Source organism: Astatotilapia calliptera, chromosome 5, assembly GCF_964374335.1.
Source record: "Astatotilapia calliptera chromosome 5, fAstCal68.1, whole genome shotgun sequence".
Lineage (NCBI taxonomy): Eukaryota > Metazoa > Chordata > Actinopteri > Cichliformes > Cichlidae > Astatotilapia > Astatotilapia calliptera.
Genome location: NC_137426.1, coordinates 15,938,441 through 16,053,919, shown reverse-complemented (window position 1 = coordinate 16,053,919; position 115,479 = coordinate 15,938,441). Strand labels below are relative to the sequence as shown.

The following is a 115,479-nucleotide window of genomic DNA, read 5'->3' as shown; positions in this document are numbered from 1 at the left end:
TCAGTGAGCAAATTCAACTGGACCTCTCCATGATGTTTTAGTAATTGCGATCATTTGTGAGTTTGTTGTTTGTGTTTGTTGTTTTGACATTTAGGTAAATTGACCCTCAAGAGTAATCAGCCATAAACAGTTGGAGAAGTCATTTGAAATTTGATTGGTTTTTGCCTCCTTACAGGAAAGCAGACTCAGTGTCACAGATGATACCCTCACACTTCAAGCAGAACATTTGGTGCTCTTTGAGGTTACCATAGCTACCCAACACAGTGAGACTGGATGTCCATGATGTTGGTCAGCTCATAACTAGTGATGCATGCATGTATTCTGTGTCAAAGCAAACAGCCCATAATAATCTACCGCATCATGTGTCGAAGTGAGCTAAGCGGGAAAAATATCAGGTCATGTAACATGCTCCTAAATTTTAGTAAAGAGAGGGAAATTTGGGGGAGCAAACTTTAGTTTGGTGCACTACATTGTTTGGCACTGTTCGTGGAACAAAGCAACAACAATGAACAAATTAGCGAATTTTAAAGGTTTCATATCCTAATAAGTACTGAAGTCTCTGTGCTTGTGTTGAAAGGCAATTTATCTCTGAGTTCTCTTGCGCTAATTCACAGTTTATGAGGCTTGCCTTTGGGTCTTCACCAGCAGTTAACCACTTTCATAAACAGTGGGACTCTTTCCTAATTGCTGCAGGCTATGGTGGATGCAGAAATATTACACTTGATACACTGTTATAGTTATAAAAAAAAAAAAAGGGGGGGGGGGGGGTGAGCAGATTAAGTCTACAAAAAAAAGATATTGGATGTGTCTTTTATGAAACTTCAGTGTCGATGATTAATATTACAGATTCTACTTCTGCAACCCACAAAAGAATGTTACACCTATAAAGAGAAACATATAATCTGTCTACATTTCAGTTGAATGAGCTGACCTTTAATCAAATAAATATGTTCCTTGCAGGTACTGGGTGGTACCAAGAGAGAGATATAGGTCACTACAACATCCGCATAATGAATATATATATATATATTCAGAGTATTCCCAGTGATGTATTCACTTTGGGAAATGCAGTATAATAATCCTTCTAATTAATCATGGGATGGAAAATAACCGTTAGTTACTCAATACTTGAATGGGTGTTATTCTCTCACATATGTATATTTGTGTTCCAGTCTGATTTTATTTATTCCCTCGACAAAACAGTCATACGTGAAAATTATGAATAGATTATAAAACATGCATAAAGCCGTTTGCTAATTTTCAACCATATCTCTCTGCCTTCCTACACACCTCTGGTATCAAATGATGGTTGTCATGGCAACAGGCTCACAAGCAACAACAGGGCTTTTGGAAGACAAATACATATCAGCATAACAGAAAATCTCTCTTATCCACATTTTCTGTCTACAAACCTGTCTGAACTCTGGTAACGAATGCTAACATGGTTCACGTGGTTCATTTTTCCCCTGTCATGAACAAATTTCCATGTAAACTCTGTAAATGTGGGCAAATTGGTGGGTTTTGGCCACTGAAAATACGTGACATTTAAAGAACGCATGGAAAGTGTCTTATTGGTGTTCGGTACAGCAGGACAGGCGTATGTAATGAATGTAATGAGGAAAGCTGGCGCCTTTCTGTTTGAAGTTTATGATCAGTGTGAACTCCTTGGACTGCTCTGGTGTTTCCTTTGGGTATAAGGAGAAATTTGAGTATTTCATACTTGAAAAACAAATATAACTCAAATAATATAATTTTAATATTGAAATATAAGTAGAATTTAAATGAGCCTTTAAGATTTTTATGCTTGATAGCAGTTATGACATAGTTCTTAATTGTTATTGTTGTCGACTTGACCATAAGCTTAGCACAAGAAAGTCTGTTTAAAACATCTACTATATTGGACAAGGTATACAGCACATATAACAATGGTTTTGTCCATTCATTCCAAATTCTTTCAAGGAATTTAAATATATCACATACTGTAAAATTGCTTCCAAAACTGGGACATGGTGTGAAATTTAAAAGTTGACACATTCTCAGCAAATGTTAAGTGTGACTTTTACAGGCTGACGGAGCCAAAACTATTGCTACATTGTTCCTGGGCAGGAAACTAGCAAAGCAGGAAATTCTTCCAACACTTGTTAACAGCCTTGAAGGTAGGGGACTGGTCAGCCAGGTTATCAGCCAATCCCAGACTTTTTCAATGAAACATTTTTGCTAGTTTATACATACTTTATATTTTGTTTATGCAACTAAGACAGCAAATATTATAGCCGAATAGATAAATATGACCATTTAGAATATTTGCTATTGAGATAAGACACTCACATATACTTTAATTAAAATGAAAAACTGATCAAATCAAATGCCTATTAATATATGTATATTGATATTTCTGCATTGTATATATGCATTATTTATGTAAATACGCGTATTAACCCATTAATAATTAAATTAAATTAAATTAAAATCTAAATTTTGCTACCCCATCTTTCCTGTCCAACCATGGTCCAAATATTTACAGGTTTATGTAAACAATTCAGGCTGCTCCATAACAGAGTGAAAAAGAAGCTGTGTAACAATTCTGTATACATATACAAAGCATACAGTAGACCAGGTGTGAGCAATTAAGATTCCTGGGGGCCATGTGAGAAACTGGGACTGTTGTGGAGGATTGCACCAATAAGCTAAACACAGTTCTGCTCAATATTAATTTGATCTCTTTATGAACTGTTACTGGTAAGAGTGGATGTTGCAATTAAGCCCTAATTGTGGCCCGCTGGGAAAAATCAATTGCTCTGCCCTGCAGATGAACAAAGATGTATACAAGAGTAAGTACTGAGACTACATGTAAGAAGTTCCCTTTAGTGTTGGATACACTATAGGGGCTAACTTAGCTTCTTATTTCTTCTTATTTATAAACACAAAGAAAGCCTCAGATTGATCTATGTTTGTAAGAAATTTGGTTAAGGTCCATCATGTATTAGGTTTGCCCTAATAACTGGGGAGGTTGGTTTGATGGAGTTTATACTCTCTGTTGTACAACCTTGATGAACAACAGTAATGACTCAGTGTTCTTCTTGCAATAGACCCTTTTAATAACAGCCAATCTGGACTGAAAAAGTAGTTAATAACACCACAGGTGTTACTAATTAAACTAATTATGACACCGTAAAGAGAACAAAAGACACATTGCATTAATGTAATTAGGAACAACTTTGTCTAACTGTCATGTAATGTCACAATGATTGAAGTGTTAAGAGTTTATTTCAGCTCAATCTGGATGTTTAAGGTTTGTCTTATGGGTTGTATTACTGTCTGATTGTTCCATATTTAAGTTTAAATAGAAAGGAAAGCCATTAGCATGCCATGAGTTCAGGATTTTATTCTGTCACCTGAAAACACCATGGGCCAAAGATGTATCCATAAATAACCAAACTCAGTGTGGAGAAGCATAGCGTAGCACAGAACAGCACAGTGCCAAGTAGGTCACATCATTCAGAATAAGAATGCTGAATAAGAACTTGTTTTTATTGTAATTATGAGCAACTAATGTACATTATTAAATCATTGTACTAAGGTAATGACGCATTTCCTTCACTCTATGTTATTATATTTTTAATAGGACATTAAAGGACAACATTGTGTTTTTCCCTTTGTTGGTGCATCAACGGTTAGCCTGTTCAATAATAATAAAGTCAGTAATAAGATATAATGCATGCACAAAGCACATATCCAGCATGAAAGAAGTGCATGCCCATGAATACCTATAAATCACACACAGGTTTGCAAGGTGAATCACATTAATCGCGTTTTAAACCCATTAAATGATGGTAAACTTGATGGTAAAATAAAAACAAACATAATTTATTTTATTGACAGTATTTTATCACACATTCACATTAAAGAAAGTATTTATCAGCTAAAAGGAATTCTCCATTATTTTAGTTATATAATAACATATTTGGCATATACATAAAAAATACCTTCTAGCTGTCACTATGGAAGCTAATTCTAACCAGGAATTCACAGTAGGCACAACTTTGTGAGCCTATCCACTGAAATAGAAGGAGGATAAAAGGAGTCAGGGACAATGAATCTGTGTGACTGAAGTTAAAACTGTAGGAACGTACGCATGATGTTCAGAGTTTCTATGTGCATATACATTTTCATGGTTACCCGTGCCACTGAGTCATCAGAGTGCATGAGTTTTGATGGCAAAGACTGGATATGGTATTAGAATGCATTCAATATTTAATCACATTTAATTAGATTTGTTTTGTTATCATAATAACACATTCAGCATGTGGATGAATACTGTAATCCACATGTGCGTTTTGTAAGCCAGAAAATGCATTAGCGCACTGATGACGGCTAATGAAAAACTCCAAATGGGGGAAAAAAACAAGAACAGTTAACTGTGTACATGGCCTTGTGGTTCTAAAGCACTTTCATTGCTCTGCAAATTTGTGTTTGCTTTTCAATATAATCCCATCTGTGGAGACATTCACTCAGAGAGCAGAGACAGGAACAAACAGAACACTTCTCTCCATCTGTGACCTCCCAACTCCTCATCCTCCCTCTGAATGCATTGCAACAATGGAGAAGCGCAAGGGAGAGGGAGGAAGACTGCCTCGCTATTCAGGTAGCTACTGATGGTACACAAGCTCAAGGATAGAGGACTGAGTTCAGAGAACAGACGTGCGAAAGCGTGCAACATGTATGCAAGATATTCTGAAAATAAAAGAGGGATTTTTAACATGCAAAGGACTCAGTTACATTAGTCCATTACTTAGGAACAATTTCAATAGTATCATGAAAATACCAGATCACCTATGATGTATGATTTTGCAATTAAATAAAAATGAAGCACTTTAGAGCACTGTGAAATTCATTCCTTTTGACTGCATAATATGCTGTAATTTGAAATATTGAGTAAATATTATGTCATACAGAAGACTTTAAATTTGATTTATTAAATGTTACATGAATGTATACAAAGGTAAACAAGAAGAAAGCTGATGACCCTTATGCAAACTTATTAGTAAGTAATTAAGCTTGCACAGTCTTGTTATAGAGTCATATTTCCTTTCTCTGTCTCTCTCAGCCCAGTTTTTTTCTATTTTCTGAGCAACATCTTGAAAAATAGGGAGACCTTGATCAATGATGAAAACCTCAGACTGCGAATTGCATGCACAGCCCAAACAGCTGCAGGGAGTAGCTCAACAACTGTGAATCAGGTAAGTTTCTTTTATTTTCTCTCACTTCCCCGGCCTTTTTTATACCAAGTGATGTAATGCAGATCACTTGCAACTTCACTAAATCACCATACAGTATCATTACCATTATATCAGTCACAGACAAACCGCAGGAAGCTTGTTCTGCAGAAGTTTGTTGCCTCTCTGGAGTTTGAAGATGAGTCTCCAAATGCAGTTCTTTTTAATTCACTCTTGTTTATCTGTATATTAAAAAACTCAGAGGAGTGTGTCTGATCAGATACCTCCAACATAAAAAGCAAATGCTGAACATGTCACTCAGCTCATCATCATCAGCCAAAATAAACTGGCAACTGCATCCGTGACATTACAAACAGTGGAACATTTAGAATTTGGCACCTTATCCGTTCCTTCAGCTTCTAATTTTAAACAAAAATGTCTCTATTCATGTGCAGTTATTCTGGAAGATTCTACAGTGAACTTGCATTGCATATCTATGAAACTATTTAATTTATACTAAATTATCATTATTTTATTTTAGCTATGAAACTGAATACACAAAGTAAGCGTGCAAATTATGTTTGTTATGTGTTTAGATCCACTGAAATCTTAAAGTTTGTTACTTCTCTGGTCCAGTTTGCCACAGATCACACAACAGCTGCTGTATGATACTTGCAGATTTCAACCAACTCTGCTCCAAAACCAGGGCAGTGTGAAATAAAAGTTTAAATTATTTATAAATATATACTGTTGTAGACAACAAAAGGAATTTTAGACCAGACACTTTAGGGGTCTGCTCTCTGTTCAGTTGAGCTATTCCCCATCACTGTGGGTTTGGATAGGAAGGTGTTTGTGTGGCTGTGTGTGCAAAGAGAAGGAGGAACATTCAGTATTTAGTGGTTCTGAATAAACAGACCAGCTGAAATGATGTGCTTATGCTGAGGGTTGCTTTGAAATTGTATTGTTAGTTATACAATAATATTCGTTAATGATTGCCCCTCCATCATTTAACTTCTTTTCCTCCTAATTATTAATGTGTATTATACGTACTACATGTACTATATTTACTGTTTATAAGGTTGGGGAAACTCAAAACATAATATCCACAACTTTTTGACATTTACTTACCTGGATGGCTGAGCATGCATCAAGAAGCTCCTGTTGGAAAAAATACCAATGTCTGCTATTGTTCTGTCCTCAGGCTTAAACTGGTATGGACTAATGCCACGTTTACATTTACATTTGGAGTTGCTGGTTGCAAACACCATTCATTTCAACTTTAAAGTCATTATGACATCAGGAAACAGAGGTTTCCCTGATGTTTGGTATATCTGATTTGAAAAGTAAGTCAGAAATTTATTAGATTGCTTTGTTCGTGTGTGTGGGTGTATGTGTGTGAAAAACAAACAAACATGGGTACGTTCTAAAGAAAATACATTCACGTTGCATAATTTGGATTATGGGATTATGTGTTTGAGGAACATCAACATCAATCTCGGAAATATTAGGAGCATTTTATTTAAAATCCTTCTGCAAGGCCACCAATTACACAAAATTCAGTAACAGATCACAGGGCAACCCATTTTAAGCTATGTAGATGTCCTAGTGGTAGTGCCAGTCATCAGTTTCTTTAGTTTCAGTAAGCAACAAATGAGTCAACTGTGGCTTCAACTGAAGTCCATTAAGAGATCTGTTTATTCACACAGTCGGCCGAGCACATTTACTTTCACTTTTTCCAACATACTTCACATTTGTAGTGTCTTTTTGTAGTGCCACACCTGACAGTTGCTCAGCACATCTGCCGAAATCAACACGCAAAGAGAAATTTTGTCACAGGAGAAGAAAAAATCACTCTGATTTCCATATCATAAGAAAAACAATGTAAAAAAAACTTTTTCGTTCCCAAAATTGATTTCACTTTTCATTTAAAATCCATGCTATGTCACAAATCTATATTTTTTGTAAAGACTGATGGTTTATAGCGCTTGTCTAAAAAAGCTTAACCCTGAGTCTGAGGAACAGTTAAGCTACGTGCTGTGTCTTTCTACTGCTTTAGGTTCATTGAGTTGAAGCTTTGAGTGCTTACTGCATGAGCTCGTGCTCATCACATACTGTCTAAAAATACATTTTTAAAATGATCTGAATAGAAAAGGTTGATAACAAAACCATTTTTAAAATTCCTGTAGGTCATTAGTAGCATACAATCAAAATAGATCCTATGCATGCTTCAGCATGACTTAAATAAAGGCATCTTACACAATGTTCATAGGGGGGAAAAAACAGATTCTCTTTAGTCTTTAGGCCAGCTCATTAGATTTTTTCCCCCCAATATCTGGACCTGAGTGTAACCAGAGCTTGTCATTATTGCTACCACCTTTACAGTACCTAAAGGCAAGGGATGGAAAAAGAAAATCTTTATTTAGATCCATAAATTATTCATAGAGTATTACAAATGCTAGATACACAGATTAGGTAGAGGCATGCAGTTTTCACTCTGGTTGAGCTAACATTATTCAGACTCAAACAGTTTGTGTTTTTCCTCTCATCTACCTGGCAGTGAACAAGCGCTGCACTGCCTCAGACCTGTGTCAATGCACTCAGCATCATTTTCATCTTTGGCTTTGACGATCCACTTTCATGAAGAACTTTTGTACTTGCTGCGGTGCTCTGAATAAAATTTTAAATTGATTTTTTAAAAAGCTGGAATGTTCCTGTTTGCCCATCTGCTGTAGGTTTTTTCATACTGTTTATTCACAATAAGACTTTTTGGAGAAGATTATATGGAATCAAGCATTTTGTATAAAACCCCGCTTGACTGTGGAAGCTACTGAAAAGATCCGATCGGTCTTTGGTTCAACAAAAATAAATGGAGCAATAACAAAACTCAACTATCTTTGAACTGAATTCATTGCTCTTGGTGGAAAGCTAGTCCGTGAAAATAAACTATCAGTTTGAAACCACATTACAGCGTCAGTATAGAAGATTAAAATCAGTGCCCATATAATAAATGACCTTCAAATGTCCTATGTACTATGGAGATTATTTTAATTAAAAGCAAAAGACACAGAAATTCATCAAAATGCTTTGCAGGTTACATTTTGCTGATTGAAATGAAAAGACCGTAATGTGTTACATTCACTCAGTGAAACTGTGAATCTGGTTCTCTGAGGTTTAGTTAAATATAGTTGTACCGATTGTGCGGCACCTTTGTGTGGAGACGACTGCTGTAGTGCAGAACATCACTGCACCAGCAACTCAAGTTTTCTTCAGAATAAGGCATTTGTTGCCCTCTAGTGATAATTACAAGCATGGATGTGTTTCCACACAGGACAAAAAGCTCACTTTCATAACTCTGGGCCCAGAGCTTTTTTTGTATGAGCGGCTCCAAATTTGTGTCGACTGAGTTATTTTACATGTGTGATGTAAGATGCACACGTGTATTCTTTTTAAATCTACATGCTACAGACCTAAATAAAACAATTTAAGTTAGCCCATATGGCAAAACAATTGTGGTGCAAATATGAAAACTGTTAACCCCTGAGCACAAGTCACTGTTCATATGCCCCCAAAGTTTAAGGTACTGATTTAGAGACATTTAGAGACACGTACTATATGTGTGAATAACACCATGTACGTACCACTCAACCCTGTTCTGCAAGTCTAAGAACAAGGCTCTATTTTACATTCATTTTGTCTCATTCACGCTCGTGTTATAGAAAATAAGTCAGCATGCTGCTTCTATTTTGTCACAAAAAAAATTTAGTAACCAGTATGAATCTTCCAGTGGGGTTTTTCCCTCCAGTTAGAGTTTATAATGCCTACAGTGTCAAATAAATCAGTAGCAAAATGTTCAGCGTGCTCGGGTTTATACACATAAAATTTTTTATAAGCTGTCCTTTTCTCTTGTATGTTTTCCAACTCTGGATGCCGTGATCCTGCCAAAGAGCTTTGTGTCATTGCACCTTCAGCTGCTACCATTAGAGTCTGTGTCCAAGTCTGAGGTTGTGGCTTCACTTCCAACTAGGGAGGGGTAAGGCCTTGGCTGGTCTAAGTTGACGTAGGTAACCTTCAAACTGATGTAGTGCTCTCCTTTCAGATTGGACAGGATGCGCTGCACTTCGGTAGCCAAGCTATGGAAGGTAGGTCTACACTCAGGCTCCGGGTCCCAACACGCCAGCATGATTACATAGCTGTGGAATGAATAATTGCGTAAATTATTGAATGAAAAGCTGAGTAAGTAAAAGAGTAAGCAGGTGAAGACACTACTGAATAACGGGCATTGTTTTTTCTCAAATACAAAGTAGCATAGGATTAAATCCCTGTGATTTAGAGGTATGCAGGGTGGAATTGAGGCCACTAAAGACATCAACGTTACATAATGCCGACGTAGGACAGTTTTCCAATTTCATTGCACTATTGTACTATGTATGACTGTGCAATGACAATAAAGAGTTATCTTATCTAATAATGCCCATATGCTACGGGATAGTGAAAGGGTGCTAATTCTTACAGGGTGTCTGGGCAATACTGTGGCTGCAGAAGCCGACGTCCCTTCAACAAGTACTGCGTGATGTCATAGGGGTCCACCTCTGGATACGGGCTAGCACCTCTGGTTAACAGCTCCCACAGTAAGATGCCATATGACCACTGTGAAACAGATAAAGAATAATATATTGTATGTATATTGATTGATTGATTGATTGATTGATTGGTTGAGTGATTGATTTAAAACAGGGCTGCCCAATCCCAGTCCTCAAGAGCTACTATCCTGCAGCTTTTAGATGCATCCCTACTCCAACACAGCTGAATCAAATGGCTTGATTACCTCTTCAGCATGCCATCATGTTTGGCAAAGGCCTGATAACAAGCCATTCATTTGATTCGGGTGTGTGGGAACAAGGATGCATCTAAAAGCTGCAGGATGGTAGCTCTCGAGGACCGGGATTGGGCACCCCTGATTTAAAATGATCTTCATTGGCTTGATTAATTAGGCACACTTACAACATCAGACTTGGTTGTGAACTTCTGTGTTTGCAGGCTTTCGATGGCCATCCACTTTACAGGGAGCTTCACCCTTTTGTGATCTTGAATGCTGTAGTACTCCTTGGCATAGACGTCTCTTGCCATACCAAAGTCAGCAACCTTTACTGTGAAGTTTTCATCCAGCCTGTCAAGACAAAACATCTTAAGAATGGACTATCTAGTTCAAATAACATATTTCTACTTTACATTTCTAACATGTAGACTAGCACGTGTACAACGAGTGTCAGTGAATATCAACCATGTTCTCTATGATGAGATCTAATGGTGTAAGCTTATACATGTTGAGTAAGCTATGTGTTTAACATCTAAACCAGCGGTCCCAACCTCCAGGCCAGTCCGTGAGTCGTTTGGTACCGGGCCGTGAGAGTTAAGGTTCGGGTGTGAAATTTATGGTTTTCGGGCTTTTTAGCGTTTTTTATTATTTATTTTATTTTTCCCGTGTGTTATGAATAAATTTTCCTTTTTTTGGTATCGGTACTTGTTTTATTTTGTTGTATTCATCTGCAACACCTTAAAGGCCAGTACATGAAAAAATTGTCGGACATAAACTGGTCTGTGATGCAAAAACGGCTGGGGACCTCTGATCTAAACTATCTTTCATGTAGAAAAAAGAATCTAAAATAAAAATGATTTTTTTTTTCAAAATCATGTTAATGTACATTTGTCACTTTTATCTAATACTTTTTTTTAACATTGCAGAAAATAACTAATAATTTTAAAAGATGCCTGAAAGCTGATGAATTTATTAACAAGCTTTGCAATGAACATCAAATTATTTTCATGAAATAATTTCATTTTGCTATATACAACTGACTACAACAATGTGTTCACAAATTTAAAACGGCTAAAACTGCAGAATTATTTCCCCTTATGGCCAACAACAAATACGTTTGCTTGTAGTGAGTCAAAGTCTTTCATATCAAGGCCAGTAATCAGTGCATGAGTCACACTCACATGCAGTTACGCGCAGCCAGGTCTCTGTGAACAAATTTCTTTTGGGCTAAGTACTCCATTCCCCTGGCAACCTGAAGACCAAACCCAATCAGGTCTTTCACTGTTGGATTCTGTAAAGGACAAAGAGTTTGTAAAAACAAAAAAAGAGAGATCTAAGGACAAAACTTGTAATGGCGTGAATAGAGCATCTTCACAGTCCCCACAGTTTAATTTACCCTGTTCTTAGAACGGATGAAATGGCGCAGATCTCCATGCTTCATATATGGCAGAACCACCAGGGGGAGCCCTTCTTTGGGCAGCATGATACCCAACAGTGACAGTATGTTAGGGTGGTTAAAGCCTTTCATAATGATCCCCTCTCTGAGGAACTGGTCTACTTCCTGGAAATCTGTTATCCCTGTTAATAAAACACATATAATAAAATACTTTAATCTACCAGCCAGCAGCTCACAAAACACCAATTTCTTTTATGAAATAAACTGATATTCACTTACTGTTCAGTGATTTAATAGCACAGTGGATTTCTTTCTTGTTGTTGTCTAACAGGTATCCATGATAAACTGTCCCAAAGTGACCTATATTAGAAGAAAATTGCCTTATAGGAATTCTGTGCTAAATTGGCAAATTAGTAATAACAATTGTACAATACTGAGGTTCACCTTTGCCAATAATCTGACTATCCTCAATTGAGAGCATCTCAGGTGGGATTAGCACATCTTTGACCTCTTCAAGAATATTGGAATTCAGGCTAACCATTGAGATATTGTCTCGTGGCATCAAAGGAACAGATAGATGATCAGAGCTGGCACTGTACAATAAACCCTGGAAAGCCAGTCCTGCTGAACCTGAAGTTTGATAGTAAAGATCTATTGTAATGCATTAGAGAAAAAACATAAACAGGCAAATAAATAACTGATAAAATCTGAGTACATGCGAAGAATGAAAAGCATGAAAGTATTTAATGGACTGGGATAAAAAAAAAAAAAGATTATCTATGCTCAAGTTTATATAATGTTCCTCAATAATAATAAATGTTCCTAAATAACTTTATTAGTCAGGTTGTTCTTTGACACATTAAACTGAATCAGTTCATGGCTTGAATCTCTCACCCTGTCTGTAGTCATCTGTTGGAGAAGAAGAATTATTGTTGCTCAGGCGTAGATTATGTGACATCATCGCTGATAAGCGATTCTCTATGGTGGCTGGAGGGGAGAATTCAATCAATCAAAATCAGTTAACAAAGAAAAATCATAGAGAGAGACAGGACAAAATACATTCTGAAGGTGTGCATATAAATTTAAAATAATAGCATGGTCATTTTTATAACAGTTTTTAGAATACACAGTTACAAGGTGCTTCATGCCACCTGCTAGAATATGATCTTGGTGGATTAGCTGAAACCTTATGTCATGAGCTTGGCCATGTAGAGCTTTTTATATATAACTTTTTTTACTAAATTGTGAATGACACAAGGGAAGAATCCACTGAGGATAATGTGTGAAGCACCGGTGAGCCGAAGGTCGGCTAAGAACGACTGACAGATGCATGTAATTAAAATTTGTTGCAAGATTGCTTAGTAAAGTATGTCAGTTTATTGAAATGCATCACAAAATAGCAAAGTCTTTCTCACCTCTCTTTTTTTTCCTTAAATTAATCATAACAATTAATGCAAGGGCAGCTCCTACTACCAGTGCGGCAATGATGCCCAGGACAATGCCTGCAATCGCATTGTTGTTGAAGCTGTCATCAAAGAGCACTGTACCCATATCATAAACGTCATGGTTCACAAACACCTGCAGCAGTGGAAAATATGATCCCTCTTGTTAAATACATTTATTTAAATATGAGTCTCCATAAGTGATTTAGGATGGCTTAAACAGATGATTCTTACCCTAACAGGCAGCCCGTTGCTGGGAACAACCAGGCCTTTAGGAATCCTGCAGGTCAGCTCATTTTGCAAAACCTGCGCTTTGCAGACCGCATCACCAATGGTCATTGTGATCTTCATACATGTTTGTACTGCATCCAATTTTTTATGCTGTTACAAATTGAAAAAGGGTTTAAATATTAAAACACAAGCAGTAATTGTTGTCTTGTGAAGAATGCAACTACTGTTCCTGAGGTTTTTGTACAAACAGCCAAACAAATGACAGAGCAGGAAAAACTGCACATGAGTGTGTGAACATACATGCAGTGAAACCTCGTCCTCTCCTGGTTTTAGAAGTAATATACTGTCATCGTTTTCAAAGGGAATGACTTGGGCATTAGGGTAGTAGGAAAAGTTACTTTTCCAGGCGTCATTTTCCCCATCTATGTGAATAGAAAGCACTCCAGTTTTAAAAATGGTATCTGGAATTTGTTCTGGAAAAGCAGGAACCCAGCACTCCATGTGTGTGGCATTTCTTGTGCCACTGCAAACCTGAGGTAAAACAAAAAAATAATATGCTGTTTGCAATCAAGTTAAAATTAATTAACTGAAAAATGTAACTGCATTAGAAAAAAATCCCAGTAAAGTTTTACAAAACCTTACTTACCCGTTGAAGACGCTCACTGAAGTGAGATTTCAGAGTGTACTCAACCACAATTTTGTTAGCAACATCAAGATTCTGACCTTCTATCACCAGCTTGGAGCCTCTGTAAGGCAATATAAATTAGCATGCCTGCTAGTTTTGATGAGGAACTTGGTGGTAAGCCTATTAGTTAGACCAGTTTAGTGTCATACCTTTGGAAACTGCAATTCGGAAACACAGAGTTTATAACAGGATTATTCTTGTAGGAAAACATCTTAGTGTCATTCACTTGAAGGCTGTCAATAATGACTTTCACAGGTAGTTCCCCAACAGCCTCAGCAGCTTCTGTGTGGCAGACGATTGAAGACAAAGTCCCCTTTCCTTCAGAAACACTGAAAGCAATAGAAATTCAAATAACCAACTATACATAACTAAGGCTACCTGCTTAAATGCACAGCAAAACCAATGTGTTGTAGCGTCTATGTTACTCACTTTTGAATGGTGCAGTTTTTATCTCCAATTTTGACATTTCTTGTTACTCCTGTGTTAAGATATCTGCCTCTTAATGTAACCACTGTTCCTCCAAACAAGGGCCCGTAATCAGGCTTGATTTCTGTTATGCTGGGTGTCTAATAAGAAACACACAAAGTAAATCACATCGTGATTCCAAAATGCATTACAGAAATTATTTCTGATAATTAGAAAACAGAGAGTTTATAACAGGGTGGTGCCATTTAAAAATTGATCTCACCACAAATGACAAGCCAGAAATCTGAGCTGTGCCTTCAACTGAGAAAATGCCCTCCACCTCTCCCTCATTCACTTCCAGAGTGATGTTGAGTCCCTGGTTTGGTGTTTCTTCCCTGATTTTGCACACCAGTCTGTATTAGAGACACAGGGAATGGCATGTCTGTTAGTTCTATGAGAGAATATGAGCCATCTGATGTTTCCCATAAAGGGATAACAAACGACTAACAGAATAAAAGACAAATCATGTGAGAGAGAAGATAAAAGTTAATGACATGCAAGAGCGTCATATTTACGAGTGGCGACTGAAAAGAGGGTCGTCAAGGTTAAGTGCTCAGAGCATTATGAGAACTCCCCGAGCTGTTTTGCGTATAGCAGCATACAAGACTATGGTCGATGATCAGCCCTTATTAAAGCTATGAAAAGTTTCATTCAGGAAAACTTATATATCTAATCTGCCTCCTGAAACCAAACTAGAACTGAGTCCACAGGAGCAGGCCTAATAGCTCAAGGCTCTACCTTCTACTCTACTTTTGGAAACTCTAGGAAAAAAAATAAGCCTGTACTCTGAGACCCAAGAGGACAACTAAATTCAATAAGGACGAACTGTAATCACTCAACCGTGGCTCAGGGGGTTGGGAATCACATCTGTAACCGGAAGGTCGCCGGTTCGATCCCTGGGCTCTCTGTCCAGGTCGTTGTGTCCCTGGGCAAGACACTTTACCCTACTTGCCTACTGGTGTTGGCCAGAGGGGCCGATGGCACGATATGGCAGCCTCGCTTCTGTCAGTCTGCCCCAGGGCAGCTGTGGCTACAACTGTAGCTGCCTCCACCAGTGTATGAATGTGAGAGTGAATGAATAGTGGTATTGTAAAGCGCTTTGGGTGCCTTGAAAAGCGCTATATAAATCCAATCCATTACTCATCTGCCTGTTTTCCTTAGTGTTGTTTTTCTGTTCTTGACATCACTACGCTGTCAGTCTCAATGCTGTTATTGTCATTCTTGTCCAATAATCTTTTTCCCTGCCTCCTCTGAGCCAATCAGCCCCAAATTATTGTTTTGCACAAAAATTTGACCAAAGATGTCACTGAGATGTTAAGAACAGAAGTTTATATGTCTGAAATAATACATCAGTTATATAACCAATAAAGAGCTCAATACCATCATTTTTTAATTAAGTCTGAGCAGCACATTGAGCAGCACTTCCAACACGAGGAAATGGACTACACGTGGGATTGAACTACTCACCTGTTACTATTGCTCTTTTCAGGCAGGACATCACACACGGTCCCCGAGCCCACAGTAACGATGTGGGTTTTGCCACTGATGATGGGCGGCCGCAGAACAGACTGAAATTCTGATCCGCACAGCGTCACTTCAGTCACACCACCAGCAGGGACCATTTTAGGAAAAAACTGGAAAAATAAAATTACCAACATAAATCAGTAGCTAATTATGTGTATGTATAATCAGTGTGACTGGAGGAACTTTATGACTCATTTTGTTTAACCATGCAATGGCTTATCACAGAGTCACACAGAGTGACAGATCTACCTCTGTTATGATGGGTCCGCAAGACTTTTTGTTCCACTGTGAGCTACACTCCTCCTGCCTTGAGCAGATTCCCGAACACCAGCCACAGTTCATGAAAAACGGAGCATTCAAACACATGGGGCACGTCTTAAAATGTGCACACCCTGGTCCTGTAGAAGGCACCCTGAACATCTTGATCGTGGAGAGAGTAAGATGAGGGTGTTATAAAAGACATACAAGAGAAAATTCATCAAGAGATAAGCAGTACCTGTGGCAGGTATTACGAGTGTTACCTTATTTCCAACCACAAAGAGAAGTGAATCCTCAGAGTACACAGCTGCGTTCCTCGAAACTGCAGTCTCTCCCAGTGAATAGTTGGCAAAAATAATATGGTTATAGGAACTTAGAATCACCTAAACATGTGAAACAGAGAGGTAATGTCGCGAGGATTCATGGAAATCATAGCAAAAACATCTACATTCAGTACTTTATAATGCATTCAAACTTCAGCGTACTCTCCAGCCCAACACCATGTTATTACCTGGAGTATCCTCCCATCTGACGTGCCAAAATGGCCCACCGTATGAGTCTCAATCGTGTTCACCAGAACTGAAGTAAACAGTACATTTCTCATCTCACTGTTGAAGAGATCGACTCTGTAGTATGGCTTTGACACCAGAGTGGGCTTATCAGTGCATCTGCTATCAGAGTTCTGTACAAGCAGAAAAAACATGTTTACACATGGACAGCTCAAGGAGTTTCATCTTCAGCATATCTGCCTCTATCAGCACTGGGCTCATTCTAGAATAAGTACCGGTACATGAAGACGTGTTTGTGTGACAAGAAAAAGGGATGGAAAAAAATTCTTAATTGTATTCATTTATAGAGGAAGTGCTGTAGTTTCCTCCAGTCATGGTAACAAGCCGTGAGTGGAAAGTCATAAAACAGCAGTGACCTCAGCGTTGTTGACTTGGTGACTGTTTCTCAGAGTAGTTTCTGTCTTCTGCTGAAACTAAACATTTGCATGGTGGGCGTGCAAAACATGAGTTAGACTGGTTTAAAAAAAAGGTCAGCAACCAGAAAAAAAGCAGGATTTGCAAGACTGGTGAGGTAATTAAGCTGACCTGCCCCAGCATGCCCATATTTGAGTTCTCACTTCAATGTCCAATTTTTACACCATTTGAGCTTCTCAGACTTTAATGCTTAAATAGAAATGCAGTTCACTGTATTGAACACACCAGATTCAATAAGTAAAAATCTTGCCCCTCACTTCTTTCATATTCATCCTATTTCCTACTCAAATAGAGATGAGTACAGTCCAACACTGACCCTCCCCTTGAAGTTCCACATTTTTATCAGCAGGATTTATAGCTTGTGTTTCCTGGCACACATTCCCGTAGGTGTACATGCCTGTGGGAGCTCAAAGGACACAGACTGAGCGCCATAAAAGGAAAGACCACACCTTTATTTTATTTTGACGTGAGGAACCATAGCTACATTCAAGGTGTTTCAAGAGAGGTGTGCATGTTCTTATAAGGCTGAACCTGCCTTTACCGTCCAGTACCTTTCTCTTCTGTATTGGTTTGTGTATTTGGAAGTTGGGGAGGAAATATTCCACAGTGAAATCCACTGACCTGCTAGGACTGGAAGGACACGTGTGCTGCCCTGAGGCAGTTTGTGTCCTCTCAGTTATTTGTTTTAAAATGAAAAGAAACTGCAACTGTTTTTTTTACCAAAGCCTTGTACTACAAACAGTTCACACCTTTTCATTGAGAAAGACTGAAACTTACTGAGCAGTGACTGAAACAGAACAGAGTAATGGTGTCGCAACATGCAGGTCACACCAGTGACTCATCCATCCCTCCCTGTTCTCTCTCTCTCACACACACTCACCTTCATCAGATTTACCGCAGGCAAACATCATTTTAACTTTCAAGATTTATGGACTAACTTTAGTTTTACTTTGAATATACAATCCTTTATTGCTCAAGAAAATAATAATACTGTACTGTAAACCACTTTGCTCTCATCACAAATGACTTAATAATACAATGCTTGTCTGGACAAACCATTTCCTGTATGGGCATATAGTGATATTCTGATGACACTCGAGCATAAAAAAAAGAGTTACTCACTTCATGTGGGCAGTTCTCACATGGCTGGAAGTGGCAGAGACCTCTGGATAGCTGCTCTGTACTTGACTTACAGCAGGCCTCCTCACCAGCCTCGATTTCTTGGTTTATTTTAGTTAAAGGAAACGCACAGAGGGCTGAGTTCTTCTGAGGCTGGCCATGCTTGTTTACCTCCGCGAACACCCCATACAAAACATTTTCTCCCTCAGCTACCCTCAGCTCATCAGCCAAGTCCTTCCCAACTTGCCCGAAATGTGCTGCCTGTAATCCATTATAAACAGTACCCTTGAAAGTCCCTCTCCTTCTTCTCCTGCGCTTTGGCTCGTACCGACACTCCAAAATAAGCTCTCTGTACATCCACATCTCTGGATTAGAAATAGACAGTCGTCCCAGACGAGTCTGAAAAGCTGAATCGTTTTTGTAGGGATTTTCCCTCTGCAAGGAAAGAAAGTAGACATAATCCTTGGCAGAGAAACTGTAGATGTAGTTAATGCTGTAAGAGTCACGTAGTCCAGGAAGCACTGTCACGTTTGTGACCATGTCAAAGCCATCTTCAGTTGAAAGTGGCCTCAGCACTGATAATGACCTCCTTGGGTACGTCTGTGTTATTCTGTCATTGACAGAGGCTGCAACAAAGAAGTATGATGTCTGCCCATCTTCAGCGATCATGGCCTTGGTACCAAATGGGCTGGCCACACAGTCACGACAGTAGGTTGGAGAGTTCCTTTTTTTTGTGTATAAACATTGAGGTGCAGGAGCTTCAAGGGTAATGTCAGTAAAGTAACAGATCCCATACCGAGTACTTCCACAAATGTACAGGTATGGAACTAGATTTAGAGCAGGATCCAAAAGCAGAATCTCGTTGTCTGTATCCACTGGGTCCTCGGGTTGAACTTCTACATCGCATGCCAGACAGGTTTCACAATCAGGACTGCCTATAGGTCCAGTTTTCACCTCCCATATTTTATTCATAGAACTGTTGACTCCCACTACCGCATTCTGATATCCAATGTAAACTTGTTCATTATCCGGGTTCACTGCAATGTTCTGTATTGGTTTCTGGGTTTGGAAGTGGGGGAGGGAATATGTTACAGTGAAATCTATGGAACTCTGAGGTGTAGAAGGACATGTGTGCTGCCCCAAGGCAGTTTGTGATAGCATCCATATCCATACTGTCAACAAGGCAGTCAAACTGACCATTTCCACTTTATGGTCTGCTGTGAATAAATGCTACCTATAAGACAGTTTTCTCAAAGAAAACATTCTGGAGAACCAGCGGGAGCTCTGCAAGAAAAAGCAGAGAAGGAATGTTGAGATTTACCAGACAGGGAGCTGTACCACTGGATTCTCACATTCAGCCGAGATTCTCCACTTCATACTGTAAACATTTTAGCTTACTTAATCTGAGACACAGCTGGAGAACTGAGGAAGGAGGAAAGTATCAGCTGCTTTTTTTCTTTTTCTTTTTGAGGCTCTTGATTAAGCATTTCCTTATCTTCAGCTGCAAATGCCTCATTTTAAAAGGTAGTATTACCTAATATACGCAGTCACGGCATGTAAAACCCAACAAGAATTTGCGAGGATAACGATACAATCTAAAGCGGACAAGAAACAACGCGTTGTAACATGTGGAGAAACCATGGGAGCGTTCAGCCCACCAAAACTACACAAAATACATACAGAGTAACAACTACATTACATGTGTCAAATACACAAAAGTAATAGTTATTATCAGTGCAAAACGGTCATGGAGGCTTATAAAGGACTACGTTACTGTAAATTTCATATTACTATATGACATAACTTCTAATGAAAACCATGATACTACTACAGTTAGAATCATTTGTATTAACTCGAACTGTTTGGATAGGAATCATTAACATGGACCAATAGCTGAAAGTTCTCCGGAACCAATAAAATTTAAGAAATCTTTAACAACTTCTTTAACAAATTTGAATCCCTCAGAGATACGTATGCTAGTGAAGTTCCACTCACCTGACAGCGACTGAATACCTCTATCAATGAGTTTACACTGGCACTGAATTCCCCCATTCCTTTAAGATCTCACGTCAAAAAAAAAAACCGAAAACAAAACAAAACAGGAAGTTACTAACCCTTCACAATAAAAGCATTCCAGGCCAGCGGTCTTGTGTCTAAAGGGTGATTAAAAAAAAAAATCAGGTCATCAGACCTACAGAGAGATTTGCATTTTTACAGTTGTATGGCACTGTATCGACGGGAGATCTGGATAAATTATAAGCCAAATTTCATTGAAAAAATAAATACTGTGGAAATTAATATCCTTAAATCCTGCCATTATCGTGCCAAGGTACATCTAAATGTCTGGAACAATATTCATCTGGTTATTATTACAAAACAAACGATAATTCGTGGCGTTTTTGTGCTGTAAAAATGAGAATGACACTGCCCGTTCAAACAAGTTTTCTAACATGATTCAATGTTTAATTTTTTAAACTGTTAAAGACCGGAAATGCCATCATCATTCTGACTCGCTTGACTGTGGACTGTGATATTCCCTAAGCGGGTTCTGCCCTACCAAGCCGCGCCTGCAACGAGGAAGTATGAAGTAGTTGCTAAATTTGACCATCCGCATAATTTCCTCTCCAAGAGAGCTTTGTCATATTTCATCCTGAAACATATTTCCAGTCAGACTTAAATTTTTGTGGAAAAAATCTTGGCTTATGAAAGCAGTCTGTAGCTTATATCAGCGCCTGAGGGACATTTGCCAAAAATACATTGCTTTTGGATGAGGAACAGTTTCTCCTCAGCAGCCAGAAAGTTATGGGAAGAATGTATTCCATTCTCCTGACAGATCACCTAAAAATGTATTAGTGATATAAAACACACATGGAAAAACCTCAACTTTGCTCTGTTGGATGATGGTACATGGAGGCTGTAAAAGTTGAGGCCAAAATGACCATCACTGTCATCAGTGTGCCAACAGAAATGCTATAATGTGGATTTATACTCCGAAGTTAAACATCTACTACTGAATCCAAAGTTCAAAGTAAACATATGCTGCAGTGTCACTCAGCAGGCTTTCACTTCCAGACCTAAAACCATAAAAATCCACAAGCAACCATTACTCCTAATGTCATAGAAAAAGTCTGAGGTAGTGCAGGAGCAAAAAAAAGAAAAGAAGGTTTTTCCTTTCTTTCTTTCTTTTTTTTTTTTTTTTAGTCAGAGTGAGAAACTAATCAAACAATCTGCCAAAAACAATAGCTGTAAGGCCATCATGTTTGCTCCTCAGCTTACATCTGTGTATCTGACAACCTGACTCATAAGACATGGGCCAAGCAAACAGACTTAGAGCTCACTGCAGTTTAGATTTTGATTTGGCCCGATATTAAATCCCCAGAAGACTGTTTAAAGTAAGGGTATTCAAACTTTTTATTATTATTATTATTATTATTATTATTATTATTATACCATTTTGGAAGTGGAAGTGAAACTGTACCATCTGAAATGTTGTGTTGTCTATGAATTTCATCTATAACTTCAAAAATTTGGACATCCTAACAACTTTTTAAAAAAAATTATTATTTGCTAATCTTGTGTGTTCCCCAGTCACACCATAGTTACCCTGGTAGCCTGTTTATTTCTCTGTCTGATGATAATAATGAGTCACTTTTGGTCCATCCTACACATACAGTACTACATTCAGTAGTTGGTTTTTTTTCTTTGACTGCTAGACTGAGATTATAGATTATTTTATTGATGCATGAGGGGATTCTGTGAGTTTCATTAAGGACTTGAACGTTTATGTATTAAATCCTGCTTTTAGACAAACATTTGATATTCAGATTTAAGGTGAGCACAGAGAAACTAGAGCTAAAGAGAAATTCAGCCAGAGAATCATAAATAATTCACCTGCACTTTCCTACTCGCAGGAGAAAACATGAAAAAGTGAGAAACGTTTATTGTTACCCAACACTAAGCTGTTACAGAGGAGACAAAGGTTACAAAGTTTCGAGTCGCCCTCTAGTGGTTACAGAAAGCGTTTGTTAGTGGGACCTTGCAGAGACTGAATCGAAACTGAAATACTTTCCTGAAAACGGCTACGTTTGTTTTTTTCTTTTTGTCACAACCGGTTTACATTAAGTTCCGGGTTTTGACTGGACATTTCTTTCTCTAAGCTCTCTCAGATTTGCCTTCAACTGCTTTTACAAAATGTCAGAAATCTCTGAAATCGATGAAGGATTCTACTCCCGACAACTGTAAGTACCAGCGATGTTGTGCCAAAAAGTGCACACCTGCCAAAAAGTGACCGGCGGTATCGTCTAAAAAAATGAATGATTGCTGGTATTTAAATTGTTTTAAATGACTTATGACACTGTGTGTTCTTTAATCTGCACAGTTATGTTCTGGGCCACGAGGCGATGCACCGAATGGGCTCAGCCAAGGTCCTCATAGCAGGAATGAAAGGTCTGGGAGTAGAAATAGCCAAGAATGTGGTCCTGTCCGGAGTTAAACATGTCACTGTCCAGGACGAAGGAATGACAACATGGAGCGACCTGTCATCTCAGGTATCCAAGAGGGATGCGTTTGAGCTGATTGCATAAACACATAAATATACAACAAACTTTAGGAAGCCTGTGTGATGAAGGGTTACTAAACCGAGCTGATTGTGATCCTGGTAATGGGAGTTTTGTTTTTTCAAACCTGTTTTTCTTTTCAAATGTTATCAGACTTTAGGATGAAACTGTGGCACTGATATTATTCCATGATTAAATAAATCCTCAATATTTCAATGTTAAGTGATCAAATGATTGTGCACATTTAGTTTTGCTTTTCCTTTCACGACTGAGGACACCCGCCTTCTTTATCATGCGCTGGGAAACACCTGATACATTTTGAGATTTCTCTTTCACTCTTGAGCCTTGACACAGGCAAAACAACAAATTCAAACAAATTCATTTATTTTCTTTCATTGATACAATTCAGAGTCATGGGGGGATGAGTGGAAGAGAATGGATGGATAGATGGATGGATGGATGGTCAAACGTAATACAGCAGGTGGACCTTGGGTTGAGATTGTTTTGTCTTCAATTTTAATTGTTCCCAACAGTTTTTCCTGAAGGAGTCTCATCTTGGTCAGAACCGGGCTGCATGCTCGGTACAACAGTTGGCAGTTTTAAACCCGCATGTGGTTGTGGAACAATATACTGGACCACTAGATGAAAACCTTCTTCTGCAATATCAGGTATTTTAATCTTTTTCCCAACAATACTGTGCTGATGTCCACTAAGGTTAAAATAATATTTTTTTTAAATTTCTGGAACCAAGAAACTTTCTGCCCTTCATTAAATTAATATTCAATTCATCAAGGCCAAATCACAGTGCACATCAAGCAAAAAACACCTTTCTGAGTAGGGGTGCTATGTTTTTACAGGTAGTGGTCCTCACTGACTCCTCATTGGAGGATCAGAAGCGTTTTGGGGAGCTGTGTCATTCACATGGAATTAAGTTCATTGTAGCAGACACCAAGGGACTCTGTGGGTAAGATAAACTCTGGAACATGTACTAAATCAACATTATGGAACAATCAAGAGAAAACTCTCAATTGCAGTCAGCTGTTCTGTGACTTTGGGGAGAAATTTGAGGTCTTGGACCGGGATGGAGAGATGCCTGCATCAGTGATGATACAATCTATTTCTAAGGTAAAACTTTCCATTTTATTTTGTGCTAAAGCTAAATTGCAGATCCAGCCATACATTTTGAAATCCTGGTACTTCATTTATTTCTGTGTAATGTATATAACAGATCGTATGAGAGGAACCCTAAGTGAATCCAAGATATGCTTTCAAACTCTGACCATTTTAATGACTAACAAAGTGATGCAAATAGGTTTACTTAACAGGCTTAAGAATTGACAGTTAGCATGTCTTTATTTTAGGATAATCCTGGAGTGGTGATCTGCACAGATGACCAGAAGCACGGACTCTCAGATGGTGATAACGTTATTTTTTCTGAAGTGCAAGGCATGACAGAACTAAACAATATGGCCCCCGTGGGAATTAAAGTCCGGGGTCAGTGTTGGCAATTTCTTTCCTCAAGTTTTCTTTTCATGACATTTTTAACCTCTATGACGATCACTACTCTAAAAATCTGATGCAATTAGAGATTTTTTCTTTTTCTTCTTTATCATCTGCAGTCATTATATTTTTATATTTTCAGCATTGGGTTTGTATTATTTTTCATTAAATTTACTTTTAACTTTTTTAATTTCAATTTACCATAAAAACCTTTGTCATTTGTCATCTCAATCATTAGGCCCGTATTCCTTCAGCATTGGTGACACTTCAGCCTTTTCTGAGTATGAACGGGGTGGAGTGGTGAATGAGGCTAAACAGCCAGTCCTGCTAAATTTTGTAGGTGCAAGCGTTTTGTTTCTACTTTAGCTTTTAAACAATAAATCCATTGTTAATGAAACAATCTCATTTTAATTGCAGAAACCACTGAGTGAGGCTTTACAGGACCATGATCTGCTGGTAATGAACGACTATGGAAAAATATCTCGGCATCAGACCCTGCACTTGGCTTTCCAAGCACTCCATAGCTTTGTGAAGAAAGAAAAGCGACTCCCTGGTCTCTGGTCCCAGGTCTGTAAATCCAGCTACGGTGTTGTAGTTTAACCATTAAAGCAATTTACAGGACTGTTTCCACTCACTTGTTGGTGCTTCTACAGTCCGATGCGGATTACCTGCTAACCATAGTGAGAGAGCTAAATGAAGTCGCACAACTGGAAGAGCTAGATGAGGTCACAGTACAAAGCCTGTCGTACACAGCCCAGGGGGATTTGGCTCCCATCAATGCTTTCATAGGAGGCTTGGCTGCTCAGGAAGTCATTAAGGTGAGGTCTGAAGAAAATGCCTGAAAATGTTCATCTTTTGGGAGGGGGGAGGGGGGGTTCACTCATCATAAACTATCACTGTTTACACTGTATAATAAATAACATTTGTATTTAGCTGAGTTGACCAAGTATTGTGTGTCTTTTGTAATATTCCTGCAGGCATGCAGTAGGAAATTCACACCTCTTCAGCAGTGGCTATATTTTGATGCACTGGAGTGCCTGCCTGAGGATCAGCCGACAGAATGCTCATTTGTGATGGTATACCTTTAAAATATAGATTCCCGGGCTATCAAACAAGCTCTCCATTTGACTGATATGAACAGCATTAAGGCGCATTTAATCTGTCTCTTTTCCTTTTCATAGAACGGCACAAGGTATGATGGACAGATTGCTGTGTTTGGCTCCGCGTTCCAGGAGAAGCTTCAACGGCAGAAGTATTTCCTGGTGAGGACTGATTTGACATTTGTCCAACAGAGGGCACACTCTGCACTGTAATGCAGAAACTCCATGTGTGTTTTTCTTTGATCTTGTCTGGTGTAAATGATGGCACATTCAGGAAAAAGCTGTGATTCAGGTGGCATTTCCTGGCATCTTTGTAAAGGGGCTCTTTAACAGTACTTGGCACTTTCCCTGTTTCCTTTAAAAGTGTGATTTTGTGCTGGGTTAACATTTTTAAGGGAGACAGTGTATGCATTTCTTTTATCTTTGTCGCAAAGTCTGCAAGACATCAGGAAGTACAGGAGCTACTGAATGCCTAATCTCTATGTAGTGATGAGCAACAACAGATGAATGACTTTCTGCAACATTGTAAAACACATCTGACAATTTCATTTTTTTCCTGTTACTTTCAAGGTTGGAGCTGGTGCTATCGGCTGTGAGCTTCTTAAAAACTTTGCCCTTATGGGGCTTGGTGCAGGAGATGATGGACACATCACCATAACAGACATGGACTCAATAGAAAGATCCAACTTGAACCGCCAATTCCTGTTCAGGACTCATGATGTCGGGGTGAGAAGCCACACAGTATATTGTATCACAATTCTGTAGTGAAAAATGTAAAAAAAAGTATCATAGCACATCTCTGCAAGTTAACAGGGCTTTACTTACAGGAGAGGCTTGTGATGAAGGTATTATTACAGCCTGAGATGGCTTGTTTTAGTTAGTTTCCTAAGCGGCTCTATCAAAACAAAGCTAGATATTCATCTTGAATTGATTAGCTCTTTATTATCATTTTGTTTTTAATACATTTTCTTGTTCACATACGTTATGTCACAGACTAACTTTTCCATTTTTGTGCGTTTGTCAATTGGCAGAAACCTAAATCAAAAGTTGCAGCCAGAGCTGCGTGTGACATAAACCCACAGATGAGAATCACAGCGCACCAGAATCGCCTTGATGCTGACAGTGAAGGAGTATACGACTACTGCTTCTTCATGGGCCTCGATGGAGTGGCTGCAGCCCTTGACAACGTGGAAGCCAGTGAGGACACTTAAGTCATCTTTATTGTTAATATCGCCCTAGGTTCGGGACATACCCACATACCCATGGTGTGCAAAAGAAGACTAATTATGAATAAGAAAAGAGATGTAAAAATATGGGGCATGGGTATTTAAAAAATGAGGTATTGGTGTAAAAATAACGAATTATACAAATGTTATTATAGCCTATATACAGTATTTCAGTCTACATATAAGATGTCAAGTATAAAAATTATTTTGCAGTCTATAGAAATGATATAAAAACATTCACAGTTTATATTTACAGTAAGTGTAAGGACTGTACATGTACATTTCTAAGCTTTAACCCACTGTTTCTGATGGTCAGGGGTCTATCTCGATGGACGCTGTGTGCAACACCAGAAGCCAATGCTGGAGGGGGGCACTCTAGGGACCAAAGGTCACACCCTGGTGGTGGTTCCTCACCTGACGGAGTCTTATGGACCGGCTAAATCAAGTTCTAGCAATGCTATCCCGCTGTGTACTCTCAAGAACTTCCCCCACCGCATTGAGCACACATTGCAGGTATAAAATCAAGTTGTTCAACTTTGTGTTCACTTTTGTTGTAACGGGAATTTATTGCATCTAATACCAGATGACCAGTGAATACAATAGTCACTACGGTATGTATTATTGGTATATAGTTTAGTAATTAGCACAAAGAACTGGGATTGTTCTGTGTGATATTAAAAAGTGTCACTAGTGCTAGATAAAATCAGGGTATCACCAAAATTAGTGCAATGCAGACTCCACCCAAGACCTGCTGAGGTAATGCTGTTAAAATTCATATTAGCTCTTAAACATAACAATGACCAAAACATTTGAAATGACTGCAGACTTTCTTTTGCACAGTGCTCTGCAAAAGAAAGTCTTTTTTATTGTGTTATTAATTCTTTTTTCACTAATCTGGTCTTGTAATTGTTTCAGTGGGCGAGGGACCAGTTTGAAGGACTGTTCAAACAGACACCTGAAAATGTAAATTTCTTCTTGAGGTAAGATACGATGATACCATCCTCGTGCGATTTTCCTGTGTTGGCGCCAAAAGCGAGACGGTGTCTTCACCAGTCTGGTGTTACTTAGCGTGGTCATTTTACGATGCTTTTCCACTTTCTTACAAAGCATTCCAGCGCACCTACAAAACAGCTAATGAAGTGGTTCAAGCTCGTTATTTAGTTTTATTAACAGGAAAACATTTGGTTGGCTTTCAGCAGTAAAGCCCTTGTAAGAAATTACATAAACAGTCTGTCTTGCCAAGTCTCCTCTCTGTAATGTATAATCCACAGCAGTTTTCTACTAATAATAAATGCATTCTTTGATAATTAGAGGCTTTGTGGTTTAGGAACCATCCATCAAATTTTAAAAAAGAGATTAGATGACAGGAAAGAGTGCTATATGATGTGAAATGGATGAATCAGTGAATCTGCTGGATTTTAATTGTGAGATTTAAGTACATGGCTAATCTTTAAAAATTAATAACCACTGAATCAAGCTTTACATAATGCGTTGACCTAATTATAACACACAGAAGTGTCATCAAAGGCAGATTTAAGCTTCCAGGTCGAAACTATGTCTGAGTACTGAGGCTCGGAGCCATCCTAATCCAGCCATGTTTTGAGATTTGTCTCTGTTTGTTTTAGTGAGATTAACTTAATCTGCCACGACAGTAAAAGCATTTACTCTCTTTCTTGTTTCTATATGGAAGCAAAAACTGGGCCTAGAGCAAAAATGGTGCTTGTGAGTTGAAACAACCATTCAAATTTTTCATATTGCACAGTTTTTTAGAGATAAGGGCGCTTGTCTACTAAGATAACCAGTTTTTCCCGGCCCTCCTTCTAGCGCAATCCTGGAAAAGTTTTCTGGGCATTTTTATGAGACAGATCAGCTACATGTCATAGTCCAGCAAATATTAAGTCATGGTTCATGAGGTTATGGAAAGGAGGTTTTTTTTGTTGCTGCTGTTTTAATGCCACACCCATACAGTTCTGTGTACAGCTATGAGTATGCATGTTCCTGTTCAGGCATGCTTTTTGTTTCCTGAGCGAGCGCATATTAATGGCGCAAGAACTACCCATGTGTGGGTTTAGAGTTGTACTGACCAGCACCTGATAAAGTTACTCAACACTGTCTTCTCCTGCCTATGAGTCGAAACACTCATAGAAATCCCCCCTTTGAGTCACTTTCGAGACAACACTCAAAAGATTTTTAGTCATTCTCTTCTGTGACACAGGTATAAACAGTTTTGGGGGGTTTCCAGTAAGGCTTTAGTCAGGTTGACGTTGCAGGTCATGTATGCCACGTGTGTTGTTTTTAAAGTTTACTTTCAGCCAAGTCATGTTGCAAATAAAAATCGAATCTTTTATTGTGAAGGTTCAACCCACAGAATGCATCGAACATATTATTATTACCTTTCGATAGCCTGCGCTTTGTCTTTCTGCTCAGCCAATGATTATTATTATTATTATTTGCTCTGTCACTGAATACAACTATTGCTGCTCTATTTTCCACAGGGATACGGCATTTATTAAGCGAACTCTAGATCTTGGTGACACTGAGGCCTTGGAGATTCTCGGAGGAGTGTGGAGCAGCCTGCATGACACGGAAGCTGGAGGACAGCGTCCAAAGTCCTGGGAAGACTGTGTGCGCTGGGCACGTTGCAAGTGGGAGACCCTGTTTAACAACGAAATCCGTCAGCTTCTGCACTGTTTCCCTCCCGATGAGGTAAAAAAGCAACTATCCTGGTGCCAAAAATGTAACATGTGTAATTTGTCTCCATGAACACACAGGGGCACTGTTGTGCAGGTAAGATATTTGCATTCCAAACAGTGAAACACTAAAGTGAGATATTTGAACAATAGGAATTGCATTTTTCACATTTCACTTCATGGAGTACTGCAGCATATTTCCCCAAGAGTAGATGGCAACATTAGCCCTGCTGAAAACCTGAAAAGCACTACTGATAAACAGGGTCTCTTGAGGGTCTCTGAGGGGTTTTTAGTCTGTTGAAACGTGCAGACAGAGCGGTGTCACATGTTGCTGTCATACCTTTGGTGTAGGAGGGTGCACAGATCAGTATCAACCTAAACAAACCCTCACTAACCCAAGACTTAGAACACTAACAAGCTGTTTTCTAACAGAGCTCCAGCAGTGTTTTGCAATGTTTTAATATTTATTAATGCAGCTTTTGGTATGGCATTTTTTTATTATTAAATATAAATATTCTCTTGTCTAATCATCACAGCACATGATACAGAAACTCTGCGTCATTTGTGGTTTTGGCTTTGGTTCTCTCTCTTTTTTCCCCTCCATACTTCTCTTTGTCCTAGTTACGTAAAAAGAGTTATAGTTTTATTGTTCTCGTTGAAAGTCAATTTTTACCACAGACCTTCTGGGGGAACTATGATAAGGAAGCTAATGTCAGTTAAAAGTCAAAAGCTAAACTGACCAAAGCTGGTACACGGGCAACACTGATGACTGCACGGCTACTGTGCTCTATGTTGCCACAGCATCTCAAGTTGGAAAAGCAGAAAATACAAGAAGTGACGGGTGAGAGAAGTGGATTGACTGACTGCTTTATTTTAAACAAAGCAGTCAGTCAATCCACTGACTGTAGCTGAGGTGGCAGAGCAGGTCAGGCACTAATCAGAAGGTCGGTGGTTCAATCCCAGGCTGCCTCCTGGCTGCATGCCAAATATCCTTGGGCAAAATACTAACCCCGTGTTTGCCTACTGGTGGTGGTCAGAGGGCCCGGTGGCGCCAGTGTCCGGCAGCCTCGCCTCTGTCAGTGCGCCCCAGGGCAGCTGTGGCTACAATGTAGCTTGCCAGTGTGTGAATGTGTGTGTGTGTGCTTTAAGCTTTGATACAATTTTTTATTTATATTTTATTTTTCCTCTAAGAGATGGGGTGAATTTATGTGAGAAGGAAAAACCAGTTTTATTTTAGTTGAAATAAGTGTGCATGACCAGAGTTGAAGGCGATCGTGGCTCTAGAGTTGGCAGTTCGTCTTGTAATCGGAAGGTTGCCGGTCCGAGCCCCGGCTCGGACAGCCTTGGTCGTTGTGTCCTTGGGCCTCCTGATGGTGGTTAGAGGGCCCGGTGGTGCCAGTATCTGGCAGCCTCGCCTCTGTCAGTGCGCCCCAGGGCAGCTATGTACAATGTAGTTTGCCATCACCAGTGTGTGAATGGGTGGATGACTGAATGTAGTGTAAAGCGCTTTGGGGTCCTTAGGGACTAGAAAAGCGCTATATAAATGCAGGCCATTTACCATTTACTATCTAAATAACAACAAAATAGCGAAAAATAAACTGAGTTTCTACCATATCTCTCTATACCACACAATTTATATGTTTAAAAGGGTTTCTACACTCATCTGATCTAACCCTGCTTAATACTATTTAATAATTTACAACTCACTCTTCATCGGTACATAACCTGACAGTATACATGTATGACTATTGAATGAGTGTAGATGAAATGACAAGAGATTTAAAGGTATCCTGTCATAGAATTTGCTGTATTAGTGAGATAAATGATATTCAGCTCTTAAACTGCTTAATTAACAGCAATTAATTGAATTGTTGATAAATTTGGCCATGTAGTTATTTGGTTCAACTCTCTTTTTCTTAACAACCAGAACAAAGTTGATTTCAAGTAGAAATTTCCATTATTAAAGTCACCTTTATTCTTAAGTCTCTACAAGAAAAAAGAACAATTGGTCAAAGAACCTTAGGAGGCCCCAAAAAGTCTTAAATGAAAGTGTCATCCTTCTTTTTAAGGACAAATCACTGTTTTGGCCCCCTCTGACCCTGAAGAGAAGGCCAACAACATGCCTGTTTCTGAAAAGGACAATGTTGTTGGTGCCTTTTGGCTGCTATACAATGCCCCCCCTGCAGTGAAAACTGGCACCACCAGTAGGAGACTCTCTCTTTCTCGGCATATGGACCATTTGGAAACATCAAAGCTCTCAAGTCCCTTTGTTCCTTTATCAGACATACAAATTGTGTAGTCAACACACAGCTGATAACAATATTAGTGTGACTGCACCAAAGGAAGGTAGTTGACTTGCTTTGTTAGAATAGTAAAGTAGTTGTCAGGCTTTATCCAGTAAATCACTAATGCACTGGAGTCGTCGTGCATTAAATATCATATAAGCTGAATATGTAAAACCTAATCTGTTTTCTTGTGCGTTTATGTTTGGAATATAGCGTCACCTTCATTATATGTAAGGCAAAGATCTCACCATGACAGTCATAGGTTTACTCACCAAGTTACACTTATATTTATATAAATGTTTTTAAAGAATAAAAGTGAAATGATTTTACATCTGTTACTCGCTGCAATAAAGGGATTTTCTTCTGCCTCTGTTTAGAAGACCACTCATGGCTTACCGTTCTGGTCTGGATCCAAGAGATGCCCTCACCCCCTGACGTTTGATCCTAGCATTGTGAGTAGTGTCTGGTCCAGTTCTTCATCCAGTAGCAATCATATACATAGTAGATGGTAATGAGAAAACATACCACAGTATACTGATAACCACTCACATTCCTTCTTTATCTTGTCTGATAATGGCTCTTCCTCACTCTGACCATATAATTGAGTCTTATCTCAGGTACACACGGGCAATAAAAGAGAGATAATAATCTGCTTTCTAGACACATTCAATTCATGTTATTCTCCTTATCAGTGAATTGAAAGCAGCATTGCAGAGAAGTGAAATAATGGAACTGTACTGTGCTTGTTTGCTAAGTAGAAGTTACTGCCACTCTATGCACAATATAGATGCGCATTTTTGGGAACACTGGAGAAATTATTGCAGCTATATATTCCATTAAGGGAAGTAATTGGTATTACTTTAACATTGTTCTGACTCTATTCTCCTTTTATAATACGTTGCTTTCCACAGTTTCACCATGATGGCAGTGCTTCTGTAATAGACCGTGTTTAACTAGAATGTTAAATGTATTTTCCAAAACATTATATTTTCTTCTTCATCAAGACTATGTGATTGTTGTGTTGTAGACTACTCATATTGAGTACGTGATGGCTGGAGCTAATCTGTATGGGCAAATCTATGGGATCAAAGGGACAAGGGACTTGACCTCCATCAGAGGAATCTTAGAAAATGTCCGTGTGCCAGCTTTCACTCCCAAGTCCTCCGTGAAGATTCATGTTACTGACAAGGAGATGGAGGAGGAGAAAACACGTGAATGCGATGATGCGGGTCAGTTAGTTCAATTTTTTTTATTGTTACCAACTCGCTTTCTTCCAGCACGTCTTATCTTTACATATTTTTCTCTTTCTCTGCCACAGAAAAGGTCAGACTTGAGGAGTTGAAAGGAAAGTTGGCCTCGCCCTCTCTGAAGAGCTCAGCTCAGATGTACCCTATCGACTTTGAGAAGGTAGGGCAATAGGACAATGACACCTCTGCCTCAGACTTCAGAGAAGCTGCAGATAGTGACATCTTGATCTGAGCTGATTCAACAGTGGTTTTAGCAGGGTAGAGTTATATATTTTTAAACTGTCCCTCCTGCTTTCAAAAATTGTAGCAATATAATGATTATTGAGTCAGACAACTCAGATATAAAATGTGTACTTTTATGTGAGAACTGGTTTGCGGACTGTCAAACAGCATACACAGACTCCTGAAGGCAGACTTCCCTTAATAAAACATTGTCACTCTAGACATTAAGTTACGTTTTGCACTTGGCTGGCATTGTAAATATTCATAAAAGTTCATCTAATCTAGAAAGTTATTTAGGAGTGTAGACTAGATATAATCCCCAGTTCCCTAAGCAATCGTTTCCTTCCAATGTATTTCCTAAAAGTCAGTCACACCTTGGAGTAAAGCGATTTTCTTAATAGGACAGCATTTTCCCAGTGACAGTATCCCTAACACTCTATATTCTTCCTTGATATCCTCTGGGAAACATGGCCACAAAACACATTCAAATGAGGCAACCTCATGGTTTAAGATGCCAGCCATACACTTTGTTCCATTTGTTTTCTCCATTTCCTCTCGTCTTTCTGTACTTGTAAACTTTTGAATGCCAGGTAAAAATAATTTCAATAGTTTAGCTTTAACTACAAATGCATGATAAGTTAAAAAATTAAGCAGACATTGGTGTTGCTGCGCATTGGCCAACTTGAAAAACAAAGTAGAACATCTTGGGTCCAGTTTCAAGTTTTGACTCCAGTTAGTAGCTTAATTAATAAATGATAAAATAAATGGAAAAAAAAGAACAGGCTCTAAATCAACTATAAATCTATATCCTCCAAGACTTAGTGTAACTATTAACTCAAAATCTGTTTAAATAAAAATTAACAGTTGTAAGCATAAAATTTTTTTGCAGTAAATGAGCCATTTCCTTATAGCGCCATTATATTTGTTCAATTATTCCTCCCTACTGGAACTTTTTTCCTCAGCATCTGACATGTCCTGTTGGACAGGACTGGATCCTGTAATAAATGTAATAGCCAACATCTGGACACTGGGCATAACAAAGTCTTTTCTAAACGAGTTTACAATAAACTCTGCCCACAAAGTAGCTGTACCATATTACCCCATGAATAAGATACTGTTGCTCAACAAAAGGTAAAAGCAGGTCAAGATGCCGCTGCTGAGTGATAGAGATTGTTATTAAAAGAATTTAGAGAAGGTAAATGACTTTAAATGAGATTCTGATAACACATGCAATCAACCAAGAGAGGCTCTAATGAAGGTGCATGAGGTAAGTCAGCTAAATATCAAATGTTGTCTTGAATAAGAACAAGACTCCCAAACCCACTTCTCTTCATCTTTATCCCTCTGTGCCCTGGTCAGGCTGTGGATAGATGGAATGTGTGTAGGAGGGTTTCAAAGGCATCAGGTTGCCAGCTTGGAGCTTCCTCACAACCCCTAAAGCAAACCTGGAGTGACAGTCACCTCCTAGCTTTTGTAGAGCCGCACTAGCAGAGGCATGACCTCACTGGCCACGTCGATCACAACAGGAATCTGATTTCCACTGCTTTCTGACAGGGTACTAAGTCATATATCAGAGTGACTGAAGCGACATAACAACAAAGCAGGCAAAGCTCAAAGAGGGCACAGAGAATGACATCACTGAGTATGTCACTGGACGTGGACGTGGCTTTGAACTGTCCCACTAGCAATTTATAATGTTGTTAATACTGTTAAGCTGCCCTTCTGTTTTTTGTCATTATATGTAATTGCTGTTCATGGGTATTAAGCTTCATAGTGTTATATCTTAATTAAAAAATATTTAATGTTCCTACTCATACAGGATGATGACAGCAATTTCCACATGGACTACATTGTTGCTGCATCTAACCTGAGAGCAGAAAACTATGACATCCCTGCAGCTGATCGTCACAAGGTCAGTAATTGTATGTATACATAGTAAAAATAAAAGAAAAATATGGACAAAGATCTAAGAGATGAAGCTGAGCCGAGGGGCGAATGAGACAAAACAGACCTGCCGACTGCTCCCCCTCCCTGTAGGTCATGTTTTTCCTAGGTGCTGCACACACCTGCCCTAAAGCCACAAAAACAGACCCCTCACCTATTGTTCACAGAGCAGAACTAATCACGGCACTTTACCTGTCGCCTGGGAGGTGACACCTGAGCCAGGCCTTGTACCAGCTGCCACAGTGACATACACAGCCAACACATGAACATGGATGGGGGGGGAGTTACCCCTAGGAGATGGGGGACAAAACAGAGTTTGCCTTGTGTAATCAGACATTTCCACATTTTGCGTCTTCTTTGGAAATAACTTCTCCTTTAGTCACAATTTAACCAGTACATAATAAACATACAGTATATCAGTAATGCAAGACCACATGAGGGCTAGACTCTAATATATTTGTAACTGTCAAAGGTAAAAATACTCATCATGCAACATCATCAGTATATTGTATATATGTATGTATATACAGCTAGGTCCATGTTTTGTTGGACCAAGACACAATTTTTGTTGCTTTGTCCACTCAGTTCTGGAAAAATGTGACTAAATCTGAGCAGAGAGTAAAGACCAGTACATTTCAGAAATCATCCTGCTGCTTCTGTCAGCAGTCACATCATTAATCATCAATAGTGGCCCGGATCCACTGGCATCCATCCCTACCCATGAAATAACCTAGCCTCCATCATGTGTGACAGATAAGGTGGCATGCTCTGAATCATGAGCTGTTTCTCTCCTTCTCTATACTTTTGCCCTCCCATCACTCTGGAACAAGTTCATCTTTATGTCCATGGTTTTTTTTTTCAGAACTGTGCAGGTTCTTTTAGATATTTTCTGGCAAAGTTTAATCTGGTTTCTTGTACAACCTTGTACATTATAAAGTTTTCCTTTAAAATTTGTGATTGGTATATTTTTCTTTCTATTCAATTCAATTTTATTTATACAGCGCCAAATCACAACAACAGTAGCCTCAAGGCGCTTTATATTGTAAGGTAAAGACCCAACAATAATGCAATAAAGTGCCTCATATTAAAGTTGAAGTGAAAAGCTATAAAATACAAATTCAGCACTTTGAATCAACTTCAGATGTTATATCTGATTTATATGTCCATACGTAACAAGGGGACAGGTCTTAATTGACTGATAAGCCATGAAATTACTTGTAAACATACCTGTAACTAAAATAAAAGACAACTTCTAGTACTTCAGAACTAACAGAGTAAACAAATTAAGTTTCTTTCTACCAGTGAAATGTTGTAAAACACGAGTTTATATTTGTTGGATCACGTTAGGATTGTACTGAAAGTGACTGAAGATAACTGAAATATTTTCTTGCCACTACATGACACTGCGATGTGAAACTGAACGTTCCACTGTCACCTTTGCAGAGTAAGCGCATTGCCGGAAGGATCATCCCTGCCATAGCCACCACGACAGCCGCGGTGGCAGGCCTCATGTGCCTGGAGCTGTATAAGCTGGTTCAGGGTCACCAAAAGATCAGCTCTTACCGCACGGCTTACATCAACCTGGCCGTCCAGTACTTTGTCATGTCCCAGCCGAGCCGGCCTCAGCAGTTTGAAGTGAGTAACAGCTCCATATGACCACAGCTTTATTTTAGTTATAGTGGTTTTAGGGAAGAGATCAATAAAGCTTTCAGTCACATATAGGACCTGAGTAAGGCACTTCATAAAGTCTGACAGACCCTTACTGTGTAACGTACTTTCATAATTTAAACCTGTCTATTTTGAGGATAAATCTGGTGGGTTCTTTGTAGATTCATGTCCTTCCTTTTTTAGTGGAAAGCATTAAGCCATGAATGAGTGCTCTCAGAGTAAAAACCCACTTTTGGCCCTCAGTATCTTGAATATACTGTAAGCCCATTCTTTAACTAGCTCAGTATAATCCTTAGCATATTTCAGTGCAGGCAAGACATAAAACAGATCCATGCATGTTTGGACAAATTAAGTGAATTCAAAGCAACCCTATTCCCTGAAGCCAGTGTCCTTCTGGGCTCAGTACCACATGCTAGACACATTTAAGGTCAGGTTTGAGAGAATATCATGCCAATTAATTTTACAGCACTCTTACATCTCACTGTAGGTCATCTCTGGAGGTAATCAAATACTAGACTGGAATGCTCCAGCTTTCCCACTCAGGGCACTAAACCTCTGACAGGGTCAGTAGTTGGGGTAACTGTGTCCTGTGGGGCTTGAGGGTACTCTGAGACATTGTGGGTCTGGTTTCAGCTTTGGTTACAGGGGAAAATTCAGCCTCTGCATAAAACGCTGTCATGATGACAGAAGCAGTTGTGACTTTTGGAGGTTTGGAGGTTCCAGACGTGCCTTCTTCCTCTCTCCGTTCTTACAGTTGTTGCCTGTAAATTTGTTGATGTTTGCATATACTTTTCTATTTTTTCATGCCTTCTGAAATTTTCTTAGATGTATTAACATTTCCAAAGCAGCACGGGACACTGGATAGAGTCAGTCATTAAAATAATCAGTCACAGTGACAGAGTAGCTGACATTATCCCAGCCAGAAGGTTTATTCAAGTATTCAAGTACTGAATTGGACAGATGGGCAGACATTAAATTTTTCAGACGCAGGCTCTTTCTTCATGGGTTGAGGCTCTGGGTTTTAAGCTTTTGTTTATTCAACAGAGGACCCAAAGGAGACAGGACACCCACAGCCAGAACAGCATTTTTAGAGTTAAAGATAAATCCTAAAGTAATACCGGAAGACATTCATATATCAGGAACACACATGCAATTATATGAGAAACAGAGAATGAGGGTTAGCTGCCAAACCTTCAGCCATATAATGTGGGACATAGTGCCAAAGAAAACATTTTGGTTTTTGTGATTACTTTAAATTCATAATTTATACCAAGCTTTGTAATTGATAGTCTCTCTTTATTTGTTTGTATTTACTCTTTCAATATGGCATCAATTCTAGTTTCTCATCCGTCTATTTATTGTAAAAATAGTTTGAATGTGCACATGTCATTATCATAAGTATATCAGCAACAACATATATTTTGACTAGTGGAAATAAATTAGATAATTTTATTTATGAGATTGTAATTGGCAAAGTTTTTATTAACCTTTTTAAGGGATCCTTAAAAAGCCAATAATAATTTAACCTAAATATTGACACAGATTTTGGCCTCAGATATCCAGTATGAGACTAACTTAATCACCCGGGGTCAAAGGTCCAGGGTGTCTATTCCTTTGTTGATATATAGATATTTTTTAACAAATTGATTCCCTGTAAACATCCCCTATGCATGAATGTGGTGTAGATATTATGTGACTAGTTAAAGAGATCACATAACATAAGATTTCTGAGTCCTGCAATCCTTCATTAACGCATTCATGTGCTGAAATAAATTAGAGTGGAAATATACATAAATGGTGTACATATAAATGATTTTAGATATTATAAATTAGACAACGACACAGAAGGCAAAGCCATTTCTTTTATATTCTCTTATCTCTCTAATCTAAGATTAGAGTTTTTGGGAGACAGCCTTTGAAGCAACTGCAGGCATGCAGCTGTTAAAAATCACTGATCAGACATGCAGTATTAAGGTCTCAGTTTACTTTTGCAATGGCTAAGACCTCTCCCCTTATGAGATCAGTCTCAGTTCATTAATATCAAGTAACAACAGTCACATCTTGCTGGTTGTGCAGGTGGGCCACCCAGTGTTGTTCCAAAGTGAGTTTAATGACATTACTCCATTGCTAGATTCTGGGCAGTCATCATAACTTTACCTGTAGTGCCACAGTTCTGATCGCCTAAGTGCTTATGGAAAATGTGTTTTTAATGTGGTCATACACAGCTGTCACTAAATAACCCTTTAACTTAGCTCTTAAACTAAAATAAATGACTCCCAATGCCCCCATTGTCTTAATAATTTTCCAGGATTTCTTGCAGCTGTTTGGCGAAATATGAAAATGTCCTGGTATTTCCCTGCTGCTGTGCTCTGTATAGAGGTAGAGATATGTAAACAAGAGGTTTGTCCTTGTCTGCTCAACACTCTTTTGCGTAGAATTCCTCCCTATGTTATGTTTTTCAGTTGGGGAGACAAGGCCCAGACATCAAAGGCAGACCTAGAGTAACAAGTTCCTAAAACCTCTTTTACTAAAGGATCATAATATAATACAGCCATAGACTGCTGACTGTAATTAATGGTGCACATAGCCAACCATTAGTCCCATAAGTCCCACTGTGAAACCTCGAGCCAAGCATTTTGTGCATCGACAAAATGTATTGACATTTTTTTTAAACCAGACATGATGAGCAGCAGCAAGGTAGTTTTCACAAAGACTTCCATACAAGGAGACATTTTTGCAACCAAAGTAGTCTCTTTTTAGAGAAGCAGAAACATGTTTTTTATACTGTAAAAAATATGAGTTTTTCCATCTGTGTTCTGGTCCTAAAGCTGGCAGTGAACATGCCTGGTAAACACAAAATGTTTGCAGTTCCACAAAAATGGCAGAGTTGCTCACTAAAAAGGTCCCACTTTAGGTTCAGTCCTCCACCCAAGGACACTTGGCACACAGAGGAGCCAGTGATTGAAGGGCAAATACTCACACAACCCTTTCCACCAACTGAGCGACAGTTGTCCCATATAGTATAATCCATGCCAGCTCTCTCATTCAGTCAAATGTTGAATCAGCTCTGTGACTACCTCAGCTGCAAGTTTAAGGCCGCAGCAACAATGTCCTCTCTGTGCCCTTCACACAGAACAGTCAGCTGCAGCTGCAGATTATTTTCAAACATGCAGGGCCTGTTTTTTTTTTAAATTTTACAAACCAAAGCCACCTTTACGTTTCACCTTCAAGGTTACAGTGGGGAGAGTTTTAGGGGCCAAAAAAACCAACAGTGATTAACTGGCTGTACTCTACCAACTCAGTGCCTCGCAAGTGGAGCATTAAGAGATCAGTACTTCCCTTAATAGTTGGTGAGGCCAAAACAGATTTACTTGAACAAAACTTTTAAAAAAATCATGTTGTCCAATGCATTGTTTGTAAACATATCAAACATAGTAAGTATATTTGAATAATCAGTAGTGATAATAATTCTGCTTCCTAGGGACAAAAAAAAAAATCTAATTAAAACTATGTACTCTTTGTTTCTAGTTGGACTCATTTTCTGAGATTTTCTGGTACTAAGTCATTAAAGGACATTTCAAGAGCAGCAAAGATTGATGAGTGCCGCTGTAACTGAGCTGCAGCCTCACTAAAATGCAGAGAAACATCACCTGAGGCAGGCAGAGGAGGACATGTTTCAGCTGTGTGTTAAATATCTCAATCTTCAACCCCTGTAGCACCTTGCCAACGCTCTATCAGAGTACGCTGTCTTTACTTGTCTGCTAGGATGCCTGGTAGTTGTGTTCCATGGAAATACTCCGTCTTACATGCCTGTGCACACATCCTCCACACTCTACTCCTAACTTTGTGCCCTTTCACGCTTCCTCGGTGCCCCACTTCCCCACTTTGCCCTTTCAGTCTCTAATTGAATTAGCAGAGTTGGAGGCAAGACTCTGGAGGCGCTCGTCGGTCAATGGTCACACCGCTTCTTTGTTAATTACCTGCAGAAATGATGGTTATTTCCTGCCTTCACAGGAAGCAGTGCATTGAAACCAGATTTCCCAAAGAACTCTATGTAATCTTGCTGTCGGCAGAGAATCAGGAGGAGGCAAGGATTTTATGTCCATCTGCTCCAGTCTCTGTTTCTAATAAACCTTTTAGTCACAACTTACTTCTTTGTTTGGATTTAAAAATCTGAAAAAAGGAAGACTGTTTAAATTTGCTGAGTAGACATTGTGTCTGTTTATTTTTTTTATTTTTTTTTAATGTAGAAAAGAAAACCCACGGCCAACTGATTTGTGATTTGAGCGTAATTGAAGGTCACACATCTGTCACACAAATAACAGGGAATGGCTTAAAGACAGAACAAGAACAACAAAGGAGGAGATTTGCCTCACATGTGGTTAAATATGTGTTGGTCTCCTTGGACTGTGCCAGTAAAGAAATGGGGTGAATATGATCCAAGGCCTTCTGGATTCCCAGAGGAGTGCAGAGGCCATTGTGCAGTTTGTAACTCAAGACCCAGACATGAATAGCGCTTGTGGGATAATGAGTAATCTGTGATCAACATATGCGGCTTGTGCCTTCTGTTGTTTTCCACGGTTTATTTGGAGGCAGTATTGTTTTGGTAGAATGCTGTTAAGTCAGATGTTTTCTCTACTGCATTGTACTGTTATTGTTGTGCGTTAGTTCCCCATCTATCTTCTCTTTCCCTTTTTGTGTCATCAACAACGATATTGTGTCTTTGCACTGGTTGTTTATTTATGTAGCAACAGACGCAGATCAGATCAGACTGGATATAGCAGATCCAGAACATTGTTAAACACAGACCGTAGGAGGCAATAAAAGTCGCTACCCAGATCTTTTATTTAGCACAGTGTGCGATACATCTCAAAACTCACAAAACTCCATTTATTCAAACTGATAAGCCACCAGTGCTCGATCTAGCTAAATTATCCTCAGTAGTATTTTTCTCTTCCATACATTTTTAATACAGGGGCAATATGGCAGCTGCAATTCAACTAATTGTGTTCAAGTGTGTGTCGAAACTGCTGCGTCATTGGCCTTGATCTCCACCTTTCCTGTAGGATTTCAAAAACTCCGAATCTTTGAAAAGGTTGTGAATTGCTCATTGTCCACTCAAACTCTTCTGTGCAAATATTAAATTGTTTTGGATTTTAAATTGCAAATGTAGAGGACAGAATGCATGACTTTCTACGTGAAATGGGGCATAGAATTGTCTTCTTGCGATTTTTGCAGATATTTGAAGATGATACAATCATTTTAGGATGAAAGAACTTTAGCTGTTTATACCTACATTCATTTCTACTTTTGAACTATTTCAGACTCGAATTTATAGATGAAATTATTTTATTAATAAACAGGAAAGATTTACTTTTCAACACAATTGTACAATCAATTAAATTAGTCATAGCTTTATTTATGAAGCACCTTTCAAGGATGTTGCTGCAGTTTAAAGTGCTTCACATATGAGTGATAAGCTGTTAATTAGACATAACACAGTTTAATAAAACAAGTTTCTGGGTTCAAATCCAGGCTTGGGGCTCTCTGTGTGGATTTTACGTGTTCTCCCTGTGCTTTAGTGGGTTCTGTCCAGGTGCTCTTGTTCCAAAACATGCATGAGTTAGGTTAACTAGAGATTCTAAATTGGGCGTGATTTTGAGAATGGGTGCTTGTCTGTCTCTCTGTGTTAGCCCTTCAACAATTTGATGATCTGTCAAGCTGCCTCTACAAGCATTTTGTGTCCTGCATGTCAGAACTATCAGCAGATTCATGCTGGAGGACCTGAGGGGCTACATTGGGTAATGCACAGTGAGACTTATATACTGGGGTAAGATCACGAAGTTCTTTTAAAACAATTAAGATTATTTTAAATATGGAAACTGACAGGCAGCCAGTTTAAAGACTACTACGGTGTAATGTGCTTTCTCTTTCGGGTCCTAGTAAGCAGTTTGGCTGCCAAGTTCTGAATAGCAGATACTAGAATACATTGTATTGTATACAATACATTGTTTGATATAGAGAGATCAAATACCATTAGAGTAATCAGGCATACTAGATATAAAAGCATACCAGATTTGAAAGCGTATGAACGTGTATCAGTTTCTCTGCATCACTCAGAGAGAGAAAAGGACGTAATTTAGCAGCAATGCTCAGAAAAACTGCAAAAAAAACATCAAGAAAAAAACCAAGACCTAAATATCAGACTTTACAGGCCTCACTTGGTCATTTTTATATTTCACAACAGTGCAACTAGAAGAAGATGAAAACAGTATGGTTTGTTTGGAAGGGTTGCCAGAAGAAAGCATCTTCTCTCTTAAAAGAACATGGCATTACGACTAAGGTTTGCAAAGTTGCATCTGAACAAACTCCAAGACATCTGGAACAATGTACTTTTGATAGACACGACCAAAGTGGATATGCTTGGTCATAATGCACAGTCCCATGTTTGGCAAGAACCAAACACAGCATATCAGCACAAACACCTCATACCAACTGTCAAGCATATCAGCACAAACACCTCAAACCAAATGTCAAGCACGGTGGTGGAGGTGTGATGATTTGGGGTTGTGTTGCAGCCACAGGATGTGGGCACCTTGCTGTCATTGAGTCAACCATGAACTCCTCTATATAACAAAGTGCTCTAGAGTCAAATCTGAGACCATCTGTCTGACAGCTAAAGCTTGGCTGAAACTGGGTCATGAAAGCCATCTATAAATGAATGCCTGCAAACCTCAAAGAACTGAAGTAATGTTGTAAAGATGAGTGGGTTAATATTCCTTCAACGAAATGTGTGAGACCGATAAAGTCATATAGAAAACAGTTGCTTGTGCTGCTAAAAGTGATTCTACACCTATTGAGTCCTCTGAAAACTGGAAAACTTCACGTGAGTGTAAATGTTAAAAAGTAGCAGCCTGAAAATCGATCCCTGAGGCGCCCCACTGTTTTCATTTATACGTTTGAGCAATATTAATATATATTCTCACAAATTATTTTATACAAAGATCCATCATGAAAACAGAAAAATATTACAGTATTTGTCTTAATCCCTTTCTCCCATACTTCTTGGTAATTCATTTTTCCCATGTTCCAACTTCTGTTGGAAACTCTTTAAAGCACCAATACTGGTTGGAAATGACTCAAGATGAGTGCAGGTTTCTACACTTTTCATGAGGTTGTGAGTTTTTAAAATTTACCCATCAATTCACATCCTTCTTTTTCTTTCTTTACCTTAATTAAACACAAGAAACCTCAAGAAAAAGCTAAGTTTAACTTAGATAACACTGAATGAGACCATATCCCACGTTTCCCACGTAAGTAGTGGGTGTCTGCATGGCCCATTTAAACCCACTTTTTCATGCATCTTCCAGTGTAGCCATTCAGAACGACTATAAACACATCTGAATTCTAACATGGTCAGACAGCATGTCTTGAGTACTTATTACTAAGCCATTCCCTCTTATTACGTCATAAACAAAATGTTATAGTAAGGTCACAGGTGGCACATAAGTGGTTTTCCAAATTTTCACCTACTAATGATATCACGTACTACCTACTAATGAAAATAAGAAGTGTCTGATTGATTCAGATCATGATTACTCAGTTGAAAGCTAACTAAAATAGATGAAAGAGGCTGTGTAATGGCCTAGTCTTCCAGTTGGTCGGGGATTACCAAAATGGTTATAATTCATACTACAAAGGAGTAAATGTCTATACCAAAAATTAGGAAATCCATCCAGCATTTGATTTAAAAACATACATGACAAACACCTGACAGTTTGAGAAGAATTAGGATTAAGACTCAAAGGACATTGCATGTGATATTGGAGCCAGTGGGGCTTACAGGATTGAGCAAATTACCAATATTCTAAAAGGAAATTACTGGTGCCGTGGGTTCAATTCCAACATCGGATAAGAGGGAGACGCTGATTTAATGTCATCAAGAGCTGAATGTCATATTGATCTATAAATATCAATACCTTGTTCCAGTAGCCAATACATGAAAACGTTGCATCATTACATACAGCATCACATCATGTAACCAAAGAGCATGACCTTTGATTTCTAAAGCTCAGATCAATGTTACAAATAAATACGTAGCAACAAAGGGCATGTTGATCACAGAGCCCAGGGCTGTATGCTGTTATTGAACTGATCCCTGTGATTTGCAGAGAGCTGTGTCCCATTACATGCCTCATACCAATAGTAAACATCGTGTTAGTTACCATATTATTCACAGAGTACGTTCATACATGTGTCTGTGCCTGTATGTTCATAGTAGGTAATGCAGTATTAAGTGCAAGCCATCAAGAAATGGCAAAACTGAAATGTGCAGAAAGAAATTTGCACTTATTCCAAATGGAAGAAAATTATAATGCATATGCATGTCTCACAATCAGATGCATCCCTGTAAGGCATTTTAATTATAATCCATTGCTTTATAAGTGGGAATCCATCAAACATCTGGTGTTTGAGTGTGTGTACAGGCTCCAGCACGTCAGTGGCCCATTTGTAAGGGTTTTATTGACTTAGTGCTTCTGCCCCAGGTCATTTTCAGTCAGGTGGAGTGCTGTTATCTTCTCATTGAAAGACAGTCACATTGAGATTCTGTTTGCTGTTTTACACGTCAATGGAAGCCTTTTCAAAGCTTCTCACTGCTTTTAGTCTGTGTGTCAAACTCTGCACTCTCCTGAGAAGAGTCTGATCGCTGCTCCTACCCCCGCTCTGCCTTCACCGCCTTCACCATTTGTACCTCACAAGTTAGCTGTCAAAAAGGGACCTAAATTTAAAATAAAAAGGATCTTTAATACTAATGGAGCTTTAAAAAAATTGCATGGGAATTGCATCAGGCTGGCATCCTTGTCTTCTCTCTGGGGTATGATAATTGCAGAGGGTTGGATAGAACAGTTGGAGGTCCCAGCCATCTGCTTCTTCACTGCAGCCTAAAGAAGAGTGGTGATCAATAGTGGTCAAGTAGCAGATGACACTTCCAATCGAACAAAGGGCATATTTTACATAACAGTACTGTTGTCCCACTAAGGAAAACAGGAAAACAAACAAAACTGTTTCTGATGTAACATTTTTTTAAAGTTACTCTTTCAGTTTACACTAAATCTGGAACCATGTGGCATTACAGTGATCATGGACTGTTTGGCCTTGATTAGATAGCACACCAAAGGCTTATCTTTCAGTCTTAAATGCTAAAATGGACCGAAGGACTCAGTGTCACCAAAACGATGTTAACTGGGAGATTGGTTTTCTGGTTTCATAGAAACATTGTATAAACAAGCCTTAGTGGAAGAATTTCCACTTTACAACTGAGTTTTTAGTTTTTAATGTTATTATATGATTGGTCATGTGTCATTTCAGTCATTTTGTCATTTGGTTTTGTGCTATAAGAATAACCTACTGAAAGATGCTGCCTATTTTCACTATTTTAAGTCTCACACATGCTCACTGGTCATACAATAATGACTGTATGTTTGTATTTATGTTTGTGTCTCATCCTGGATGAATGGACCAATCTCGTTGAAACTTTCTATAGTGAGCATCAACATCTATATGGCGTATACAGATATTTTATAAAAAATACTACAGTCCCATGTATTTGTAAATTTGACAGTTCAATTGAGCATTTGTATTTAGTAATTTAGTGCCGTTTGTTTAGTTTGTGCACATTCTTAGTTTGATACGATATGTATTTTAACGGTCAGCGAAAATTTTCAAGCATCATCAAAGTAGGCCACTATAAAACCGTAAAGTCTAGAAAAAAGTGCTGCAGAGCAAACAACAACAATGTAGAGATAAGAAAAGGAAGTCTGAATGATCATCATCATGTCAAGAGACAGTTTATGAAGCAACACATTGGATATTAGTTGATCTTTAATAAAATACTATATATTGATATGATATTAATATTTATATTGTTCAATATATGACATTTAAGAAAATTGCTATATTATTACAGTCAGGATTGTTCTGGTAAATTTACCAGTATATATATCTGAGCTAACACCAAAGCCCCGCATGTAGCGCTGGGTGTTAGCTAGCATCACTGAATGATTTTTACATTTTCAAGAAAATGCATTTTACCTAATCTTAAAATTTAACTTCCAGTCTACCAGAAAAGACCTATGATATGACTAGGGATGGGTATCGTTTAGGTTTTATCCGATACCAGTACCAAACCGGTACTTTTGAAACGGTGCTGGTGCTTAAATGGTGCTCAAACCGGTGCTCGAACCGGTGCTTAAAGAATGGAGAACACACACTTTGTCCAAAAACCTCTCATGTTTAGCTGTTTTTTTGTAAAAAAGGTAACAATGTTAGCCTTTTCTGCAGCTATAGGGGATTTATGGCATCACTCTTGGCTGGAAGCAGTGCTTAAACAATGGAAAAAACTCAAACTTTGTCCAAAAACCTCTCATGTTTAACTGTTTTCCACTTTTTCTTGGGTCATTTTAGCCTTTTTGGCCAGGATGAAGGGAGTATCTGCCATCAAACAAGAAGACAGCCGCATGTAACTACGACGGCGTTTGCTAGTTCACCTTACGTGCATTAATGTAATAACGTGGTTAGCCTACTCAACGTAAATTACACACGAACAACATGAAGCTACTCATGCAGAGAAGAACGGCTGCTGCTGCCATCATCATCATCCGTCATCATTTCTGCTACACTGGCAGGGCTAGGGACCAGGACTCTCCTTTTCGGATTTTTGGGGGATGTTGCTAATTCCACGTCCGATAACAGGCACCACACCCACAGTAGATGTGTGAGGTCTCGCAGCAAGCTATCAAATACGGCGCATTTCTCGGCTTTTAACAAAATGCTATACGTCACCAGGTGTTTCATCAGATTCGAGGTGTTACCTCTTTTGGACAGTATCACCTTAAAGCACTTGTTGCAGGCTGCTGAGTTTGCATCTTTTGCTGTGAAGTACAGCCAGACTTTTGACCACTTCGCCTTGGGCATTTTTAATCTGTAGCTCTGCTCTAAAAGAACGTAAGTACCTGGGCCCGCCTACTACGCTTGCAAAGGTAAAATGATTGGCTAGAATCCAAAGTGTATGACATCTCAGGGAAAAAATCACCGAAATAAAGCACCGAAATGTGTGCTGCTTTTCAGTCTGGTTACTACCGTTTGTGTCAGAACCGGTGCCATTATGGCTAAATAATGGTTATTATGAATTTCATATAGCTGAAATCTTCTTATTTCAGCTGGTCCCTTTAGCTAAGGACACAGCAGATTTTATCCCTAGCATCCTCCTATGTTACACTAAACCTCTATATTGCTTCCTTCACTGCATCTATAAACCTTCTCTGAAATCTTCCTCTTTCCTTCCTGCCTGGCAACTCCATCTTCAACATCTTTTGTCCAACATATCCACTATCCCTCCTCTGCACATGCCCAAACCATCTCAGTTTTGCCCCTTTAGGCTTTTTCCAAACTGCTTAGCCTGAGCTATCCCTATATCCTATGATTTCTAATTCAATTCCAATAAAAGTCTTAGCATCTTCACCTCCAGCTCTCCAGACCATACATCATAGAAGACCTCAATACCATCTTGTAAACCTTACCCTTCACCCTTCTTGCTATCCTTTTGTCACAAATCACCCTTGACAAAAACAAAAAAACAAATATATGCTTAAACTGCAGTCAATATCACATTCAGTAATCATCAGCAGTGGAGAGCAATTTGACCTTCAGGTTCATTTAAGAATGTATCTAGAACATTGGATCTTATTGAAATGCTACCAGAATGTCTGTAAAAGGAAAGCTACAAGAAGCTTAAAGAGATCAAGATGAAAATGTGATCTAAAGAGACCACACAGATCCTCCATCTGCCTCCTCTAAAGCTCTCTTTGAGGGCTTCTAAAGGAAAATAGATGCCTTTGAAGAAACAGGCCTCAAGCCTCAATGGGTTGTAAAAATATTTCCACTGTTGGGATTCTTGCCAGCAAGTGAAGCTGAGACAGGAGCGTGCCTGTGCAGAAGTGGTTCTTGTGCAGGCTGAAAGTAGGAGGGCTTATCAAAGTTTTCATACTGGTCTCTGGTCGCTTCCTGTCTCCGAAAGTGCTCATTGTCTCAAAGGGCAAGATTGAAATATACATTATGAACAACACATTATGATATTTCTTCAAATGCTTGGTTCTGTTCACAATAACCAGCAAAAATGGGCTTCAGTTAGATTGGGATTCATTTTACCTCCTTATCAGGTTCATGAGCTAAACTTCCTCAGACTGCACTCCTGCTCTCATATCTGTAGATGGAGGCATCTATTTTTGGGCTCCATCAATCAATTGCATATGTTATCACAAAAGACTGTATTGTGTATCATGTCATATGTTGTTAACAGCCCTGTTAACAGTGACTAAAACCAAAACATGTAATCTAGAAAACAAGCAAACAAAATAGAAAAAGAAAACTCATTTTTGTTTAGTGATATTAAGCCTTTGATTGTTGGGTCAGATTTTGGCAATCTTGGTCTACTTTTGTATTTTTTTGTCCTTTTTAAAGAGTCTAATACTGTGCTGACTCACTTGAAATAACACTTTGTGAGCCAGGTCCTTCTGACCTTTTCATGTCAGTCTGCAAAGTGTACGCACAGAAAAGTAGCTCCCATTCACTTTGAGATGGCTTTTAATTTCCCACTTGCTTACATGTATTGCTAAAAGGTCATTTTTGTCTGTAGGCCATATTGATGTCAGTACTCACCTATGTTTATGTGATAATACACATTTATATCTTATGGAATCAGCTGATTACATTTAATATTATTAAGGGGTGAGGATTTATATATTGTGTGTGTTTTTTTAATCCCACGTTCAGTGTGTGTATGATTTTGGCACTGTATGTGGCCTGTTTTCACATAGATAAAATACTGTCTGTCAGGAAGAGAAGGGGGGATCACTGGGCTTCCTGTCAACAAGAGGAAGCAGCCTGCACGTTTGGCTGTTAATGTCAGATGTTGGGGAACTTCATATCTGAATGCGCACGGAGAGAGAATTTACATCATGCATTGTAGTTAATTATGGAGAAGTCACAAACACGGAGTATTTGAGAAAAGCTTCATTTCATTAAACCAAAAACAACCTCACAGACTGTTTGAAGGGCTCTGTAGAGTGAGAATGAAAAGCAGGGGGAGGACAGATCAGAGCCAGAAATATTACACATGAAGCAAGTCTGGTTTTGTTCTGGAAAAAATGCTTCTTTCAAGTTTTATGGGGAGGTTTGAAGCTCTTTATAATAAAAAGACTATAGAGCAGATGAAAAAAAATTATATACTGTATTTTCACCATATTTTCATCAATTTGAATTTATGTCCCTCAGGCTGATAAAATAGCTATTTGCTTCATTCTCATCTTCTGAAGTTAGACTGTACACAACAGCTTAATTTGTACCACATACAACAATAGACACACAGCAGTAAACCTAAGAGCACACTTATAGCCAGTATTGAATCCTTAATAAAGTGGTTTTTGAGGTTCGACAACCTGATACTCAACTACAAGTCTCAACTGAATATGTGCAGCTGTGATAAACCACCAAGCAACACTTGGGAGGAATTTGTCATTTGCACTATTCTCAACATAACAGGAGGGCTGTCAGACAGTAATTCTAAACTCTAACCTCAAGACGACCTTTCCCAGCTTTTATAGTATATACACTATCCACTATAAGTGCATGCAGTTTAATTATAACCACTTCAGAAGTGCAGCTAAAAGTCTCTTAACAGTGTCCCCAGTCTGGCAGTTCAGTTTAAGACAAAAACAATTACTTTCTGATCCACATTTCGTTTGGTTCCCCAGAAAGAACTGTTTTGTGGGGGCATTTTTGTTTTTATTGCGGAAGTTCCATGACAGAAAGATACTGCATTTGTGCTTGTGGGAAACCGTTTGTAATTGTTTCCAGCGGCCTGTTAGTTTCCAGCATTCTCGTTTATTTTTTCACTCCTGTTGTACTGTGAATAGTTGACGTCACCATGGTAGCTGATTGGCTTTTAGTTCCCCCCCAGAGTTGGGTGACAGACTTGCGAGAGAGGAAAGGAGGAGTGGGAATGAAAATAGACTGCATGCCTGCTTTGCATTGTGTATAAAGAGCAACTGCACACAAAAGCATAGGTACACTGAAAACACACGATCTACTTTACAGTCCAACAGTGATGTTGCATGTGCAAGGTCATAAAAGAATCCTCTTTTTTTAGATGTGTTCAGGTTCTAGTTCTTGTTCTTTCCGTGGATAGTTTAGGATTGTACTAACAATTGATGCTAGTCACACGTTAACATAAGCTGACATGTCCACCCTTATGATGCACATCTTGCAAACGAAATGCAAGAAAGCATTTTAACTGCTCAAATAGAGTAGAAAAGTATTTAACTATTAGTCCATTTACAAAAGTGTGCTTTGTCTGAAAACTGGGACAAAGGACATCGACATCACATCCAGTGAGACTTGGGTAAAAGTATGTCTCGAGTGTGTCTCCATAGCCTCAAACCTCATAAGTGGTGGGAGTTGTAAGGGCTAGTCAAAAAGTTCCCCTTGGCTGCTGAAGCAGAGATAATTGGACCCAGGTTCAGCCAGAGTTTTGGTATTCTCAGCTCGAGCCAACTTTTGATCTTCACAACTTCTCCTAGCAGACAGCGTCTGTATGTGAGCAGAGTCGACTGACTACGTGACATGTTTAGACTTAATTTCTGCACGTGAGGATTTCTGATCCATTTCCACCAAGTGATGTTTTTTTTCCCTTAGATCTTGCATATGTGGATTATCATGTTTAGGGTACGCATATAGCGCCAAGTGATGAACAATAGGTCCAGTGGCAAATGCATTGTTTATGCTTACAAGGGTTTAATTAATCTGTCTCAATGTGCAAAGTCAAAGATTAATCCTATTGACCTTATAAATAACTTAATTTACAATCTGATCCCATGAGAAAGCGAGGGGTTTGAAGGCAGTGCCTTTTGTTTTTGGCCTCTGTTGTATTGTAGGCTGTAAAATTAAAATCAGATCAATCATTTCACTTTGGCCACTGCTCAATATAATGATATAATACCAGCAAAACTATTAAAATTCCAATTTGTTTTAGTTTATTGTCTTAAGTGCCAATTAACTCAACCTTAATGTGGCCATTTAAGGACATTTGGAAAGGTTGCCGATCAAATTGTGCAAATATACCTTGAATATCCTTAAGGTACGGTCGTTACAGCGGAAATAAGAAGAGTTCAAACAATGGATGTCTTTATACTTAGACTCAAAAACTTCAGGAAATTGAGAAAGAAAATAGTCCCTCAGATTTAAAATGTCAACAAAGTGAAGTACAATCTGGCAGTCTGTGGAGAAATTCCCATGTTGTTTCTCTTGCAACACATTTATATTCACACAGATTTTTTAGATTTATTTTTTTACTTTTATAAAGATGCAAACACACAACATCACATGGATGAATGTAGATTCTACTGGTGCAGATCATAAACTGTGAAGTTTCAAAGATGTAACTTGAGAAAAGTGCCCTTCATCGTATATGAGGAAGAAGCTTCTTGACCTTAGTGTGGCCGGTTCTAGAGTGCTGATTGTTCTCAGCTGCTCTACCAATGAAAAATGCAGTCTCTCTGTCTTTGAGCATGCGGGACTCTTGTTATGGACTTAACCATTTTCTGCACATCCCTCACAGCAAGCAGTACTTTGTCTGTCATCTTTGTCCGTGTGAGTGTTGCTGTATGTAATATGTCTATCATCAGGTTGCAGGAAAGAAATTCAGCCTGTGGGATGACTTCCTCGTTGAGGGCAGAAGAAGTGGTCAGCAGGAAATGACCTTGGAGGATCTGTTCCAGTGTATCAGGGTATGGCCTTCTTATTTCTTTCAGCAAGGAAACACACTTTCTTCACAGCGGGTGCTGCTGAGTACACGCATGATTTTTTTTTATTAACCTTTCCACCCCTCTACACAACATCCATTATATATCCAGTATAACCTGACTTGCTATTTTACACTTACCCTCTCAGAGAAATTAAAATTACAGTGAATAAGCATTAGAGAATAAAAATCTTCTTACTGTTGAAATTTGTAGTGGGTTAAAGACTGGCTTTGATAAGTAAACAGGTAATTGCTCCTTTTATTACTAAAACAATACTTTTGAAAATAAGATCTACAAATTCATGCAGTGAACAGTTTAACTGAAAAGCTTGTCATAACTGTTTCCTGTTTCTGCACTGTTTTTGTCACAGTTTTTGTACCTTTTAAGTCCTCTCAGCAGTTCAGATTAGAGCTGTGCTTTGGTTGAAGGCAACTTTGACACTGTTGTACTTTAACCACGGTCTGGGTTGTCCATCTTATCACCAGTGACAAAAGACAAGAGCAGCACATGATACTGAATTCAGTCCTCTACTGTGAGGAATGGCAAGCCGTTTAATTTCAGGATGTCACTTCCATCCCAGATAGAGTGGTACAGCTGACTGTTGACCTGAATGTCGTATCCTAGAATGCAGTGATGGAAAACCCATCCTTAACATCCCATTGTAACTCTTCCTGTTTTTAGTGCGATCTTTATTACTTTTCTACACTGTACATTTGATCTCTGAGTCACTGTCTTCATCATACGTATGAGATATGTTTGTTTCAACCAGAACATCTGAGCACAGCACACCCAGCCTATTTGTTAGGTGCTTGCAATCTTGCTCTGAACAGACATTTGGTTTATTGATGGTGTTGAATTTATTTTTTCTGAGGAAGCAAAGGGAAAATAAATTGGCACGTCTTCTCAGTGCTCCAGTTGTTTCTTTTAACCTTTTAACCACTGGGTTTCCTTAGTTTGCTTGTGGAGTTTTCTGAACTGCTGCAGACTTACAGCTCTGCAGACTGGTGTCCTTGCAGAAGGACATCAGTCTTTGTTACTGCGTGCACTCTATCTGTGTTTACTGTCATGGCTTATTGTGCTTATTATACTGTACTACAGATTTAATCTTGACTATTTGTCTTTGTGCAGGAAAAGTGCAACTTGAATGTCTGCAGTCTTTTCTATGGGAATTCTGTCTTATTCAATGGACACAAAGAGAGGCTGAAGAAGAGGTATGTCTTAAAACACAGATACAGTACAAACTGCCCATCACTACCTTTACGTGACCTTTGCTGCACATATAAACAGTCACAATAAGCAACAGTCTCCTGTTTGTTTAGAGGCTAATGAGGTGTTTCCTCCTAGCCGGTGAGGAGAGAGCATGTTGACACACTAACACGCATCACTAAACACAGATGACTGAAACTCCTCCTCGGGTTTCCTTCTGTTTGTTGAGGAAAGACGTTAAAGAATAAAATGAGCGTGACATTCTTTTTCTGCGTTTTAGAAGAAGCTATGGTATTTGACCCATTCAATGCTGCAGCAAATTAAAGGCATGTTTCATTAGCTCCAGGGTGTTTGAAATAAATCAGATGACTCGTGCTGCAAACTCTCCTTATCAGTTAAATAAAGACCCTGCAGGATTTTTCGATTCCTTGAAGAGAGTAGGAGGGAAATGTAATAAATCACTTTTCACCTCCAAACTTTATAGGCAATGGCTCACTGGGTAAACTGAAACATTCGATTATTAGTCCCGTCTGCCAAAATAATATTGTGAGTACTGGAAGCTCAAGTCTCTGGGGAGCTGGTGTTGTTGTTATGATTAGGTTAACCCACAGGGAGAGAGAGGTGCAGACTGCGGGCCATGTGGACAGCAGACCATACAAGATAAATGTCCTCTGGAGTATTCACTTCCTGTGCAGTCACCCTGTCCAGAGCTTGGACCAGTGAAAAGGGAACATAAAAACTTGGACAATGCATTTGTTATTGGGGTTAATTTTCTTCTATCTGCTAGTTATTAGTTATGTTTAAGATTTTTCATGCAATGTAAAGCCATGTGGAGATATATACTACAAAAGAGGTATTAGTAGGAGCACCTGATTAATAGTGAGAATATGTAGTTGTTCAACACAAACTTTGATTTCCACATTATTATTTAGAATAGCTTATGATTTATTTATTTTTTTTTGCAGGGTGTCTGATGTAGTGAAGGAGGTAACAAAGGAAGACATCCCTCCACATAAGAAGATGCTGGAATTAATCCCGTCATTTTCTGAAGACGAGGACTGCGAGTCAGTCCCAACGATCAGATACCTTTACTTGTGATACCATCGGCACAGTTTCAGTAAATATGAGTTTCATGGATCTGCTGCTGTGTAACAAGGGGACTTCTCAGGATCTAACATTTAAAAATGAACAGATTTTATTACCCGAGCTTGATATTTGAATGATTTTCTTCTACGTTTTTATTCCTCGTGTTTTTAAATTATTGAAATGGCATGATTTTTGTTAGACTGCATTCTTTGTTGTGTTAATGATCTATGTTTAAAAAACACTGATATATCGATTTATAAATCATTTTACGGAAAATGAGGAATCTTGGCAAACTGCACTCTTTTACCTAAAGTTTTGAGAAGTTGTGAAGTTGCAAAGACATACATGATAGATCTCGCACTACTGGGCCAGTGTTGGTAATTTGGCTTAAGTTAAGGTCATGCTGTGCACAGTGTTTATGGATACGGAAGATATACTGCCATATGTTCAGAGTGGAGAAGCCAAAGTCATTTAGCAGGATTTCATCTGTCCTCAGCATGCTTCTGTACATTCCCCGCCCCTTTCTGCAGCCTCAATGTTTCACTCCACACCCTCGCATTAACAGGCTGACATTATTAGCACGCTCTTGATGCTCTTGTCTGAATTTGATTTATATAAAGTGAATCAGCTCTGTAATTTTCTCTGCAACTACTTAATATATGTCTTCAACTTTACCTTGTAATTTGCATGATGATGCAATTTGCGATTACATTCAGTTGGAACAATAAAATGCCTCTTTGAGGAACAAGTTATTTCTGTGTATTTCATGAACAGACTTCAGTTCCCCATCATTTAAAATGTTCTTTCTCTGCTGGTATTGTGCATGCAGTACTGTGCAAGTCTCTTGAGCCACCTCGCATTTCTTTATATATATTGTTTCCGAGGAGCCAGATGTTCTCCAAATTTTCAAAGTTGCCTTGAGTAATAGTTCTTCAGGCTTTCTGAAGAGTTTTTAATTGGACATTGGATGCCTTTAACTCATTTTTAATTTTGTCCTTGACTGTTTTAATCCACATTACACTAATATATGACCTATTTCAGCGTAAAAAGGCACCTAACTCAATGGATAAACTAGTGTAGTGCCTACATATAACTGACAACTTAGCAAAGAAACAATTTCAATTGTATCTTTAGGCACTTTAGATACTAGCAGATTGTTGCAAACACAAAAAACATTTTGGTGTTTTTTGAATCTATGAAACAATGCCAACAATCATTCATTTGACATTAATGAAATTTTGCCCCAGCAAGCAGATTCCTGAAGAGCGTCTTGATGCATTCTCAGTCATCCAGGTAAGTAACTCAAAAGTTGATTCTGTTCATCTGGACGTAGCGATTTCAGTGGGAGAAACATTTCGTCACTCATCTAAGTCACTTGGATGAGTGACGAAATGTTTCTCCCACTGAAAACGCTACGTCCAGATGAACAGAATCACCTTTTGGAGATTCCTGAAGAGAAATTAGCTGAAATGTGGCATATCTCTGCAAGATGTGCAGTGTGGGCTTCAAAGGAAATTGGACAAGTGGAGGACAAAAGAAAAAGTGACAGACGTACAAAAACTATCTACAGCAGATGAACAACATCTGAAAGTCCAGCAATAACTTGACACAATACCTGAGACATGTCTGGCTCTTCAGTTGATCTACCTTCTGTTTGCTGTGAAGAAGCCTTCTTAAGAAAGGGAAACAGGCAGAAAATGCTAAGGTATGCTAAATTACACAAGAACTGGACTTATAGTTATTGGAAACAGGTTTAATGAACTGTCATGGTTTGGGACTGGATTTCAGAGAGTGGTCAAAAGTGATGGAATTATGAACCCAGAAATGTATCGTCAGAAGTTGATCCACCATGCAATACCATCTGAAAAGCATCCGATTAGCTATAGATTCTTTTTATTTATTTTTTACCATGAGAGTGATGCCAAACACACTGCCAGTGTTGTAAAAGCATACCTGGATAGAAACACACATAATCCAGCAGTCACGAACCTGCCTCTCCACAGTTGCCTTATATAATGTATTTCCATATGCACGTGTTTCAATAAACTGGATCTAGTTTAGGCTTTCCTAGGAAAACATAAAGAAATGAGAAGAGGATCAAGACTTTTGAACTACACTGTGCAAGTTTTGATGCACACCACTCCCTTTTCTTAATCTGGTACAAACTCTGTGCCCTTTACACAGCTCCTAAACCTTGTTTTGTATTTGTTTTCTGTTTGTTTTTAACTAATTGATGTGATACAATAATTATATCAACGCATTTCAGTCGTTTTATGTCTGCTAAAAGTTGACACAAAATACTGCTGTGATGATGAAGCTTTAGGATGATTAAAATTATTTGAATGCAAAACATTGATTGTTTTTTGTACATTTTTAATATTCTTGTAGCATTTAGCACTGCTCAGACAAACAGGGACAGACAAATTTGCATTAAATAATAATACTAATAATAAAAATAATAATAATCAGTTTTTATTCCAAAAATATAAACACTGAAAAAACAATAGTTCTTTTGAAACGGGTGTCTGTAGGTACAGTCTTCAGATGTAGCCAATGATGTCATTGCATATGATGGGCTGCCGGCTCCCTGTCTTCATGAGAGCGGTGAACTGGTAAAAATCAGTGTCCAGTGTATGTAGACCTGTGTGGGACTGGTGAAAGAAAGGTTTGAGTCCTTGGAGTCCCACGGGACAGGACATTCGTTTAGAAGCCTCTGCACTCCTGCAGCCCTTGGTGGAGTCTCCTGGTCTCTGCCTCATCTCCACACCTTTGGACACCCCTGCAAGTTTTCGGCGCATGTTAACCAGAATGTCTTTGGCAAGACGTCGGCCTGCATTTGGTTTTTGTTCTGCTGGCTCAGGAAGCTCCGGTAGGTCCATCCAATTCTTTATTAGGTCAGCAAAACTGTTGTCACCCAGAACCAAGGGCTGTCTGTTCCTGCTGCGGCTCAGCAGCATTGTCGTCCAGTCCTGTTGCTCACTGGCCTCGAATGATGTCCAGCGCTCCAGACAGGCGTCTGATGTTGATTTGGGTCGGATACGACCAGAAGGTCCTCTGTTTGTGCGGAGACAGGCAGAAGAAGAAACTCGTATGTTTCTGGTCCTCCTCAGCACCACGCCTTCATCAGGCCAAGAAGCTTCAGAGTAACCTGAGTCAAAGTCCACACTCTTCTCACTGCTGGGAGAGCCCTGTTTCAGCCTTTCATGCTCCTGTTGCTCTTCCTCCTCTTCCAGTGGGCTGGCCAGGCAGCAGGCAGAGTCATAGGTGCTGGCTTCACTGGCATCAGAAGCACGCAGTCGAGTGAGTCGCTCTTGCTGTGCCCTCTGTTTGTATAACCGAGTGACAGCGAAAGACTGAACACATGGTTCGCTAAGTGGCCTCGGCCTGCTTATCTGCTTCAAATCCTGCAGGGATCTCCTCATGTACTGCATGTGGTCCCGGAGGCAGTCAGAAGAATCTCCTAAACACAGCTGCACAACAGGAGAGGCAGACAAACAGTTAGTGGTGCAAGGAGATTTTAAATAAAGTCTATTCAAAATTGACATGTCCACCAAAACTACTTAAGTAAAGACAAGCTATGTTCATTCGTTGCAACAGCCAAGAGAGCTCCTAGGCCGCTTTCCAACATATCCCATCATCCCCTGGCCATTCTAGCTATATCTTGAACAGTTCAGTGTGTTATTTCCAGGACTCGGCCAGTAAGATTTTTACCAGCTGAGATCACTGTGCTCTCTGGCCTTATAAGAACTCAAGCATTCCTGAAAAACCTCAGCTTTATGGAGACCATCCCATGCAATATAAGTCCAGAAAATGAATTAAAAGCACAGGATGCACATTTCATACTGGGGAAAACTCTCCCTGCCTCCTAAATTTAGAGCGGAAGTTGAACAAAGTAGAGCTTAGTCTGGAGTGGAGTGTGAAGGCTCACATATCCTCTCTGGATTCCCCTAGTTCACAGGATGTGGACTGGCATGTATTATAAAACAGGAAGTGACAGCAACATTTTGGAATTGCACAAAGATCATGTGCTCAGTGTTAATTAAACCATCTTCGAGTAGGCAGTATAATTATATTGATGAAAAAATCCTTTAAATTTTAATCTGCACTTTGATCATTACAAAAATGAAGAAAAAACTACAATTTACTAAGAGTTTCTGGGTCAGGGAGTTGCAAAAATGCCTCCAGTCTAATCCGTAATGCTATTGTTTAGTTTTCAGGTTCTTACAATATTTGGCTTGCTGAGCTTCTAACTCCTGTCACTGTTTGTCTTGGAGTACTAAAGGTGCCACAATGCCATGATGTTATCACAGCTGTGGGTGCTGAACCATTTGGCCTCTGGGGGAGACTTCATCTGACATGCAGAGACATCCACTGTGAGATTCTGTGGTCAGTCTGCCACTTTTAAAATGCCCTGTTCTTCTTGGCTGCTTTCACACAATGGGCTAGAAGTGATTCACCCAGCTGTGTGCTTTTGGCAAAGGCAATTCTGGTTTGAATTAACAGTGACTTGGTGGATTAAAGCACTATAAAGAGAAGTTGGTCAAGAAATAAAATAAAAACAAAACAGAAAATAAATGCCAAAAAACTAGGATAAGCCAGTGTCTTAAGAAAGCTTCACATAGTGGGTTTACCAAGGGGTTTGGGGCATTTGTACTCTTAATGAAACTAATGCTGCACCTAAAACACAAGTAAACTAAAGAAAAAATAAACTTACCATTGCTTCTGAGAAAGTGAAGTTCAAAGCCTGTGTTTTTTTTTCTGCAAAAGAAAAGAGAGTAGTGGATTAAGTTTTGAGCGTGTGGCAACTACCACCCTTCCTAAAAACACAGCGGTTTACCAATACTCACCTCTGTATGTGGCTCCAAATGAATCGCAGCACAATCAACAACAACTCCTCAGACGAACAGCTGATCGGAGGTTTGTTCGCTCTTTGTGGGTCCTCTCTCCTCTGAACCAAATGAAGCTCCGTCAGCGGACTTTGTCGATGCTGAGCTTTTTGTCGCAGCGAATCAGCACAGCCCATTAAAAAAACCAGCCAATAGTGAGTCGCCTGAAATAAGATGCCCCCTGGAGTCATTTCAGTAGTTCCCGCTGTGCGTTTCACACCACACTGTTGGGACTCCACATCTGGAGCTCTTTAAATTAGACACCTGAGAATACTCAAGTCGTCCAATTGCTATTTTGAATTTTTTGAGCACTATACATTTCCAGCAGAGTTATTATAGTTTTTATAATCTCATTTTGACTGTTTGTTTTTTTTATCCGTTTAGTTTCCAGAGTAGTGCTGCTCGTTTCGGTTTAGTTGTTAGTGTTTGGAAATGTTTTTGCTATTTTCAGTGTTAATATTAGTCTTTTATTGTATGGAGGAAATATGCCAGAGACAAGATTTAGGAAGATTAGTATTAGCAACAAAAAATAACTCTGAGTTTTCAGACAAGTTAGAATAAACATGAGCGTTAAATACTCATGAGCTAAGTTATGATACAGTTTATTAGATTAACAAATACTAAAACTAAGGACATTACCTCTATATCCCCCCCCAACTTTACAAATAATTTCAGTTAGTTTAAACCTTTACTAAAAGTCTATTTTTTTATTTTAGTTAAATAAAATGTTTTTTCTTCCACGTGCAGTTTTAGTTATTAATTTAGTTATAATATATATAATGAAAAAATAATGAAAAATTGTGATTTCAGTTGATAAACAAGCATTTAAAATACATTTTTTAATTCTCTCCAGAATCGTGCAGGCTACTAAAGGCCTAAAGTCCCAGGTATGTATTGATAGAAATAAATCTACATGTCGCCACCTTGTGGATCTTTTCCACAAAGCTTCTTCAGCAATGCGTATTCACTATTCTATTCTAATGGTCCTTTTGAAACGCAAAATACCTTCTGGCATGACTACCGCGCGTCATTATCTCACCTCTTTATATGCTGACAACACTCTGTATTGTAATTCAGCAAAGTTTAGGTTGCAGTCGCACTCATTTCTTTGCTTTAAGTACCTATTACATGCTCAGTTGCAAGAACTAACGTGTAAAGGATGTATTAAAATAAAAGAAAACAAGTTTGGCTTATAGCTGCAGTTTGTCCGAATGGTATTTATATAGTCTTGTTTTACCAAAATACTTTTTAGTTTAGTTGTATGATTGTCCTTTTCTTCTCAGTTTTTTGTTGATGTCTTTTTAATCAGCAAAGTGCTTATTCTATATTTTAAAGTTGCTCAATTCATTGTCTTTAGTGTCCTTCTGCTAGTGAACTGGTTAAAAAAATGAAGAAACAAAATAAAGTATTCTGAATTTTCCCTTAACACATCACACAGCAGAATCAAAGATCATGTGACCAAACCTTTATTTACGTTTAACAAGTGAATGACTTTTAATGTTAACAAACAACTATCATCCATTTGTCTTGGTATTGTGGTGCATCCTAAATGACAGATTTTGTGAACTGAAGTGGAGTAGAAATAGCCCTAGTTCACACTATGAAGATAGCATGTCTCTAAAGAACAAGTGTAAACAGATATCAAGGCACAAACATATGTAAAAAGACTTGGATTGAAATAAAAAGTACAGAACGATCCATGTTAGGAACAGACATAACCACTTAAAAATTTTGCAGATATCTTAAAAGTGACACATAACCATTTATGTTTTGTTTCTTTTAAGAAGTTACTTAAGGAATGTTAATCAGTTTGTGGGGAATACAAGCTAATCTATGGACAAGTCATGCAGAACAATGCACTATAGTACAAGAGTGAATATTGATTCTGTGTAAACATTGTACAAAAAACATTTTCCCTTCATCCATTTTCATTCTCCATGCTTGTTGGTTTTCTTCTAAAAAATAAGTTCTGTTTACAGTCAAAAGGTTCATAAAATGCCAGTTAACATAAGTTAATAGAATTTTTATAAAAAAAGGTTCATTTGACTTTATCCTTTTATTAAAATGCAAAAGTAAAAGGCAAAGTAAAATGTAAACCTAAAAGGAAAACACAATAAGAGATCCAAATATAAAAGAACGCTCAATAAGTCAAATAAATACCAAGAGGTTCCCCAACTGGTCCACGAAAATGGAAAACATGTTTTTTGTTTGTTTTTTTCCCCCAGTGTTTTGATTTAGTCGTTTGGTATAATGAGATTGCAGGTCTTAAATGTGTCAAACTTTACTCTTACAACAATCATTTATTGAAGGCCAGTTGGCCAACATACAGTTACACAGTTTCCAAATGCAATTAAAAAAGCAGATCTTTTCATGTAAGTGCCTTAATTGTTATTTGATTGCTTTTGTCAAATTAGAAAGTTCTCGGTCATATATGTGTACAAGTAACCCCTGATAAGGAGCAGTAAGCTATACAGTATATAAAAACAATAACAACAGATCAGACAGATAACGTGATGGTTGCAAAACAGTGATTGTTAAAGTTCTTTCAGGTTCCCCCTCTAGGAATCAGTTCTCTTATGGTTTTCATTATGAAAAGCAGTAATCATTCATGGCTATTGCAGTCACTCATGCAGTCTGTGTGCGTCGGGTTTTGTCCTGCATGAAAAGACAAACAAGTATACATTCTTTAGACAAGTTAATGTACATAAAATAAAATGAAGAAAAAGAAGCTCCTGTTTCACGTTTGACTTTCTGATTTCTAGTGTTGATTGCAAATTAAATTTTTAGTGAAAAAAATTGCACAGATCTTGAGAAGTTAAAAAAATGCAATGTAAAAAGTAATTTCACTCAATTTAAATCACATTCAAATAAGTCACTATACAAATTCATGCTGAAAAACTCAAAGTTCCCAAGTTCTGTCTTCCCTTTAATTTTCTTTTCAGCAGACATGAACTTAATTTTGTATCACAGCAATGACATTTGTCTTACTCTGGATAATCCACTGTTTACTATTGCCGAACAACAAGGCAACCCACTTGATGCGCTCAAGCTAAATGATTTTTGCCAGCTTTTCTTACACATTACTTAAGCGATGAAGCATTAAATTAAAATGTTGCCAATTTATTTCTTCACAGTGATAAATTATTACAGCTCTAGACTGAATATTAAGTTGTGCCAGTACAGACAATACATAGCTGATGAGATCATTAATAGGCCACCTAAATGACAACCCAAATGAAAATACAATGAATAACAGCCCATTAGACTTTACGGTAACATTTCTACCCACTCTGAAGCATACCTTTAGAAAAGACCACAGTCTTTTAGGTTGTTCTTAATAATAACGTCAGTGACAGCATCGAAGACAAACTGCACGTTCTTGGTGTCAGTGGCACAGGTGAAGTGGGTGTAGATCTCCTTGGTGTCCTTTTTCTTGTTCAGGTCCTCAAACTTGGTCTGGATATAGCTGGCAGCCTCATCAAACTTGTTGGCGCCTGTAAAATATGATTTAAGAGACAAGGAAGCAGTTTATTATCAAGTTGAACTTTCTGCAGAGAATGATCACAGATGCAGTATCATTCCTGATGCTCCGCTGTGTACCTCCGTACTCGGGGAAGCAGATGGTAAGAGGGCTGCGGGTAATCTTCTCCTCAAAAAGATCCTTCTTGTTGAGGAAGAGGATGATGGAGGTTTCGGTGAACCATTTGTTGTTGCAGATGGAGTCAAAAAGCTTCATGCTCTCATGCATTCGGTTCTAAAGAGAATCAAAACTGGTCATGGCTCATGACTTTCACTACAGTGTAACAGTTCATCAGCGCTGCCACCAGGGGACAATGTTCTTCTATATTATAAAAGTGAGGACAAATATTTCAGGTACTTCACAGCATCTCTTGGCCAAATGTCTCCTGAGCACTTTCTTTAAGCAATTCAAGAAATTGGGGTTAAATAGTTCATGTGCTATAACTTGAACAAATAGCTATTACGTCTTTTATTGCATAATTACACTTCACAGTGAAGCTCAATGAGCTAATTTTACAACATGGAGCTGACTATCATTCAGCCATTATAAGGAGGGATGGGAAATGGTACATTCCTTGCAGTGCAATATAATGTAATGTATCACATACTGAAAATGAGCCTGAAAGCAGATTTATGAAGCTAGTAAAGTGATATCATCCATACAGAAAGAGGCTCACATACAAGTACACATACACACAAGCATAAGAGGGTGGACTTTTCCTTACCATCTCCTCGTCCTCTGCCAGCACCAGGTCATAAGCACTCAGTGCAACACAAAAGATAATGGCTGTTACTCCTTCAAAACAATGAATCCACTTCTTTCTCTCTGAGCGCTGGCCTCCCACATCAAACATTCTGCCAGAGAGATCAAACAAAGGAGGTAAATTGTGTGTTTGTGTGTCTATATTTGGGGAAGGAGGTCACAATAAAAAAAAAAGGAGTAATGTGAACCTAACAGGGGAAAAAACTGCTATTTCAGGAAAAGTGCTGTGAATGAAGGAAGGGCAAACTTAGAGTGACATTCAATGCCAGGAAATAAATTGGCTTTCATGTAGTTGTTTGGGGACCAAAAATGGTGAGGAGGTGGAGAGACGTCTGTCACATAATTTATCTGATAAAAGACTGCAGGGTCAGTGCAGGATAGAAGAGGCAGACAGGGTCCATATTCAGAGTAAAGCTTCAGTTAATGGAGATGCTGAGACTTGATTAAAACTCGCAGAAGAGAGGTGTGAGAAAAGCCTACGGAAAGATGAAAACAGTTCACCAGGACAACTACTGTATACATATATAATACTGGAACCCAAAATGAAGTTTCGACCAGACACAACGTGATCTAAAGCCAGCCACTGTCAATGGTGACAGCATCGGCTTCATTAAGGTGAATAGAGCAGAAACAGCACAAACGTGGCTTTTTTTGTATTGATCGCTTTCATGCATTATTTAGCTCAAATACTGAGGCTGTAACACAAAGCAAATATCAGAGATTATCAGGAAGCAGGTCACACCAAAGCCAAGTGGATACAGTTGCCTTTTTATTACCGTACCCATAACCTCTTAATATGTATTAAAAAGTGCATTAAAATGTGTTGAGACCCAAAAAGACAAAGAAATCTGCAAAAAACCCCAAAAATATAGCTCATCTTTTTTATCTACCTGCCACTCTCTTTCTCCATTTATACCCTTTGCACATTTATATAACATACTTTACATATTCACTTTACATATCTATGCATGCATTACTATCCCACACATAAGTGCTTGGGCTGGGTTAGAGCACATTTTATGTAAGACCAACAGTACTAGTTCTGTGCCATGTCAGACAAACATGTTTTATTACTAAATAATGCTCTGGTTTTATTAAGGAGGAGCACTGTGGGAAGGATCTAATTTATTAGTCAGCTCTTAGCGCAATCACAGTAATTAAGCTTTTAATTGCTGGTATAATTTGTCTTCTGATGTTTTAACATATTTCAAGCCAGGAGGGTCACTTGCCTCTTAACGCTATAAAGATTGAGATCAAAATCAAGTGTAGATTTTTTGTGGTAAACTAGAACCACGTTAACCCATGAACTCTGGAAAATGTAGAGAAAATCAGGTCCTCTCTTGCCCTTTTCACAGTCAACATGGTTCATTTCCCTCATAAATCCCCATGAACTGCTGATGAGACACCAAACACGTAAAACAGAGCAAGAAATAGTTTCCTTTAGGCACGTTTTCATGGTTGAAAATAATCCTGTGCAGAAGGCACTAACAGTGAACTCTACAGATTGATACTGCTCTATTCTTAGATGTGCAGATATCAGACATGAACTACTGTGGAGCTGGCAGGTTAAAGACAGTTTTCATGTTTGATCAGACTGAGCAGTACAGTTTCCACAGCTTTGCAAGGTGTGGTCGAGAAAGGTTCAGGGCTGCAGCTCACATCTTTCGCCTGTCTTCACACAAGGAAGGTCATACGACTCTAGAACAGGTATCTTGATATGCCGCTGTCTACACTAATTAAATGACAACATGCCCATATCTAATATTCAAGTGACATTTTTGCCTTACTGCTTTTCCCAAATTATGTTCGGCATCCCACTAAAAGTCAAATATGTGTGTCAGATTGGTGACCTATGACCTATGGTACCCTGCCTCTTGCCTATGGGGAGGGGGCTCAACTTTCAAGTGAGGGTCCCAGAACTCTAACAAAACAATGCAAATGGCTAAAGAAGTTTAAACGTGAAAAAAAAAAACAACCCAATTGTGACAAAGTGAAATTATAATATATTTTTTTCATCTATATATTTATTTTGTTTAAAAAATATGTCACTTTTAATTGACAGGTTATTGATATTGAACCTTACTTGAAGTGGAGTTCCTTGAAAGTGAAGTGAGTCTCAACAATGCCGGTTGTCTTAACCCGAGTTCGTAGCACATCTTGCTGGGTCGGAATGTAATCTGTTTTAGCTATCCTCTCCAGGTCATTCAGGTAACTTAAGACAGAAAGAGAGAGAGCAAGGTTTCAAAATGACTTTACAATCTGCAACAAATGAGAGACAAAAACAACAACAGGAAGGCGTGTGGCTGCTGAGGCACTACCCAAAACTGCAATTTTTGAGTCACTTGAATAGCTTTAAACTTTTGATTTCTGAAGTGCTTTTAAAGGAAGTGTGTAAATCAGGTCCTACAGTAAAGTTATAGTCAAATGCAATGTGCATCTTTCACTCTAGCCAGTTTAGAGTTGCAGAACTACAACAGAAAAATAAAGTTTCATTATTTCTGGCTTTTTTTTATTGCTCAGCTTTGCTATCAGTTTGTTTCACTTGCCACTCAACAAAAACATCTTGTGGCCCATTTCCTCATAAATCACCACTATAAAACTGCTGACCAGCTACAAACAAAATTGATTATTATTCTCTGTAATGCGAGTTATTATATCCACAAACATTTCATATTTGCTATCTTTTCATGTGGCCTAAAAACGGCTTTTCTAGGTGTGTAACATCATGCTGATATTTAATATTCCCTCTCAGTAGATACAATGCTAGAAGTATATCACTGTGTTTCATCAACAGATTAAAACCTGCAGCTACATCTACATATGGGTATTTAATCCAACATACTATGTTCCTGTTTCACTCAGTGCAGAACTCATGGCTGAGTTTGTATATGTGAAATTGGTTTTGCAGCATATTTTCCTCTTGATTGATTCTGTTGTTGTAAGATTTTTGTGCTATAGCGCCTCCGGCCAACGAGTTTCCTGCAGATGGTAACACTGAATATTGGTTGTGACTCTGCCTCGGCCGCACTCATTACTAAAATTGAGCTTGTCAGAGACCAACAGCTACACTGAATACTAGTTATCTGTTGGCTTAATTCTGCCTAAGATCTCTTTAGAAGTTATTTGTCTGCTTGAGAAAACACGTCTGCACATTTACTTTGCTGACCTTAATCATTTATAATTTGCTGCAGTACGCTGCTGCATCTCAGATGTCTTTTTCTCTTTGTCCATTTCAGTTTACCAGCTGTGCATCTCCTGCAATAGAAGTGTGTAATACTGCACAAGCTGTAAGGCTCTGTATTAAATGCATTTTTTTTGGGGGGGGGGGGGGGACGATGACACATTTTTCATCATCACTCCAATTTGCCATGGTACTTGTGGTGTGATGCTTGATTTATATTACACCTGGGGCAGGGATAGCTCAGTAGGTAAAGTGGTCGCCCCATGATCGGAAGGTTGGCGGTTCGAATCCACTTAACGGCTACCCTGAGGTACCCCTGAGCAAGGTACCGTCCCTACACACTGCTCCCCGGGCGCCTGCTTAGTGGGCTGCCCACTGCCTCACTGAGTGAATGGGTCAAATGCAGAGAAAAACAAGTAATTTCCCCATGGGGATCAATAAAGTATCCATTATTATTACCTTTAATTTTTGCTCTTATGTTCCTGGGTGATTTTTCCTTTTCCACATCCCTTCTGTATTTCCTGTCTGTGTCCTCTGCTTGCCTGTGTGAGTCCTTTGTCCTTTTCAACTCCTCATGATGCTTTTGTTGCATTTGTTTCCCTGTTTTGTTCCCTTTGCCTCCCTCATTTTGTTTTTTATCTGTGTCTTATTATCCATCGCTCCTGATGTGGATATAGTCTGCTTGTTTTTCCCCAGTCTTTGTCAGGTCATTACCCTCATCTCTGACTAGTTCCAGTGTTTTCCTCAGTTTCTTGTGCAAGCTCCTCACAGTTGGTTTGCTTGCACTGCTTTATGGATTTTATTGTATTTTTTTTCTCCTGCTACCTCAGTGCCTTGCAAAGTTCATACTAAAGATCTCTTTATTTTACTGCTTGCCTTCAGTCTCCCACGATGCCATCAACTGGGTTAAAAAATAAAATCTGATACCAACGTAACACAATCTCTACAATGTTAAGCTGGTATAGGCCTTTGGAGTAAAATGACATCATAGCATGCAGAACAAACCCCATCTCTATACCCATTATCACATGATAAGAAATACAGTCATACTCTCCATCATATTATTCTGTTTTTTAAAGACATGTTGCCTTTAAGAGCAGTATTCAATATGAAAAGCATGTGGGGGAAAGGAAACATTATAAAGACTATCCAAGAAAGAAGGTAATTTCTTTTGTTTTTGTTTTTTATGTCAAAATTTACAACTCATATTTCTCACTTCCCCTCAGTCCTTTTTGCATTTTCTCTGCTATCTGACAGACTGCTGGTCAGTAGGGGAGTGTGAAAGCACCATGTTTGACACTGCCTGGCTTACACAAGCATTGCATCATCATCCGAGGCCAACTGGGAGCTTTACTTGCCCAGCCAGCCCACACTTCACAGAGAAACTGAGATATATATCCACCATTTCAATCGGGCTGATCAAACCATTCATGCATACTTAAAATGTTACAGAATAATTAATGAGTTAACAAAACCTATAACTATAACAAATGACTACAATTTTTGTTTTGTCTCACAGCACAGCAGCCATTACAATAAATTTTTTAAATGGCATGACAGAGTTGTTGCGGAAATATCACATAAAGCAACATTTCATACTTTTACAAAGCGCTGCCACAAAATTAATCAGCATGTTCCAATAAAAAATGACCACTTGAGGGTGTTATAAGAACTATCAATTCTCAAAGTTTACTTCTAAGCTAATTTTCCTTGAAGTAAACACATTTTTTTTTAAATCTAATTTTTTCACTCCCCCAAGACAAATTATTCGGTGCTCTGCTTATCGGGTTATAGTATTAAAGAATCAAACCCAGAGAGGGAGAAATAATCACTAAATGAAAGTTAGTGAACAATCCTTCCTGTCTCTATGACTCCCAGGAGAAGTCACAAACAGGTTCAAAGCTCCCACATATGACCGAGGCTGAAGGGACTGCACATCCCTTCCAAAAAATAAATTTAAAAAAATCTCAAACTATAACTCTCTCGACCTTTATGCCTTTTGAAATAGCAAATGTAGTGATTTAGTTCTTAAACAAATCTTCATCTGTATATGAAAACAACTGATAAATTTCCCAATTAGTCACATTTCCATTTGTAGAGGATTAATATAGCGTCTGGTGTAAACAGAATGCATACTGACTGACGTACGAGCAGGAGAAGATGCTCATGGTGGAAACCTGAGACTATGCACAGTAAAAATCAGTAAATTTGCATTTAATTAACAGATCACAGCAGAAAAATATCCGCCCACAAATTCACACTCACTATGCCGCCGAGTCGTTCAGCTGGTATTCTCGCGATCTTGCAAAGCAGCTCTGTATGCCGCTGTCACTCCACAGTCGCCTGATCACGTTAGCCAAGTCATCAGGGAGAATGCCCTGTTCCTCAGCAGCTGCAGCCAGGGCAAAGAGCTGCTGGGCATCGTCCTGCAGGGGGCAATAAGGACACAGGAGTGGGTTGTTAAGAACACTGCAACTAAAACCAAGGCGACAGCTGCTATCCTTGACACAATCAAACATGATCAAAGATCCAGTTGGTTCTTAAAGACAAAGAGTTACATGCTCTTATGTACAGGACATTAAAGAGTAACCGCTGTTACTTCCCCTTCTATAATGGCTGGGAGGGAAGTCGTTCCTGAAGCAAATTTCATATAACTGATCAAATGACAAAAACCCTAGTTGTATTTCTCTGGTAACTTTTTTTTTAAAATTTCAGCTAAAGCTAAGGAATAAGGTTAAGAAATATCTAACAATGGCATTTAGAAATAGAAAGGATATTTCTTCTGCCAGTACAATCAAGAGGAAAAATTACAATGGCAATTAGCTGGCAAACATGTTCTGATAGTTCTTGAATTCCTGCAAAATGGCACCACTGGAAACCAAAACATATTCTTCAGCTATGGAAATATTTAGAAACAAGCTAACCTGTGTAACATGTTAGAGAAATTTCAACAGGCAGTTACAATCGGATTTTGATTTAAATACTAGGGGTGCAACGATACACAAAATTCACGGTTCGGTTCGATACTTTGGTGTCACGGTTCGATATTTTTTCGATACAAAAAAAATGTTCATGCCTTTTTAATTTGTCATTTATTAAAATTATAAATATATATTTTAACTCAAAAGTGCAGTTTTTAAATTTAACCCTAACCCTTGTGCGTGTTTTTTATTTTGACAGCGAATGCGCACCTGCGGACCACTTATGTGCAGCCCTGGTTGTTTAGCTCATCATATCGCAGCCACAGAAATTATTTTGTCCATGAAACCATAAAGCTGCACTTTCTTTTTGCCTTATAGTCTGATTTGTCATAACTTCTCCGTTTTGTGGTAAGCTTTTCTTTGGCTGTCACTTCTTCACCCTGACCTGTCTTATTTGGCTCAGCAGAACTAAAATATAAATCCTGCTGCTTTTACACACACACTCACATAAGCTCAGCGATTCTCTGCGCGATCAACCTCTCACATGTTTAAGCTTGCTGCGGGAGATTTCACTTGTCATGTTTGCGTAGTAAGCTAACAATTAATAAGACGATGTCAGAGGAATTGGTGCTCAAATTATCATCACTCACAGATCAGTGCTGTCGCTCTCTATACACAGTTCGCACGATTGCAAAGTGAAAGCAAAAAAACAAGCGCAAATTCAAACGCGATTTCAATATGTCACATATTGACAGTGGCTCACCGATGCCAATGACATAATTACCCAGCTACATTTCTGAAAGAATGCAAAAGCATTGACATATATTTTTCCTTCCTACAATAGCCCGACGGGCAGGGAAGAGATAGATTTTGGTAAACCGACTGAAAATATCGCTAGCCCCAGGACGTCGGGCTAGCGATATTGCAAGCCCTGTATCTGATTGAGGAATCACTCATCTTTGGAAAAGAGAGTTTATTACAGAGAAATGTCTCTTTCCAAAATAAAAGCTATACTATCCGCTTCTTCTGGGCTATATTCTCAGCAGCATAAGGAGAATCATGTGCTAACAGCTGTCTAAATGACTCGGCTAAAGGTAGTAGCATGCTTGTTGTTTTTGTCTTTGCACTAGGATGATGTCGGTGTAAATGTGCAGTCATATTCGTTGTGTTCCCACTAGTGCTTTCAGGTTAATCTCGTTGAAATGACCTTAACGCCACAACACGGCAAATCTCCGTTAACGAGCTACCGCCGATCGCCCGTGCATGGGGCTAGACGGCCAACACGTTAACGAGCTAACTGCGCCAGCTCCCACCCATGTAATTGAGCATTGCATGGCACATCCAACATACTGTTTTACTTTAGTCCATGACGCGCTTACCTTCAGGGTCATACTTCACATGAAAACCAAAATAATTCCAAACGCCAGATCTGAATGGGGGGGGGGGGGGGGGGGGGGGGGGGTCTCGCTAGCTTGCCCTGCGCTCTTCCTTCTGACTATGCTGTCTGTGTTGAGCGCTCAGTGGATCTGCGCTCGACAGTGCAGCCTAGGCGGAGTAGTCGAACGCAGATTCACTGAGCGCTCAACACAGACAGCATCGTCGGAAGGAAAGTTGATAAAATAAATTACAAATGTTGTATTGTTCGATACATATGCGTACCGAACCGAAAGCACTGTATCGAACGGTTCAATATCGATACGAATATCGTTGCACCCCTATTAAATACTTATTGATAATCTAATACAACAGTATGGACCAATGTGAGCGATATCTCTATAGAACTGGCACAAAGAGAGGAAATATTTTAAAGTAAAGTGATTATAATATCATTACAACATGTGATAAAGCAATGTGGCAGCCAATTTGGGCTGACCACATGTAAGATATATGAGATAGGTCTGTATGACTCAAAGTAACAGCATGCAGGGCTGCTTCAACAGACTGTGGTTTGATTTCCTGCTGTTTGCCACCTTGCTTGTTTCTCTCAGTTCACCATCTTCCTGTTGGCACAATGTTAATTATTTCTCTCTGACCTTTATTCTCAAGGATAGAAATTCTAAGAGTAATAAATAAACCTTGGTTTTCTCTGCACATTTGTATGTGTAACTAACTTAATGCAACTGCAGTCAGGATTTTCTAGAGTTCTGAATATGTATGGCATCATCAAAATACACAAATGGTTCATAATGAAACATTTCGTAATTGTGAATGGAAACAAACTGGACTGAGTAGAAATCTATTACTATCTCTACCTGCCATTGTCATCCAGTCAGTATACAATCATGGTCACTTTATTAGGTACACGTATTCAACTGCTCCTTAACAAAAATGTCAAATCAGCCACATGCCAAAAACCCAGTTTAGATCTAGACATGCCAACATAATCAAGACAACTCTCTGGGATTCAAACCGACAATCAGAATGAGGACGAAAGATGATTTAAGTAAGATGCTGCAAGGGCTGGTCTCAGTATTTCAGAAAATGCGCATCTACTGGGATTTTCCCACACAACCATCTCTAGTGTTTACAGATAATGTTCTGAAAAAGAGAAAATATCCAGTGAGCAGCAGTTCAAATGCCTTGTTGAAGTCAGAGGTCAGAGGAGAATAACCAGACTGCTTCAAGCTGAGAAGAAGACAGCAGTATTTCAACAAATCTCTTGCTACAACCACGTTACGCAGAAGACCATCTCTGAATGCACAACACATTGAACCTGTAAGTATATGGGATAGAGCAGCAGAAGACCACACCAGGTACTACCTCCTGTCAGCTAAGAACAGGAAGCTGAGGCTAAAATTCACAACGGTTCACAAAAGTTGGACAACAGAAAACACCACAAAAGCCTGGATTCATCCTGCAGGGCGGTGTAATTGCGTGAAGGTTATTTTTATTTTATTTTTTAATTGTTTGGGCTATTTAGTAGTGACTGAGCATCATTTCTGAATACTGTTCCTGACCCTGCCCACAAATTTATGAACATAGTGTGCCCATCTTCTGATGGATGCTTCCAACACACCTAGTTTCTTGAAACTGACAATGAGTTCACTGTGTTCAAATGACCTCCACAGTCACCAGATATTAGTTCAATAGAGCACCTCTGGGATGTTGTGGAATGGGAGATTTACATCATGGATCTGCAGCCTAAAATCTGCAGGAATTCTAGGATGCTATTGCATCAATAATAACCAAAATCTCAGAGTTATGTTTTCACCACCTTGTTAAATCTATGCAGTGAAGAATTAAGGCGAATTTGAAGGCAGAAGGGAGTCCAGTACTAACAAAGCAGCCGGTGAATGTACGTCTGTGCCTATTAGATGGTGATGTTTACGTTGGTTAAATGGCCAGCTTACTGAATTTGTGTATGTCCTTTATTATTGGTCCAGTCAATGTCTTGACTGGACCAATAGCATTACTGTTCTTTTGAAATGTGTTTATTTAGTGGTGCGTCACTATGAGTGATGCGCTCACATGCTGCCAATGAAATTGATGTTTACGATGGCTCTCTGGGAATGTGACACATTTACTAAAACTCTTTCTGCTCTTTTTAACACAGCTACAAGTTGCAGACTGCAGAATATTAGACTCACACACACTCGCCTTATCCTTCTCCTCTTTGTCATTCACTTACAAATTTGCAGGCTCCGACTGCACTTGCAGCTGCAATGAATCACCATGAAACTGCAAACACTGACTTGAGTTTCATGTTTACTTCTATACAGCAGCATAATGTGTCTGTTAATGATCCTTATCACATGCAGATCAGCTGCTACAATCAGCTCAACTGAAATCCAATATGGGGCATAATTAAAGAATAGTATGAAAGCCATAAGCGTGTGTCAATTTCTACAGGGCTGCTGCGCAAGTATGGGCAGGCTAGCACACTAATTGCTATGTGTGGGAGTGCGAGAGTAGCATCACGTACACCCAGCCATTTGACAGATCTATGGGTGAGAAAAAAAACGTCACCACAGCAGAGTCCTTAATCCTTCTATTACAGCTTCACTTACAGGATACACACACGGCCACTGTCAGACCTCACCGGCAGCTTGTTTGAAAGTTGATAAGTGTTCACAGGGTGCAGGAGACTGCAACTCAGCATCTCTTGTCTTCTGTCTGCAGGTTTAAGTATAAAAGTTTCACGGATGCCCTGTTGTGTTTAACTTAGTGTGTGTTTGTATGAGCTGCACCTAATTATTTAGTGTGTTCATGAAGTACTTCTGATATGCTCGAATTGTGCAGTCATAATAATGAAGTTCGTTAATCACCTAATTAAAGATCTGAATTAACTGAATCCAAATGCACATCTCGCCCTCACAATCACATCACATCTCTGTCCAAAATCCCATAGATATTAAATTTGCTGTTGGATGAACTACACAGACAACTTCCACATCCGCACATCAGAGAAATCATTAAATATCTTTTACGTGTCAGCCTTTGAAATTCTTGTATGGTGACACAGTACTTAGCTTAAATGTGGCATTCTTTGCAAATCCTTACTTTTAAACAGAGGTACATTTTTTTCCCCCCGAAAGCAACTGTTAATTTTTTCTACTCAGATGACAACTGTTGCTGGCAGATTTTATCAGCTGTAGCTATGGCTAATTAAATTATTTTTAGATCCATGACTTGCACGTCGAAAATCGTCTCTGGCTGCCTCTCAAATATTTCACTCTGCCTCGTTCTAAAATGAGAATGATGATGAACTGTGAAGTAGTGGATTGGATGACTTAACAAAGACCTAGAGCTTGTAAAGCTCAATAAAGCTGATTATAGAGACACACTTATACATAATAAACAGCTTTAACGATGTAAGCGTTTGCCTCACTGTTTGAAATTTTGAACACATTTAATATGAACGTGTTATGTCCAGATCATTTAGAACATACCAAGAAATGGAGATCCTCAGAGAAACAATTTTTCCTGGGTCAATATTTTTTTTAACAACAAGTCAACACAAAGGCGGTTCAAGGAGAACTGATAAGCAGGTGCTTACCTAAAACCAAATATGGCTTAAACTAGGTGTTACTGCAGCACACCCAAGCGAAATCAAATGAAAACCAAGTTAGCGACCTGAAAGGCAAGAGCCTTCCAGAAGAAGAGACAGCCAGCGAGGAAACTGGTTTCTATAGAGTTCCCAATCATTCCCAAGCCATTTCCTGATTAGGATCTGAAATAGAGCACGTAAAAGGCAGGCCTGCCAAAGAACATAAACACAAGACCTAGAGCTGTCACAAGCATGCGCTACTGTAACTCTTTATATATGACAGAAAATAAATAAATGCATAATCAATCATCTTTAATATGTGGAGTAATTTAAAGACTGACAAGCCTGTTTTCATTAGCTAGCCAGTTATAAAACCATTAGTTTGGGAGTGATTAGGTTTAGCAAACACTAACATGCAAAGCAAACATAAATGATGGGTAACAATTGTTACAAAACACCTCCAGACAAATGGGTTAGCAACAAGATCTTCCTTTTACAGTTGGGTATTCTTCAAAATAAGAAATTAGTTTGTGTTGCTGCTGAGGCTGCAGAAACCAGCCTCTGCAGTGCTGTTCAAACGTGCCCTGCTAGCAGCACTGAATTAATCCAATCTGCACCAGAGCTCTCAGTGGCTGCTGTTGCTCCTGCAGCAGGTATACTTTCAGACTCCTCTCTGTCTAGTACAACTTTAAGGAGACAGCAGATCAAAGATGGACCAGATGGAGTCAGTAAGACAAGTGCTATTTCCCTGCAGGTTGCAAAGACATATCAGGAAAGGATTATACTGTGCTCCAGTTCTGTGTAACACCTACTACATAAATCTTACTGCTGATAAAAAAAAGGCTGCTGTGAACAGATGCATGTTGGAAATCACATGATACCATGTTTGTTTAAAACACTGGCACAGCCCGACAGTGGTATTGACTGAAAAAGAACTGCCAAGAAGAGGAAACATGTAAGAAAGAGTCATAGTAGCCTTTAAATAATCCTATTTTACCGTGTTATACATGTCTTAGTAATGACACATACGTGTATATGTATGTATGTAAGCAACTGGGTTATTTAGCCTCTTTATATTGAGAAAAAGGACCAAGTAAATAGGGCACAGTGACTGGAAACAATGGAAAACTTGTGATTTCAATTCTGGGAAAGCACAATGTAACTCTTAAGTACTGTGCCAGATACACAGTTGCAAGATGCTGTTGATAAAGCAGGCTTTGTTTTGTTTAGCCCCAAGCGACATCCTGGTAAGTCAATGGTTAGTAAGGCCAAATTAAATTCAGCATTCTCACATAACAATGGTTTTTAGCCTTTGGTCTGGATCTTGCTCCTGAGTCTTTATTGCTCTTACACATCCCATGCTTACCAACAGATAAAGCATTTTGTAAAGATCAAGTAAAAAAGCATTTAGAGTGATTATTTTGTACACAAACGCCATGCTTTAGAAAATACATTGTGTTTGGGAGTGTTTGTGCATCTTACCACTCTGGTGGGATTGCTGTAGTCTATCTTCAGACTGGCCATGGCTTTAACAATGGCCATTATAGATTGGATGGTATTACTATAAACCACTGCTCTGTACTGCTTACACTCATCTTCTGAGTAGCCATCTTCATGGATGATCCTGAGAATATCAAGAGACATTCAAGTTTTATTTAAGTGCACATTAAAACATTGCCCACAGTATTCTCAAATGTGTGATGCAATTATGCTTGCTGAAATCATTTCTACTGTTTACCCTGTCAATTAAAAAACTCTTCTGGTGCACTTCAAGTGTAAATAATGACACATTTTTGCTTTTTGCACAGAATGTGAAATTCATTTAACAGCAGACACACATCAGGATGGAATTAGTTCATGGCCGATAAGAACAGGATGACAGATTAGCAACACTTGGTTCGATGTACATGAGGGGGAATCAATTATTGTTTTAATGAAGTCTTCAAAAACTACTTCTTATGCTTCACTATGTGCACTACAAGCTCATTTGGAGTGTTCTCCAGCATCCTTGCTATAAAAATAAAGCAAAAAACAGCTTAAAGTATATAAAATGAAGCAACTTGTGAATTCTTACTGTCAGCAGGTATCCCAAAAAGTCATGCTGGAGCTCAGTGGTACAGATGACATGGATGGATGTGGGTGGCAACACAGAGTAAGGAATAGCACAGAATCTGACCTATTTATAACCTATTTATTACCTACTGCCTTTATTACCTATTTGTCACCTGTTTGACCTTATTTCTTTTAATAAATCAATGTAAAGTTGTCTGAAATTCTCTTAAAGAAACATACATGTTGATTATTACTGAATTATTTTTAAGAAGACATATTCCCAAATGCAGTTACATAGTTAAGCTGCCAGGCTCAGATTTAAGTCAAACTGCTAAACTAAACAGCTTCTTTCACACAGAAAATCAGACTAGCTCAAATTCTGTTACTGGCTAGTTAATGATTAACATCATTAATATCTTTGTACTGTATAGTTTAAATCATTTTCTTTACAATCATTGTTACACATTAATGATTACATTAAGAGTTTTGGCTGTGTTTAAACTCAAAATATTTTTGAAGCTAAAAGCTGATTTTGTTTTGTCTGTGTTGCTATCTAGTCTATAAAAAATCATACTGAATACTCAGTGTAACATTTATCATGTCAGCATGCTGTGTAGGATGATGTGTAGCAAACGGGGTTAACACACAGTGGGACTGCCTCAACACTGCAGCATTCAGCTGATGCAGTATCCTAACTTTACCTCTTGCAGTATTATTACCCTGACTGCGACGGAACTAAGTGTTTGTGCATGCACAAGTGTGCAGCCCATCATGAGGTGCAATCACCCAGATTTCATCAGGCTGCAGAACAAAGTGCAGAGAGAGCGAAGTGAGACAGCCCCACAGTAATTCTAAAGTGGGTCTGCCCCCTGCTTTTAACAGCCTACCGATGTTAATGTTAATGAACAGTAATAATTTAGAAAACAGCTGCCTTCTTTTTGAGCTGTTCTAAGAACGTTGAATTAGCTAACTTTTCTTACTGTAAGACATGTTTACACCGCACAATGTCATCATACATGACATTATTTAATGTCATGTATGACATTAAATAAAAGGTCAGAGTCATGATTGCTTCTGTGTTCATGCTGATAAATCGATACCTCTGTACAAGTTTATAAATTAGCTTCAAAAGCAACAGACTGTTCTTGGTCCAAACTCATAAAAAATGGATTCAATGCCTGGTTAGCCCAGAGGAATGTGAATAATTAAGGCATTTAGTGTCCTCTGTGTTTATCCATTAGTGTGTGAGTATCTGTGTCATTGTGTATCCTGATTGGTGCACAAGCTTTACAAAAAGAAAGAAAGAAAAGAAAGAAATGAAAAGCCTTTGTTTTATAGACAGCATAAAAGATGGACCTAGCTACCCTGACATCATCCCCTGGTTTATGAAGTCTCGTTTTGAAGCCTCAAAATGAGTGTTTTTACCATCGTCATTTTGATTTCAAAATAGCTATATGACATGGAGGGGTCTAGCTTTAAAATTACTTGCGCACTGGACCTCCATTCTGAAACACAGGACTCCCAAGATTTACAAAAGGCTTTTTTATTCAGTATGACCCAAGACTGAGAGACTGAGCCCAGAAACCTATCAGGAAAGTGTTTGCAGAGGTCAAGATGGAGGGACATTTTCCCATAGACTCCTATTGGTCTCAGAAGCCAAGTCTATGTGTTAAGTACTTTCCAATAACCCTATACGTTCTCACATGTACAAAAAAATTCTAAACACCTGTGACCACAACATCACCTGGGAACCAACTTGAAATAACTCCACTGTATTGTATCTAAAACTGAAACGATTTAACTGTAAACTGCTCAAGTTCTCTGACCGAAACACATAAAATAAGAACAGTGAACTGTGACCGGAAGTTAACAGGGTTTCCCCTTACGGCAGTCAGTCAATACTTATTGAGGCATACCATTACAACAACCTATGCAGCACACCCCACTGTAAGTTGGAAATATTATATCAACATGATGGATAAAGTTGTGCCTATTAACCTTAGAACATGGCATCCTCATGCACTGACATTTTAATAAAGCCAATAACTTACCTCTCTAAATGTCTTGGATTTTATGAGCGTCTTAGAATTAAACAGACTGTCAGAAATCGATTATATGTATTCTTCTGCACACTTTTGTAACTGAAGAATTAAGCAGTGATAGCAATATCAGTTTACACATTCAAACTGCCAGATTTTCTTGCAGTCTCTAGCTAAAACAAATGTGTTGCTTTTAGCTTGTATTATATTTTAAATTTATTATATTTATTTAGGATTATCTCTTGTTCTTCTTTAAATATGCAGCTCTAGACCTGTCCATTTTTGGAAATGGGTCATCTGGTGTCAGCACTGCCCCCTCTTATGTAAACACACTCATTGCTAAAGTCAGAAAATCTGGGTTGACTTCCTGGGGTGTTAACCGGCATCGTGTGACCACTTATAATATGACTGTGGTTATTAGGCTCAGTGACACAATATAATTAAAGTTTATTGTGATTATAAAAAAATTTCTTAATTTGTGAGGTTTTTAAAAGACATTTACAAATACTGGCAGTGGCCAATGGTACCCCTCAGCCTCCTAGTAGAGGCACCTATCGTATGAATTTAAAAATCCCACATCACCTTATTCTCAAACTATCGTATTCACAAGCTTTTCAGATCAATTGACCTCGGACTTCTATGCTTGAGGTCGAGGTCTATGAGATTCGAACTCTTCTGAGACCTTGAGTAGATACACCTATGGTATCAATTTAAATGTCACTCCGTTCTCGAGTCATCACGTTCACAAACTTGTCCCCCACCTGTTGGCATGGTGATGGCAATATACCACATTATACATATGTACATCCTTTCACAGCTGAGGGGTAAAAATCTAAATGGACTATCTTAAAGGGCAACATTTACTTCCACACACAGACATAAGAACTACTTTGGTTGCTTTTGTTAAACAAGGAAACAACTATTTGACCAACAGATCATAGAAAAAATGAGTAACGGGCATATAGCATTAGAGCTAATATTAGTTTGTAGCTTTTAATGGTTTTGTGATTACCAACCAAATTCCAGTGACGTGAAAAAGCTTTTGTGTTACACAGAATTTAAAAAAGGTGGAATAAACATTCCTTTTGCAACTTACTTCATCTGCTTTACAATGGTGCTCTTTCCAGACTCCCCAGCACCTGTTGGAACATTAACATGAAAGAGTTACAAAGGATCTCTGCGCACATAACAAGAATAAACTTAAACTTTAGTTGTGGCTGTTCCTGCTTTGAAAATAAGAGCAACACACAGTGATGACCTACTGCTAACATCACATTCATCCTCTGGGTTGCCTGGTTTATTTATGTTTCCGTTTGTGAGAACACGATGTACAGATATGCATGAATACTTCCCATATTCATTTCAGTGTTTATTTTTCACTCCAGAAGAAGTGGCTTTTGACTATTAAATAGTTCACAACAATAAGCCACTTATTATGATGAGAAAAAGATCATTTAAAGGTGGCTTTGCGGCACACAACATTTTATCAGGGATGTCATATTTAGCTAGTTGGCTAATTAGACAAACTACACAGCAGAAGTTTGTGTTGGCTCTTAGTCATCCAGTTCATGGTAGTCTTAGGAGCTTGAAAAAGAAGGCAACTGGACTTCCTTAAGTTTATGAAAACATTTCACCGCTCATCCAAGAAGCTTCTTGAGTTATAGAAACAAAGTGGACACTCCCAAGTATCCTTTGGAGGTGGTCGTTGACCCACTATTGATAATGTGCATCATCACATAAGCCAAGATGTGAAAAAAGTCAATGGTCATTACCATCAGCAGGGGTAAAGGGTGAAACCACTGTGAGACTTTGCCCCATCATGTGACCTACCCCAATCTAACCTGAGGCAAGGTGTGTGTGTCCGGGATCTAAGGACCTAAAGACTGCATTGTAGGTGGCTGACAAATGGTGTGGTAAGCCACCACCTCTGTTCAATGATGTTTGTTCACAGCAACCATCTGTCTTCACTGTCCAAAGAGTGACCTTTGTCCTTCAGGTGAATGAGTGTACAGGTGAGTGTTGTCCTGTTGAGGTGTAACTCTATGTTCTGTCATGCATTTGTGGAATGATTGTTCAGTTTCTCCTATGTGCAGGTCTGACCTCTCCTCACTGAAGTGCACATAGTGTATATGTTGTTTAGCTTGTGTTTAGAAAGTTTTTTCCTAGGGATGACCAAGTCAATAGTAGATCAATGTCCACTTCAAAGGGAACAACCTCCACTAGAGGTTAAATATCTGGGACTCCATACCTTTTGTTTTTAGAAATAAAGAAGCCCAGTTCTAAAGAAGCCCAGTTCTTTGATGCACGAGATTTATAAAATGTGTCACATTTATATTAGAGTTTCTATTTGCCCACACAGATGTGGAAGGGCCTACGTGACACCAACATGCTTGAGTAGAGAAAACTGTGTGCACAAATGAAACATTAGAATTTCATGGTCTTTTATGCCAAATTATATTAGAAACCCTTTGGTTTGGACTGGAAACTCTCATGTTACTTTATTATTATTATTATGAGTGACGATATGGAGCAATGTTCACTCCGTTCGCTTGTTTGTAGTTTGATCCTATTCCAGTATTTCAGTTAATGTCAACTGACAGCAATTTCAAAATTCCTCAGGAAAAGTTAATAAAAGCAAGAGGAAAACAACAAGCTAGTCAAGCATAAACGTAAACAATAGATTTTGAAATAGTGAAGAGAATTCAATGCATTGCAGAGCACAGTACAGGGCACACATTGGATTTAGTGCTGAAACCACCATCTTGGTTACGCTGCTGTAAAAGCAAGAAACGCTACACCATCGGGACAGTAAAATTCCTATTCCTCTGGATCAAAAGTAAAGAACTAAAGATCCATTAAGAATTTAAAACTTAATTCTGAGTCAGCCAAGCAAAAACTGTATGTTCCTTACACAAGCAAAATCATCACGCACACAGTTCACAAGTCAGCGCTTTACTGCCTTTTGTTTCATAGCCTGTAAACCTACTTCCATAAGTTCTGAATACAGTGAGTAACACAATGAATGAATACAATGTTTCCGGACAATTGTTATCATGTTGAAATGAGGAGACACGAGCTCTTGCCACTTCTGCGCCACCATAAACTGTCCCTTCACGCCACCTGACCCAGCCCTGCCAACAGACATTAGCTTAGCCTTGGGCTGACGGACCAACTGGGACAAGCAGTGTTGCCCGTTCACGCTGTCAACACACATCGTTTTCGCACACATCAAGTACTTTTCTGAGAAAAAGAAGGGAACGCAAAGGGAGAAGTGTAAAAAGCCAAGTCTTAGGTTACATTTGCTGTGCTGCAAGCTGTCAGAGAGCTGGATGGATCTCTAGGTGATTTGTGTATTTATAAAATATATATATATATATTTTATGCAACAACCCAGCAGACAAAAGAATGTGTGTTTTTTTTAAAACATGAAAAATGATCTTCTCAGTTTTCTCTTTTGAATTACTAATGCCCGCTTCTTGTTGTAGAAACCTCTAATCAAGACAAAACTGTGTAAGGAGCTGCTTCTTTTTTTCAACACCATATCTCTTAAGAACACATTGTTTTATTGCAAGGGCCTTGTCAAATCTCCTCTTTTGAACTGCCATCTACTTATATCTGGAACATTAAAGCTTCCTTTCAGATGCACAAGCATGAACAAATAACATAAATACAGCCTCTGATTTACAAGTGCTTATATAAAAAAATGTCCTGGTTAAAAATATAAGGTAGGTGGTAGAAAGTGTGATATCCACCTCTCTGTGGACACACATGTGTATGAAGGGCACCTTTCTGATTCCAGAATAAAACTCATCCATTAATATTTCAGACCTAAAGGGAGGTGGACGCTTGTGAGCAGCAGAGAAAAAGAAAAGAGCCTCCCAATTCTTCAGGCACACGGTATTACAGGAAAACTGGGGACTGCTCTTATTCTGCTTCAGGGGAAAACTTTTGAACTGATGTTGTATTTACAGGAAAATATCACTATTCCTGCAACCTAAGGGAATAGACAGTGCAAGACAAACACAAATATTTTTAATCCATCGTCAGTGTGGAATTGATTGTGAACCATTAGAAAGAAAAGCAGTCTGAATGATTTGTGTTTCCTTGTTTTATAATGAAAAATATAAAAATGCACTGTAGCCAGCAGAAGATTTTTCAGGCAGATACCAAATACAGATTTCAAGTACAGATTTCAAAAGCACACATTAAAGGTGTGATATTTGAATCTTGGTAAAGGTTCAAAAGTGTTCTAATTAAATATTTCCTGAGTAGAGTATTTTATTATTAAATATGTTCATTTATCTCTCTTGCAGGGATAGCACCTTGCTAAGATCATGGAGTGTTGTATTTCCTCCGCAGATATAAGGTAGTAGCATAAATCTTATTAAGGAGTGAAAAAAAAGTGTTACACAATGCTTATTTCAAAAGCTCAAATTATTATTTTTAATTAGCATGCGTTGCGTCTACACAAAACAGCAAAAGTAGACTAACCATTTAAGGTGGGAACAGACACTTTTTTATTGATAACTGTTTTTTAAGTAAATGTACACGACCAGTGAAAACTTTGGACACACCTTTTCATTTAATGGTTTTTCTTTATATATACCACTCTCTACATTGCAGATACATACTGAAGACATCAAATATATGAAGCAAGATATGTGGAATTATAGAAAAAATGTGTAACTCTAAATATGTTAATATTTTAGATTCCTCAAAGTAGCCACTCTTTGCTTTGCTGACAGCACTGCAAACAAGCAAGGGTTCATTTGTGGAATTTCTTGTCTTCTTAATGGGGTTGGGACCATCAGATGTGTTGTGCAGAAGTCAGGTTGGTACACAGCTGACTGCCCTATTTGACAACTGTTAGAATTCATATTCTCTGGGAACTCCTTCAAGACTGTTGAAAAACCATTTCAGGTGACAAACCTCCCCATATGGAAAAGATATATATAAATCTTATAAAGTTTGTATCTGTCTGGTGTGAAACTTGTATGAAATGCATATAAGAGTGAAAACAGATATAAGATCCCTTGAAAACTTATATAATGAAACTTGTATGTTTTGGATACTTACTAAAACAATATATGAAAGTAATGAGAAAGTGGCCACTTTCATGAGTAATCACATATAAGTTTTTACTATTTCTTTTCCATATGGGTCATGAAGCTCATCGAGGGAATGCCAAGAGTGTGCAAGCAGTGATCAAAGGGTGGATAGTTTGAAGAATCTAAAATGTAAAACATGTTTTGAGATATTTCAGACTCTGAGATACTTCAGACTAACTCCATATGTGTTCATTCATAGTTTTAATCCCTTCAGTGAGTCTACAATGTAAATAGTCATGAAAATACAGAAAAAAAAACATTGAAATGAGAAGGTGTGTCCAAACTTACATCACTGGCACTCAAAACAGTGTTTGCAAGGGTAAAAAGAGCTACTTTTGTCGTGGTCTGGGTGGTTTTCCACAGCATCAGCTCCTCCCCACTGGGTGGAGTCTTTGTTGTTCCTCACCTGATGGCAATCGTACCAGCAGTATTTATGACAGGCGCACTCAACTGGTCTTCGCCAGATTATCTGCCAACTTTAGTCAGTTCTCGGCCTCACGTCCGTTCCTTGGTGACTAATCGTGTGTATTGACCGTATCTCTGTTTTTCTCGTCAGCCTCTGAAACCCACCTACCAAGCTCTCCTGGATACCAGTTTGCTGCCGCCGGTAATCCCCAGAGGTGTGGACTCGAGTCACATGACTTGGACTCGAGTCAGACTCGAGTCATTAATTTTATGACTTTAGACTTGACTTGAAAAAATGTTCTAAGACTTGTGACTTGACTTGGACTTTTACACCAATGACTTGGGACTTGAATTGGACTTGAACCGGTTTACTTGAAAAGACTTGATATTTCACCCCAAATATAAAATTTAACATGCATATTATATAGAGATTGAAAATGTGACATCATTCAGGGGTAAACCGCAAAGAATTCTGGGAACTCGTGGCAAGCGGTACTAGCGCACGCAGGCTTTCAATTGAAATCAGTCACACAGCGATAAAAAGAAACACAAAAATGTCGAGAAGCTGTTGTATTATTAACTGCAATAGCCGGTCGCATGACAGCCACGGGAAGCCGACGGGTAAAGAGATCGGTTGTTATCGGATTACGTCGTTGAAGAGAAATTGTTCAAGCCATGTTTCCGAAGTAACAAAGACGCGACGGATGGCCTGGATTGCAGCCATTCAAAGATCAAATATAACGTCCCAGAACACTCCAGCTCACAGGTTAGTCTGCTCCAAGCATTTACACAAAGGTCAGTCTGCTGTTGTAGTTAATACGTCATTTTCATAACATAATTGGTGATATAGGTTACAAGCAAGTCTGGCGCTGAACAGAAATTGTTGCGCTATGCTCCTTTGTTTATTGTGCATAAATAGTGAATTGTCCTGACACAATATTGCGTTTCGCCTCTGTTATTATGGTACATTGACAAAAACATATACTTTTATTCACAGTTTAAAACAGGTTTTTTGTATCACTAATTGCCCAGTACGATTACAGCATACAGTATTATTGTCACTGCTACATTTCTGTAACTCGTACCAGAAATTATTTCCACTGCTAATTAATTACCGTTGAGCTCAAAGGTCCTATTAATAAACGGTTAACGAATGTGTATTTATGAAGACGATTTGTGAGACTGGTAAACTTATGATACGTACGATGGTCTTTCGTTCTACACGGTGCATTTCAAGGTCCTGCACCCATCCGGCGGTAAACTGTACCTGGGCTTGTTGCAGTGACCTGAAGTTACTAAACTTCATGAGTATATGCGCTCACTCCAAGAAGCGTATAATTATAAATATGCATATAAATATGCTACGATGAGATAGCTGACTTCATCTAACTAGCAAATGTTGTCCAGGCTACGTTGGTGATGCAGTTTTTTTTAATGTGTATGATATTTTTGTCATGCGATTTTAAAGCCGGTCCTACAACCGCATCCAAGAATAACATGCAGCTTATCTCAGAACTGTGAAAATTATTCTAGGAGCTAGGTTTAATTGAGCTGCATTTTAAAGAGGTGCAATTTCACAATTTGTGTATATTTTCTACGTTCACTATTTTGTCATGTGTTGAGAAAAACACAGATTTTAAAATTACATGGTCTAATATTTACATTTAGCATAACTGCAACATTATTTTTTCGTTGTTTTTTTTTAAAGACTCGAAAGGACTTGAAATTCAAAGTTTCAGACTTGTGACTTGACTCGGACTTTTACACCAGTGACTTGAGACTCGACTCTGACTTGCCTGACATTACTTGAGACTTGACTTGAGACTTGAGGATAAAGACTTGAGACTTACTTGAGACTTGCAAAACAATGACTTGGTCCCACCTCTGGTAATCCCTCTCCGTTTTGGAGCTGCCATTCTCTCCTGCCTGCCTCCCTGCATTGCATGCAGCACCCACCTGGACCTCTCCTGCCTCCCCCCTCCACCCAACCCCCACCTGCAAGCTTGTAAGACAGCTCAGTGTACTATCCTTAGATTCACTCGCAACCCTCTGTGGGATTCCCCTGACTGCTCTGTCCTCTGTTTCAGTGCCCTGGCCCGCCACAGTTTCCCCTGCCCAGTACCTGCACCCAGTTATCCCTGCCATCTAGTTATCATCACAGTATTTTTCTCTCGCCTCAGACATCTAGTTTAAGTTCATTGATTCTAGTCTGCACTTTCTGTTAGCCTCTGAGCATTGTAAAATAAAATCTCTTTTCGTTACACCTCATCCCTGGCCTCCGGTTTTGAATCTGCACTTGAGTCCATCCCATGTCCACGGGCCACTGCGCCTGACAACTTTACATGAATCAATTGCCATTGAGAAGGATATTAACACAGTTTTATATGTCAATAAAATGTCTGATTGCACAATTGATTTCAGCAACTTTCCCACATGGAGCTAAAACAGTTACACAAGCCCCTGCAGAGTACATCAAATAGTGGTACTAAAAGCAGTCAATTCTGTTGCTACTGACAAATCTAAAGAATATTCTAAATCTCTATCCAACTTCAATCCAGCCCACAGCATGACTTTGGAAAATGTGAAGGAGGGCATAAAATTGGGAAAAAAAAGAAAAAAACGTTGTTGTGAATTAACCAAAATCTTTAGTTTTATAATTACAAGAGTCTGGTCAGGGAGCTACCTGAACCTTTTCTCCAATTTTGCACATTTATTACTTATGACTAGAACCCAAAGTGTCATGCTGACAGATCTTTTTATTATTACATTATTAGCTTTTCTTTATAACGTTTTCATATGGTTACATCTCAGTTGTGATTTGGCACTATATAAACCTAAACCCACTAAAGATGAAAGCTGGCTGTATGTGGTCCACAATGTATACTGAGTATTTGGCATCCCTGTTCTAAATAAAGACTTGTATCCACTGCTTCAGGGCTAGTGCAGCAATGAGGGTGAACCAGCATTACAAAGATCCATCTATGCTTTGTGCCAGCAGGTGCGAAAGCCCATTCAGTCAAATAGGCTCAGAATCACTTTCTGCCAATTAGAAGAAAATCGCCCGCCCCCCGTACTTTCTGCTTCTTTAACCTCAACTATTCATAGCTGTTCCAGAGTTGTTTTTCAGTGAGTACCAGAACATGCAGCAATGGTAACAACGTGATTTGTAGCATGAGGATCATAAGTAGCCAGGCTACAAAAAATACAGCCATTTTTCTCAACACATCCAGTACCCTCACAGACCCACTTACATTTATAAAAAACTTGGCAGTTGCCTCAGTCACCCACTGCTGATGACACAAAGTGTCCATTCATGGTGTGATGAGATATTCTGAACCGGGCAAACACACAAACATCCACACATAATGTCACAGCAGAAAAGGTCAGTCATCAGTCAAAAAGCTTTTACGATACCAATCTACATCTGGCATTTTCTCGAGGGTGTTTACAGCACTGCTTGATTAAAAGATAAGGCAGCTGACGGCAAATTAATTGCTACAATTTTTATCATTATTTATACAGCATGAATGCCAAAAATTTACTGCTGTTTAGTATGACTGTAAACCATTTGCTTTTGGACTCTTAGTCAAACAGGCCAACTAAAGATTTTTGCCATGAGGAAGAGCAGTTATTCTCTAAATGTCACATTTTTTAAAATGTTTGTTTCTGACATTTTTGAAGGCACTGTCTATAAAGCTGAGGCCCACATTTCAGATGAAAGTAGCTTTTAGTTGTTGGGGAAATAAAACTAAAAACCAGCACTGTTTTTTATTTACTATTACACTGTAACTTTTACTCAATAAAGTTACAGTTTTATATAGTTGGTTTTTTTTTTTACTTTATAATTACTAAAAATGTTCAAAATATAAAAAGCACCATCTCTGACATGCAGTTACTATTGACTTCTATCTGCTGCTTAGACTTGTGAAAATGAGTGTTGGATCTGTCAGGGAAAGTGGGAAGCTCAGAGTGATGCTGCTTGTCTTCGGGCAAAAAGAAATCACTGGTGTGACTCAATGTCTATCAGAGGATGGCTACATTGTGCCTGGTGAAGCACTTAGACTAATGCAGAAACGAGAGGGGAGTTGTTTTTGACATACGTAGGTGTTAAAACATATGAAAAAACTGACCAAAAAAATCATAATACACAACTGACGTCTTATGGTCTTTATTTGAGTCACATCTTTTAATTAAAATTCTGAGGCTGAGGTAAGCTGCATTATAAATTGGCTCAGAATAGCTGCGTACAACAGGGAGGAGATAAGAACTCGCAGAGTCCCTTTGGAAGGGCTGGCACAGGACCTTATAAGTGTATGGTGTGGGGATTCTGAGCAGAGGTGAACCCGTTTCTATCCAGCAAACATTATTAAGAACGTAAAACAGAATTTAAAACAGAATGAGTGAGGACAATGGGGAGGAAGAAAAAGTACTGTAATTAAAAGGCTGTTAACAAAGACAGGATAGATAGGTGGTACTGGGAGTAGAGTTGGACAGTGTGAACAAGAGTGACAAATGAGCAAGAAGTGGAGGAGGTGGATGACAATGCAGAGTAAAGTGTGTGAGAGGACTGAACACACTAGGAAATGGTTAGGAGAAAAGATAGTGGGATGAGAGAACTAGCATGAGTGCTTGATTTTAAAAAAAGTAATGAATATTCATAACAGGTTATCTGCCAACTCATAGATAAATGCAGAGCTCAGGTATAAGGTGATGTTGGAATGAGAAACACGTAAGAGTGAGCTGTAAAGCACTCAGCAGCAAAAATCACTTGTTTTCTTCCTACTGCCAGCGTTGTTTCAGCAAATTAGTGTTTAGCTAAGGCCCCAGTCACACAGGCTTAAAGGACAATCAGCAACCATCTGGAATAAAATGGTCATGAACGAAAATGTGCACGCTCTGACCAGTTGCCAAGTGATTGCTGGCATTGAAACATCAAATTGCTATAGCATCATTCACTCAAGCCTAAAGACTGGTCAGTGACGCCCCATGCAACTGCCATTTCCTAGGGAAAAGTATGTATTCTGCAACCGGTTGGCGAGTAGTTGCTGGAGGTTGCTGGTTGTTACAGATATAAAGCACTGCACTGAAAACCTTTGCAGTTCCTTAGTTTGCTAGCAAATTATTGCAGTGGCCAGTATTTTGCATGGTAGGGGCAAACTATTTAATTGAGTACCTGTATTACTAGCTAACATTTGATAGGTCATTAAAAAATGTACACTGTGGTTGTAGTGTATGTTTTCTTCTTTCTGTATATTTTCTATTTTATTGTATTCAGTAAAGTTCTTTGTCCCTATGTTTTAAAAAAGTCCTATACAAATAACAATTTATTATTGTATTATTATTTTGGTTTTTGACATTATTGACTGTAATTAACAATACTTGCAAGCATAAAATTGATCTAGAAAAATGCAAAATCAAGCTAACAAGGATATAAACTACTAAAGGACTTGGTTAATTAATCACTCTGTTAAAAAGACGTGTACCTTCAATGGATCATGCTGATGAAATGTGAGAATCCTCTTAATTTTTACATGGGGAACTGGCCTTTTGTGGCGTTTCATCAAATAACTGCTGAATTATTTCACATTCAGAAATGACACTTCAGTAATTTTCCTAGAGGAAAGGTCAAGAAATTACTAGATTACTGGATTCATTTTCCCTGGAATATAAATGCTGGTACTAAATTTCATGGGAATGCATCAAACAATTATTTGAGTCTGGATTTAGTGAAATTGACATACACTACAAACAAATACACTTCCTAGAAACAGGGAGAATAAAAAATCCATTCTGCCCTTTCAGCACAGTGTCTCAGCATCCTAACGAGGCCTATAACCACAAACACTGTTTCACATCTCTGTGCCACTCAGCCCACTGCCTTTGCATTTCTTTTGTGGAGACATGTAACACATCTCAGCATATGCCAGCGTTATAGGCCATCTATTGTTTAAGCGTCTGCCATGGGAGAATGAGTCACTGGCTCAGCTGTGACACGATTCCTCCTGCTTTTTCATCCGGCCCACTGCCCCCAACCGTTGGTGTCACGACTGCTTCATAGCTTTTACAGCCAATTAAAAGTTCTTTTTTATGTGTTAATAGCATCAAGAAGGATCCTCAACAAGAGACTATTTTTTATATACAGCTCTGTCTCAATGTACTGGGTACTGGTGTGATGTTCTGTGCCATAGTACATACATACATACATAGGATTGATTCCCGGAGGATTTTCTTGAATAGAATTTGAACAGTAACATATGAACAAAACTTGTTAATGTTAACTTGTTAAGTATCATTTCTTTCTGAATTTGTAGCACTATCATTTGTATTTCTTATTGAGTCTAATTCCTGTCAACAAAATACTGCTTTTAGCATGGAATAGCTCGACCCTTCAGTGGACTGAAAATAACTGCTGACACATTGTCCAAACTCAATATCTGTTCCCAAATTATGCAAATTGGCTTAATTCAGTCTTAAGATTTGCTGCAGATTTGCTTGTTTGGTTTACTTTTACCACCTTCATAGGCATCATCTGTAGTAGAAGCAGGCTGTTGGAGCTAAGTATTGAGGCCTAAAAGAGAGAGTGAAAACAGGAGTTTATAGTGGAATCTCTGGTTGCTCAGCATGAGTATGGTTATTTATGGGAATTTATTTGTGCAAGAGAGAAACTCAATTCAAGACAATTAATCTGTTTCCTTTTTACCACAGACTTGCTTCAGCTACACTGCCCTCTGTTAGCAGACTATTATTAAGAAACCCCGAATTTTTCTGCAGGTCTTAAGTCAATATGCTGCAGCCTATGAGTAATTTCTTGCAGACACCCCAAAGAAATAAAGACCTATATAAGCTTACTGTGTCACAATAAGCAGGTTCTAGTGGTGACTGCTGGACAAGCAGAGTTGGTAGCGCAGGTGTTCCAGCCAACCAAGCAGCTAACTCCCCACCACCACCACCCAAACCCCATTCACATGCAGAGTAGAGAGCAATGGAGGAATTTTACATGGCTGAATGCAGTACAGTATGTTATCGCTTGAAGTGAGAAAGTAGGTCATCAGCCTTGCACGGAGCAATGGAGCTTCGCTGCTTTGCTCTGCAGAGTAGGATGCTGGCTGCACTCTGAATGTATACCCAGTGTTAAATCGCACCAATGAAAGCAGAGTGAATATAAGAAGAGAACAGATGTATATCATTTAAAGAGGATCAGGTTGGAAGCTTCTTCTGATACAAACAAATTCACAGCACATGGAGAACATGAGACAAAAAAACAAACAAACAATGGCTGCTGTAACATGACATGCAAATGTATGCAGTGCAATCAATCAATGGTGCCTGAGGAAGTGTGCTGAGCTTATAAGTGTATAGCAGACACCCACTTCATTACTGTCTCCTTATAACAGAAGCACTTCTTCACTTTTAATCCTTTTAGAACACAATGCATGCTTCAGCACCTTTAACATCCTGTTTTAAATTAATGCCTGTAAGCAGCTGGGAGGTGTCTCCAGTACTGTTCTTGATTGTTTCACACATTTCTGTGGTGACAACCTTCTCAGTCACCACTGACAAAACATCAAACTAGGGCCTAATTAGGAAAGACAATACATGCCCTTCTTTTTCTAATCTACTTCTTTTTACATGTTCCTCCCATAACAATGTAAACCACAAGGAACATGCATAATAATGCACTCTTAAAAGCAAATGACCCAGCAATTCTTGACAATTTAAGAAGGTGACTTTATTGTATCAAGTACTGGATTTTTCAAAGCCTATTACATCCCGGCAATTTAAAGTCTCAAGTAATAGTTCTCCATTTCCAGCACAGAGGTCTATCTGCCAACATTAGACCATTTGTGGGTGTTTTTCACAGTAATATGACTTTTCAGGATGAGGTTATGAATGTAGCTCTGTCCTGTTTTTTTACACCTGCAATACAGTATATATATATATATATATATATATATATATATACATATCACTGCATGTTCTGCATGCAGAAAAGAAAATGCACTAAAGAAACCAAGTCAGAGCACTGCACCTAGTCCTTTTAACTTTTTATGGGGTAGCACGCTAACATTTGCTATTAAATAACTCCCTGTAGAGTTCTCGTTTCAGCTATTTGTCAGTCCATTAAGACCTTGTTTTGGGTCATCTGTTTAAATGGAAAAATCAGCTTATCCTACCGTAGCTTATGTTTTGAATTACATAGAGATAATAGATTCTGTGACAGACTTTAAATCCCATCTTGAGGCCAATTTCTAGGAAAAGATATTTGTTTCTTATCTATGGATACATAAATTGGAATATTATTTCAGTAAGGACTGATTAATAACAACACATACGTAACTGTCTTTATGTTTTGTGTGTGTGGAAGAAAGAAATATCTGTCGATCATTTTAAGTCACCAAATATAAGTATTAGTCTTAAAAAATCTTTTTGGGCAGGCTCTACAAAATACAGTGTAAAATTTTCCAAAAATGGAATGAATGATTTCGATCTGATCCATTGCCTTGTTTCTGCATCTATTCATTTATTTCACTTCCACATTACAACGGTTTTCAGTTCATTTAATTTAATTTTATTATCACTACTCCGATCATCTTCATGAGAGCCAGTCAGCATTTCTCAATTCTTGATCCCTGTTTTTCAACACATTGTTCTGCCTTTCAGACCAGCATTCATGCCACACTACTCCTCCTCATCCCATCTCCTCCCCCGTCCAGAGAATCTCTTTCAAGGCCTCAATCAGCCATCTGCTAACTCTGCTCTAGTACCAGAATCTAGACTCCGGGGTCCCGTCCTATTTCTTACCTTCGCTTGGGAAACCTTTCTAATATGACATTTCATCAGAGTACTTGCAAAGTACTTCTGTGTATCATTAAGTATTGTTCTTTAGGCTTTAGCACAAAGAGTGGTATGAGTGATAATTTAACAGTAAGTTTTGAGACAACAAAACGCCCCCTCCAAAAAAAAAACATCTACACATTGTCATTTATTGTTAACAGTCATATCTCAAGGCTAAATTCATTTACATTTACATTTCTCTATTCTTGGTCATTTCTGATGATGAGCCACAAACATCAGCCCTTTAATACCTCATATATAACTCTGCAGGCTGGAGTGAATAAGAATGAGCTACTAAGACAGTTTGATATGGAAACAGTTGGAGGGCTTTAGACTTGGGTAGCTTCCTGACACTGATCTGGTCATTATGTAAATCCTTGGCAGAGAGAAAAGGTTTTCTCTAATGTAGTTTAAACTGACACTCAACCATATATCTGACCAAGAACAATACGTATAAAACACAAAGTTTGTAGCAAAGAGAAGGCTGTTTCTTTTGCTCTCAAATCAATCTGCTGCACCCGGAAAGTGATTGCTCATATAACAAACCACCACAACTGGTATTAGGCAGTCTGCTTACTCTACCATCTCCCTATGTTTCTGCAGACCATTATGTTAGGTTATACTCTTTAGTTAGACACACACATCAGCAATCAAATGAGGCATCTGGAGGTAAACTGTTCTACTATTTGAGGGACCATAAAATCATGCAGTATTCTCTTGTTACACCAGATTGCTGGGATACGTAAGGACACACAGTACAGTTTTAGTGCCCTGACACTCTCATGAAACCTTTTAAAAGGCAAGCAAACTCTGACAATGCAACCCCCCCCCCCACCACACACAAAAACCCTCTGTTGCATATAAAGATGCTATGATATCTAGATGAAAAGATGATGAAAGGTAGCTGGAGTGCAATAGAAATGGTGAGAATGTGTGAGCCACACAGCTTTACCACTTCATGTCCAGTCATGCTGCATATTATTATCATTATGTATAAAAACAGACTGTACACACCTGACAGCTCATTTCCGACTTAAATCAGAATATTTTTTCACATTGCGATGTGCCTGTAAGATGCTTATGTTGCAGCAGCTGTTTCGTTACTGTTGACCCAATGCCTGAGAGAAATGAGACAGAGTACAGCCTCCGCCTGGAAAACACATCTAAATGTCGGCCCTGGCAGAGCTGCCCGTGGAATGATGGGTTGCCTTGCTTGTGCTGGCATTCGATTAGTTGCCATGGTTACGACACTACAGTCTCCTCCCCAAAACAAAATCCTTAACAATAAATTCACGCGTTTTCATGTTCTGAAAGTAGAAAAGATCTTTTTCCAACAGTAGAAAAATATTTGTTTAAGCGAAGGCTGACTGGGTCACAGATTCATAGCACAAACAAGGCAACAGCAGGGACTTTTCTCATTTAAGTGAACTTTTAAAATGCCTATCAGTTCAACTGCCTATGCATACAACATACATACAACAATTATGTCGACATATGTAAAAAACAAACAAAAGAGAAAAATAAAGTGTGGTATAATGGCACATGTTTTCAGGACCTCAGTATTGATAATCATTGATGAACAGTGAACTGGCCTGTTGAGAATGGAGGTGTGATGCATGTGTGGATGTATACCAATGATTGATCCCACTTTACTTCAATCAAAACATCAAGAATTAACGACAACTCAACAAAACATCACACATCTTAACAGACCTGTTTGCTGTTAAAATAACATCTATAGCTACCTCTGTCTTTCACAGAGTGGTTGTAGTTCAAGTTTCGAGTATAGTTCATTTAAATAGCTTGTTAATAGCATTCGGATCTTTTGCAGTCTGCCTCCTTCACTGCATAGTAATGAATAACTGCCAAATTAATGGCCCATTAATTTAGAGTTGAGCCAAGAAAAATTAGGTCTCTGCCTTCTTCTCTCTCCCCACATCATCTAGTTGATGTCAGAGTACATCTTACACAGTAATATTATTCAGTGTAAGACAAAGTATCTTGTTTCAGACCAGCTGTGGACGTCTTAATCAGTGAGCGACAATGCTGGAGTTACTATTGTCCAGCATAATGTAAACTTTCTGTTTATTATTCGTAGTAGCATACTGTGGACAGAAATTTCACTTTATAAACAAGCATAAACATTTATGTCACTCGCCATCATCAGCTAAACAGAAACAGCTATGAGGCGACCTTAATTAATAGAGCATTTCAAATCATCTCGTTAACTTCACACTGTTATACATTCTTGCCCAGTGTATGCAACAATTTGTAAGACTTGACTGAGGAATGTTAATGGCATGAAGTAATGCGATCACAGATGAACTGTACAAAGTAATGTTTGTTTTTTTATTCGATTGTTTGTGAGTGTATCTGGTGTCTTAACCCAGCATCACAGCAAAACGTGTAATAGACCCGGTGGTCCACCGTGTCCAATTCATGCTTTGCCTCTCCAAAATGTGACATACACATTAAATTACTGCATGCAGAAACTGCATTACCAGCAGGGAGAGATAATATATTTAAAGCCACAAAGTCGGTAGTGAGTAAAAAACCTATAATATAATACAATATAGATATCAGGGTCTCAGCTGTTTGTAGACAGTTTATTTGTCTTTACCTTGGAAAAGCACTAGGCTATAATGCTTCATTGTGGTTACTGTGCCTGTATTTCTACAGATCATACCTCAGTGCTACTCCTAAAATGCTATTATTACCTCGGAGTAGGAACAAGCTGTATATTACCTTCCTGAAGACCAGTGCATCATCATAAACTCTACTGAGACGTTCCCTTTTCAGCTTCTGTATGATCTACACCCTAACTGTATTATTAATGAACATTTTCATTACTACACATAAATTGTATCAGCCCCCCAAGTGGGTTCTCTGTGATCCATGGAGGTTTGTTCCAAATGTTAACCTTTAAATTTACCTTTCTAACTTAAGAGTATGTGAAAAGTTTAACCTATAAAGCTGCTCATTACAAAAAAGACTTCCACTTGATGGTCGTTAAGTAACATCCCGAGGCAATAATTTGGGGTAATTTAACTGCATGACTTGTGTCAGGGGGGGTAGCAATACGAGTGGCTAAATATGCTTCCCTGTCTGGCAGTTACCCAGACAGCTGACTGGGGTACAAGTAGAACATGTGTCAAACAACAACAATCTCTGGCATTCAGTCTCCTATGGATTTCTATTCCGGATTCTTTAAGTCTCTCCGTGTCAGTGCTCTGGCATCAACATTTATATGAATGAATATGGGGATGGTTTCTGATGGCTATTCCAGGAATCAGCTGGCAGACAGATCGATGGGTGAACTTTGATATAGAGCTTTAACTTGATGGACTCTACATCAGGCCCACTGATTGTAAATATTACTGAAGGTATTCAATTTAGACCGCTGCTGAGCAGACATTTTGCACACAAAAGCTACAGAGTTGATGCCCTCCAATTGGTAGAGTCCTAAGCCCTACAGCAGCTAATAAAATGGTTATCTGTGAAGAGCTTACACGCTCTGACTATATTCTTTAATATGAATGCATGCAGGCATATTTTGCTGTTGTTCAATATTCAAAATTTTAATTAGAATTTTAATTAAATTCTTTAAAGCCTCCTTTTTTTTACTCATGTTCCATATCTTGCCATAATTTTTGTCTCAAGTGTTGAGGCTGTGTAGTTAGAGTGTTATCCACTGCTCAGAACGTCAGTGGTCTGACCCCCAGCTCTCCTGGTGACCTTGGGCAAGATACTGAAACTCATATTGTCACTTATACATATGGTTGCTTTGAGATGTCACAAAGATAAAAAATAAATAAAATCATATGTGCAATGGCAGCCTTTTGTTGAAAATCTCTATATTGATCTTACATTTTTACACTTTTTTTGCTACTTTTTATGCAAGATATTGTTACAGTGCTACCCAATGTGAGTCACTGCCACATGTGAATAGCACAGGTATTATTTATTAACCGTTTTACTCCACATATGTTCTAGCTGCCTGTCGTGTCTGTCACTGTCTATGTAGGTTGGACATTTGTGAGTTACGGACACAGTGATGGTTAACGTATCTCAGCTGTAGCTCTGAAACACAGACTTGTCTCTCACACTCCACTCGTATGCCTTTTATATTGTTGCACTGTCACTGTCATCACTGCCAATGTTGGCTTATCTTCTAATGGGGACGCTTGGAACTGAGGACTTGGTAACAAAGTTGGCTCATGTACACTGCATCTGTCTAACAGTTTATAATCAGTGTGTTTCATCTGTGTCTACTACATCTGCAAAATAAAGGAATCTGACTTCATGATCGAATCTTGCACATTCAGGAATGTTCGACTGATCTGTTACTTTCCTTTGCTGATGACTGCATTTCATAAGTTAAATCTGATCACAGTTATATTTCATGTGGCCCAGTGCGCTTTAAAGTGCTCTTACACCTTTTCCAACAGTGATTACTTTCTCGCCTATTTAGAGGTGGAGCAGAAAATCATCTCCAGGGGGAAAACCAATTTAAAAGATCTGCAGAGGCCCTGTTTCCCAAGCACTGCAGCTTCCATATAAGGGATACTTAGAGTCATATCAATAAAGTTAGTATACAACTATATTACCAAAAATATGATTTTTATAGTAAAGTTTAATATAATTACCTTCAGTTACGTCAGACCTACTGAAATGACATTACTTAGTTGAAAGCAGCTGTTTAACCTTTCAGTGGTTATTAAGGAAAGATGCAAAACAATCACGGGATCCACTCACAACAATCTGAAGACGTCTTACATTTTGGGTCTCTGTGATAAGCAGCTGTGTAAGATTCAATATTTTCTTTCAGTGTAGACTACAGATCAGTGGCCAAAATAAAATAAAATAAAGATGTTGTGGTGCACAATTTGTACAATGTCTAGTATTTTCTATGTAAAATCGATTTTTTATATTTAAGGTTTGGATCTTCTCAGTCTGAATTATAAAAGAGAACTTTTAATATTTGAATTCAGGTTTCCCCTTTTTCCCCATGTGACAGCAGTTCCTTCATGTCGTGATTGCAAACCCTTGTTTTTCCAAGTATTCTGGACCTCAACTGTCTACATTATTTCTATCTCCCATCCTTTATCTCCTTCGCTGTCTCTAACTTAAGCTTTTTAAGTGTTCTTGCAAAAGGTCAAGGTCCTTCCACGTTGCATGCAGCACCTAAATAAACTGTCTCTGGAGTCGAGTGTAAGATGATATAGACAGAATATATCATCTGTCTATATCATCTTACACTGATATAGACAGATGGTGATGATTTCTGGTCATTCCGCAAGACTTTGCTGCTTGCTGAGGCATGTTTGCACTCTTACACCACTGTATGAGAGGGGATGAGTGTAATATGAAAAGATGAGGAGTGAAAGCGATAAAAGAAGTTACCTAAATTATGGATGGGGCTGAAAATAGAAAACGTGATTGAAAAATGAATTATGGGCAAGGACCTGCTGTGTCATCTGCACCAAATAGAAGATGAAGACTGATAAAGCTTCAAATTTTGTATTTGTGTGCTGTGATAAAAAAGTAGGTTAAATTAATGTAGCTCTTCTCTAAAACGTTCATTCATTACAACTTTACAGTGTTTGCTGGGTATCAACCACAACATTTGGTAAAAAACACAAAGGGTCAAGGGTTCTACCTTAATTCATTCTCCTCCTTAAATCCAGCCTTATTAGCGGAAACTGTGGGGAATTTAAAATGTATTGACCTCTGCAGATACTACACAAATTGTGAGCTCGTTTTAAAATGAGCCACAAAAGAGGGATTTTCTTTAACTGAAAACGACAGCTTTGCTCTAAATTCTGCTTTTCCAAACAATATCCGTTTTCCACACTAAGCTATAAACGTACACCCGTGGTTAAAACAGATTACTAACAGCTTTCATTATAATGCAGGGAATTACCTCTATAATAAAATGAAGTGGAGTTGTCACTTTTGGAACAACATCAACAATACCAGGAACTGTGGTATTATGGAGGAATTTATTGTAGAATTCACATAGCAAGCAGACTGCAACTCAGCTCGCTAAAATGTTGGGGAACTCTAAATGCATTTCAGAGAAAACATCATTTCTAGGGTTGTACAGAACTTGTTCTGTGGGATAATTGACAAATAATGTTGGACAGGAAAATTTGCTTTATTACTCTGCCACAAAATTGCACTATAGTGGTCTAGTAAATAATCATCCTTCCGTTTATCCACCTCTCTCACTTAATAAGCATGTCTGCTATTTCAAAGAATCATCAAAACAATTGTGGTGGTTTTTAATTTTATGTACCGTGCAGTGTGGATGAGCACCACCATATAAAGATTTAAACAGCTATTTAACATTTCAAGCATTTTCTCAGGCTGAGAAACAGCCCTGTGCTCTAAACACTGCACGGCTATTAAAATCCTTTTTCCTGTGGGTGTTCTGTTTGGTGAATCCAGCACCAAATCCTATTCCCACCACCATGGTAGGCAAGTTAGCAGTTAGCTACTGAATAAAGCCAAACATCTTGTAAGGCTTAGATATTGTCATAATATGAACACACTGCTCCAGTCTTGGCCTCTCTGCATTTTGTTCCTTATCCATTTTAGAATTCAGTTACGATTTTGTCAACTGTTTTTAAGGCTTTTAATGGGCAGGCTCCAAATTTGATCATCAACCTAATTTGCTTACATTCCCACCTTTAGGTCTGATCTGCTGGCAAAGCTTTCTTACATATCCCAAGTCCACAGAAAATAAAATGACAGAGCCTTTGCCGTTGCTGCACCTCATTTGTGGAAATAGTTACCACTTGAAATAAAAAGTTCTCTCTTCATCCCTGCTTTTAAGTGTAGGCGCAAAACCTACCTTTATTCTCTGGCCTTCCAGCTGTATCTCTGCTTGTCCCCTGCTGTGGGTTTTTGTTGTTGCTCGTATGTGTAGTCTATGTTGTAACTCCTTGATCCCAGCTTTATACATTTATAAGGTTATCATATGAAAGCTGTGCATTTATTTGCTTGGATTCAAGTTCAGCTACCTTATAGTCACTAAGATGGATTTAAGTAAACTTAGTCAGCTTTTAAGTAAACAAGGAGAGAAAGATATTCGTGTGATAGGCAGGAGGTTCACTGACCTTTTACTTAGTAAATGCTGGAGCAGGCAGAAGGGGCCCTAAATAAGGAGGCAATAACTGCTTAAAAACAAACAAACATGCCACCGGGAATAGCTTTATTCCACACTAATGCCTCAATTAGCTAACTTTTTTTTTTATTAACTTATACTATAAAGCCCACAAATCTCAGACTTGCAAAATAAAAAAATATAAGAATGAAAGTCTTTAGGAGACGGATGTCAGATTTGGGCAGGCGACAACTGTCATAAACACACTGGTCTGAATATGAGTGGTATGCTCACTCCCACAGATACCGAATTTAACACCCTCACAGGGTGTCATAAACCACCATCCTGCCTCAGGAAACAGCCACAACACACATCTCACTTTATCAAGCAAAGCAGACACATGGATGAACTGTCTCAGACATTATCTCATTCATAGGCCCAAAATCAAGCACGCACATACATGAAATCTGGAAGATCTGCTGTTCGACTGCTCATCGTGACTCGGAGTGAAAAAGCCTCATTAAGAAAAACTATTTGTTTGTTCAAAATACATTTTTACTTCTGAGCACAAAAAACTGTCAGCTCACTACTAAATACATACAAAAATAAATAGCATTTAAAAAATAAAACTAAAAACCAACTGCAGTATATTACATTTTTAAAAATGTGGATTTTTTGGTTTTCTTTAAGCAGAAAAACTCACCAATAGTCACTGCCTGGTGCAAAATCTACATTAAAGTAAAAACTGCATCCTAAGCGTGACTGTAGGAAGGATTCATTTCTTGCTAGATCAGCACATACAGTAAACTCGCGGGGATTTAATGAGGACTTAGTGGTGTTCGTCAGAGACATGACTAACAGTACTAAGTATATTCTTTGAACATGTGTGTAATTGTAAAGTTGTCATCTCCGGATGGGCAGCCTCACCCAGAGCTATTCTCTCCATCATGAGAATTGAGTAATGTCTGTGAAGAACTATTATTACTGTCTCCTGAGGGAGGGAATTAGAGATAAGCTGCAGTGGGTTCTGATTTCAACGAGGTTCAAGGGAACAAAGACGGTTAAAAATAGTCTCACATTTTTGGGTGAAAATAGGGAAACAGAATCTGCCTATTAGAGTAGGGAGTATCTTGCATATTAAAGTCAGCACTCATAAATCACTAATGACTTATAACGGTGTAGTTTCTGACGGTGATGATGTTTCCTTCTCATTTTTCAAAATCTTCTCTTGTCCGTTTACAGTTTCAGTTTAACTTGCTCCTTAATCCTTTTAATAGCATTTCAGATGTGTTACTATATTTTACCAGCAGCAATGGGTGCTTGTCTGCCTTCATTTAACCTTGGATTTTCACTCTCAATCTACAGAGCCAATCAGTTACTCTCAAAATTACTTGAGAGTAACTGTCATGGAAAAGTCATGGAAATAAATTGTTTACTATTCTCAAGTATTACACATTCTTTTAAATAGCTTTAAATGGTTAAAAAAAACATGAGGCCAACTCTCCATAACATTTCTGATAAGAGATATAAGAGAAATGTTTCAGTGTTTATCAGTACTGAAATGACAATTTGAAAGTGTATACATGTGACGAAGTGATGACCTTGCTTCACGAGAAGCCGTCTTATACATTTATGTAACATTGGTTTTTATTCCCAGTTCCTGCTCATATAAAGACATTCCATCTACTTACTCAATACAGAGAGGGCATGGTGCAACATGGTGAAATAAGTGTTTTCTCACCCTTAAAACCCATGAAAACTGATATGAGAAGAGTTTTCTATGGACTTTATAGTCTTTTAAGCTTCTTACTTTACGGCTCATTCTCAGGCCATCAAGTAAAAGGACATTTGTTAGTTGTGTTTTGAAACATGAGAGTTTGAATGCAACATGGCTGTTTGTGCCAGACAAGCTGATCTGAGAACAGAAACTGCTGATCTACTAGGATTTTCACACTCGCTACAACCATTGCATGCAGAACAGCATCTCTGACTGCACAATATGTCACATCTTGAAGCAGATGAGCAACAGCAGTACACACTGCACCAGGTGCCACTCTCTCAGGAAACTGAGGTTACAGTTTGCGCAGGTCACTAAAACCCAACAATAGAAAACCAAAGCAAAATAGAAAAAGTCGCGGTGGTGTCAAATGTCAGGACAGCCTACATGAGAATTTTTGCTGACAATGTCAGTACAGTGCACCTATCTTCTGATAACTACTTCCACCAGGACAACATACCATGTCACAAAAGCTTAAATTGTCTCAAACTGGTTTCTTGAACATGAGAGTGAGTACTGTACTAAAATGGGCTGCCAACAAATCTGCAGCAGTGAGTGATGCTATCATGTCACTATGGATCAAAATCTCTGAGGAACGTTTCCAACACTGTTAAATTTATGCCACAAAGCACTAAAGCTAAACTGAGTCCAACCTGGTACTAGCAAGGTGTATCTAGAAAAGTGTCAGGTGAGTGTACATAATTGTTTAGTTGGTTGGGAATTTTATTTCATGAACAGTATTTTTGGAATTAAGATACTCAGTTTGCAAAGAACAGCTGCCCCGTTCCCCTGACAGTTTGGTACTCACTCCTTCATGCTTCAGTGATTTCTATCAAGTGACTCATCTTCTCTTTGCCAAAAGAAGATGATTTTTTTTCTAAACACAAATTGGACAAATACAACCATTAGGTTTACTGCAATATGCGCTCAGTCAAGAAATCAAAAAGCAGTAAGCTCCTGCGTGTTCTCAGTGCTTTCAGTAAATTGCCACTCAAGAATATTTTTATTATTTTAACTTAGTGATGTTGCTGACATCCTGAGGAACTGATATCAAGACAGACGATAAAAGACGATACAGTGCGGCTGTGTAGAATTACAAAACAGTGATTATATGGTCAACTGAGGATTCCTTGTCAAATCATGAGGTAACAAAGAAGGAATGCTGTTCAAAATACTTGATCTCATCATGAAAAAAAAAATTCACTCAGCATCCACAAAAGTGAGATCGATTAAAAGGGTTTAACAGTGTTTTAAAAAAAAATTAAACTGGAAAGATACCCTTTTTTAAACTGAAAAGTGTTATAGTTTGTATTTTGTGATTTAGTTAATTACTGTAATTGTCGGGCTATAAGCCGCTTCTTTTTGCACAAGCTTTGGACCCTGCGGCTTTTAGTCAGGTGCGACTTTTCTATGGATTGTCCATGATTTTTGTCATATCATAAGACGATTTGTTTTGTTTGTTCCGCTGTTGTACGGCACTACGTTGCCTGGCGGAAGGGCATGTGATCAGACACACAGTATCGGGGTTCAAGAGTGGTATGTTGGTCACATGTCCATCCGCCAGGCAACATAGTGCCGTACAAGTAGCGCGAAAAACAAACTTCAAAGTAGCGCTATGCGTTCAGCGGGAGGCGTGGATGACGAGTGGCGATAAACTTGCGAAAAGCAAGTTATGCTCAACTCCACCGGTGGAATCTGACAGCGTGGAAAAGTGCGAAAACATCCACGATCACCAACGGATTTTGAAGGGCTGGACTGCTGCATGATGGAGAGGAGGACACCGCCACGGCCCTTCAGAGGGTGTTCGACTCTGACACTGACAGCGAGGATTTCTTTGGTTTTGAAAGTGACAACGAAGAGTGGATGAAGTAGCCATCCTGAGCCTGTTCGTATCCGACACTGGAGAAGAGGACTTTGGTGGTTTTAGTGCGCAGGAATATGGTGGTGAATGACTGACTTTTCTTCTTGTTAAAGCCGTGTCACTGCACCTGAGCCTAAAAGGTAGTCCGAATCTATTTTTCTGCTGTGCTGTAGGTTATTGTTATGTACTACATTTGTTACTCATTTATGAAGCACAGTACATGTTTCGTACTTGTAATTACCGCTACTTGTACATATACCTAAAAAGTTATGCAAATATGTACCCATAACTTGTTTTTCAAAATATTAATAAAAGGGGTGTGCCTCCAAACAGCCATCTCTTTCCTGACAATTCCCTTTGTGCATATTCTCTTACATATGATAAGTCAACATTGAAACACCTGCGGCTTTTAGTCAGGTGCGGCTAATCTATGTACAAAACAGGATTTTCCCCTGATTTTAGCTTGTGCGGCTATTATTCAGGTGCGCTTTGTAGTCCGGGAAATACGGTAATTTTTAAATTTTTACTAATTACTAATCTCTGCACTCCACTCAGTTTCACTTCCTTCGTTGGTCAGTTCTTCTTCTTTTCTAATTGTCTGCCTCACCCTTCTAAATATCACGGATGTTGATGCTGTCTTGCCTAACGTTACAAAATTCACATGCTAAGATCTCTGAAGCCCACAAAGTGTGTGTTTCATTTCGTTGCCTTAATCTTGAAAACTAGAACGATCTTCTCAAGTTCAATCCAAATTTTTTCTATGAAATTTTAGGTGTAAAAAAATATATCTAATCAGACATTTGCATACAACTGTGTAATAAGTAGCATGTGAAATTTTGAGTTAAGGTATCTCACAAAATATAGTTGCAGCCACATTTGTGCCATTTGAAGAAATTCCCTCAAGCCCCTTGACAGCGGGAAGCCACTCGGCTAACAAAGAAATAGTCCCAAACACAGCCCCCTGTGCTTTTATCAAAATCTTTGTGACATAATTCCTCTGGACACCTTGTAAAATATTTATGCTGTTGAAAGGCCAAATGTGTTGTTTACTTACACATCAATCTGATTCTTCTATCTGTTATGCTTGAGACAGGAAAACAAGTCTATGGACAAATTGGACCAAGAAGATACTTGAAGAAGAAGATACTTCATATTGTGAGAAAGCACAATCCAGCCACTGGTATTAAGAGAACGGGCAAATGTCCAAAAACACGTCCACCATCTCATGGATTACTGCCTGGCTGACAGATATGCCTCAGTATATGAGGCTGGGTACTGGTCTGTCTGATTTGGTGATGTGCAGTACAGGAGCTCCACAGGGGACTTTTCTGTCTCTATTCCTGTTCGCTTGTACACCTCAGGCCTTCAGTACAAGTCAGTGTCACAGCACTTACAGAAATACTTTTAATGTGTTGGAAGAGTAAAAATACCTGAGCATCCACACTGGCAACAAACTGGAGTGGAAGAAAAACACACAGGCCGTATATGAGAATAGGATGGGCAGGCTCTATTTCCTAAGGAATTTGATACCCTTCAATGTCTGCAGCAAAATGATGGAGACTTTCTAGCACTACAGTTGTGGCGAATGGAGTGTATTGCTATGGCTTGCTGGTAAGCAGCGATGGAGCTGGTGACACCATAAGACTGAATAAACTGACTAGGACGGCCTGCTTTGTGATGTTTCTTTTTTCATTTTCTTTATGAAGCTATGGTAGAGAGGAGGTTGCTGAACAAACTGTTATCCATCATGGATAATCCTGAACACCCTCTGCACCACTTAATAGGCAGGCAGAAGCAGTCCTTCCGTCTCTAATAGACTGCCACAAGCACAGGAATAGAAAATCTTTCATACCTCCTCTAATCACTTTCTATAATACAATACTCTGTGTGTCTATTGCTCCATACCACAGTCTTTTGATTTTACTGAGGGAGTTTGGCCTATGCGGAAGAGCAGTGGGGACAGAGGATCTCCTTAGTAAAACATGCACTTGATGGTGACTTATGCTATTGACTTGAAGTTGGCCTCTAGTGTTGTTAGCGTCCTGCTGATCTTGTACAGTTCCAGGCATTCCAGGATCCACGTGTGGGGCATTGAGTCAAAGGCTTTCTTATAATCAATCCAGGCGGTGCACAGGTGATTAGCCAGTAGTTAGATGGGACTGGTACATATACATTTTAATCATAATATTTTTATATACTGCATTACAATGATGCTAAGATTACTAGCATGACTACTATTATCACTACATTTACTATTATTACTGCTATTTTACTATTGTTGGTTAATTGATATTATTATTATACTTATTCAGATGCTGTGACAAATTAATTGGTTGCTAAGCAGTTTGTAAGTAAACTTAACTATTTAGAACTTCAGGCTGCTTGTTTGCATCTGTTTCCACAAATTATTTTGAATCATGAAAAACAAACTATGTTACATAATGTTTGATAAACTGTGTATAATAAATATATGCCCTTTTTACAGCAGACAGTTTGACTTTTCTTATTAGGAAAACCACAGCACGGGACTGAAACCAAAGAAGGCAAATGAAATTCAAAATGCTGTAAGCTCCAAGCACTGTACTTGTACTTTTAAATGACTCTGAACTAGTTGCTGTCAATTTTACTCTGCCAGTCAACTGTCCTCTTACAACCTCACGTTGGTATTAGACACAAAGATTCAAAGATATATATAAATACCACTGACCGGTGCTGTGAGCAAACAGAAGTCTGCAAATGGCTTGCTTGAGATGTCAGACAAGGTGAAGCCAGTCATCAAATTACAACAGACTAAATAAAAAATCATCAAGATATGATAAGTTTAAGCAAAAGAAGTGTTTAAAAAGTAGAACGTGTCTAGATTAAGAGCAGATGTTTGTATTTAATGAGAGCTGAGCTGCTCTTGACACAGAAAACACTGCTGTCTTTTGACAGAAGTTACCATATTTGGAGGACAGGTTGCATTACTAATTTATCAGCTAATGTCAGGAACCTTGGTTAGCAAGCTGCATCCATAAACCATAGGGGGGCACCAGCTACCTATACCTGCTAATTAGTGCTTAGCAACAGACTAATATAACACTAGTATTTCAATCACCAAAACTGAAGCACAAACATCTACGCAAGTGGCAGAGAGGTCCAGTTCAGTGAGTCCTATTACCCGAGTAAGGCCTTGAAGACACCACCTGCCTGCATCCAGACATCTGTCTATCCAAGTGACCGCTCCCCCAACTTCCGAACTATTGGGTTGTTGTTGTTGTTGTTTTTTAATCATCCCTGCAAACAAAGCAGGCCTGCACATTTTATCAAATATTAATCTTGATCACAATTTTGGCTTCCCACTACTAAATGAATGTGATTAAACCAGTAACAAAAATACATGATCCACCAGCACAACACAAATCAAAATAAGTACTGAGTACTATGTACTCCTAAAAGTCAGCCTGAAGACGAGCCTTCATGTGCCGATCACAGCTATTCCCTGCACTGCGCATTTGAAGTTTCCTGAGTATAGTCTGGAGGAGTAACACTACATTAAAAGTCAGATATTCAACAGATAACAGACAAATATCAAACAAAAATCAAACGTCTGACACGGTAGAATGTGAGAAGCTCATCCCTTGAAGGACATCATCATCCGCTGTTTGAAAATACTTTGGATTTAGCGCAAGAGATGCTAACCAAGAAAAAAATCACATACAAAGAGTGCTGTAGAGTTGTGTTTGCCTGGAAACACACCACAACCTGCAGTATAATGCATGAAGGCCAAGAAAAACAATACAATATTTCATGGTGATTGCTAAAGTAAATTGCCCAACATCAGCTTAAATATCCATAAAGGCAAAGCTGTACAGCACGTAAGCATATCCATCCAGCTCACAAAGATGCACTGAGATTACAACACATTCCCATTCCATTAGGTCAAAGATAAGTGTCCACCAAACATGGGGAGTAAAAAATCTTTCTGAAAAATGGTCACTTAATGGACAAAACACAAGTCTTTACCAAAATCTGTGCAGCAGAAACAGAAAGAGATCTCACAGCCTTTCAGTATTTTTCCTATGAGCATCTGTCACGTAGGTGCAACGAAAGAAGTAAAAAATGTTATAGTTTGCCTTTAGGAGGTTCACTTAGGTCAGGTAGTTAAACACCTTATTTGATGGCAAAGATGTTTTAACTAAAAAAGTTAAAAAGAGAAGGCAATAATTTGCATTAAGCTTTGATACAATTTTTTATTTATATTTTATTTTTTCCTCTAAGAGATGGGGTGAATTTATGTGAGAAGGAAAAACCAGTTTTATTTTAGTTGAAATATGTGTGCATGACCAGAGTTGAAGGCGATCGTGGCTCTAGAGTTGGCAGTTCGTCTTGTAATCGGAAGGTTGCCGGGCTCGGACAGCCTCGGTCGTTGTGTCCTTGGGCCTACTGATGGTGGTTAGAGGGCCCGGTGGTGCCAGTGTCTGGCAGCCTCACCTCTGTCAGTGCGCCCCAGGGCAGCTATGTACAATGTAGTTTGCCATCACCAGTGTGTGAATGGGTGGATGACTGAATGTAGTGTAAAGCACTTTGGGGTCCTTAGGGACTAAGTAAAGCGCTATACAAATACAGGCCATTTAAACATCCAAACTATCCATAGAGGTAATAAATATTAGCAATAACAATATTAACAACCAAGTTAAATTACTAATTGCCAATTAACCGAATTAACTGAGAGAGTGGCCTGCAGGTATATTTTTGCTTATCATGGAGTCTTTTTGGTTATCATGTTTTTACATCGCCCATATGATTTGCAAATCTTTCCACATCTTCTGAAAACAGAGCTGGAGTAAGGAGGGAGATTGCTGGTAAGCTTGCGATCATGCCAGGCAAAACAGCTTTCAGAAAATGCCCACTTCTACTGGCATTCACACAAACTCTTGTCTTGACATTAAACGCAATCCCTTTCGAAGGAGCTGACAGACCAATCAGAAGCACGATCGAGTCAAACTTAAACAGCTGAAACTGTTAAGAAGGGAAGTGAGAATGCGGTAATGAGTGGGAGGATGTATTTCCTGTTTGCATATGTATGCGACTTTGTGTGCACACAGGATGGAAATGCAGAAGGAGGAAAGGAGATGGTGCCTTCAAGATGCAGAATTTGTTCGATACAAACTGTTGCCTTGCTGTTGCCACCTATTAAATTGGCATTTTCTTCCTTGTATCCCTTTGAGAGAGATTAATGTGAGTATAAGAGTAGAGCTGAAGTGTAATCCTGTGAATGCCCACAGGTTTAATATATTGAATTAAGCTTTCTGGGAAAAATGCCAGCTCAATCCTCTAAGAAGCTGTGCAGCATGTTGACATGAGGATATCTGACTTATCTCCAAGTATATAGTGTGGGCACTTGTGTAGGCTAATTAATAATACACAACATGACTGTAGACAGATGAGCACTGAAATGGCCCCTTTTCTATGCTGTAGCTAAGATTATGTGTATAGTGTCCTGCCTTAGATATAGTGAGGTTTAACTTGCCTTTGTGGTAGTTTGTAATATTTATGGTTTTATGAGTTTTCGGAGTATTATGTACAGGCAACGTGACACGATCATTTCTGGAGTAAGAAACACTCCTTTCAGTTTCCTGAGGAGTCAACTCCAGATGTAACCTACCTACCTAATAAAAGCAATTTCACTTCTCTGGCTGCCTTCTCCCCGTCCTCTCGGAGGTTTTTGTCAATCATCTTTGACCTCTCCGCAGCAGCTTTATCCTCGGCGCTCACCGTACAACCCATTGGATCCAAACGCAGGGGCGCACCGACCGCTTGCGCAAAAAAAGAAAAAAACAATAAGAATCTCAGAGAGCTGATGGTTTTAGTGCGTCGGCCGATGCCAGGAATAACAATGGAACAGCTTTTGCTTCCAGTACTGCCTTCTATAAAAAAAACAGCCTCTTTTACTTGCAAACAAAGTCAGCTTATCCACCTGCAAGAAGTCTGTGGTCCCGCTCTTCTGGTCTACAAGAAGCTCAAAAGGGAGGCAAATGAATTCAGAACATTTGCTGTTTTGTTTTGTTGTTATTGGGTTTGTGTTTGTTACACTAAACCTCAGATTTGTATGTGGTCCATGTCGAATCTATCAAATCCCGATGTCTTGCATCCATCCACAGACTGAAATGCCCGTGCTCTCTGCTCCACGGTAGACTGGCTCACTTAGTCCTGGCCTGGTAAGCAGCGCGTCCCTCGGTGGTGGCGACAGTGCTGCAGTCTCTTTCTGTGCGTATTTAGGCTCGCACGAAAAACCTGATCATCGTGTGACAACTGTAAGTTGTCAACCAGTCGCAGCGACGTCACTCGAGCAACTTGTCGCGATAGCCCTGTTAAATCAGGTGAGCTCTCCGCTGTAGCTCGTGTGAGCGAAACCAATTAATGTGCAAACCAGCGAGGCGTGATTTTAGGAGTGTGATGTGCAGACCGCAGTGGGCGCTGTGCCAGCCTCATTCCTCTGCATTTCCCGCGGATGCAGACTCTAGCATGACAAATGAAATGAAGGCCAGCAGTCCGCCCTCTTCTCACTGACCAACTGCGATACGCAGGGGCACCTCTCCGGTCAAGGATGCACGGAGTGCTGTTAAAATGGCTAATGAGTCTTGTCGTCACATGTTTATGAAATACCTTGGCACCAAATGAGACCGCTAGAATAGCTGACGTGCAGCGCCATCCAATGGACGTACACAGTTATAGAGTTTATCTACTCGTTAAAGACTTAAAGGCATTGCAGCGAATAAACTTTATATAGAAATTACAGATTATGTGTATGGTGCACTGCCTGAGGTTGGACACAAGCTGTTTTCCAAAACAAAACATAAAGAATCAAATTATATCAAAATATAGAATCAAATTATATTACCACTGAAATAACCAATTACATTAAAAATCTGAATCATAATCAGAAAACATTATTGATCCCCAGGGGAGATTGTGTGGGTTACAGTGCTCCAGTACAATATATACAATATATATATATATACATACATATAAGTCACTTACTAATAAATATCTGAATAAGAAAGAAGAGCATGTGGAAAAAGGGTGTAGCTATCACAGTGTATACAGTGTGTTAGGTGGAGGAGTTGTACAGAAAGATGGCCATAGTCTGAACGTGCTCCTGTGGCTAGCCAGCATGCCATGGAGTGGGTGGGAGGAATTATCCAACATTGTCTTTATCTTGTACAACATTCGCCTCTCCGACACCACCTTAAGAGAGTCCAGCTCCATCCCCACAACATTGCTGGCCTTGCAGATCAGTTTATTGAGTCTGTAGGCATCAGAAACCCTCAATCTGCTCCCCCAGCATGCAACAGCGTAGAGGATTGCACTGGCCACCACAGACTCGTAGAAAATCCTGAACATTGTCCGACTGATGTTGAAGGACCTCATCCGCCTCAAAAAATAGAGACGACTCTGGCCCTTCCTGTAAAGTGCTGTGGTGTTTTTAGCCCAGTCCAGTTTATTGTCTATGTATACTTTTGCACTGTCCACTTCCTGCTGTGACAAAACAAATTTCCCACGTGTGGGACTAATAAAGGTTATCTTATCTTATCTTATCTTATACTCCGAGGTATTTATAGTCCTCCACAATGTCAACATTGACCCCCTGGATTAAACAGGGGCCAAGTGTTTCCTGGTCTTCCTGAAGTCCACAATCAATTCCTTGGTCTTTGCCACGGTGAGCTGCAGATTATTCTGCTCACGTCATGTGACAAAGGAGTCGACCACAGCCCTGTACTCTGTCTCATCATCCCTGCTGATGCATCCAACCACCGCAATCTTCAGAAAACTTCTGAAGATGGCAGGTCTCTGTGCAGTGGCCTAGGTCTGTGGTGTAGACGGTGAAGAGGAAGGGGGAGAGGACAGTCCCTTGTGGTGCCTCTGTGTTGCTGATTACCTTGTCAGACACACAATGTTAAAACAGACAGTTCCAATATAAAGTCAAATACAATTTAAGATAAAATAATCACTTCCACTGCTATAATTTGAATTATTCTAATCTTCTAAGAGTGAAAAAACATGGCTACTTATATTTATTTGACATGAGAGACACGTTCTTTATTTTAACAATATTTTCACAGCACAATAAAGGAATGGGGCATTTAAAAATAATAAATAATCTTGAACTATACCAGCTCACAGTAGGCTTATTACAGCCATTTTACCAGTCTTGGCTTTTGTTCTCTTGTAAAAAAAATAAATCAAACATTTTATTGCTGGGTTCTAATGTACCATTTAACTGCAGGGCCCTTGCTACTGCTGTAATGTCTTTAGTCTGAGTCAATATAGATGATATTCTGTTGAGTTCATTTCTATAGTACTTAAATGTAACGTTAGCTTGAGCATTCAGAAATACACAGACCTGTGCCGGTCTAAATAAAATTCTTAATGTGTTACAGTAAAAACCAGCAGTATGTTGACATAATGAGGTCAGCAGCGGCGGCTCATGATGACAAACAGTTTCATAGGAAAACTGAGCAGTTAAAATGATAAGCTTGTCTTTAAAACAGCCTGAACACCTTTAAAAAACAGAGGTTCCGGGATTCCAATATTGGTAAGATCTACAGTCAAATGCAAAAGTTTTTTTTATGTATTTATGTTTTGCTTCCAACTATGTACAGCAAATGAACAGTATTTAAATGTAATGTCCTTAAGAAATAGGGGAAAAAAATCTAGCAAAGACCTGACCCAGGACCTGAGAGATGCATCTGGCCCTGTAGTTGATCTAGTTAGTGTTCACTGAAACCTCATCAGAAATATTTTGATGCATGCTCAATCATCCAGGTAAGGAAAACCCAAAAGGCTGATTCTGTTCATCTGGACGCAGCATTTCCAGTACTTACTTCTGCAGACACGTCACTTGGACGAGTGACAAAATGTTTCTCCCACTTAAAAACACTACATCCAGATGAACAGAATCAACCTTTTGGGACTGGTCAGCAATGGTCTCAGTAGAAGGTTGGCCGTCAAGAATCCATTCTTAAACAAAGACAACAAGGAGAAAAGGCTGATGCATGACAAATTACTGAACAACTGGACTAAAAATCAGCGGCAACAGGTCTTACAGAGTGAAAATTGAAAATTTGAAAATGTTGGTTCAAATTGTTGTCAGTATGTGCAGATGAGTTCAAGAGAGAGGTCCAACAGTGAGTGTTCACAGTCATCCGGGAAACACAGTGGAGATTCTGTCATGGTGGGAGCTGCATGTCAGCTAGTAATGTTGGGGATGGAATTATGCATTCAAAAAAGTCCAACAGATTTCGATCCACCACGCAGTACCATCTGGAAAGGATCTCATTTATTTTTCAGCATGACAGCGATCTGAAGCATATTGCCAGTGCAATACAAACAGACCAAGATAGCAAAACACACGATGAGGCACTAACAGTCATAGATGCCACCAATCACCAAAAGCCCAGATTTTAACATTACTTAAGTAGTGCGGGATCATCTTGACAGAGAATGCATTTTCCTAGCAATATAAAAAAGAAATGAAGAATGACTCAAGGCTTGCACATATTATTGTATTAATATCTATCAAATACTAAAATTGCCTACAAATTAAGAGCAGTACATAGTAAAAGAAAAAAAAAAAACAGAAACACACACTGTCCAAATAACAATTTGTTTGAGTCAAGGGGTAAATGAGGCCAAGAAAGACAATCTAAAAACATCTACAATTATTTTATTGGCAAACTAAAATTGTTCAGCTATTTACACTTTACAAGCTACTGTAAATATGCAACACAAATATAAAAGGCATACATTTATATACATTATTTATATAAAGTCACCAAAGTCCAGAGGCATTGTTATCTACTTGTAGCGACGTTATAATTAACTTCTTGAACTACAGCTCTAGTAACATATCACATAGATTTTCTTACATACATGATGGATTAACATTTGATATCATGTGGTGGCACATGTTTAAAAGCTATAGCATTTTAAAGCAGTAGGTAGTCAGTTGTTATTTTGGCAAAGTAACCCCAAGATCCCTTTAGTAACTTTGGTTACTGAACTTGATGAGACTAAACCTCCAATAACACTACAAGGAGCACAGCAAGTAAATGTGACAAAGCAATACTGAAAAGGATACTGGATATTTCTTCTGCTCATGATTAGTCTGAAAAAAAAAAAACCCAACTTAACCTGGAGTCAAAACTGCTACAAAAAACAGAAAATAGAGTTATATATAAATAAACTGAGAATTTGTCCTTGACTTTTCTAAAGTCTGGGAGTTGTTACACAATATAAAACCATCTTTGGGTAGAAGTATTTGTCATAAGCTTTTCTCACTTTTGACCATGAGAAAATTTTCCATTGGTTTAAAAGCTGGGAATTTATGGTTTATATTCATATATATTACATAATGTAAAGCCCCTGTAGTCTGTGAAAGCATACTCCTATGTAGTTAGTCATACCCGTTATGGGTGTTGAGATCACTTTAAGCCAAAACTTGGGAGGTATTCCTCAACACACATGAATTAAACTAAAAAAAAAGTCTTCTCTCTCTGAGCGTAATGACAGTAATCGTAATAGTCTGAGGGTTTTTTTTTTAAGAACGACTTTTTAACACGTAACACAAAACCGATTGGGACTTCAGTACGCTTCACTATAAGATGCCAAATGCACAGTTATTACTTAACATCTCTATGTGACAGTGCTGGAAGGCAAATCTCTGCTCACTACACCAAATACAGAACAGACTTGACATCATGCAAAAAGATTAACTTCATGTTTATGGCCAACAAGACCAAGCAAATTACTATCAACTAGTGAAGCAATGATAATGCGACAGAATAACAAAAGCATCATCATCACATCGATCTATCAAATTAACTCATTTTAATTTTACAGATTTCCAGCAGGCAGAGCCAAACAACAACAACAACAACAACAAAAAAACCCAACAACTCAGAGGTCAGAGGTCAGAGGTCCAAACTGAATTACAACTAGAAACTACATTTTCTTCATTTTTACCTAGTGGCATCTAGCAATGGATGACGTTTTGGTTTTATTTGCTTATTTTTTTTTAGATATATACATCGTGTCTATACATTTGTTTATAAAATTCCTATTAAACCCTGGGTACAACCAAACTATTTACATGGCCTTTATTTATGCATTTGGAATCTGGGCAAATACATCCTTTAAATTTTAACCACGGGTGATTAAAAGTGAGCGAATAGTTGGGACAGTTTGGGAAGATGAACATTCTCTTTGATGCTGCTTAAAATTAAACGAGATCATCACCAGTTTTACGTCTTACGATAAATATAAAAGTAGAG

At 38.8% G+C, this 115,479-nt stretch overlaps 4 protein-coding genes and 1 long non-coding RNA gene across 7 annotated transcripts; 1 reads left to right on the top strand and 4 right to left on the bottom strand.

Annotated features, from left to right (window-relative positions):
- Positions 1-6,711: 6,711 nt before the first annotated feature.
- Positions 6,712-20,773, bottom strand: LOC113022284 (macrophage-stimulating protein receptor-like). 2 transcript variants are annotated; one of them, XM_026167509.2, is made up of 21 exons: positions 20,131-20,773; positions 18,139-19,419; positions 16,545-16,715; positions 16,297-16,416; positions 16,025-16,195; positions 15,719-15,885; positions 14,475-14,604; positions 14,216-14,352; positions 13,936-14,115; positions 13,748-13,847; positions 13,402-13,632; positions 13,105-13,251; positions 12,844-13,006; positions 12,323-12,415; positions 11,873-12,079; positions 11,708-11,788; positions 11,429-11,610; positions 11,214-11,323; positions 10,218-10,383; positions 9,727-9,863; positions 6,712-9,406 (listed from the first exon to the last, which is right to left on the bottom strand). In XM_026167509.2, exons 2-21 carry the CDS (start codon positions 19,333-19,335, stop codon positions 9,181-9,183), a joined length of 4,116 nt encoding a protein of 1,371 aa, XP_026023294.2. In that variant the 5' UTR covers positions 19,336-19,419; positions 20,131-20,773; the 3' UTR covers positions 6,712-9,180. The 2 variants fall into 2 exon arrangements, with proteins under 2 accessions (XP_026023294.2, XP_026023295.2); XM_026167510.2 differs by having other exon boundaries at positions 11,873-12,058.
- A 1,413-nt stretch (positions 20,774-22,186) lies between these two features.
- uba7 (ubiquitin-like modifier activating enzyme 7) lies at positions 22,187-55,474 on the top strand. Its single transcript, XM_026167508.2, has 24 exons — positions 22,187-22,373; positions 22,514-22,682; positions 23,225-23,359; positions 23,549-23,655; positions 23,726-23,816; positions 24,053-24,185; positions 24,430-24,527; positions 24,609-24,758; positions 24,845-25,009; positions 25,169-25,267; positions 25,373-25,453; positions 25,862-26,017; positions 26,323-26,488; positions 26,834-27,030; positions 27,433-27,497; positions 29,013-29,223; positions 31,870-31,944; positions 32,520-32,721; positions 32,811-32,899; positions 34,781-34,873; positions 36,349-36,540; positions 52,314-52,415; positions 53,559-53,641; positions 54,602-55,474. The coding sequence occupies exons 1-24, from the start codon at positions 22,327-22,329 to the stop codon at positions 54,732-54,734; spliced, it is 3,039 nt and encodes a 1,012-aa protein (XP_026023293.2). The 5' UTR covers positions 22,187-22,326; the 3' UTR covers positions 54,735-55,474.
- Positions 55,475-57,078: 1,604 nt separating this feature from the next.
- Positions 57,079-59,693, bottom strand: LOC113021676 (PAK4-inhibitor inka2-like). The gene is made up of 3 exons (XM_080301741.1): positions 59,570-59,693; positions 59,437-59,480; positions 57,079-58,192 (listed from the first exon to the last, which is right to left on the bottom strand). Exons 2-3 carry the CDS (start codon positions 59,437-59,439, stop codon positions 57,263-57,265), a joined length of 933 nt encoding a protein of 310 aa, XP_080157867.1. The 5' UTR covers positions 59,440-59,480; positions 59,570-59,693; the 3' UTR covers positions 57,079-57,262.
- A 1,365-nt stretch (positions 59,694-61,058) lies between these two features.
- gnai2b (guanine nucleotide binding protein (G protein), alpha inhibiting activity polypeptide 2b) lies at positions 61,059-110,782 on the bottom strand. Of its 2 annotated transcripts, XM_026167507.2 has the most exons (10): positions 110,124-110,601; positions 109,816-109,962; positions 80,167-80,209; positions 76,462-76,603; positions 69,337-69,497; positions 65,974-66,102; positions 63,853-63,982; positions 63,209-63,362; positions 62,910-63,102; positions 61,059-62,263 (listed from the first exon to the last, which is right to left on the bottom strand). In XM_026167507.2, exons 2-9 carry the CDS (start codon positions 109,931-109,933, stop codon positions 62,912-62,914), a joined length of 1,068 nt encoding a protein of 355 aa, XP_026023292.1. In that variant the 5' UTR covers positions 109,934-109,962; positions 110,124-110,601; the 3' UTR covers positions 61,059-62,263; positions 62,910-62,911. The 2 variants fall into 2 exon arrangements, with proteins under 2 accessions (XP_026023292.1, XP_080157866.1); XM_080301740.1 differs by having other exon boundaries at positions 109,816-110,782.
- LOC145428880 (uncharacterized) lies at positions 67,213-67,663 on the bottom strand. Its single transcript, XR_013909212.1, has 2 exons — positions 67,531-67,663; positions 67,213-67,295 (listed from the first exon to the last, which is right to left on the bottom strand). It is a non-coding gene; the product is annotated as an uncharacterized LOC145428880 (long non-coding RNA).
- Positions 110,783-115,479: the final 4,697 nt, after the last annotated feature.

Coding starts and splice junctions, on each gene's coding strand:
- uba7 (XM_026167508.2), top strand. CDS start 22,327: ATGTCAGAAATCTCTGAAATCGATGAAGGATTCTACTCCCGACAACT. Junction 32,722..32,810: donor ACGTGAATGCGATGATGCGG/GTCAGTTAGTTC, acceptor TCTCTGCCACAG/AAAAGGTCAGACTTGAGGAG. Junction 32,900..34,780: donor ACCCTATCGACTTTGAGAAG/GTAGGGCAATAG, acceptor CTACTCATACAG/GATGATGACAGCAATTTCCA.
- LOC113022284 (XM_026167509.2), bottom strand. CDS start 19,335: ATGGTCAGTTTGACTGCCTTGTTGACAGTATGGATATGGATGCTATCA. Junction 13,252..13,401: donor AGGACGAGGTTTCACTGCAT/GTATGTTCACAC, acceptor AATTTGTAACAG/CATAAAAAATTGGATGCAGT. Junction 11,789..11,872: donor TAGTCAGATTATTGGCAAAG/GTGAACCTCAGT, acceptor CTTCTAATATAG/GTCACTTTGGGACAGTTTAT.
- gnai2b (XM_080301740.1), bottom strand. CDS start 109,933: ATGGGTTGTACGGTGAGCGCCGAGGATAAAGCTGCTGCGGAGAGGTCA. Junction 76,604..80,166: donor ACCATTGTAAAGCAGATGAA/GTAAGTTGCAAA, acceptor TGATATTCTCAG/GATCATCCATGAAGATGGCT. Junction 63,103..63,208: donor CTGCTTCCCCGAGTACGGAG/GTACACAGCGGA, acceptor CATATTTTACAG/GCGCCAACAAGTTTGATGAG.